This window comes from Scyliorhinus torazame, chromosome 13, assembly GCF_047496885.1.
Source record: "Scyliorhinus torazame isolate Kashiwa2021f chromosome 13, sScyTor2.1, whole genome shotgun sequence".
Lineage (NCBI taxonomy): Eukaryota > Metazoa > Chordata > Chondrichthyes > Carcharhiniformes > Scyliorhinidae > Scyliorhinus > Scyliorhinus torazame.
Window position 1 is genome coordinate 26,535,083 of NC_092719.1, and position 144,179 is coordinate 26,679,261.

The 144,179-nt window shown below is 49.8% G+C and overlaps 2 protein-coding genes, 1 long non-coding RNA gene and 1 pseudogene across 4 annotated transcripts in view; 2 read left to right on the forward strand and 2 right to left on the reverse strand.

The window, feature by feature from the left end:
- The window catches only part of LOC140387670 (uncharacterized), a 5,941-nt gene extending 3,980 nt beyond the window's left edge, over positions 1-1,961 (forward strand). The window contains exon 2 of the long non-coding RNA XR_011933936.1: positions 1,323-1,961. This is a non-coding gene — a long non-coding RNA (uncharacterized lncRNA). The remainder of the gene's footprint in view (positions 1-1,322) is intronic.
- LOC140387767 (peroxiredoxin-1 pseudogene) lies at positions 186-771 on the reverse strand (annotated as a pseudogene).
- Positions 1,962-14,228: 12,267 nt separating the features above from the next.
- LOC140387671 (acrosin-like) lies at positions 14,229-87,833 on the forward strand. 2 transcript variants are annotated; one of them, XM_072470864.1, is made up of 5 exons: positions 14,229-14,386; positions 67,301-67,514; positions 85,188-85,453; positions 87,202-87,344; positions 87,445-87,589. In XM_072470864.1, exons 1-5 carry the CDS (start codon positions 14,302-14,304, stop codon positions 87,520-87,522), a joined length of 786 nt encoding a protein of 261 aa, XP_072326965.1. In that variant the 5' UTR covers positions 14,229-14,301; the 3' UTR covers positions 87,523-87,589. The 2 variants fall into 2 exon arrangements, with proteins under 2 accessions (XP_072326965.1, XP_072326964.1); XM_072470863.1 differs by having other exon boundaries at positions 14,230-14,386; positions 87,441-87,833.
- A 6,814-nt stretch (positions 87,834-94,647) lies between these two features.
- Positions 94,648-105,768, reverse strand: arsa (arylsulfatase A). Its single transcript, XM_072471214.1, has 7 exons — positions 105,409-105,768; positions 103,937-104,396; positions 102,334-102,503; positions 101,277-101,401; positions 99,910-100,037; positions 98,794-98,896; positions 94,648-96,599 (listed from the first exon to the last, which is right to left on the reverse strand). The coding sequence occupies exons 1-7, from the start codon at positions 105,618-105,620 to the stop codon at positions 96,298-96,300; spliced, it is 1,500 nt and encodes a 499-aa protein (XP_072327315.1). The 5' UTR covers positions 105,621-105,768; the 3' UTR covers positions 94,648-96,297.
- Positions 105,769-144,179: the final 38,411 nt, after the last annotated feature.

Below are 144,179 nucleotides of genomic sequence, written 5' to 3' on the forward strand. Positions count from 1 at the left end.
AATTAATCACTGAATAACCAGGAGAACACAAATTGGGCACATTCATCTCCATGCCAATTCTCTGATCCATGGATCAGCAAGTAAGACTCTGTGCAGAGAGCTTCAATGCATGAAACAGGACCCTCATACCTATCAGTTTGGGTCTCAGCAAACAGCAGCAAAATGTCTGCTCACTAAAAACAACTCTATTTCAGCCACACAATTAACAGGTCAGTGTTCCACTTGGTTACAATGAACCATAAACAAACTGGAAGCTGTTTCTGTTTGGCAAAGTAATTCTTGCTCTTTTCCACATCGGGCGTGATGGTGTCAGCACCAGGTTTCCAATTAGCAGGGCAAACGTCACCATGTTCATCTGTAAATTGGAATGCTTGAACCAGCCTCATGGCCACATCCACTGAACGTAGGACATCCATGATCTGACGTAGGATACCACTATTATCAATGGTGTACGAACCTTGGAGAGCGACACCTTCATCATCTTTTAAGGTATCACAATCTACACAGATCGTGCGACGGAGATCTGACACTAAAGGGAATTTTGTTGGACTACGTCCTCCTTGCTTTCTTGAGGAGTTGACCCAAGCCAAATGAGCAAAATGGGAATCTGTAGAAGCAGCAATTACTTCACAATTAATCTTGTTGAAATCATCTACACGACCACTAAAAGCGATAATCTCAGTTGGACACACGTCGGAAAAATCAAGTGGGTAGAAAAAGACTACAGCTAAGAGACGAGATAAGAACCTTCCAGTCGTTATCACCAACCATCCTCACTGGAAACCGTTAAACCCGCGCAAACCCTCTCACAGTGTTTAATCAGTGTCCCAAGAGCAAGGAATGGGGGCTGGTTTAGCACAGTGGGCTAAAGAGCTGGCTTATAATGCAGAACACAGCCAGCAGCGTGGGTTCAATTCCCGTACCAGCCTCCCCGAACAGGCGCCGGAATGTGGCGACGAGGGGCTTTTCACAGTAACTTCATTGAAGCCTACTTGTGACAATAAGCGATTATTATTATTGAATTGGGGAATGAGCCCTGTGACACATAACTAACAAACGAGTAACTGTGGGAGTGGAAAGAAAACTGGGGGGAGGGATATTTTAGGGATGATTAAGGAGCTGGGAGTGGTAGAAATTCTCAGAACCCTCTGAGGTTCCAAGACCCCGAAGAGCTAACTTGTTGTTCACCAATTCCTGAATGAAACTGAGGTGTTTCTGATGTGTTCTCTCTATTTACTAACAGCGTTACTGTTGAAATGTTGATATAATCATGAACAGCATTGGTGTTGAAAGCTTAAACCTTTTATCTTCTGTTGTCTCAGGTGGTGAGTGAGGCCCGCAAAGCTTGAAGACAAAGAGTTGAAGAAGATCATTCAATTTGGAGTCAGTACTTGAAGAAGCTTCAAATGCCAGGTCTCGGGGCACACACTGGCCACTGCTATAATTAGGGACTAGAATGACAGAGACCGCAGAAGCAAATAAAGAGGTAAATATCTACATAGAAGTGGAAGTGAGCAATCGGGACAGTGAAGAACAGAATGTCAACAGCACTGAGTTTATGAAAGTGAGTGAGCAGAATAAGAAAGACAGCATTGAAGGTCCGAGGCTGAGTGAGGAATATATGAAAGACAGCACAGGAAATGAGAGACCGAGTGAACCAATGTGCAGCATCAACGCTGGGAGCATCAGACTGACCGAAGAGCACGTGGAGAATCATACTGAGGACCCTGCCACAGAAACAGAGCATGTGCTGATTGAGAGTTCGATTAAAAAGATAATGATGGAGATCTTCCCTTTGGTGGAGAATGTATGGTCCATCAATCTGATCAGCACAATGCTTTGTGCTGGATTATCCTGTCTTTGGCCAGTCAGCAGGTTTTTGAGTGAGAGGTCACCGATTAATGAAGAACATCATGCTCTCTGATTTAATACAATAAACAGCAGAAAGCCGCCTTACATCATTTGAGCTGTTGTTTTAGAATGAATACCATTAAGTTTTCAATATGTTCACAATCTGTTAACAGAGGGTTTCGGGTAGTTTAGTTATAGAATAACAGATATGTAGAAGTGAGTTTCCGCTTGCAATCTAATCAAGGGGTTTGGGTGGTTTATATGTGGGATTGCCGAGACCTGAAGCATGGTCAATTTTGTAATATTGGAAATACAGAAGCCAGCTTACACACAGAGCAAAATTACATCAATGAGATAATATCATAGATATCATAGAATTTACAGTGCAGAAGGAGACCATTCGGCCCATCGAGTCTGCACCGGCCCTTACAAAGAGCATCCTACTGAAGCCCACATATGTACCCTATCCCCGTAACCCAGTAACCCCCACTTAACATTTTTTGGACACTAAGGGCAATTTAGCATGGCCAATCCACCTGTTGTGTTCTGCTGCTTCGTGGAGCATAAGCTGCTTCCTTGATGTATGCTTTGACAAAGGAAGCTCCAGACTATGAAATGAGTTCAACTTGTTTATTAAACTATTAACACAGTTCTTAAATGAGTTTGACTCTGCTAATCTAGCTGTAGTAACTCAGTCTATCTTTACCAACCTGCTCTAAGCCACGTGCTGGGTGTGATGCTGTTGATCAACCCTGATGTACTCTCTAGATGTCTGTCTGTGGAAAGAGGCAGAGCATGTGTGCCCTGTCCTTTTATATGGGTTGTGAAGTGCCCCCTTGTGGTAATGCCACCTCTGCGTGTCCTGATTACCCATTGGTTGTGTCCTGCTGTAATGACCCATTGGCTGTATGTCTGCATGTCATGACATCTCTGGTACTTTCTCTAGTGGTTACTTAGTTGTAGTATATTTACATTAACTCCTTGTGTATATACAGTGATGCATATCACCACATCCCCCCTTTTTCGTGTTACATATTTTCTGTACTTTGTTAAAGAAAATTGTACAAAACAGGTAGATAAATGATGACATGTACAAGTTGTGATGATATTGATGATTATACAATACCAATTAACATTTATGAGTCCAAACTTTAGGAATCGGTTCGGGCGAGTGGCTTGCTTGTTTTGTTGTTGTAGTGGTGATGTTGATGCTGTCATTTTCTTGTGAACGTCATCAGTGTTCCTATGATCATGAGTTGTTCGAATGGTCAATTCATTTCATTATATGATTTGGACTCCTTTTTTTTCTATGCTTGAGTTAGCGATTCTGTATGTCATCTTTCCTGAAAGCTGGTTTGCTTGTTTGTAGTGGAGCAAACGTGAATCGGTGAGATTCGGTATCATGCCATGGTATGTTTGTACTCTTGCCATTGTCTTGAGCTGTGCTGTCACATTGTCCTTCATGTGCAGAGTTGGACCATGTTGTACAAGTCATTGTTCTATTGTTGTTGTTTTTATTGTGCTTGTTGTTGACGTTGGTGCCTTTGGTACGCTTCTTGTTGTTGTCTGTGTTGTTTTGTAGGTTTTGTTGTTGTGTTTGTTGCGCTCAATGACCATTCCGAGTGGAGAATTTGAGTCCTTCACAAAGTTACTTGTGTCGGCGTCCTTTGTGGCATCTGCTGTTTCATTGAGCGTTTCCCCGTCTGGAGTCATGTCCAGTTCACTTGAATCATCTTTGGCTTGTTGATGCTCCCCGTCTGGAGACCGTTCTGGTTGACCTGAATCATCTTTGGTTTCTTGATGGTCCTCTGTCGGAGTCATTTCAGGTTCACTTGAACCATCCTTGGTTTCTTGATGCTCCTCGCCTGGAGTCAAAATGTTCAAGATTTCATTTTCTTGTGGAGAGGCTCGAGTGGATGAGGTTTCAATTGACGTGGTCGCACTGGACTCACGAGTAGTTTCACTTGGATTGTCAAGTGCCCCTGTGCATACGAGCTGAGATCTGTCAGTTTCACTGTGATGTTGCACATCTTGCATGGGAATTGTGATGCCTTCGTCACTTGTCTCACATACAGTGGGTAGACCTGCAGGGTTTTCTTGTTGGTGAGATGAGCTGGGTAGACTGTCAGAGTCTTCTTCTGGTGGCTCAAGTAATTTGGGTAGACTGTCATAGTCTTTCTGTTGTTCATGTGAGCGTGGCAGACTTGCATCGTCTGCTGCTGGTTGCTCAGATAAGGTGGATAGACCTTCATGGTCTTGTTCATGCATAGACTGCGCTCTGGAGTCTTGAGTTGCTCCCATTGTGGAGTCTGTCAACGAGCTCGCTGTGGAGGCTTGTATTGCACTCTCTGTGGTGTCTGGCATCATTCCCTGTGTGGAGTCGTGCAGTGGTCTCGCTGTGGAGTCGATCTGTGCGCTCTCAACGGAGTCGTGCAGTGGTCTCGCTGTGGAGTCTTTCATTGCTCTCTGTGTGGAGTCGGGGACTCTTTGTGGTGCGTGGACCACTTTTCGTGTGGCATCAGGCCATTCTCTGTGGGCTTCGTCGTCTTCGTGGGTATTTGACATGTTGCTGTCATCCAATGTATCGACGATCTGCCATGGCATCATGGTATTGGATTCATCTACCATGAGTAGAGTCGTTTTGAGCTTTTCAACTGTGGCGCTGATGCTTGCATGATCATCATATCCGAATAACTCAGCCATGTCTGAGTAGTATTCTTCGATAAACCAATTATCTTCGTGTTTCGGTATTGTCATTGCGCTCTCTGTGTCCAAGGAAGAAATCATCGTCTGAGTAGTAGTCTTCAAGGACCAAATCATCTCTTTGGGCAGTGCTAACTGCTTGTTGCAGGGTTCTGCATAGGTTGATTTCAACTACTGGTAGAAGTTCAGGCATTGTTCTGTCTTTCGAGGTGAAAGAATGGTGTTTTGCAGCTTTAAAACTCTTCTTTGTAATTTTCGGACATTTCCCCTTTCAGTGGCCGTGGTCCGGGGCCTCTGACATCATGACGCTCGTGACGTAAAGCATAGGAATGGATTGCGCATGCGCAAATCGCTTTTCCTTTACTGTGCGTTCTTTTCGCAACTGCGTGTGCGCGGCTTCTCGCGCATACGCAAAACACCGTTTTGCCGGTTCACGTCTTCCCAGGAACTGCGCATGTGCGGACTGGGCCGGCTGGGTACGCGCAAGGTGGCTGCCAATCAAAATTGCCGTCTGCTTCTGTTGCAACCCTGCCTCGTGGTGAGTATTGGCGCCATTTTACCGACTTATTTTGTGTTTACCTCGCAGTAGCTTTCAAATTTGTCCAGGGCTGTCTGGAATTGTGTTCAGGCCTGCCCTTTGGAGTATTTAAAGGAGCGGAAGATCTCTGTTGCATGTTCACCCGCAGTGGTGAGTAGAAGAGCAATCTTCTCACAATCGGCCACGCCATGTAGGTCGGATGCTTCCATGTAAAGCTAAAATTTTTGCTTGAATGAACGCCAGTTGGCACTGAGATTGCCGTGGTACCTGAGTGGATTAGGAAACGGAATCTTGATCATCGTGCCTGGGTTCGGTTGCTGGTTGTCACGGATCTTGCTGAGTTGAACTAAATAGATGTAACAGGCACTCCTGGTATCATGTTGTGTTATGCTGCTTCGTGGAGCATAAGCTGCTTCCTTGATATATACTTTGACAAAGGAAGCTCCAGACTATGAAATGAGTTCAACTTGTTTATTGAACTATTAACACAGTTCTTAAATGAGTTTGACTCTGCTAATCTAGCTGTAGTAACTCAGTCTATCTTTACCAGCCTGCTCTAAGCCACAAGCTGGGTGTGATGCTGTTGATCAACCCTGATGTACTCTCTAGATGTCTGTCTGTGGAAAGAGGCAGAGCATGTGTGCCCTGTCCTTTTATATGGGTTGTGAAGTGCCCCCTTGTGGTAATGCCACCTCTGGGTGTCCTGATTACCCATTGGTTGTGTCCTGTTCTAATGACCCATTGGCTGTATGTCTGCATGTCATGACATCTCTGGTGCTCCCTCTAGTGGTTACTTAGTTGTAGTGTATTTACATTAAGCCCTTGTGTATATGAAATTAAATGACATGAAAATCGCTTATTGTCACAAGTAGGCGTCAAATGAAGTTACTGTGAAAAGCCCCAAGTCGCCACATTCCGGTGCCTGTTCGGGGAGGCTGGTACGTGAATTGAACTGTGCTGCTGGCCTGCCTTGGTCTGCTTTAAAAGCCAGCTATTTAGCCCAGTGTGCTAAACCAGCCCCATACAGTGATGCATATCACTACACCACCTAACCCGCACATCTTTGGACTGTGGGAGGAAGCCAGAGCACCCGGAGGAAACCGGAGCACCCGGAGGAAACCCACGCAGACACGGGGAGAACGTGCAGACTCCACACAGACAGTGACTCAGCCGGGAATCGAACCTGGGACCCTGGAGCTATGAAGCAACTGTGCTAACCACTATGCTACTGTGCTGCCCTTGACCAGATGTTGTATTGATTGTGACAAACATAAACAAACTGCCCCCCCTCTCCCACCGACCTTCTTGACCTACTTGTAGCCTTTGGCACAGTTGACCACACATTCCTCCTCCAACTGTTTGGCTTCACAGTCGCATGGTTCTGTTCTTATCCATAACATCAATCATAGCCAGATAATCAAATGCAGTGGCTTTTATTCCTGCCCCCATACCGTCATCTCAGATGGCCCCCAAAGGATTTATCCCCTCCTTCGATTGATGATTTACATGTGTCCCTCATATCATCTGAAAACACAGCGTGTCTCCCGATGACAACCAGCTGTAGCCGACTCCTTCACTCTCTCTCAGTGATCAGATTGCTTGTCTAATATCCAGTGCAGGATGAACAGTCACTTCACCCACCGGAAAACAGGGAAGGACATTGACTTCAGCCACAAACTCCGTCCCTCCCCCGAGCTGCCAACTCACTAAGGTTCAACCAGACTTCTTTGATGCAGCTTTTGACCCCGAGATGAACTTCATACCACATACCCGTGGCAGCACCACGACCGCCTATTTCCATCTCCGTAACACCACCTGGCGAGCGCCTCCTCAGTTGCCGTGACCCAACGGGCTGAAATTCGCTCCCTCAACCTCTCCACCTCTTACCTCCACGAAGGCCCTCCTTAAAATCGACCCCTCCTTGACCAAGCTTTTGATCGTCTGTCCTAACATCCCATGTGAAATTTTGCTTTATAATGTTTCTATGGGATGTCATATCACATTAAAGGTGCTATATAAATACAGGGTTGTTCTTGTTGAAGAGATGGTGGGCCAGGACACCATGGAGAACCCTCCTGCTTTTCTTCAAAATAGAGCCTTGAACTCTTTTACATCCACCTGAGAGGTGAAATTGGGTCTCAATTTATTGTCTCTTATAAAAATGGGCACAACTGGCCATGCAGCACTCCCTCAGCATTGCACTCGGAGGCGACAGCCCCACTTGTCTGCTTCTGACTCAGATGCAAGAGTGCCACCCATTGAACCATGGCTGATACCTCTGAAGACAACCTAAATGATTGCTTTGTAAGTTGGTGAGTGAAGTAGATGAATAAGGTGATGATGAGAAGGAATGGTGTCAGTGGAAACGTTACATTTCCAGTCGGAAACATGGGTTATGCCAAGCAGGTGGCAGCCATGGAGTTCATAGGTGAACTGTGACGAGAAATCTATCTAAAATGGAAGGTAGGGGAGGGAACAACTATGCTAAGGTGACTTGTGTGACCTATATGATGATACTACCTAACATATTTATTTCTAGAGGGAGAAAGTAATGCTAAACTTGTATCGAATCTTGGTTGGATCACACTTAGAGAACCATGGACAGTTTTGGTCTTCGTATTAGGGACATTGAGGCACAAAGTTAATGCCAGAAATTAAAATTAAAACAATTCAACAAGCTGGGCCTGCCCTCTCTAGAACAGAGAACGCTGAGGGATGCAAGGTAAAGAAGGTCTTAAAATTATCAAGAAATTGGACAGCGCAGACGGAGAGATTTTTCCACTTCTCCAACAGTTCAAAATGATGGACCACAAGTACAAAATAGTCACGAATAAATTCAATGGGGAATTCAGATGAAACGTCTTTACCTGAGAATGGGAAGAATGTGAAAGGTATTATCACAATGGGTAATTGAGAGGAAGGGGATTAGGAGGAGGTTTGTGTGAAACAGAACGGCCAGCATTGACCATTTGGGCCAAGTGGCCTGTTTTGGTGAAGTCGGTTCGATGCAATTCTCTACACTTTTGTGCTCAATGCACATCCTGTGCCAAACTTTCTTGGGGGGGATCAGGACCTCGACATCGTGTGAACTTGCATCAACGCCAGATGCCTAATGCCATTCTTTTTTAGGGATGGTCAGTTAATATCCAGGGAATAGGCTTGCATTTCAATTGAAGATGGTGGGTGGGCTTCCGTCTTTGAGAGACAAAAGAAGGCCCTCTGGCCTTGACACATTGTTAGCCCCACAGTTTGAGATGGAAGCTGTGTCTGTGAGAGAGAGAAAAGGAAAGAGAGAGAGAGGGGGAGTGCCTCACTGAAAAGGAGGCACAAATATTTCTATTTAAAAAGACCACAGCTGGGAAGGTGTTATCGAGGAGGGACAACGCCTCGACTGGTTGGCCACTGGCCACAGCTGTGGTCAAGGGGCAATGGCAGGTAAAGGGTACCCAGTGGGATGGGGATTGGCTCCCCCAATCCATCACCGGGAGCTCACCTTCACCCACTGGCCATTCTTTGGCTGTTGTGGAAATGGAAAAATTCCAGTCAGAGTCCTCCCAATGCCCTCGATAGGCATTTAAGGACCTTAATTGGCCACCTTCTGCTTGCAGACAGGTAGTCATCACACTCCCACACATTCTCTTTTAAAACAGTCCGGATATAGGAACATGCGGGCAATCAGGCACACCACACTCCAAAGCCAATTTTCCAGCTGGTCTCAGAAATCAAAACTCCTGCCTCCCAAGCGCACATCCCCTTGGGTGACTCCGACCCAATGTTACTGACAACACACACTGTAGATATAAACTGTTGCAATGTCTTTGCCCGAGCGAGACGCTCCCAATGTTTCACAGGACTGCAATACTGAGCTTTTATTATTCTTTCGCGGGGTGTGGGCCCCACTGGCACGGCTGGAGATTGTTCCCCATCCCTAATTACCCTGGAATGGAATGGCTTGCTCGACCATTCCAGAGGGCATTTAAGAGTCAACCAGACTTGTTGCGATCTGGAGCCAAATGTGGGCCAGGCCAGGTCAAGATAGCAGATTTCTTTCCTGAAAGGACTATAGTGATCAGATGGGTTTCGGTGATAGTTTCATGGTTACCATTACTTAGGCGAGCTTTTATATTCCAGATCTTTGAAATTAATCAATTGGAAATCCGCCAGCTTCCAGGGTGGATTTAATGCCAATGTCCCAGGGCATTACCCTGGATCTCTGGATTACCACCAGTGACATTACTACTTTGCCACCATCTGCCCCCCAGCTATGTGTCACTGGGTCTAACCGTTCCCCTGTTGGATCCCTGCTCTGTTCTGAATTACCTTTCCTCAGTTGGAGCAACAGTGCAAATCCTCCCAGCTGTCCTCAGTATCCTCAGGGTTGTACCAGGCACGGTGCCATTGCTGAAGGTGACCATAAGATTACCGTTCGACAATCAGTTTGTGATCAGCTATTGCTACCTTGGTCGGAAAGGATGAAGACATCCATTTATGAGCCAAGAAAGACAAATCAAAGTATTTATGGTATGGCCAGGAATCACAAAAAGTAAGTGGACAGGTACAATAGCAAAAGTCTGACGAAATGTTGGCCTTTATCTCAAAGGAAGAGACAGTGCAAAATAGTGGGAGTGATTCTTAAGTTGTTTAGACCATGGTCCTATCCTAACTGGAATACGGCATTCAGTTTTGGACACCGGGCTTCAGGAAGGATATATTCTGATGTTCGGGGGATCCAGATGTTCTGGTGCATGAGTCACAAGAAGCTAATCTGCAGGTACATCACGTAATCAAGAAAGCTAACGGAGAATTATCATTTCTGATGAGGGGAATAGAAGAAAAGAAAGAATGATTTCTTCAGTTATACAGGGCATTGCTGAGCCCACTCCAATACTGTGCAGCTTTGGTCTCCTCATTAGAGTAAATATGTTGGAAGCAGTTCAGAGGAGGTTCACTTGATTGATATCTGGAATAAACCAGTTGTCTTATGAAGAAAAGCTGGACAAGCTGGACTTGTTTCCACTGGAGTTTAGAAGAGTGAGGGTTGACTTGATTGAAGTGCATCAGATCCTGAACAGGTATTGACAAGCTAGACGTGGAAAGGATGTTTCCTCTTGTGGGTACATCAGACAGTACAGCAGGAGTGGAGGCGGCCTGCTACAATTCCCATCGTGACCTGGGTCCTCGTCTTCTGGGGCGGCCGTCCTGGATGGGCCCGGCTGCTGCTTGGGTGTCCCAGGTGGCGTGGTGCTACCCTGATTTGCACGCTGCCCACCTGATCCGCTAGGGACAGGAGGGGGGAATCCGAAGTGCTGCGGTATTCCGGCACCTCCCTGTGGGAGTCACCGACACGGGCCCCAACACCTCGTTCTCCCTCGGGGCGCCCAGTGGCCCCTGGGCAACTCTACGGGGCGATGGTGTGAGCGGAGTTATCCCCTGAGGCTCCTACGCCACCTGGCGCTGCCTGTCCTGGAGTCCTGGTCTCGACCAGAGCCTGCATGCTCGCTGCCATGGAGGACAGAGGGTGGACCATCTCTGCCTGGGACTGTGCCACATCACACTGTGACCTTCTGGGTCTGTGACACATCAGCCAGTGGCTGCGCCATTTCCCGCTATGTCTGCGCCATGTCGGCCAACACCTGGACAATGTCACTGACGCTCTCAGCCATGGCCTGCTGTGACTGGGCCACGCTCAGAAGCGCCACTGCACTTTCCAGGTGGATCTGACACATGGCTTCCAAACAAACATGTCAGACTTGAACCTGGTGTTGTAAGACTTCATACTTGGGGGGAGGTGGGGGAGTTGACACACGTGTGTCATGGGGAACGACAACCCAGCAGGGTCTCACTTCCTCGCCCTCGGCCGATCTCCACCCCGGTGACGTCCCTTTCCTCTGGGTCACTGACCATGTCCAGGGCCCTCTGCTCAGCCATGGTGAGGGGCCGCAGCCCCCCTCCAGTTTTCTCCTGTTCCCGGCGGTTATGCGCGGCCTTCTCCTGGGAGGTGGTGGGAGGGAGGGTGCGGGGGTGGGGGGGGGGGGGTGCAGAAACAGGAAACAACAGTGTTAGACAGTCCGACGTATACAGCCCAGCAGGTGGGCAGCTGGTGACCTCAGTGGTCAGGGCACCCGGCCATGGCGGCCGGAATGGGTGCCGGCATGTGGTGCAGGTGGGGTTTCGGCCGCCCTCCGGGTGGGAGGGGGGGTTATGGGTGTGTGGGATGGGAGTTGGTGCCAGGGGCACAGCGCTGCCCACTCACCCTGGCCGCCCTGAGGAGGTCATGCAGTTTCTTCCTGCATGGTTGGCCAGACCGGATGGTGTTGCTAGTGGTGCCCACGTCCTCTGCCACCTAAACCCAGGCACGGCGAATGCCAGCGGCTGGCAGTCTCCTTCACAGGCCGGTGTACAGGGTGGCCTGCCTCTCGTCCACTGCGTCCAGGGGGGGTCTCGTGTTCGGCGTCTGTCAATCTTGGCACTGCATGACTTGCTGACATCTTGTTGGCTGGGATTGTGTGGGTGGGGAGTGAAGTGTGTCTATGCGGCTACAGCTAGTCAGCCTCCTGAGTGTCAATTGCGAAACCGGTGAATCTCGCATCATTTCTCATTGGAATCGATTGTGTTTCACGTGGCACCGGTGCTAGCTCCTTAACAGTCACTGAATCGGTCCACGTGCGACATCAGTTTGCTGTCGTGGATCTCCATGAATCCTGCCCCGGCCCACAACAGGACTTAGAGTAGTTCCCAAGTAACTTTGTCTGTATATATTTATTTCTATTAGGTATCCTTCCACGTGTTTGCAAATAAAACATTGTGCTAACTAAACGCATTCTGAGTGCATCCTTATGAACGGTGACAAAACAGCAGCAACTGAGAGGCTGGTCAATCTCTTGAGCATTTTAGAGCTGATTAGATGCTGAGTGCGGGTGGAGGGGGGTAAGGAGGTGGGAGGGTGAGGTGTGGAGGCTGGGGGTGAGGGGACAGGGTGTGTTTGTAGGAGGTGGGTTGGGTGAGGTGGGTTAAAGAGGGCTAGGGCAGTCATCAACATCAGTGTTACCAGCTGCACAGTGGAATATTTTCCTGTCAAAGTAATAATATTGCATGATGCTGTGGAAGTAAAATTTGTATTCTCTGGTTTGTTCAATAATCGCAGTGAGATCACCAGTAAGGTGCTGCAAACTGACACTGCATTATATTCTTCATTTATTTTCTTTGTTGAGATGTGGGCATTGCTGGCTGGGCCAGCATTTGCTGCCCTTGAGCCGAGTGGCTTGCTGGGCCATTTCCGAGGGCAGTTAATGGTGAACCAGATTGCTGTGGGTTTGAAGTCACACGTAGGCCATGCTGGGTAAGGACAGCAGATTCCCATCCCATCGGTGAACCGGGTGGGGTTTTACAACAACCGATGGTAGTTTTCATGGTCACCATTGCAGAGACTGCCTTTACAGATGTATTAATTGAATTCAAATTCCACCAGCCACCATGAAGGGATTTTAACCCATGTCCCAGAGTATTTGACTGGGCCTCTGGATTATTAGTTCGGTGATGCTACCACTGACCCACCAACTCCCACAGAATGACCCACGCTGCATATATATCAGACAATAGTTGTAAACAGCTGCCAACATTATCACTTTACAAGGGCTTTTCTGAGATTGGTGAACTGATAAGGGGAGGGTTGAAGGAGTTGAGGGGAATGGGGGGTGGGGGGTGGGGGGGGGGGGGGGTGGTGGCAGGGGCAGGTGGAGGAGATAGTGACCAACCAAGTGTCATAAAAAAACCAAATTTTATATTTCCAAGATCACTGCTACCCAGGTGAGGGAGGAAATCCCTGGGGGTTCGTAAGATTTGGCATTTTCATGAAAGAGGTTCATACTAAAGTTTGCGATTGCCATTGGGCACATGCCTGCTAGGGATTTGGCAACCTATTCATTCCCTGGTATCTGCAATGATGGATATGATCTTTCCATTTTACAGATCACTCTCACACTGGCTCTCTAATTCTGTCAGAATTTAAACTTGTTTTTTGAATTTACTGCTCATTAAGACAAGGGGTATTTATTGTGTGAAACGGGACACTCTCCATTACAGACGTCCATTTTCAGAAAAAAACTATTGGGCGGGTTTCTCTGTGCGGATTCCTGGCGCGGCACACCGTCGGGCTTCTCCGTTTCGCCGGTCAATGGGGTTTCCCATTGTGGGGCAGCCCCACGCCGTCACGAAACCCCCAGGCTGCCGGCAAAACGGAGCATCCGACGGTGGAGAATTCAGCCCATTGTATCTTTGTGGCAATGTTATATGAACCGCATGAACCATCCCATGGCTTTTCAACAACAAATTCAGGCTAGAATTTCCTGGCAGTCCTTGCTGACAAGATCTTCCAGTCCTGCCGATGGTGAACCTCAGCCACTGGTTTCCCAACAGTGCGCAGTGGGTGGGGTGCTTAAAACGGGAAACCCCGTTACCCGGTTGACAACAGCAGGATCAGAAGATCCCACTGCCGGCCAGTGGTGGGACGGTTCCCTCTCCCGCGAAACACGGGAGGAGGGAGGGGGGCATGGAACATCCCGGCCAGTCTGGGGATGCACACATTACCTAAGAAGGTCAAAATTCATTGCTTATTCCTAGATGTCCTTGAGAAGATGATAGGGAGCCTTCTTTTTGGACCACTGCAGCTCATGTGATGATGTTACTCCCACAGTTTTGTTAGTTAGGGAAATCCAGGATTTTGATCCAGCGAATATGGAGAACAGCAATGTATTTCCAAGTTGGTTAAGTATGTGTGACTTGGAGGTGATGATTTTCCCATGGCCTTGCCGTTCCAGATAATTGAGGTGATGGGGTTGGGAATTGCCGCTAAATGTGCTTTGCATCTGGGCCTCTACTCACTGGGAACTGAATTGGAACTTTACCACCTGCGAATTGAAGGTGATTTTTCCATCCGTCAGTCCAGCATGGAGTTCTAGCCACCACTTTCCACCCAATGCATGTGATCTCCGTGCACGACATAATTGGTCAGTCTGGGACTGTGACATCACTTCTGCAGCGATGTCGGCCTGTGACATCATTTGCTGTAACAATGGCAGCTGTGACATCAACCTGTGTAACAATGAGCCCAGACGGGAGTCCATTTCCCCAGGTTAACACGCCATGTCTGTGAGTCACAACGATAAGCCCAGCTGGGTGGGCCTTTCAAGTTTCAGTGAAAGATCGAAAGCATGCAATTATTGAAACCTGTCGTCTTTCACCTGGCCTTTTTGGTTTTGTATCGTGGTGTGACTGCCTCTGGGCAAGGGGACTCCGGTAAGTGGGTGAAAAGAAGAGTGGGGTAGGGAGGAAGGGGGAGCTGGAATCACCAATTTGTGACTTTGCAATGGACTTCCTGTTTTTGATTTATTTTCCAGTTGAGGTTAAGGGGTGTCTAAGGGAATAGGACACAGTGCACAGTCGTCAGTATCAAACACTGCAAGTGGTGTTTGCTTTAGACCAAGATGGGCACATTTGCTGTTTATTTCGACCATGCTAAGGTAAAGGTGCACTGGGCTCTGATCAATGGTTCTCCTGTGATGGCAGCTTTTATTTAGAGTTTATCGTCTAGGTCTCACTGTATCTCTCTGGGGCTGAGAATATTGAGAATAGGCTAGGAATGGAAAATTATTTATGGTTTAACAATTAGCGTTAACTGAAGGATTTTGAAAGTTTTAATGAATGGTTGTTGGAGCTCAGAGTTGCCGTCGGATGTGTTTTACTGGGATCTTGACTCATTCTGAATTTTATAGTAATTGAGGTTTTCTTGCTTTGTATTGGACCTTGTTGGCAGCCTGGGTTTATACTTTGCTTCACTGCCTCCACATGGGAACCACACACACAAATTCTCCATTGACCAAAAAGCCTCCGAAAATTCCCAAATTGACAACTCAACCGGATTGACTTAGCATGAAGGCAAGTTTGCAGAACCATAAATTATGGATGCAATGTCAAGAGCTATGTGGCTATTAAATAATTTAGCTACCAGAGCAGGTCAAAGTCTAGGAATCATGCGGCGAGTAACTCACCTCCAGACTCCCAAAGCCTGTCCACCATCTCCAAGGCACAAGTCAGGAGTGTGATGGAATACTCTCCACTTGCCTGGACGAGTGCAGCTCCAAACAGCACTCTAAAACCTTGACACCATTCAGGACAAAGCAGCCCACTTGATTGCACCCCCTTCCACAAACATTCAAACCCTCCACCACCGACGAACAGTAGCAGCCGTGTGTACCATCTACAAGATGCACTGCAGAAACTCACCAAGGCTTCTTAGGCAGCACCTTCCAAACCCATGACCATTACCATCTACCTGGGATACCTGGGAACCCCACCACCTGGGCTCCCCTCCAAATCACTCACCATCCTGACTTGGATGCACATCGCCGTTTCTTCACTGTCACTGAGTCTAAATCCTGGAATTCTCTCCCTAACAGCACTTTGGGTGTACCTACACCTCAGGGACTGTAATGATTCGAGAAGGTAGCTTACCACTTGCTGTAGGTCAATTAGGGATGGATAATAAATGTTGGCTGAGTAAGTGACGCCCACATCCCGTAAATGAATAACAAATATTTACATGCATCCCAAACTTTGTACCACATGGGTGAGATAAAGAGTGAAGATCACAAGATATAGGAGCAGAATTAGGCCATTCATCCCATCGAGTCTGCTTCGCCATTTGATCATCAAACGCCCTCTTCACTGGCCCATCCAACACTCCGACAGGAACATTATAAAACACAAAATGGCACCGAGTCATGTGCGGAGATAATAGTCTCATGACCAAAAGCCTGGTCAAAGAGGTATGTTTGAGGAGTGTCTTAAAGGAGGAGAGGGAGAGGTGCAGGGAGGGAATTCCGGAACTTGGGGCCGAGGCAACTGAAGGCACGGCCACCAATGGTGGGGCAAAAAAGGCCAGAATTAGAGGAGTACAGATATCTCAGAGGGCTGTGGGGCAGGAAGAGATTACAGAGATAGGGAAGAGGCAAGGACATGGAGGGATTTGAATACAGGGATGAGAATTTTAAAGTTAACATATTGCTTGACCAGGAGCCAATGTAGGTCAGCCAGCACAGGATGCGATCTGGGAACGGATCTTGTTGCAGGTGGCACAGGCAGCTGTGTTTTCAGACAATGTTGCCTAGGGGTTGCATGTAGATGATAATAGGAATTGGGAGTCAGTCAGAGGTAATGGTGTGGGACCTGGAAGAGAAGCCTTTGCAAGTGATGCTCTGGCGACTATTAGATTAGTATTAACTCAGGCGCAAACAATGCCATCCAGCTGAACGACAGCGAAGAGGCATTGGAGGAGATTGTTGTGGTCAAATATCTCAAAGGCCTCGGACAGGCCAGCAAAGCTGAGGGGGATAAGTTTAGCTTTGTCACAGTCACATAGAATGTAATCTGTGACTTTCATAAAAACGCGATCAGTATTGTGCCAGGGAAAGAAACTTGATTGAAGGGATTCAAACAGGGAGTTCTGGGAAAGATGGGAAAAGATTTGCGAGGTGGCAACATTTTCAAAGACTTTGGACAGGAAAGGGAGGTTGGAGACCATAAGACCATAAGACATAGGAGCAGAATTAGACCACTTGGCCCAACAAGTCTGCTCCGCCACTCAATCATGGCTGATATTTTTCTCATCCCCCATTCTCCTGCCTTCTCCCCATAACCCCTGATCCCCATATTAATCAAGAACCTATCCATCTCTGTCTGAAAGACACTTGGTGATTTGACCTCCACAGCCTTCTGCGGCAAAGAGTTCCACAAATTCACCACCCTCTGGCTGAAGAAATTCCTCCTCATCTCTGTCTTAGAGGACCGTCCCTTTAGTCTGAAGCTTTGCCCTCAGTTTCTAGTTTTTCCTACTAGTGGCAACATCCTCCTCACAGTCACTCCATCCAGGCCTCGCAGTATCCTGTATGTTTCAATAAGATCTCCCCTCATCCACCTAAACTCCAACAGTTCAAACCCAAAGTCCTCACCAATTCCTCGTACAACAAGCTCTTCATTCCAGGGATCAGTCTTGTGAACCTCCTCTGGACCCTTTCCAAGGCCAGCACATCCTTCCTTAGATATGGGGCCCAAAACTACTCACAGTACTCCAAATGGGGTCTGACCAGAGCCTTATACAGCCTCAGAAGTACACCCCTGCTCTTGTATTCTCGCCTCGTCGACATGGAATGTTAACACTGAATTTGCCTTCCTCACTGCCGACTGAACCTGCAAGTTAACCTTAAGAGAATCCTGAACTAGGGCTCCTAAGTCCGTTTGTGCTTCTGATTTCCTAAGCCTTTTCCCATTTAGAAAGTAGTCTATGCCTCCATTCTTCCAACTAAAGTGCATAACCTCACACTTTTCCACATTACAGTCATTTGCAAGGATAGTGCGGACAAGGTTTTTTTTTGAAGAGAAGGCTAATGATGGCCAACTAAAGGAGAGAGGGGTAACAACTGATGAGAGAGAACTTGTATCAACTAGCATGGGGGCCAGGAATGGAAGCTGGGTGATCAGCAGTTTAGTGGGAAGAGGATCAAGGGAGCAGGAGATGGGTCTCATGGACAAGATGTGGCCAGAGAGGGTATGTGGGAAGATAGGTAAGAAACTAGAGAAAGATGTGTTATATCAGAGTAAACCTTCTCCACACTGTCCCATCAAACACTCCCAGAGTAGATATTTCAATGTTAGATTACGACTACAGCTCGGGCAGAGTAAAGCAACTAAACTGAGACCGCCCTTTCTCAGGGATTGTTCTGCTGTCAGTCTGTATGGACTGTCAGAATTAACAGGCCTGTGCCTGTCCCATTGTACTAACCCATTCCCTCATCAGAGAGTCGGCTTAAACCTTCTTACTGGGTCAGACATGAAGCCACATTTCAGTAGTAAAATTATAGTCTCTTAGCTCCAGATAGATCACTTAGTCTGTCTTTGAAAAATAATCTAGGGGAGCAGGGTCATTCTGAGACTTTCGGAGGTTGTCGTCTCTGCCCATTTGTGGTCCCACTCACGGGTAAGAGTCCCGTGCTCAGGGTTACAAACCTTGGTCTATGGTGGAACCAATAGATTTTCTGTGTTGATGGTGGAAGAGCGAGAATTACAAGACACAATGGCTGCTTCCAGATAGATGATCCTTTGGAAAGAGGATTTGTATCTCCTTTCATGAGAAGGGCAATGGGGGAAATGTATTCTGTTCCCGAGACATATTGTTTGTTGAAATTGGAAATGGGAGGCTCCTTCGAGTAACTGAAGAGCAAAGCTCAGGACCGTGAGGCATTGGGGTTTAAATCAAATAAAAATTCTGATTCTTTACCAGGAGCAGATGCTTCTTAAGGGAGCAACTATCTTTAACGTGAGGATTTGTACCAGTTTAACTCAATCCTAGAGCTACATATGGATAAGTAACTGTGAGTTATTGTTTGTTCAGACCTTGATGGCTTGCTGTTAGGGTTATGGTTCTAGAGGGATGCCTTCGATAGGAGAGTTAAAGTATCATAAAATTAAAGAATCATGCAGCACGAAGGAGGATACTTGACCCATTGTGTTTGAAAGAGCTGTCCATTTGGTCCCACTCCTCATCTCTTCGACAATAGCATTTCAAATTTCTCCTTGCCAAATATATATATACTTTTGAAGGTCACGACTCAATCTGCTTTCACCGCCTTTTCAGAACCGCTTACTCTGAAAGAAAAATTCTCCTCGTCTACCCCACTGGACTTTTCACCAATTATCTTTAATCTTTGTCCTCTGGTTGTGACCCTTCTGATAGTGCAAGCAATGCTTTCCTATTAACACGATTAAAACGCCTCAAAAATTTGAACATCTCTATTCAATCTCCCCTTCACCTTCTCTGACCTTAAGAGAACTGTCCCAGTCTCTTTTGTCTCTCCATATAACTGAAGGCCCTCATCCCTGGGAGCATTCGAGTAGGCCTCCTCTACACCTTCTCGAAAGACTTGACAACCTTCCTGAAACAACCCAACAAAGCAAAACAACAAAAAAGCCCTGACCCCTCCTCCACCCCCCAACATCCCAATAACACCCGATAAAAGGACCACCACTCCAACAACACCCTATCCTCCTCCAACATCCTCCCATACATTGCTGAGATGACCCCCCCCCCCCCCCGCCCCCTCCACTCCCCTCCAGCCCCAACATGCCCTGCAACAACGAGGAAGATGGCGCCACCGGAAAAGTTGGAAAAACCATCTTTGCAAAGTTCCGTACCTGCGTATACCTAAAGGCCTCCCCTGCGGAATCCCAACTTTCTCCATTAACTCCTCCAAACCTGCGAAACGCCCTTCTTGAAATAAGTCCTTCATCTCCCTCACCACCCCCCATTCCTCCCATCCCTGAAACCTAGCATCCAACCTCACCGGCTCAAACCCATGATTCCCTCAGATCGGCATCAACATCGACCCTGCCCCTAACCTAAACTGCTGCTGAGATTGCCTCCATATCTTTAACGTGACCACCACGACCGGACTCACTGAATATTTCCCTGGGGCGAATGGGAGCGGCCCCAAATCCCGACCCTTTACAACAGCCTGCCTCCACCTTCACCCACAAAGCCTCCGGCTCCTTTACCCAACCCCTCACCTTCTCAGCGTTCACCGCCCAATAATAATACAACAGGTTTGTAAGGGCCAGACCCCCTGACTGCCGCCCTCTCTGGAGCACCGTCTTCCTAATCATTACCACCTGACCTGCCCAAACAAACGACAAAATCAACCGTTCCATCCCTATGAAAATGTTTTCGGCAAAAAGACCGGGAGGCACTGAAATAAGAATAAAACCCGTGGCAAAATATTCATCTTTACCGCCTGCACCTGGGATGCCAAAAAGGAAAGGCTGTGTCACCTCAGTCAATCCTCCTTGACCCGGCCCACCAAGCTCGTGAAATTCAATGTACAAAGCCGGGCCCAGTCGCGAGCCACCAGTACTCCCAGGTACCTAAAGTGGGTAGTCACCACCCGAAATAGTAACCCCCCCAAACCGGCTCCTGCTGAAACAAAAGATACCAGAAAACATTCACTCTTTTCCAGATTCAGCTTGTAACCTGAAAAAGCCCCGAATCTCCTGAGCAGCCCCATTATATCCCCCACCGTGGAACCCGAGTTAAAGATGTACAACAACAAATCAGCATCATACAAAGGCACCGTATGCTGCACACACCCCCCTCCCACTCGCCCCCTCACTATCCCCTTCCACTTATCCGAGCACCTCCGCATAATGGCCAAGGGCTCTATCATTAGTGCAAACAAGATCTATTTAACAGTTTGACCCACGGCACAAACTTGGGCCCAATCCCAAACCTCTCCAACACCGCAAACAAATAGCTCCACTCTACATGGTCAAGTGCCTTCTCTGTGTCCAGCGCCGCCACCACCTCCAGCTCCCTCCCCTGTGACCGGGAGAGCACCACATTTAACAAATGCTTCACTTTCGAAGACAACTGCCTGCACCCTTTACGAATATCGTCTGATCTTCCCCAATCACTTGTGGAAGACACTCTTCCATCCTAAGCACCAACACCTTGGCTAGGATCTCGGCATCCATATTTAGCAAAGATATTGGGTAATACGACCCACACCCTACCGGGTCCTTACCTTCTTTAAGAACAACAAGATGGATTCCTATCCCAGCATCTCCGGGAATACCCCCTTAGCTACAGCATTTCCGAACATTTCCACCAACAGTGGCACCAGCCTATCCAGAAACCGCTTATAAAACTGCACCGGGAACCCATCCAGCCCCGGGGCCGTGCGAGTTTGTATCTTCCCTATCGTTGCCCGAACCTCCTCTATCCCAACCGGCTCTTCCAACGCTGCCCCCTCCTCCTCTCCTACTCAAGGACACTCCAACACCCACAGAAAATCCCTCAAAACCGACTCGTCCCTGGGGTTCTGACCGGTGCGAACTTTAATAAAACTCCTGAAATGTCTTGTTCGCCTGCTCCGGTGCCACCACCAATCTCGCTGCCGCATCCTCACTTGAGCAATTTCTCGTGCAGCCGCCTGCCATGGATCTGGCCCAGCAGCAAGCAATGGCCTTCTTCCCATCGTCATACACTATCCCCTGGCAGTGCAGCATCTCTGACCATGCAGGAACTCTGACAGTGCAGTATCTCTGACAGTGCAGCAGCTCTGACAGTGCAACATCTCTGACAGTGCAGCATCTCTGACCGTGCAGGAACTCTGACAGTGCAGCATCTCTGACAGTGCAGGAACTCTGACAGTGCAGCATCTCTAACAGTGCAGCAGCTCTGACAGTGCAGCATCTCTGATAGTGCAGCATCTCTGACCGTGCAGGAACTCTGACAGTGCAGCATCTCTGACAGTGCAGGAACTCTGACAGTGCAGCATCTCTGACAGTGCAGCAGCTCTGACAGTGCAGCATCTCTGACCGTGCAGGAACTCTGACAGTGCAGCATCTCTGACAGTGCAGGAACTCTGACAGTGCAGCATCTCTGATAGTGCAGCATCTCTGATAGTGCAGCATCTCTGACAGTGCAGCAGCACTGACAGTGCAACATCTCTGATAGTGCAGCATCTCTGACAGTGCAGTATCTCTGACAGTGCAGCATCTCTGACCGTGCAGCATCTCCGACAGTGCAGCAGCTCTGACAGTGCAGCATCTCTGACAGTGCAGCATCTCTGACAGTGCAACATCTCTGACAGTGCAGCATCTCTGACAGTGCAGTATCTCTGACAGTGCAGCATCTCTGACAGTGCAACATCTCTGACAGTGCAGCATCTCTGACAGTGCAGTATCTCTGACAGTGCAACATCTCTGACAGTGCAGTAACTCTGACAGTGCAGTATCTCTGACAGTGCAGCATCTCTGACAGTGCAGTAACTCTGACAGTGCAGTATCTCTGACAGTGCAGCATCTCTGACAGTGCAGTAACTCTGACAGTGCAGTATCGCTGACAGTGCAGTATCTCTGACAGTGCAGCAGCTCTGACAGTGCAGCACCTCTGACAGTGCAGTATCTCTGACAGTGCAGCATCTCAGACAGTGCAGCATCTCCGACACTGCAGCAGCTCTGACAGTGCAGCAGCTCTGACAGTGCAGCACCTCTGACAGTGCAGTATCTCTGACAGTGCAGCAGCTCTGACAGTGCAGCACCTCTGACAGTGCAGTATCTCTGACAGTGCAGCATCTCAGACAGTGCAGCATTTCCGACAGTGCAGCAGCTGTGACAGTGCAGCATCTCTGACAGTGCAGTATCTCTGACAGTGCAGCAGCTCTGACAGTGCAGCAGCTCTGACAGTGCAGCACCTCTGACAGTGCAGTATCTCTGACAGTGCAGCATCTCAGACAGTGCAGCATCTCCGACACTGCAGCATCTCTGACAGTGCAGCATCTCTGACAGTGCAGTATCTCTGACAGTGCAGTATCTCTGACAATGCAGTATCTCTGAAAGTGCAGCATCTCTGACAGTGCAGTATCTCTGACAGTGCAGTATCTCTGACAGTGCAGTATCTCTGACAGTGCAGCATCTCCGACAGTGCAGTATCTCTGACACTGCAGCATCTCTGACAGTGCAGTATCTCTGACAGTGCAGCCTCTCTGACAGTGCAGTATCTCTGACAGTGCAGCATCTCTGACAGTGCAGTATCTCTGAAAGTGCAGCATCTCTGACAGTGCAGTATCTCTGACAGTGCAGTATCTCTGACAGTGCAGTATCTCTGACAGTGCAGCATCTCCGACAGTGCAGTATCTCTGACACTGCAGCATCTCTGACAGTGCAGCATCTCTGACAGTGCAGTATCTCTGAAAGTGCAGCATCTCTGACAGTGCAGTATCTCTGACAGTGCAGCATCTCTGACAGTGCAGTATCTCTGAAAGTGCAGCACCTCTGACAGTGCAGCATCTCCGACAGTGCAGTATCTCTGACACTGCAGCATCTCTGACAGTGCAGCATCTCTGACAGTGCAGTATCTCTGACAGTGCAGTATCTCTGACAGTGCAGTATCTCTGACACTGCAGCATCTCCGACAGTGCAGTATCTCTGACAGTGCAGTATCTCTGACACTGCAGCATCTCTGACAGTGCAGCATCTCTGACAGTGTAGTATCTCTGACACTGCAGTATCTCTGAAAGTGCAGTATCTCTGACAGTGCAGTATCTCTGACAGTGCAGCATCTCCGACAGTGCAGTAACTCTGACAGTGCAGCATCTCTGACAGTGCAGCACCTCTGACAGTGCAGCATCTCTGACAGTGCAGCAGCTCTGACAGTGCAGCACCTCTGACAGTGCAGTGTCTCTGACAGTGCAGCAGCTCTGACAGTGCAGCATCTCTGACAGTGCAGCATAACTGACAGAGTAGCATCTTGACAGTACAGCATCTCTGACAGTGCAGCACCTCTGACAGTGCAGCATCTCTGACAGTGCAGCATCTCTGACAGTGCAGCATCTCTGACAGTGCAGCATCTCTGAAAGTGTAGCATCTCTGACAGTGCAGCATCTCTGAAAGTGTAGCATCTCTGACAGTGCAGTGTCTCTGACAGTGCAGTATCTCTGAAAGTGTAGCATCACTGACAGTGCAGCATCTCTGACAGTGCAGCACCTCTGACAGTGCAGCATCTCTGAAAGTGTAGCATCTCTGACAGTGCAGTATCTCTGATAGTGCAGTATCTCTGACAGTGCAGCATCTCCGACAGTGCAGCATCTCCGACAGTGCAGTATCTCTGACAGTGCAGCATCTCTGACAGTGCAGCATCTCTGACAGTGCAGCATCTCTGACAGTGCAACATCTCTGATAGTGCAGTATCTCTGACAGTGCAGCATCTCTGACAGTGCAGCATCTCTGACAATGCAGCAGCTCTCGCAGTGCAGCATCTCTGACAGTGCAGCACCTATGTCAGTGCAGTACGTCTGACTGCAGTATCTCTGACAGTGCAGCATCTCTGACAGTGCAGCAGCTCTTACAGTGTAGCATCTTGACAGTGCAGAATCTCTGACAGTGCAGTACCTCTGACAGTGCAGTATCTCTGACAGTGCAGCATCTCTGACAGAGCAGTACCTCTGACAGTGCAGCATCTCTGACAGTGCAGCATCTCTGACAGTGCAGTACCTCTGACAGTGCAGTATCTCTGACAGTGCAACATCTCTGACAGTGCAGCATCTCTGACAGTGCACTATCTCTGACAGTGCAGCATCTCTGACAGTGCAGTAACTCTGACAGTGCAGTATCTCTGACAGTGCAGCATCTCTGACAGTGGAGTAACTCTGACAGTGCAGTATCTCTGACAGTGCAGTATCTCTGACAGTGCAGCATCTCTGACAGTGCAACATCTCTGACAGTGCAGTAACTCTGAAAATGCAGCATCTCTGACAGTGCAGTATCTCTGACAGTGCAGCATCTCTGACAGTGCAGTAACTCTGACAGTGCAGTATCTCTGACAGTGCAGTATCTCTGACAGTGCAGCAGCTCTGACAGTGCAGCAGCTCTGACAGTGCAGCACCTCTGACGGTGCAGTATCTCTGACAGTGCAGCATCTCAGACAGTGCAGCATCTCCGACACTGCAGCAGCTCTGACAGTGCAGCAGCTCTGACAGTGCAGCACCTCTGACCGTGCAGTATCTCTGACAGTGCAGCAGCTCTGACAGTGCAGCACCTCTGACAGTGCAGTATCTCTGACAGTGCAGCATCTCAGACAGTGCAGCATTTCCGACAGTGCAGCAGCTCTGACAGTGCAGCATCTCTGACAGTGCAGTATCTCTGACAGTGCAGCAGCTCTGACAGTGCAGCAGCTCTGACAGTGCAGCACCTCTGACAGTGCAGTATCTCTGACAGTGCAGCATCTCAGACAGTGCAGCAGCTCTGACAGTGCAGCACCTCTGACAGTGCAGTATCTCTGACAGTGCAGCATCTCAGACAGTGCAGCAGCTCTGACAGTGCAGCATCTCTGACAGTGCAGTATCTCTGACCGTGCAGCCTCTCCGACAGTGCAGTATCTCTGAAAGTGCAGCATCTCTGACAGTGCAGTATCTCTGACAGTGCAGTATCTCTGACAGTGCAGTATCTCTGACAGTGCAGCATCTCCGACAGTGCAGTATCTCTGACACTGCAGCATCTCTGACAGTGCAGCACCTCTGACAGTGCAGTATCTCTGAAAGTGCAGCATCTCTGACAGTGCAGTATCTCTGACAGTGCAGCATCTCTGACAGTGCAGCAGCTCTGACAGTGCAGTATCTCTGACAGTGCAGCATCTCTGACAGTGCAGTATCTCTGAAAGTGCAGTATCTCTGAAAGTGCAGCATCTCTGACAGTGCAGCATCTCCGACAGTGCAGTATCTCTGACACTGCAGCATCTCTGACAGTGCAGCATCTCTGACAGTGCAGTATCTCTGACAGTGCAGTATCTCTGACACTGCAGCATCTCCGACAGTGCAGTATCTCTGACAGTGCAGTATCTCTGACACTGCAGCATCTCTGACAGTGCAGCATCTCTGACAGTGTAGTATCTCTGACACTGCAGTATCTCTGAAAGTGCAGTATCTCTGACAGTGCAGTATCTCTGACAGTGCAGCACCTCTGACAGTGCCGCATCTCTGACAGTGCAGCAGCTCTGACAGTGCAACATCTCTGACAGTGCAGTATCTCTGACAGTGCAGCATCTCTGACAGTGCAGCATCTCTGACAGTGCAGCATCTCTGACAGTGAAACATCTCTGACAGTGCAGTATCTCTGACAGTGCATCATCTCTGACAGTGCAGCATCTCTGACAGTGCAGCATTTCTGACAATGCAGCATCCCTGACAGTGCAACATCTCTGACAGTGCAGCATCTCTGACAGTGCAGCATCTCCGACAGTGCAGGACCTCTGACAGTGCAGCACCTCTGACAGTGCAGTATCTCTGACAGTGCAGCATCTCTGACAGTGCAGCATCTCTGACAGTGCAGAATCTCTGACAGTGCAGTACCTCTGACAGTGCAGTATCTCTGACAGTGTAGCAGCTCTGACAGTGCAGTATCTCTGACAGTGCAGCATCTCTGACAGTGCAGCATCTCTGACAATGCAGCAGCTCTCACAGTGCAGCATCTCTGACAGTGCAGCACCTATGTCAGTGCAGTACGTCTGACTGCAGTATCTCAGACAGTGCAGCATCTCCGACAGTGCAGCAGCTCTGACAGTGTAGCATCTTGACAGTGCAGAATCTCTGACAGTGCAGTACCTCTGACAGTGCAGTATCTCTGACAGTGCAGCATCTCTGACAGAGCAGTACATCTGACAGTGCAGCATCTCTGACAGTGCAGCATCTCTGACAGTGCAGTACCTCTGACAGTGCAGTATCTCTGACAGTGCAGCATCTCTGACAGTGCAGTACCTCTGACAGTGCAGCAGCTCTGACAGTGCAGTATCTCCGACAGTGCAGTATCTCTGACAGTGCAGTATCTCGAACAGTGCAGCATCTCTGACAATGCAGCAGCTCTGACAGTGCAGCATCTCTGACAGTGCAGCACCTTTGTCAGTGCAGTACGTCTGACAGTGCAGAATCTCTGACAGTGCAGCATCTCAGACAGTGCAGTATCTCCGACAGTGCAGCAGCTCTGACAGTGCAGGACCTCTGTCAGTGCAGTACCTCTTACAGTGTAGCATCTCTGACAGTGCAGCATCTCCGACAGTGCAGGACCTCTGACAGTGCAGCATCTCTGACCGTGCGGCATCTCCGACAGTGCAGGACCTCTGACAGTGCAGCATCTCTGACAGAGCAGCATCTCCGACAGTGCAGTATCTCTGACAGTGCAGCATCTCTGACAATGCAGCATCTCTGACAGTGCAGTATCTCTGACAGAGCAGCATCTCCGACAGTGCAGCTTCTCTGACAGTGCAGCATCTCCGACAGTGCAGGACCTCTGACAGTGCAGTATCTCTGACAGTGCAGCATCTCTGACAATGCAGCATCTCTGACAGTGCAGTATCTCTGACAGTGCAGTATCTCTGACACTGCAGCATCTCTGACAGTGCAGCATTTCTGACAATGCTATACTTTAACAGTGCAGCATTTCTTACAGTTAAGCATCCCTGACAGTGCTGCATCTCTGACAGTGCAGCACCTCTGACAGTGAAGCATCTCTGAAAGTGCAGTATCTCTGACAGTGCAGCAGTTCTGACAGTGCAGCATCTCTGACAGTGCAGCATCTCTTACAGTGCAGTAACTCTGACAGTGAAGCATCTCTGACAGTGCAGTATCTCCGACAGTGCAGCAGTTCTGACAGTGCAGCATCTCTGACAGTGAAGCATCTCTGACAGTGCAGTAACTCTGACAGTGCAGTATCTCTGACAGTGCAGCATCTTGACAGTGCAGTATCTCTGACAGTGCAACATCTCTGACAGTGCAGCATCTCTGACAGTGCAGCATCTCTGACAATGCAGCAGCTCTCACAGTGCAGCATCTCTGACAGTGCAGCACCTATGTCAGTGCAGTACGTCTGACAGTGCAGTATCTCTGACAGTGCAGCATCTCAGACAGTGCAGCATCTCCGACAGTGCAGCAGCTCTGACAGTGTAGCATCTTGACAGTGCAGCATCTCTGACAGTGCAGTATCTCTGACAGTGCAGCCTCTCTGACAGTGCAGTATCTCTGACAGTGCAGCATCTCTGACAGTGCAGTATCTCTGACACTGCAGCATCTCTGACAGTGCAGAATCTCTGACAGTGCAGTATCTCTGACAGTGCAGTATCTCTGACACTGCAGCATCTCCGACAGTGCAGTATCCCTGACAGTGCAGTATCTCTGACACTGCAGCATCTCTGACAGTGCAGCATCTCTGACACTGCAGTATCTCTGACAGTGCAGCATCTCTGACAGTGCAGCATCTCTGACAGTGCAGCATCTCTGACAGTGCAGCATCTCTGACAGTGCAGTATCTCTGACAGTGCAGTATCTCTGACAGTGCAGGACCTCTGACAGTGCAGTACCTCTGACAGTGTAGCATCTCTGACAGTGCAGCATCTCTGACAGTGCAGGACCTCTGACAGTGCAGCATCTCTGACCGTGCAGCATCTCCGACAGTGTAGCATCTCTGACAGTGCAGCATCTCTGACAGTGCAGGACCTCTGACAGTGCAGCATCTCTGACCGTGCAGCATCTCTGACAGTGCAGTATCTCTGACAGTGCAGTATCTCTGACAGTGCAGGACCTCTGACAGTGCAGCATCTCTGACCGTGTAGCATCTCTGACAGTGCAGCATCTCTGACAGTGCAGCACCTCTGACAGTGTAGCATCTCTGACAGTGCAGCATCTCTGACAGTGCAGGACCTCTGACAGTGCAGCATCTCTGACAGTGCAGCATCTCCGACAGTGCAGCATCTCTGACAGTGCAGCATCTCCGACAGTGCAGTATCTCTGTTCACTGCAGCATCTCTGACAGTGCAGTATCTCTGACAGTGCAGTATCTCTGACAGTGCAGTATCTCTGACAGTGCAGTATCTCTGACACTGCAGCACCTCCGACAGTGCAGTATCTCTGACAGTGCAGTATCTCTGACACTGCCGCATCTCTGACAGTGCAGCATCTCTGACAGTGCAGCATCTCTGACAGTGCAGTATCTCTGACAGTGCATTATCTCTGACAGTGCAGCATCTCTGACAGTGCAGCATCTCCGATAGTGCAGGACCTCTGACAGTGCAGTATCTCTGACACTGCAGCATCTCCGACAGTGCAGTATCTCTGACAGTGCAGTATCTCTGACAGTGCAGTATCTCTGACACTGCAGCATCTCCACAGTGCAGTATCTCTGACAGTGCAGTTTCTCTCACACTGCAGCATCTCTGACAATGCAGTATCTCTGACAGTGCAGTATCTCTGACAGTGCAGGACCTCTGACAGTGCAGCATCTCCGACAGTGCAGGACCTCTGACAGTGCAGCATCTCTGACAGTGCAGCATCTCTGACAATGCAGTGCCTTAACACTGCAGCATTTCTGATAGTGCGGTATCCCTTACAGTGAAGCATCTCTGACAGTGCAGCATCTCTGACAATGCTGTACTTTAACAGTGCAGCATTTCTTACAGTTAAGCATCCCTGACAGTGCTGCATCTCTGACAGTGCAACATCTCTGACAGTGCAGCATCTCTGACAGTGCAGTATCTCTGACAGTGCAGCAGTTCTGACAGTGCAGCATCTCTGACAATGCAGCATCTCTGACAGTGCAGCATCTCTGACATGCAGTAACTCTGACAGTGCAGTATCTCTGACAGTGCAGAAGTTCTGACAGTGTAACATCTCCGACAGTGCAGTAACTCTGACAGTGCAGTATCTCTGACAGTGTAGCAGTTCTGACAGTGCAGCATCTCTGACAGTTCAGCAGTTCTGACAGTGCAGCATCTCTGACAGTGCAGTAACTCTGACAATGCAGCATCTCTGACAGTGCAGCAGTTCTGAAAGTGCAGCATCTCTGACAGTGCAGTAACTCTGACAGTGCAGTATCTCTGACAGTGCAGCAGTTGTGACAGTGCAGCATCTCTGACAATGCAGCATCTCTGACAGTGCAGCATCTCTGACAGTGCAGTAACTCTGACAGTGCAGCAGTTCTGACAGTCCAGCATCTCTGACAGTGCGGCAGTTCTGACAGTGCAACATCTCCGACATTGCAGTAACTCTGACAGTGCAGTATCTCTGACAGTGCAGCAGTTCTGACAGTGCAGCTTCTCTGACAGTGCAGCAGTTCTGACAGTGCAGCATCTCTGACTGCAGCATCTCTGACAGTGCAGCATCTCTGACAGTGCAGTACCTCTGACAGTGCAGGACCTCTGACAGTGCAGTATCTCTGACAGTGCAGGACCTCTGACAGTGCAGCATCTCTGACAGTGCAGCATCTCTGACAGTGCAGTACCTTAACAGTGCAGCATTTCTAACAGTGCAGTATCTCTGACAGTGCAGGACCTCTGACCGTGCAGCACCTCCGACAGTGCAGTACCTCTGACAGTGCAGTATCTCTGACAGTGCAGCAGCTCTGACAGTGCAGTATCTCTGACAGTGCAGTATCTCTGACAGTGCAGCCCCTCTGACAGTGCAGCATCTCTGACAGTGCAGTATCTCTGACAGTGCAGGACCTCTGACAGTGCAGCATCTCTGACAGTGCAGTACCTTAACAGTGCAGCATTTCTAACAGTGCAGTATCTCTGACAGTGCAGAAACCCTGACCGTGCAGCACCTCCGACAGTGCAGTACCTCTGACAGTGCAGTATCTCTGACAGTGCAGCAGCTCTGACAGTGCAGCATCTCTGACAGTGCAGCAGTTCTGACAGTGCAGCTTCTCTGACAGAGCAGCAGTTCTGACAGTGCAGCATCTCTGACAGTGCAGCATCTCTGACAGTGCAGTATCTCTGACAGTGCAGGACCTCTGACAGTGCAGCATCTCTGACAGTGCAGTACCTCTGACAGTGTAGTATCTCTGACAGTGCAGCAGCTCTGACAGTGCAGTATCTCTGACAGTGCAGCAGTTCTTACAGTGCAGCTTCTCTGACAGTGCAGCAGTTCTCACAGTGCAGCATCTCTGACAGTGCAGTAACTCTGACAGTGCAGTATCTCTGACAGTGCAGCAGTTCTGACAGTGCAGCATCTCTGACAATGCAGCATCTCTGACAGTGCAGCATCTCTGACATGCAGTAACTCTGACAGTGCAGTATCTCGGACAATGCAGCAGTTCTGACAGTGCAGCATCTCTGACAGTGCAGAAGTTCTGACAGTGCAACATCTCCGACAGTGCAGTAACTCTGACAGTGCAGTATCTCTGACAGTGTAGCAGTTCTGACAGTGCAGCATCTCTGACAGTGTAGTAACTCTGACAATGCAGCATCTCTGATAGTGCAGCAGTTCTGACAGTGCAGCATCTCTGACAGTGCAGTAACTCTGACAGTGCAGTATCTCTGACAGTGCAGCAGTTGTGACAGTGCAGCATCTCTGACAATGCAGCATCTCTGACAGTGCAGCATCTCTGACAGTGCAGTAACTCTGACAGTGCAGCAGTTCTGACAGTGCAGCATCTCTGACAGTGCGGCAGTTCTGACAGTGCAGCATCTCTGACAGTGCAGCATCTCTGACAGTGCAGTATCTCTGACAGTGCAGGACCCCTGACAGTGCAGCATCTCTGACAGTGCAGCATCTCTGACAGTGCAGTACCTTAACAGTGCAGCATTTCTAACAGTGCAGTATCTCTGACAGTGCAGGACCTCTGACCGTGCAGCACGTCCGACAGTGCAGTACCTCTGACAGTGCAGTATCTCTGACAGTGTAGCAGCTCTGACAGTGCAGTATCTCTGACATTGCAGCATCTCTGACAGTGCAGCACCTCTGACAGTGCAGCATCTCTGACAGTGCAGTATCTCTGACAGTGCAGGACCTCTGACAGTGCAGCATCTCTGACAGTGCAGCATCTCTGACAGTGCAGTACCTTAACAGTGCAGCATTTCTAACAGTGCAGTATCTCTGCAGTGCAGGACCTCTGACCGTGCAGCACCTCCGACAGAGCAGTACCTCTGACAGTGCAGTATCTCTGACAGTGCATCAGCTCTGACAGTGCAGTATCTCTGACAGTGCAGCATCTCTGACAGTGCCGCAGCTCTGACAGTGCAGCAGCTCTGACAGTGCAGTATCTCTGACAGTGCAGCAGCTCTGACAGTGCAGTATCTCTGACATTGCAGCATCTCTGACAGTGCAGCACCTCTGACAGTGCAGCATCTCTGACAGTGCAGTATCTCTGACAGTGCAGGACCTCTGACAGTGCAGCATCTCTGACAGTGCAGTACCTTAACAGTGCAGCATTTCTAACAGTGCAGTATCTCTGACAGTGCAGGACCTCTGACCGTGCAGCACCTCCGACAGTGCAGTACCTCTGACAGTGCAGTATCTCTGACAGTGCAGCAGCTCTGACAGTGCAGCATCTCTGACAGTGCAGCAGTTCTGACAGTGCAGCATCTCTGACAGTGCAGCATCTCTGACAGTGCAGTATCTCTGACAGTGCAGGACCTCTGACAGTGCAGCATCTCTGACAGTGCAGTACCTCTGACAGTGTAGTATCTCTGACAGTGCAGCAGCTCTGACAGTGCAGTATCTCTGACAGTGCAGCAGTTCTTACAGTGCAGCTTCTCTGACAGTGCAGCAGTTCTCACAGTGCAGCATCTCTGACAGTGCAGTATCTCTGACAGTGCAGCAGTTCTGACAGTGCAGTAACTCTGACAGTGCAGTATCTCTGACAGTGCAGCAGTTCTGACAGTGCAGCATCTCTGACAATGCAGCATCTCTGACAGTGCAGCATCTCTGACATGCAGTAACTCTGACAGTGCAGTATCTCGGACAATGCAGCAGTTCTGACAGTGCAGCATCTCTGACAGTGCAGAAGTTCTGACAGTGCAACATCTCTGACAGTGCAGTATCTCTGACAGTGCAGCATCTCTGACAGTGCAGCAACTCTGACAGTGCAGTATCTCTGACAGTGCAGCAGTTGTGACAGTGCAGCATCTCTGACAATGCATCATCTCTGACAGTGCAGCATCTCTGGCAGTGCAGTAACTCTGACAGTGCAGCAGTTCTGACAGTGCAGCATCTCTGACAGTGCGGCAGTTCTGACAGTGCAGCATCTCTGACAGTGCAGCATCTCTGACAGTGCAGTATCTCTGACAGTGCAGGACCTCTGACAGTGCAGCATCTCTGACAGTGCAGCATCTCTGACAGTGCAGTACCTTAACAGTGCAGCATTTCTAACAGTGCAGTATCTCTGACAGTGCAGGACCTCTGACCGTGCAGCACCTCCGACAGTGCAGTACCTCTGACAGTGCAGTATCTCTGACAGTGCAGCAGCTCTGACAGTGCAGTATCTCTGACAGTGCAGCATCTCTGACAGTGCAGCACCTCTGACAGTGCAGCATCTCTGACAGTGCAGTATCTCTGACAGTGCAGGACCTCTGACAGTGCAGCATCTCTGACAGTGCAGCATCTCTGACAGTGCAGTACCTTAACAGTGCAGCATTTCTAACAGTGCAGTATCTCTGCAGTGCAGGACCTCTGACCGTGCAGCACCTCCGACAGAGCAGTACCTCTGACAGTGCAGTATCTCTGACAGTGCATCAGCTCTGACAGTGCAGTATGTCTGACAGTGCAGCATCTCTGACAGTGCCGCAGCTCTGACAGTGCAGCAGCTCTGACAGTGCAGTATCTCTGACAGTGCAGCATCTCTGACAGTGCAGCATCTCTGACAGTGCAGCAGCTCTGACAGTGCAACATCTCTGACAGTGCAGCATCTCTGAAAGTGCAGGACCTCTGACACTGCAGCATCTCTGACAGTGCAGCATCTCTGACAGTGCAGTATCTCTGACAGTGCAGGACCTCTGACAGTGCAGCATCTCTGACAGTGCAGCATCTCTGACAGTGCAGTACCTTAACAGTGCAGCAGCTCTGACAGTGCAGTATCTCTGACAGTGCAGGACCTCTGACCGTGCAGCACCTCCGACAGTGCAGCAGTTCTGACAGTGTAGTATCTCTGACAGTGCAGCAGCTCTGACAGTGCAGTATCTCTGACAGTGCAGCAGTTCTGACTGTGCAGCTTCTCTGACAGTGCAGTATCTCTGACAGTGCAGCAGTTCTGACAGTGCAGTAACTCTGACAGTGCAGTATCTCTGACAGTGCAGCAGTTCTGACAGTACAGCATCTCTGAAAATGCAGCATCTCTGACAGTGCAGCATCTCTGACATGCAGTAACTCTGACAGTGCAGTATCTCGGACAATGCAGCAGTTCTGACAGTGCAGCATCTCTGACAGTGCAGAAGTTCTGACAGTGCAACATCTCCGACAGTGCAGTAACTCTGACAGTGCAGTATCTCTGACAGTGTAGCAGTTCTGACAGTGCAGCATCTCTGACAGTGTAGTAAATCTGACAATGCAGCATCTCTGACAGTGCGGCAGTTCTGACAGTGCAACATCTCCGACATTGCAGTAACTCTGACAGTGCAGTATCTCTGACAGTGCAGCAGTTCTGACAGTGCAGCTTCTCTGACAGTGCAGCAGTTCTGACAGTGCAGCATCTCTGACAGTGCAGCATCTCTGACAGTGCAGTATCTCTGACAGTGCAGGACCTCTGACAGTGCAGCATCTCTGACAGTGCAGCATCTCTGACAGTGCAGTACCTTAACAGTGCAGCATTTCTAACAGTGCAGTATCTCTGACAGTGCAGGACCTCTGACCGTGCAGCACCTCCGACATTGCAGTACCTCTGACAGTGCAGTATCTCTGACAGTGCAGCAGCTCTGACAGTGCAGCATCTCTGACAGTGCAGCATGCTGACAGTGCAGTACCTTAACAGTGCAGCATTTCTAACAGTGCAGTATCTCTGACAGTGCAGGACCTCTGACCGTACAGCACCTCCGACATTGCAGTACCTCTGACAGTGCAGTATCTCTGACAGTGCAGTATCTCTGACACTGCAGCACCTCTGACAGTGCAGCATATCTGACAGTGCAGTATCTCTGACAGTGCAGGACCTCTGACAGTGCAGCATCTCTGACAGTGCAGTATCTCTGACAGTGCAGGATCTCTGACAGTGCAGCATCTCTGACAGTGCAGCATCTCTGACAGTGCAGGACCTCTGACCGTGCAGCACCTCCGACTGTGCAGTACCTCTGACAGTGCAGTATCTCTGACAGTGCAGCAGCTCTGACAGTGCAGTATCTCTGACAGTGCAGCAGTTCTGACAGTGCAGCTTCTCTGACAGTGCAGCAGTTCTGACAGAGCATCATCTCTGACAGTGCAGCATCTCTGACAGTGCAGCATCTCTGACAGTGCAGCACCTCTGACAGTGCAGCATCTCTGACAGTGCAGCATCTCTGACAGTGCAGTATCTCTGACAGTGCAGCATCTCTGACAGTGCAGTATCTCTGACAGTGCAGGACCTCTGACAGTGCAGCATCTCTGACAGTGCAGCATCTCTGACAGTGCAGTACCTTAACAGTGCAGCATTTCTAACAGTGCAGTATCTCTGCAGTGCAGGACCTCTGACCGTGCAGCACCTCCGACAGAGCAGTACCTCTGACAGTGCAGTATCTCTGACAGTGCAGCAGCTCTGACAGTGCAGTATCTCTGACAGTGCAGCATCTCTGACAGTGCCGCAGCTCTGACAGTGCAACAGCTCTGACAGTGCAGTATCTCTGACAGTGCAGCATCTCTGACAGTGCAGCATCTCTGACAGTGCAGTGTCTCTGACAGTGCAGCATCTCTGACAGTCCAGCACCTCTGACAGTGCAGCAGCTCTGACAGTGCGGTATCTCTGACAGTGCATCATCTCTGACAGTGCAGCACCTCTGACAGTGCAGCATCTCTGACAGTGCAGTATCTCTGACAGTGCAGGACCTCTGACAGTGCAGCATCTCTGACAGTGCAGCATCTCTGACAGTGCAGTACCTTAACAGTGCAGCATTTCTAACAGTGCAGTATCTCTGACAGTGCAGCAGCTCTGACAGTGCAGTGTCTCTGACAGTGCAGCAGTTCTGACAGTGCAGCTTCTCTGACAGTGCAGCAGTTCTGACAGTGCAGCATCTCTTACAGTGCAGCATCTCTGACAGTGCAGTATCTCTGACAGTGCAGGACCTCTGACAGTGCAGCATCTCTGACAGTGCAGCATCTCTGACAGTGCAGAACCTTAACAGTGCAGCATTTCTAACAGTGCAGTATCTCTGACAGTGCAGTATCTCTGACAATGCAGCATCTCTGACAGTGCCGCAGCTCTGACAGTGCAGCAGCTCTGACAGTGCAGTATCTCTGACAGTGCAGCATCTCTGACAGTGCAGCATCTCTGACAGTGCAGCAGCTCTGACAGTGCACTATCTCTGACAGTGCAGCATCTCTGACAGTGCAGCACCTCTGACAGTGCAGTATCTCTGACAGTGCAGTATCTCTGACAGTGCAGCATCTCCGAAAGTGCAGCATCTCTGACAGTGCAGTATCTCTGACAGTGCAGCATCTCTGACAGTGCAACATCTCTGACAGTGCAGCATCTCTGACAGTGCAGCATCTCTGACAGTGCAGCACCTCCGACAGTGCAGCATCTCTGACAGTGCAGTATCTCTGACAGTGCAGCAGTTCTGACAGTGCAGTACCTCTGACAGTGCAGCATCTCTGACAGTGCAGTACCTCTGACAGTGCAGTATCTCTGACAGTGCAGCAGCTCTGACAGTGCGGTATCTCTGACAACGCAGCACCTCTGTCAGTGCAGTACGTCTGACAGTGCAGTATCTCTGACAGTGCAGCATCTCAGACAGTGCAGCATCTCCGACAGTGCAGCAGCTCTGACAGTGTAGCATCTTGACAGTGCAGCATCTCTGACAGTGCAGTATCTCTGACAGTGCAGCATCTATGACAGTGCAGTATCTCTGACAGTGCAGTATCTCTGACAGTGCAGGACCTCTGACAGTGTAGCATCTCTGACAGTGCAGCATCTCCGAAAGTGCTGGACCTCTGACAGTGCAGCATCTCTGACCGTGCAGCATCTCCGACAGTGCTGCATCTCTGTCAGTGCAGCATCTCCGACAGTGCAGCATCTCCGACAGTGCTGCATCTCTGTCAGTGCAGCATCTCCGACAGTGCAGTATCTCTGACACTGCAGCATCTCTGACAGTGCAGCATCTCTGACAGTGCAGTATCTCTGACAGTGCAGTATCTCTGACACTGCAGCATCTCTGACAGTGCAGTATCTCCGACAGTGCAGTATCTCTGACACTGCAGTATCTCTGACAGTGCAGTATCTCTGACACTGCAGCATCTCTGACAGTGCAGTATCTCTGACAGTGCAGTATCTCTGACAGTGCAGCATCTCTGACAGTGCAGTATCTCTGACAGTGCAGCATCTCTGACAGTGCAGCATCTCTGACAGTGCAGCTCCTCTGACAGTGCAGTATCTCTGACAGTGCAGCATCTCCGACAGTGCAGCACCTCTGACAGTGCAGTATCTCTGACAGTGCAGCATCTCCGACAGTGCAGGACCTCTGACAGTGCAGCATCTCTGACAGTGCAGCATCTCTGACAGTGCAGTATCTCTGACACTGCAGCATCTCCGACAGTGCAGTATCTCTGACAGTGCAGTATCTCTGACAGTGCAGTATCTCTGACACTGCAGCATCTCCGACAGTGCAGTATCTCTGACAGTGCAGTATCTCTCAATCTGCAGCATCTCTGACAGTGCAGTATCTCTGACAGTGCAGTATCTCTGACAGTGCAGGACCTCTGACAGTGCAGCATCTCCGACAGTGCAGGACCTCTGACAGTGCAGGACCTCTGACAGTGCAGCATCTCTGACAGTGCAGTATCTCTGACATTGCAGTATCTCTGACAGTGCAGTATCTCTGACAGTGCAGTATCTCTGATAGTGCAGGGGTGTCATGGTGCCAGCAGTGATTAGCACTGGGGCTAAGTCGTTGAGGACCCGGGTTCGGATCCCGGTCCTGGGTCACTCTCCCTGTGGATCTTGCACATTCTCCCTGTGTTTACGTGGGTTTCACTCCCACAACCCAAAGACGTGCACATTAGGTTCAGTGGTCATGCTAAATTGCCCCATAAATGGAAAAAATATATAATTGGGTCGAGTAAATTTAAACTGAAACAAAAAACACTGACAGTGCAGCATCTCTGACAGTGCAGTATCTCTGACAGTGCAGCATCTCTGACAGTGCAGCACCCCTGACAGTGCAGCATCTCTGACAGTGCAGTATCTCTGACAGTGCAGCACCTCTGACAGTGCAGCATCTCTGACAGTGCAGCACCTCTGACAGTGCAGCATCTCTGACAGTGCAGCATCTCTGACAGTGCAGCACCTCTGACAGTGCAGCATCTCTGACAGTGCAGCATCTCTGACAGTGCAGCACCTCTGACAGTGCAGCATCTCTGACAGTGCAGTATCTCTGACAGTGCAGCACCTCTGACAGTGCAGCATCTCTGACAGTGCAGCATCTCTGACAGTGCAGCACCTCTGACAGTGCAGCATCTCTGACAGTGCAGCATCTCTGACAGTGCAGCACCTCTGACAGTGCAGCATCTCTGACAGTGCAGTATCTCTGACAGTGCAGCACGTCTGACAGTGCAGTATCTCTGACAGTGCAGCACCTCTGACAGTGCAGCATCTCTGACAGTGCAGTATCTCTGACAGTGCAGCACGTCTGACAGTGCAGCATCTCTGACAGTGCAGCATCTCTGACAGTGCAGCACCTCTGACAGTGCAGCATCTCTGACAGTGCAGTATCTCTGTCAGTGCAGCACATCTGACAGTGCAGCAGCTCTGACAGTGCAGCATCTCTGACAGTGCAGTATCTCTGACAGTGCAGCACCTCTGACAGTGCAGCATCTCTGACAGTGCAGCATCTCTGACAGTGCAGCACCTCTGACAGTGCAGCAGCTCTGACAGTGCAGCATCTCTGACAGTGCAGTATCTCTGACAGTGCAGTATCTCTGTCAGTGCAGCACGTCTGACAGTGCAGCAGCTCTGACAGTGCAGCATCTCTGACAGTGCAGTATCTCTGACAGTGCAGCATCATTGACAGTGCCGCATCTCTGACAGTGCAGCATCATTGACAGTGCAGTATCTCTGACACTGCAGCATCTCCGACAGTGCAGTATCTCTGACAGTGCAGTATCTCTGACAGTGCAGCATCATTGACAGTGCAGTATCTCTGACACTGCAGCATCTCCGACAGTGCAGTATCTCTGACAGTGCAGTATCTCTGACAGTGCAGCAGCTCTGACAGTGCAGCATCTCTGACAGTGCAGTATCTCTGACAGTGCAGCATCATTGACAGTGCAGCAGCTCTGACAGTGCAGTATCTCTGACAGTGCAGTATCTCTGACACTGCAGCATCTCCGACAGTGCAGTATCTCTGACAGTGCAGTATCTCTGACAATGCAGCATCATTGACAATGCAGCATCTCTGACAGTGCAGCATCATTGACAGTGCAGTATCTCTGACACTGCAGCATCTCCGACAGTGCAGTATCTCTGACAGTGCAGTATCTCTGACAATGCAGCATCATTGACAATGCAGCATCTCTGACAGTGCAGCATCATTGACAGTGCAGTATCTCTGACACTGCAGCATCTCCGACAGTGCAGTATCTCTGACAGTGCAGCATCTCTGACAGTGCAGCAGCTCTGACAGTGCACTATCTCTGACAGTGCAGCATCTCTGACAGTGCAGCACCTCTGACAGTGCAGTATCTCTGACAGTGCAGCATCTCCGAAAGTGCAGCATCTCTGACAGTGCATTATCTCTGACAGTGCAGCATCTCTGACAGTGCAACATCTCTGACAGTGCTGCATCTCTGACAGTGCAGCATCTCTGACAGTGCAACATCTCTGACAGTGCAGTATCTCTGACAGTGCAGCATCTCTGACAGTGCAACATCTCTGACAGTGCAACATCTCTGACAGTGCAGCATTTCTGACAGTGCAGCACCTCCGACAGTGCAGCATCTCTGACAGTGCAACATCTCTGACAGTGCAGCATCTCTGACAGTGCAGCAGTTCTGACAGTGCAGTTCCTCTGACAGTGCAGCATCTCTGACAGTGCAGTACCTCTGACAGTGCAGTATCTCTGACAGTGCAGCAGCTCTGACAGTGCAGCATCTCTGACCGTGCGGTATCTCTGATAACGCAGCACCTCTGTCAGTGCAGTACGTCTGACAGTGCAGTATCTCTGACAGTGCAGCATCTCAGACAGTGCAGCATCTCCGACAGTGCAGCAGGTCTGACAGTGTAGCATCTTGACAGTGCAGCATCTCTGACAGTGCAGTATCTCTGACAGTGCAGCATCTATGACAGTGCAGTATCTCTGACAGTGCAGTATCTCTGACAGTGCAGGACCTCTGACAGTGTAGCATCTCTGACAGTGCAGTATCTCTGACACTGCAGCATCTCCGACAGTGCAGTATCTCTGACAGTGCAGTATCTCTCACACTGCAGGATCTCTGACAGTGCAGTATCTCTGACAGTGCAGTATCTCTGACAGTGCAGGACCTCTGACAGTGCAGCATCTCCGACAGTGCAGGACCTCTGACAGTGCAGCATCTCTGACAGTGCAGTATCTCTGACAGTGCAGCATCTATGACAGTGCAGTATCTCTGACACTGCAGTATCTCTGACAGTGCAGGACCTCTGACAGTGTAGCATCTCTGACAGTGCAGCATCTCCGAAAGTGCTGGACCTCTGACAGTGCAGCATCTCTGACCGTGCAGCATCTCCGACAGTGCTGCATCTCTGTCAGTGCAGCATCTCTGACAGTGCAGCATCTCTGACAGTGCAGTATCTCTGACAGTGCAGTATCTCTGACACTGCAGCATCTCTGACAGTGCAGTATCTCCGACAGTGCAGTATCTCTGACACTGCAGTATCTCTGACAGTGCAGTATCTCTGACACTGCAGCATCTCTGACAGTGCAGTATCTCTGACAGTGCAGTATCTCTGACAGTGCAGCATCTCTGACAGTGCAGTATCTCTGACAGTGCAGCATCTCTGACAGTGCAGCATCTCTGACAGTGCAGCTCCTCTGACAGTGCAGTATCTCTGACAGTGCAGCATCTCCGACAGTGCAGCACCTCTGACAGTGCAGTATCTCTGACAGTGCAGCATCTCCGACAGTGCAGGACCTCTGACAGTGCAGCATCTCTGACAGTGCAGCATCTCTGACAGTGCAGTATCTCTGACACTGCAGCATCTCCGACAGTGCAGTATCTCTGACAGTGCAGTATCTCTGACAGTGCAGTATCTCTGACACTGCAGCATCTCCGACAGTGCAGTATCTCTGACAGTGCAGTATCTCTCAATCTGCAGCATCTCTGACAGTGCAGTATCTCTGACAGTGCAGTATCTCTGACAGTGCAGGACCTCTGACAGTGCAGCATCTCCGACAGTGCAGGACCTCTGACAGTGCAGGACCTCTGACAGTGCAGCATCTCTGACAGTGCAGTATCTCTGACAGTGCAGTATCTCTGACAGTGCAGTATCTCTGACAGTGCAGTATCTCTGATAGTGCAGGGGTGTCATGGTGCCAGCAGTGATTAGCACTGGGGCTAAGTCGTTGAGGACCCGGGTTCGGATCCCGGTCCTGGGTCACTCTCCCTGTGGATCTTGCACATTCTCCCTGTGTTTACGTGGGTTTCACTCCCACAACCCAAAGACGTGCACATTAGGTTCAGTGGTCATGCTAAATTGCCCCATAAATGGAAAAAATATATAATTGGGTCGAGTAAATTTAAACTGAAACAAAAAACTCTGACAGTGCAGCATCTCTGACAGTGCAGTATCTCTGACAGTGCAGCATCTCTGACAGTGCAGCACCCCTGACAGTGCAGCATCTCTGACAGTGCAGTATCTCTGACAGTGCAGCACCTCTGACAGTGCAGCATCTCTGACAGTGCAGCACCTCTGACAGTGCAGCATCTCTGACAGTGCAGCATCTCTGACAGTGCAGCACCTCTGACAGTGCAGCATCTCTGACAGTGCAGTATCTCTGACAGTGCAGCACCTCTGACAGTGCAGCATCTCTGACAGTGCAGCATATCTGACAGTGCAGCACCTCTGACAGTGCAGCATCTCTGACAGTGCAGCATCTCTGACAGTGCAGCACCTCTGACAGTGCAGCATCTCTGACAGTGCAGTATCTCTGACAGTGCAGCACGTCTGACAGTGCAGTATCTCTGACAGTGCAGCACCTCTGACAGTGCAGCATCTCTGACAGTGCAGTATCTCTGACAGTGCAGCACGTCTGACAGTGCAGCATCTCTGACAGTGCAGCATCTCTGACAGTGCAGCACCTCTGACAGTGCAGCATCTCTGACAGTGCAGTATCTCTGTCAGTGCAGCACGTCTGACAGTGCAGCAGCTCTGACAGTGCAGCATCTCTGACAGTGCAGTATCTCAGACAGTGCAGCATCATTGACAGTGCCGCATCTCTGACAGTGCAGCATCTCTGACAGTGCAGCACCTCTGACAGTGCAGCATCTCTGACACTGCAGTATCTCTGTCAGTGCAGCACGTCTGACAGTGCAGCAGCTCTGACAGTGCAGCATCTCTGACAGTGCAGTATCTCTGACAGTGCAGCATCATTTACAGTGCCGCATCTCTGACAGTGCAGCATCATTGACAGTGCAGTATCTCTGACACTGCAGCATCTCCGACAGTGCAGTATCTCTGACAGTGCAGTATCTCTGACAATGCAGCATCATTGACAATGCAGCATCTCTGACAGTGCAGCATCATTGACAGTGCAGTATCTCTGACACTGCAGCATCTCCGACAGTGCAGTATCTCTGACAGTGCAGTATCTCTGACAATGCAGCATCATTGACAATGCAGCATCTCTGACAGTGCAGCATCTCTGACAGTGCAGTATCTCTGACACTGCAGCATCTCCGACAGTGCAGTATCTCTGACAGTGCAGCATCTCTGACAGTGCAGCAGCTCTGACAGTGCACTATCTCTGACAGTGCAGCATCTCTGACAGTGCAGCACCTCTGACAGTGCAGTATCTCTGACAGTGCAGCATCTCCGAAAGTGCAGCATCTCTGACAGTGCATTATCTCTGACAGTGCAGCATCTCTGACAGTGCAACATCTCTGACAGTGCAGCATCTCTGACAGTGCAGCATCTCTGACAGTGCAACATCTCTGACAGTGCAGTATCTCTGACAGTGCAGCATCTCTGACAGTGCAACATCTCTGACAGTGCAACATCTCTGACAGTGCAGCATTTCTGACAGTGCAGCACCTCCGACAGTGCAGCATCTCAGACAGTGCAACATCTCTGACAGTGCAGCATCTCCGACAGTGCTGCATCTCTGTCAGTGCAGCATCTCCGACAGTGCAGTATCTCTGACACTGCAGCATCTCTGACAGTGCAGCATCTCTGACAGTGCAGTATCTCTGACAGTGCAGTATCTCTGACACTGCAGCATCTCTGACAGTGCAGTATCTCCGACAGTGCAGTATCTCTGACACTGCAGTATCTCTGACAGTGCAGTATCTCTGACACTGCAGCATCTCTGACAGTGCAGTATCTCTGACTGTGCAGTATCTCTGACAGTGCAGCATCTCTGACAGTGCAGTATCTCTGACAGTGCAGCATCTCTGACAGTGCAGCATCTCTGACAGTGCAGCTCCTCTGACAGTGCAGTATCTCTGACAGTGCAGCATCTCCGACAGTGCAGCACCTCTGACAGTGCAGTATCTCTGACAGTGCAGCATCTCCGACAGTGCAGGACCTCTGACAGTGCAGCATCTCTGACAGTGCAGCATCTCTGACAGTGCAGTATCTCTGACACTGCAGCATCTCCGACAGTGCAGTATCTCTGACAGTGCAGTATCTCTGACAGTGCAGTATCTCTGACACTGCAGCATCTCTGACAGTGCAGTATCTCTCAATCTGCAGCATCTCTGACAGTGCAGGACCTCTGACAGTGTAGCATCTCTGACAGTGCAGCATCTCCGAAAGTGCTGGACCTCTGACAGTGCAGCATCTCTGACCGTGCAGCATCTCCGACAGTGCTGCATCTCTGTCAGTGCAGCATCTCTGACAGTGCAGCATCTCTGACAGTGCAGTATCTCTGACAGTGCAGTATCTCTGACACTGCAGCATCTCTGACAGTGCAGTATCTCCGACAGTGCAGTATCTCTGACACTGCAGTATCTCTGACAGTGCAGTATCTCTGACACTGCAGCATCTCTGACAGTGCAGTATCTCTGACAGTGCAGTATCTCTGACAGTGCAGCATCTCTGACAGTGCAGTATCTCTGACAGTGCAGCATCTCTGACAGTGCAGCATCTCTGACAGTGCAGCTCCTCTGACAGTGCAGTATCTCTGACAGTGCAGCATCTCCGACAGTGCAGCACCTCTGACAGTGCAGTATCTCTGACAGTGCAGCATCTCCGACAGTGCAGGACCTCTGACAGTGCAGCATCTCTGACAGTGCAGCATCTCTGACAGTGCAGTATCTCTGACACTGCAGCATCTCCGACAGTGCAGTATCTCTGACAGTGCAGTATCTCTGACAGTGCAGTATCTCTGACACTGCAGCATCTCCGACAGTGCAGTATCTCTGACAGTGCAGTATCTCTCAATCTGCAGCATCTCTGACAGTGCAGTATCTCTGACAGTGCAGTATCTCTGACAGTGCAGGACCTCTGACAGTGCAGCATCTCCGACAGTGCAGGACCTCTGACAGTGCAGGACCTCTGACAGTGCAGCATCTCTGACAGTGCAGTATCTCTGACAGTGCAGTATCTCTGACAGTGCAGTATCTCTGACAGTGCAGTATCTCTGATAGTGCAGGGGTGTCATGGTGCCAGCAGTGATTAGCACTGGGGCTAAGTCGTTGAGGACCCGGGTTCGGATCCCGGTCCTGGGTCACTCTCCCTGTGGATCTTGCACATTCTCCCTGTGTTTACGTGGGTTTCACTCCCACAACCCAAAGACGTGCACATTAGGTTCAGTGGTCATGCTAAATTGCCCCATAAATGGAAAAAATATATAATTGGGTCGAGTAAATTTAAACTGAAACAAAAAACTCTGACAGTGCAGCATCTCTGACAGTGCAGTATCTCTGACAGTGCAGCATCTCTGACAGTGCAGCACCCCTGACAGTGCAGCATCTCTGACAGTGCAGTATCTCTGACAGTGCAGCACCTCTGACAGTGCAGCATCTCTGACAGTGCAGCACCTCTGACAGTGCAGCATCTCTGACAGTGCAGCATCTCTGACAGTGCAGCACCTCTGACAGTGCAGCATCTCTGACAGTGCAGTATCTCTGACAGTGCAGCACCTCTGACAGTGCAGCATCTCTGACAGTGCAGCATATCTGACAGTGCAGCACCTCTGACAGTGCAGCATCTCTGACAGTGCAGCATCTCTGACAGTGCAGCACCTCTGACAGTGCAGCATCTCTGACAGTGCAGTATCTCTGACAGTGCAGCACGTCTGACAGTGCAGTATCTCTGACAGTGCAGCACCTCTGACAGTGCAGCATCTCTGACAGTGCAGTATCTCTGACAGTGCAGCACGTCTGACAGTGCAGCATCTCTGACAGTGCAGCATCTCTGACAGTGCAGCACCTCTGACAGTGCAGCATCTCTGACAGTGCAGTATCTCTGTCAGTGCAGCACGTCTGACAGTGCAGCAGCTCTGACAGTGCAGCATCTCTGACAGTGCAGTATCTCAGACAGTGCAGCATCATTGACAGTGCCGCATCTCTGACAGTGCAGCATCTCTGACAGTGCAGCACCTCTGACAGTGCAGCATCTCTGACACTGCAGTATCTCTGTCAGTGCAGCACGTCTGACAGTGCAGCAGCTCTGACAGTGCAGCATCTCTGACAGTGCAGTATCTCTGACAGTGCAGCATCATTTACAGTGCCGCATCTCTGACAGTGCAGCATCATTGACAGTGCAGTATCTCTGACACTGCAGCATCTCCGACAGTGCAGTATCTCTGACAGTGCAGTATCTCTGACAATGCAGCATCATTGACAATGCAGCATCTCTGACAGTGCAGCATCATTGACAGTGCAGTATCTCTGACACTGCAGCATCTCCGACAGTGCAGTATCTCTGACAGTGCAGTATCTCTGACAATGCAGCATCATTGACAATGCAGCATCTCTGACAGTGCAGCATCTCTGACAGTGCAGTATCTCTGACACTGCAGCATCTCCGACAGTGCAGTATCTCTGACAGTGCAGCATCTCTGACAGTGCAGCAGCTCTGACAGTGCACTATCTCTGACAGTGCAGCATCTCTGACAGTGCAGCACCTCTGACAGTGCAGTATCTCTGACAGTGCAGCATCTCCGAAAGTGCAGCATCTCTGACAGTGCATTATCTCTGACAGTGCAGCATCTCTGACAGTGCAACATCTCTGACAGTGCAGCATCTCTGACAGTGCAGCATCTCTGACAGTGCAACATCTCTGACAGTGCAGTATCTCTGACAGTGCAGCATCTCTGACAGTGCAACATCTCTGACAGTGCAACATCTCTGACAGTGCAGCATTTCTGACAGTGCAGCACCTCCGACAGTGCAGCATCTCAGACAGTGCAACATCTCTGACAGTGCAGCATCTCCGACAGTGCTGCATCTCTGTCAGTGCAGCATCTCCGACAGTGCAGTATCTCTGACACTGCAGCATCTCTGACAGTGCAGCATCTCTGACAGTGCAGTATCTCTGACAGTGCAGTATCTCTGACACTGCAGCATCTCTGACAGTGCAGTATCTCCGACAGTGCAGTATCTCTGACACTGCAGTATCTCTGACAGTGCAGTATCTCTGACACTGCAGCATCTCTGACAGTGCAGTATCTCTGACTGTGCAGTATCTCTGACAGTGCAGCATCTCTGACAGTGCAGTATCTCTGACAGTGCAGCATCTCTGACAGTGCAGCATCTCTGACAGTGCAGCTCCTCTGACAGTGCAGTATCTCTGACAGTGCAGCATCTCCGACAGTGCAGCACCTCTGACAGTGCAGTATCTCTGACAGTGCAGCATCTCCGACAGTGCAGGACCTCTGACAGTGCAGCATCTCTGACAGTGCAGCATCTCTGACAGTGCAGTATCTCTGACACTGCAGCATCTCCGACAGTGCAGTATCTCTGACAGTGCAGTATCTCTGACAGTGCAGTATCTCTGACACTGCAGCATCTCCGACAGTGCAGTATCTCTGACAGTGCAGTATCTCTCAATCTGCAGCATCTCTGACAGTGCAGTATCTCTGACAGTGCAGGACCTCTGACAGTGCAGCATCTCCGACAGTGCAGGACCTCTGACAGTGCAGGACCTCTGACAGTGCAGCATCTCTGACAGTGCAGTATCTCTGACAGTGCAGTATCTCTGACAGTGCAGTATCTCTGACAGTGCAGTATCTCTGATAGTGCAGGCGTGTCATGGTGCCAGCAGTGATTAGCACTGGGGCTAAGTCGTTGAGGACCCGGGTTCGGATCCCGGTCCTGGGTCACTCTCCCTGTGGATCTTGCACATTCTCCCTGTGTTTACGTGGGTTTCACTCCCACAACCCAAAGACGTGCACATTAGGTTCAGTGGTCATGCTAAATTGCCCCATAAATGGAAAAAATATATAATTGGGTCGAGTAAATTTAAACTGAAACAAAAAACTCTGACAGTGCAGCATCTCTGACAGTGCAGTATCTCTGACAGTGCAGCATCTCTGACAGTGCAGCACCCCTGACAGTGCAGCATCTCTGACAGTGCAGTATCTCTGACAGTGCAGCACCTCTGACAGTGCAGCATCTCTGACAGTGCAGCATCTCTGACAGTGCAGCATCTCTGACAGTGCAGCATCTCTGACAGTGCAGCACCTCTGACAGTGCAGCATCTCTGACAGTGCAGTATCTCTGACAGTGCAGCACCTCTGACAGTGCAGCATCTCTGACAGTGCAGCATCTCTGACAGTGCAGCACCTCTGACAGTGCAGCATCTCTGACAGTGCAGCATCTCTGACAGTGCAGCACCTCTGACAGTGCAGCATCTCTGACAGTGCAGTATCTCTGACAGTGCAGCACGTCTGACAGTGCAGTATCTCTGACAGTGCAGCACCTCTGACAGTGCAGCATCTCTGACAGTGCAGTATCTCTGACAGTGCAGCACGTCTGACAGTGCAGCATCTCTGACAGTGCAGCATCTCTGACAGTGCAGCACCTCTGACAGTGCAGCATCTCTGACAGTGCAGTATCTCTGTCAGTGCAGCACGTCTGACAGTGCAGCAGCTCTGACAGTGCAGCATCTCTGACAGTGCAGTATCTCAGACAGTGCAGCATCATTGACAGTGCCGCATCTCTGACAGTGCAGCATCTCTGACAGTGCAGCACCTCTGACAGTGCAGCATCTCTGACAGTGCAGTATCTCTGTCAGTGCAGCACGTCTGACAGTGCAGCAGCTCTGACAGTGCAGCATCTCTGACAGTGCAGTATCTCTGACAGTGCAGCATCATTGACAGTGCCGCATCTCTGACAGTGCAGCATCATTGACAGTGCAGTATCTCTGACACTGCAGCATCTCCGACAGTGCAGTATCTCTGACAGTGCAGTATCTCTGACAATGCAGCATCATTGACAATGCAGCATCTCTGACAGTGCAGCATCATTGACAGTGCAGTATCTCTGACACTGCAGCATCTCCGACAGTGCAGTATCTCTGACAGTGCAGTATCTCTGACAATGCAGCATCATTGACAATGCAGCATCTCTGACAGTGCAGCATCATTGACAGTGCAGTATCTCTGACACTGCAGCATCTCCGACAGTGCAGTATCTCTGACAGTGCAGCATCTCTGACAGTGCAGCAGCTCTGACAGTGCACTATCTCTGACAGTGCAGCATCTCTGACAGTGCAGCACCTCTGACAGTGCAGTATCTCTGACAGTGCAGCATCTCCGAAAGTGCAGCATCTCTGACAGTGCATTATCTCTGACAGTGCAGCATCTCTGACAGTGCAACATCTCTGACAGTGCAGCATCTCTGACAGTGCAGCATCTCTGACAGTGCAACATCTCTGACAGTGCAGTATCTCTGACAGTGCAGCATCTCTGACAGTGCAACATCTCTGACAGTGCAACATCTCTGACAGTGCAGCATTTCTGACAGTGCAGCACCTCCGACAGTGCAGCATCTCAGACAGTGCAACATCTCTGACAGTGCAGCATCTCTGACAGTGCAGCAGTTCTGACAGTGCAGTTCCTCTGACAGTGCAGCATCTCTGACAGTGCAGTACCTCTGACAGTGCAGTATCTCTGACAGTGCAGCAGCTCTGACAGTGCAGCATCTCTGACCGTGCGGTATCTCTGATAACGCAGCACCTCTGTCAGTGCAGTACGTCTGACAGTGCAGTATCTCTGACAGTGCAGCATCTCAGACAGTGCAGCATCTCCGACAGTGCAGCAGGTCTGACAGTGTAGCATCTTGACAGTGCAGCATCTCTGACAGTGCAGTATCTCTGACAGTGCAGCATCTATGACAGTGCAGTATCTCTGACAGTGCAGTATCTCTGACAGTGCAGGACCTCTGACAGTGTAGCATCTCTGACAGTGCAGCATCTCCGAAAGCGCAGGACCTCTGACAGTGCAGCATCTCTGACCGTGCAGCATCTCCGACAGTGCAGCATCTCTGACAGTGCAGTATCTCTGACAGTGCAGTATCTCTGACAGTGCAGGACCTCTGACAGCGTAGCATCTCTGACAGTGCAGCATCTCCGAAAGCGCAGGACCTCTGACAGTGCAGCATCTCTGACAGTGCAGTATCTCTGACAGTGCAGTATCTCTGACAGTGCAGGACCTCTGACCGTGCAGCATCTCCGACAGTGCAGCATCTATGACAGTGCAGTATCTCTGACAGTGCAGGACCTCTGACAGTGTAGCATCTCTGACAGTGCAGCATCTCCGAAAGCGCAGGACCTCTGACAGTGCAGCATCTCTGACAGTGCTGCATCTCTGTCAGTGCAGCATCTCCGACAGTGCAGTATCTCTGACAGTGCAGTATCTCTGACACTGCAGCATCTCTGACAGTGCAGTATCTCTGACAGTGCAGTATCTCTGACACTGCAGCATCTCTGACAGTGCAGTATCTCTGACAGTGCAGTATCTCTGACAGTGCAGCATCTCTGACAGTGCAGTATCTCTGACAGTGCAGCATCTCTGACAGTGCAGCATCTCCGACAGTGCAGTATCTCTGACAGTGCAGTATCTCTGACAGTGCAGCATCTCTGACAGTGCAGCATCTCCGACAGTGCAGGACCTCTGACAGTGCAGTATCTCTGACAGTGCAGTATCTCTGACACTGCAGTATCTCTGACAGTGCAGTATCTCTGACAGTGCAGTATCTCTGACAGTGCAGTATCTCTGACAGTGCAGTATCTCTCAATCTGCAGCATCTCTGACAGTGCAGTATCTCTGACAGTGCTGTATCTCTGACAGTGCAGTATCTCTGACAGTGCAGGACCTCTGACAGTGCAGCATCTCCGACAGTGCAGGACCTCTGACAGTGCAGCATCTCTGACAGTGCAGTATCTCTGACAGTGCAGTATCTCTGATGGTGCAGGGGTGTCATGGTGCCAGCTGTGATTAGCACTGGGGCTAAGTCGTTGAGGACCCGGGTTCGGATCCCGGTCCTGGGTCACTCTCCCTGTGGATCTTGCACATTCTCCCTGTGTTTACGTGGGTTTCACTCCCACAACCCAAAGACGTGCACATTAGGTTCAGTGGTCATGCTAAATTGCCCCATAAATGGAAAAAATATATAATTGGGTCCACTAAATTTAAACTGAAACAAAAAACTCTGACAGTGCAGCATCTCTGACAGTGCAGCACCTCTGACAGTGCAGCACCTCTGACAGTGCAGCATCTCTGACAGTGCAGTATCTCTGACAGTGCAGAACGTCTGACAGTGCAGCACCTCTGACAGTGCAGCATCTCTGACAGTGCAGCATCTCTGACAGTGCAGTATCTCTGACAGTGCAATATCTTTGACACTGCAGTATCTCCGACAGTGCAACATCTCTGACAGTGCAGTATCTCTCACACTGCAGCATCTCTGACAGTGCAGTATCTCTGACAGTGCAGTATCTCTGACAGTGCAGGACCTCTGACAGTGCAGCATCTCCGACAGTGCAGGACCTCTGACAGTGCAGCATCTCTGACAGTGCAGTATCTCTGACAGTGCAGTATCTCTGACAGTGCAGCATCTCTGACAGTGCAGCATCTCTGACAGTGCAGTATCTCTGACAGTGCAGCATCTCCGAAAGTGCAGCATCTCTGACAGTGCAGTATCTCTGACAGTGCAGCATCTCTGACAGTGCAACATCTCTGACAGTGCAGTATCTCTGACAGTGCAGCATCATTGACAGTGCCGCATCTCTGACAGTGCAGCATCATTGACAGTGCAGTATCTCTGACACTGCAGCATCTCCGACAGTGCAGTATCTCTGACAGTGCAGTATCTCTGACAATGCAGCATCATTGACAATGCAGCATCTCTGACAGTGCAGCATCATTGACAGTGCAGTATCTCTGACACTGCAGCATCTCCGACAGTGCAGTATATCTGACAGTGCAGCATCTCTGACAGTGCAGCAGCTCTGACAGTGCACTATCTCTGACAGTGCAGCATCTCTGACAGTGCAGCACCTCTGACAGTGCAGTATCTCTGACAGTGCAGCATCTCCGAAAGTGCAGCATCTCTGACAGTGCATTATCTCTGACAGTGCAGCATCTCTGACAGTGCAACATCTCTGACAGTGCAGCATCTCTGACAGTGCAGCATCTCTGACAGTGCAACATCTCTGACAGTGCAGTATCTCTGACAGTGCAGCATCTCTGACAGTGCAACATCTCTGACAGTGCAACATCTCTGACAGTGCAGCATTTCTGACAGTGCAGCACCTCCGACAGTGCAGCATCTCAGACAGTGCAACATCTCTGACAGTGCAGCATCTCTGACAGTGCAGCAGTTCTGACAGTGCAGTTCCTCTGACAGTGCAGCATCTCTGACAGTGCAGTACCTCTGACAGTGCAGTATCTCTGACAGTGCAGCAGCTCTGACAGTGCAGCATCTCTGACCGTGCGGTATCTCTGATAACGCAGCACCTCTGTCAGTGCAGTACGTCTGACAGTGCAGTATCTCTGACAGTGCAGCATCTCAGACAGTGCAGCATCTCCGACAGTGCAGCAGGTCTGACAGTGTAGCATCTTGACAGTGCAGCATCTCTGACAGTGCAGTATCTCTGACAGTGCAGCATCTATGACAGTGCAGTATCTCTGACAGTGCAGTATCTCTGACAGTGCAGGACCTCTGACAGTGTAGCATCTCTGACAGTGCAGCATCTCCGAAAGCGCAGGACCTCTGACAGTGCAGCATCTCTGACCGTGCAGCATCTCCGACAGTGCAGGACCTCTGACAGTGCAGCATCTCTGACAGTGCTGCATCTCTGTCAGTGCAGCATCTCCGACAGTGCAGTATCTCTGACAGTGCAGTATCTCTGACACTGCAGCATCTCTGACAGTGCAGTATCTCTGACAGTGCAGTATCTCTGACACTGCAGCATCTCTGACAGTGCAGTATCTCTGACAGTGCAGTATCTCTGACAGTGCAGCATCTCTGACAGTGCAGTATCTCTGACAGTGCAGCATCTCTGACAGTGCAGCATCTCCGACAGTGCAGTATCTCTGACAGTGCAGTATCTCTGACAGTGCAGCATCTCTGACAGTGCAGCATCTCCGACAGTGCAGGACCTCTGACAGTGCAGTATCTCTGACACTGCAGCATCTCCGACAGTGCAGTATCTCTGACAGTGCAGTATCTCTGACAGTGCAGTATCTCTGACACTGCAGCATCTCCGACAGTGCAGTATCTCTGACAGTGCAGTATCTCTGACAGTGCAGTATCTCTGACAGTGCAGTATCTCTGACAGTGCAGTATCTCTCAATCTGCAGCATCTCTGACAGTGCAGTATCTCTGACAGTGCAGTATCTCTGACAGTGCAGTATCTCTGACAGTGCAGGACCTCTGACAGTGCAGCATCTCCGACAGTGCAGGACCTCTGACAGTGCAGCATCTCTGACAGTGCAGTATCTCTGACAGTGCAGTATCTCTGATGGTGCAGGGGTGTCATGGTGCCAGCAGTGATTAGCACTGGGGCTAAGTCGTTGAGGACCCGGGTTCGGATCCCGGTCCTGGGTCACTCTCCCTGTGGATCTTGCACATTCTCCCTGTGTTTACGTGGGTTTCACTCCCACAACCCAAAGACGTGCACATTAGGTTCAGTGGTCATGCTAAATTGCCCCATAAATGGAAAAAATATATAATTGGGTCCACTAAATTTAAACTGAAACAAAAAACTCTGACAGTGCAGCATCTCTGACAGTGCAGCACCTCTGACAGTGCAGCACCTCTGACAGTGCAGCATCTCTGACAGTGCAGTATCTCTGACAGTGCAGCACGTCTGACAGTGCAGCACCTCTGACAGTACAGCATCTCTGACAGTGCAGCATCTCTGACAGTGCAGTATCTCTGACAGTGCAATATCTTTGACACTGCAGTATCTCCGACAGTGCAACATCTCTGACAGTGCAGTATCTCTGACACTGCAGCATCTCCGACAGTGCAGTATCTCTGACAGTGCAGTATCTCTCACACTGCAGGATCTCTGACAGTGCAGTATCTCTGACAGTGCAGTATCTCTGACAGTGCAGGACCTCTGACAGTGCAGCATCTCCGACAGTGCAGGACCTCTGACAGTGCAGCATCTCTGACAGTGCAGTATCTCTGACAGTGCAGTATCTCTGACAGTGCAGCATCTCTGACAGTGCAGCATCTCTGACAGTGCAGTATCTCTGACAGTGCAGCATCTCCGAAAGTGCAGCATCTCTGACAGTGCAGTATCTCTGACAGTGCAGCATCTCTGACAGTGCAACATCTCTGACAGTGCAGCATCTCTGACAGTGCAGCATCTCTGACAGTGCAGCAGTTCTGACAGTGCAGTACCTCTGACAGTGCAGCATCTCTGACAGTGCAGTACCTCTGACAGTGCAGTATCTCTGACAGTGCAGCAGCTCTGACAGTGCGGTATCTCTGACAACGCAGCACCTCTGTCAGTGCAGTACGTCTGACAGTGCAGTATCTCTGACAGTGCAGCATCTCAGATAGTGCAGCATCTCCGACAGTGCAGCAGCTCTGACAGTGTAGCATCTTGACAGTGCAGCATCTCTGACAGTGCAGTATCTCTGACAGTGCAGCATCTATGACAGTGCAGTATCTCTGACAATGCAGTATCTCTGACAGTGCAGGACCTCTGACAGTGTAGCATCTCTGACAGTGCAGCATCTCCGAAAGTGCAGGACCTCTGACAGTGCAGCATCTCTGACCGTGCAGCATCTCCGACAGTGCAGGACCTCTGACAGTGCAGCATCTGTGACACTGCAGCATCTCTGACACTGCAGCATCTCCGACAGTGCTGCATCTCTGTCAGTGCAGCATCTCCGACAGTGCAGTATCTCTGACACTGCAGCATCTCTGACAGTGCAGTATCTCTGACAGTGCAGTATCTCTGACAGTGCAGTATCTCTGACACTGCAGCATCTCTGACAGTGCAGTATCTCTGACAGTGCAGTATCTCTGACACTGCAGCATCTCCGACAGTGCAGTATCTCTGACAGTGCAGTATCTCTGACAGTGCAGTATCTCTGACACTGCAGCATCTCCGACAGTGCAGTATCTCTCAATCTGCAGCATCTCTGACAGTGCAGTATCTCTGACAGTGCAGTATCTCTGACAGTGCAGTATCTCTGATAGTGCAGGGGTGTCATGGTGCCAGCAGTGATTAGCACTGGGCCTAAGTCGTTGAGGACCCGGGTTCGGATCCCGGTCCTGGGTCACTCTCCCTGTGGATCTTGCACATTCTCCCTGTGTTTACGTGGGTTTCACTCCCACAACCCAAAGACGTGCACATTAGGTTCAGTGGTCATGCTAAATTGCCCCATAAATGGAAAAAATATATAATTGGGTCGAGTAAATTTAAACTGAAACAAAAAACTCTGACAGTGCAGCATCTCTGACAGTGCAGTATCTCTGACAGTGCAGCATCTCTGACAGTGCAGCACCCCTGACAGTGCAGCATCTCTGACAGTGCAGTATCTCTGACAGTGCAGCATCTCTGACAGTGCAGCATCTCTGACAGTGCAGCACCTCTGACAGTGCAGCATCTCTGACAGTGCAGTATCTCTGACAGTGCAGCATCTCTGACAGTGCAGCATCTCTGACAGTGCAGTATCTCTGACAGTGCAGTATCTCTGACAGTGCAGCACGTCTGACAGTGCAGCATCTCTGACAGTGCAGCACGTCTGACAGTGCAGCACCTCTGACAGTGCAGCATCTGTGACAGTGCAGCACCTCTGACAGTGCAGCATCTCTGACAGTGCAGTATCTCTGACAGTGCAGCACGTCTGACAGTGCTGCACCTCTGACAGTGCAGCATCTCTGACAGTGCAGTATCTCTGACAGTGCAATATCTTTGACACTGCAGTATCTCCGACAGTGCAACATCTCTGACAGTGCAGAATCTCTGACAATGCAGCATCATTGACAGTGCAGTAACTCTGACAGTGCAGTATCTCTGACAGTGCTGCACCTCTGACAGTGCAGCATCTCTGACAGTGCAGTATCTCTGACAGTGCAATATCTTTGACACTGCAGTATCTCCGACAGTGCAACATCTCTGACAGTGCAGTATCTCTGACAATGCAGCATCATTGACAGTGCAGTATCTCTGACACTGCAGCATCTCCGACAGTGCAGTATCTCTGACAGTGCAGCATCTCTCACACTGCAGGATCTCTGACAGTGCAATATCTCTGACAGTGCAGTATCTCTGACAGTGCAGGACCTCTGACAGTGCAGCATCTCCGACAGTGCAGGACCTCTGACAGTGCAGCATCTCTGACAGTGCAGCATCTCTGACAGTGCAGTATCTCTGATAGTGCAGGGGTATCATGGTGCCAGCAGTGATAGCACTGGGGCTAAGTCGTTGAGGACCCGGGTTCGGATCCCGGTCCTGGGTCACTCTCCCTGTGGATCTTGCACATTCTCCCTGTGTTTACGTGGGTTTCACTCCCACAACCCAAAGACGTGCACATTAGGTTCAGTGGTCATGCTAAATTGCCCCATAAATGGAAAAAATATATAATTGGGTCCACTAAATTTAAACTGAAACAAAAAACTCTGACAGTGCAGCATCTCTGACAGTGCAGTATCTCTGACAGTGCAGCATCTCTGACAGTGCAGCATCTCTGACAGTGCAGCACGTCTGACAGTGCAGTACCTCTGACAGTGCAGCATCTCTGACAGTGCAGTATCTCTGACAGTGCAATATCTTTGACACTGCAGTATCTCCGACAGTGCAGTATCTCCGACAGTTCAGTATCTCTCACACTGCAGCATCTCTGACAGTGCAGTATCTCTGACAGTGCAGTATCTCTGACAGTGCAGGACCTCTGACAGTGCAGCATCTCCGACAGTGCAGGACCTCTGACAGTGCAGCATCTCTGACAGTGCAGTATCTCTGACAGTGCAGGACCTCTGACAGTGCAGCATCTCTGACACTGCAGTATCTCTGACAATGCAGCATCTCCGACAGTGCAGGACCTCTGACAGTGCAGCATCTCTGACACTGCAGTATCTGTGACAGTGCAGCATCTCTGACAGTGCAGCATCTCTGACAGTGCAGTATCTCTGACAGTGCAATATCTTTGACACTGCAGTATTTCCGACAGTGAAACATCTCTGACAGTGCAGTATCTCTGACAATGCAGCATCATTGACAATGCAGCATCTCTGACAGTGCAGCATCATTGACAGTGCAGTATCTCTGACACTGCAGCATCTCTGACAGTGCAGTATCTCTGACAGTGCAGAAGTTCTGACAGTGCAGCATCTCTGACAGTGCAGTATCTCTGACATTGCAGCAGTTCTCACAGTGCAGCATCTCTGACAGTGCAGTATCACTGACAGTGCAGCAGTTCTGACAGTGCAGTAACTCTGACAGTGCAGTATCTCTGACAGTGCAGCAGTTCTGACAGTGCAGCATCTCTGACAATGCAGCATCTCTGACAGTGCAGCATCTCTGACATGCAGTAACTCTGACAGTGCAGTATCTCGGACAATGCAGCAGTTCTGACAGTGCAGCATCTCTGACAGTGCAGAAGTTCCGACAGTGCAACATCTCCGACAGTGCAGTAACTCTGACAGTGCAGTATCTCTGACAGTGCAGCAGTTCTGACAGTGCAGCATCTCTGACAGTGCAGTAACTCTGACAGTGCAGTATCTCTAACAGTGCAGCAGTTGTGACAGTGCATCTCTGACAATGCAGCATCTCTGACAGTGCAGCATCTCTGACAGTGCAGTAACTCTGACAGTGCAGCAGTTCTGACAGTGCAGCATCTCTGACAGTGCGGCAGTTCTGACAGTGCAACATCTCCGACATTGCAGTAACTCTGACAGTGCAGTATCTCTGACAGTGCAGCAGTTCTGACAGTGCAGCTTCTCTGACAGTGCAGCAGTTCTGACAGTGCAGCATCTCTGACAGTGCAGCATCTCTGACAGTGCAGTATCTCTGACAGTGCAGGACCTCTGACAGTGCAGCATCTCTGACAGTGCAGCATCTCTGACAGTGCAATACCTTAACAGTGCAGCATTTCTAACAGTGCAGTATCTCTGACAGTGCAGGACCTCTGACCGTGCAGCACCTCCGACAGTGCAGTACCTCTGACAGTGCAGTATCTCTGACAGTGCAGCAGCTCTGACAGTGCAGTATCTCTGACAGTGCAGCATCTCTGACAGTGCTGCACCTCTGACAGTGCAGCATCTCTGACAGTGCAGCAGCTCTGACAGTGCAACATCTCTGACAGTGCAGTATCTCTGACAGTGCAGGACCTCTGACAGTGCAGCATCTCTGACAGTGCAGCATCTCTGACAGTGCAGTACCTTAACAGTGCAGCATTTCTAACAGTGCAGTATCTCTGCAGTGCAGGACCTCTGACCGTTCAGCACCTCCGAATTAGCAGTACCTCTGACAGTGCAGTATCTCTGACAGTGCATCAGCTCTGACAGTGCAGTATCTCTGACAGTGCAGCATCTCTGACAGTGCCGCAGCTCTGACAGTGCAGTATCTCTGACAGTGCAGCATCTCTGACAGTGCAGCAGCTCTGACAGTGCAACATCTCTGACAGTGCAGCATCTCTGACAGTGCAGCACCTCTGACACTGCAGCATCTCTGACAGTGCAGCATCTCTGACAGTGCAGTATCTCTGACAGTGCAGGACCTCTGACAGTGCAGCATCTCTGACAGTGCAGCATCTCTGACAGTGCAGTACCTTAACAGTGCAGCAGCTCTGACAGTGCAGTATCTCTGACAGTGCAGGACCTCTGACCGTGCAGCACCTCCGACAGTGCAGTACCTCTGACAGTGTAGTATCTCTGACAGTGCAGCAGCTCTGACAGTGCAGTATCTCTGACAGTGCAGCAGTTCTGACAGTGCAGCTTCTCTGACAGTGCAGCAGTTCTGACAGTGCAGCATCTCTGACAGTGCAGTATCTCTGACAGTGCAGCAGTTCTGACAGTGCAGTAACTCTGACAGTGCAGTATCTCTGACAGTGCAGCAGTTCTGACAGGGCAGCATCTCTGACAATGCAGCATCTCTGACAGTGCAGCATCTCTGACATGCAGTAACTCTGACAGTGCAGTATCTCGGACAATGCAGAAGTTCTGACAGTGCAGCATCTCTGACAGTGCAGAAGTTCTGACAGTGCAACATCTCCGACAGTGCAGTAACTCTGACAGTGCAGTATCTCTGACAGTGTAGCAGTTCTGACAGTGCAGCATCTCTGACAGTGTAGTAACTCTGACAATGCAGCATCTCTGACAGTGCAGCAGTTCTGACAGTGCAGCATCTCTGACAGTGCAGTAACTCTGACAGTGCAGTATCTCTGACAGTGCAGCAGTTGTGACAGTGCAGCATCTCTGACAATGCAGCATCTCTGACAGTGCAGCATCTCTGACAGTGCAGTAACTCTGACAGTGCAGCAGTTCTGACAGTGCAGCATCTCTGACAGTGCGGCAGTTCTGACAGTGCAACATCTCCGACATTGCAGTAACTCTGACAGTGCAGTATCTCTGACAGTGCAGCAGTTCTGACAGTGCAGCTTCTCTGACAGTGCAGCAGTTCTGACAGTGCAGCATCTCTGACAGTGCAGCATCTCTGACAGTGCAGTATCTCTGACAGTGCAGGACCTCTGACAGTGCAGCATCTCTGACAGTGCAGCATCTCTGACAGTGCAGTACCTTAACAGTGCAGCATTTCTAACAGTGCAGTATCTCTGACAGTGCAGGACCTCTGACCGTGCAGCACCTCCGACATTGCAGTACCTCTGACAGTGCAGTATCTCTGACAGTGCAGCAGCTCTGACAGTGCAGCATCTCTGACAGTGCAGCATCTCTGACAGTGCAGTACCTTAACAGTGCAGCATTTCTAACAGTGCAGTATCTCTGACAGTGCAGGACCTCTGACCGTGCAGCACCTCCGACATTGCAGTACCTCTGACAGTGCAGTATCTCTGACAGTGCAGTATCTCTGACACTGCAGCACCTCTGACAGTGCAGCATCTCTGACAGTGCAGTACCTTAACAGTGCAGCATTTCTAACAGTGCAGTATCTCTGACAGTGCAGGACCTCTGACCGTGCAGCACCTCCGACAGTGCAGTACCTCTGACAGTGCAGTATCTCTGACAGTGCAGCAGCACTGACAGTGCAGTATCTCTGACAGTGCAGCAGTTCTGACAGTGCAGCTTCTCTGACAGTGCAGCAGTTCTGACAGTGCAGCATCTCTGAAAGTGCAGCATCTCTGACAGTGCAGTATCTCTGACAGTGCAGGACCTCTGACAGTGCAGCATCTCTGACAGTGCAGCATCTCTGACAGTGCAGTACCTTAACAGTGCAGCATTTCTAACAGTGCAGTATCTCTGACAGTGCAGGACCTCTGACCGTGCAGCACCTACGACAGTGCAGTACCTCTGACAGTGCTGTATCTCTGACAGTGCAGCAGCTCTGACAGTGCAGTATCTCTGACAGTGCAGCATCTCTGACAGTGCAGCACCTCTGACAGTGCAGCATCTCTAACAGTGCAGCATCTCTGACAGTGCAGTATCTCTGACAGTGCAGGACCTCTGACAGTGCAGCATCTCTGACAGTGCAGCATCTCTGACAGTGCAGTACCTTAACAGTGCAGCATTTCTAACAGTGCAGTATCTCTGCAGTGCAGGACCTCTGACCGTGCATTACCTCCGACAGAGCAGTACCTCTGACAGTGCAGTATCTCTGACAGTGCAGCAGCTCTGACAGTGCAGTATCTCTGACAGTGCAGCATCTCTGACAGTGCCGCAGCTCTGACAGTGCAGCAGCTCTGACAGTGCAGCATCTCTGACAGTGCAGCATCTCTGACAGTGCAGTGTCTCTGACAGTGCAGCATCTCTGACAGTGCAGCACCTCTGACAGTGCAGCAGCTCTGACAGTGCAGTATCTCTGACAGTGCAGCATCTCTGACAGTGCAGCACCTCTGACAGTGCAGCATCTCTGACAGTGCAGCATCTCTGACAGTGCAGTATCTCTGACAGTGCAGGACCTCTGACAGTGCAGCATCTCTGACAGTGCAGCATCTCTGACAGTGCAGTACCTTAACAGTGCAGCATTTCTAACAGTGCAGTATCTCTGACAGTGCAGGACCTCTGACCGTGCAGCACCTCCGACAGTGCAGTACCTCTGACAGTGTAGTATCTCTGACAGTGCAGCAGCTCTGACAGTGCAGTATCTCTGACAGTGCAGCAGTTCTGACAGAGCAGCTTCTCTGACAGTGCAGCAGTTCTGACAGTGCAGCATCTCTTACAGTGCAGCATCTCTGACAGTGCAGTATCTCTGATAGTGCAGGAACTCTGACAGTGCAGCATCTCTGACAGTGCAGCATCTCTGACAGTGCAGTACCTTAACAGTGCAGCATTTCTAACAGTGCAGTATCTCTGACAGTGCAGGACCTCTGACCGTGCAGCACCTCCGACAGTGCAGTACCTCTGACAGTGCAGTATCTCTGACAGTGCAGCATCTCTGACAGTGCACTATCTCTGACAGTGCAGCATCTCTGACAGTGCAGCTCCTCTGACAGTGCAGCATCTGTGACAGTGCAGCATCTCTGACAGTGCAGTATCTCTGACAGTGCAGGACCTCTGACAGTGCAGCATCTCTGACAGTGCAGCATCTCTGACAGTGCAGTACCTTAACAGTGCAGCATTTCTAACAGTGCAGTATCTCTGACAGTGCAGGACCTCTGACTGTGCAGCACCTCCGACAGAGCAGTACCTCTGACAGTGCAGTATCTCTGACAGTGCAGTATCTCTGACCGTGCAGCATCTCTGACAGTGCCGCAGCTCTGACAGTGCAGCAGCTCTGACAGTGCAGTATCTCTGACAGTGCAGCATCTCTGACAGTGCAGCATCTCTGACAGTGCAGCAGCTCTGACAGTGCACTATCTCTGACAGTGCAGCATCTCTGACAGTGCAGCACCTCTGACAGTGCAGTATCTCTGACAGTGCAGTATCTCTGACAGTGCAGCATCTCCGAAAGTGCAGCATCTCTGACAGTGCAGTATTTCTGACAGTGCAGCATCTCTGACAGTGCAACATCTCTGACAGTGCAGCATCTCTGACAGTGCAGCATCTCTGACAGTGCAGCACCTCCGACAGTGCAGCATCTCTGACAGTGCAGTATCTCTGACAGTGCAGCAGTTCTGACAGTGCAGTACCTCTGACAGTGCAGCATCTCTGACAGTGCAGTACCTCTGACAGTGCAGTATCTCTGACAGTGCAGCAGCTCTGACAGTGCAGTATCTCTGACAATGCAGCACCTCTGTCAGTGCAGTACGTCTGACAGTGCAGTATCTCTGACAGTGCAGCATCTCAGACAGTGCAGCATCTCCGACAGTGCAGCAGCTCTGACAGTGTAGCATCTTGACAGTGCAGCATCTCTGACAGTGCAGTATCTCTGACAGTGCAGTATCTCTGACAGTGCAGTATCTCTGACAGTGCAGGACCTCTGACAGTGTAGCATCTCTGACAGTGCAGCATCTCAGACAGTGCAGCATCTCCGAAAGTGCAGCATCTCCGACAGTGCTGCATCTCTGTCAGTGCAGCATCTCCGACAGTGCAGTATCTCTGACAGTGCAGCATTTCTGACAGTGCAGTATCTCTGACAGTGCAGTATCTCTGACAGTGCAACATCTCCGACAGTGCTGCATCTCTGTCAGTGCAGCATCTCCGACAGTGCAGTATCTCTGACAGTGCAGCATTTCTGACAGTGCAGTATCTCTGACAGTGCAGTATCTCTGACAGTGCAGTATCTCTGACACTGCAGCATCTCTGACAGTGCAGTATCTCTGACAGTGCAGTATCTCTGACAGTGCAGCATCTCTGACAGTGCAGTATCTCTGACAGTGCAGCATCTCTGACAGTGCAGCATCTCCGACAGTGCAGTATCTCTGACAGTGCAGTATCTCTGACAGTGCAGTATCTCTGACACTGCAGCATCTCTGACAGTGCAGTATCTCTGACAGTGCAGTATCTCTGACAGTGCAGCATCTCTGACAGTGCAGTATCTCTGACAGTGCAGCATCTCTGACAGTGCAGCATCTCCGACAGTGCAGTATCTCTGACAGTGCAGTATCTCTGACAGTGCAGTATCTCTCAATCTGCAGCATCTCTGACAGTGCAGTATCTCTGACAGTGCAGTATCTCTGACAGTGCAGTATCTCTGATAGTGCAGGGGTGTCATGGTGCCAGCAGTGATTAGCACTGGGGCTAAGTCATTGAGCACCCGGGTTCGGATCCCGGTCCTGGGTCACTCTCCCTGTGGATCTTGCACATTCTCCCTGTGTTTACGTGGGTTTCACTCCCACAACCCAAAGACGTGCACATTAGGTTCAGTGGTCATGCTAAATTGCCCCATAAATGGAAAAAATATATAATTGGGTCCACTAAATTTAAACTGAAACAAAAAACTCTGACAGTGCAGCATCTCTGACAGTGCAGTATCTCTGACAGTGCAGCATCTCTGACAGTGCAGCATCTCTGACAGTGCAGCACGTCTGACAGTGCAGCACCTCTGACAGTGCAGCATCTCTGACAGTGCAGCATCTCTGACAGTGCAGTATCTCTGACAGTGCAATATCTTTGACACTGCAGTATCTCCGACAGTGCAACATCTCTGACAGTGCAGTATCTCTGACAATGCAGCATCATTGACAATGCAGCATCTCTGACAGTGCAGCATCATTGACAGTGCAGTATCTCTGACACTGCAGCATCTCCGACAGTGCAGTATCTCTGACAGTGCAGTATCTCTGACAGTGCAGTATCTCTGACAGTGCAGCATCTCTGACAGTGCAGCATCTCTGACAGTGCAGTACCTTAAAAGTGCCGCATTTCTAACAGTGCAGTATCTCTGACAGTGCAGGACCTCTGACTGTGCAGCACCTCTGACAGTGCAGTATCTCTGACAGTGCAGTATCTCTGACAGTGCAGCATCTCTGACAGTGCCGCAGCTCTGACAGTGCAGCAGCTCTGACAGTGCAGTATCTCTGACAGTGCAGCATCTCTGACAGTGCAGCATCTCTGACAGTGCAGCAGCTCAGACAGTGCACTATCTCTGACAGTGCAGCATCTCTGACAGTGCAGCACCTCTGACAGTGCAGTATCTCTGACAGTGCAGTATCTCTGACAGTGCAGCATCTCCGAAAGTGCAGCATCTCTGACAGTGCAGTATTTCTGACAGTGCAGCATCTCTGACAGTGCAACATCTCTGACAGTGCAGCATCTCTGACAGTGCAGCATCTCTTACAGTGCAGCACCTCCGACAGTGCAGCATCTCTGACAGTGCAGTATCTCTGACAGTGCAGCAGTTCTGACAGTGCAGTACCTCTGACAGTGCAGCATCTCTAACAGTGCAGTACCTCTGACAGTGCAGTATCTCTGACAGTGCAACAGCTCTGACAGTGCAGTATCTCTGACAATGCAGCACCTCTGTCAGTGCAGTACGTCTGACAGTGCAGTATCTCTGACAGTGCAGCATCTCAGACAGTGCAGCATCTCTGACAGTGCAGCATCTATGACAGTGCAGTATCTCTGACAGTGCAGTATCTCTGACAGTGCAGGACCTCTGACAGTGCAGCATCTCTGACAGTGCAGCATCTCCGAAAGTGCAGGACCTCTGACAGTGCAGCATCTCTGACCGTGCAGCATCTCCGACAGTGCAGGACCTCTGATTGTGCAGCATCTCTGACAGTGCTGCATCTCTGTCAGTGCAGTATCTCTGACAGTGCAGTATCTCTGACAGTGCAGTATCTCTGACACTGCAGCATCTCTGACAGTGCAGTATCTCTGACAGTGCAGTATCTCTGACAGTGCAGCATCTCTGACAGTGCAGTATCTCTGACAGTGCAGCATCTCTGACAGTGCAGCATCTCCGACAGTGCAGGACCTCTGACAGTGCAGCATCTCTGACACTGCAGCATCTCTGACAGTGCAGCATCTCTGACAATGCAGCATCTCTGACAGTGCAGGACCTCTGACAGTGCAGCATCTCTGACACTGCAGCATCTCTGACAGTGCAGCATCTCTGACAATGCAGCATCTCTGACACTGCAGCATCTCCGACAGTGCAGTATCTCTGACAGTGCAGTATCTCTGACAGTGCAGTATCTCTCAATCTGCAGCATCTCTGACAGTGCAGTATCTCTGACAGTGCAGTATCTCTGACAGTGCAGGACCTCTGACAGTGCAGCATCTCCGACAGTGCAGGACCTCTGACAGTGCAGCATCTCTGACTGCAGTATCTCTGACAGTGCAGTATCTCTGACAGTGCAGCATCTCTGACAGTGCAGTATCTCTGACAGTGCAGCATCTCTGACAGTGCAGTATCTCTGACAGTGCAGTATCTCTGACAGTGCAGTATCTCTGACAGTGCAGCATCTCTGACAGTGCAGTATCTCTGACAGTGCAGTATCTCTGACAGTGCAGTATCTCTGACAGTGCAGTATCTCTGATAGTGCAGGGGTATCATGGTGCCAGCAGTGATTAACACTGGGGCTAAGTCGTTGAGGACCCGGGTTCGGATCCCGGTCCTGGGTCACTCTCCCTGTGGATCTTGCACATTCTCCCTGTGTTTACGTGGGTTTCACTCCCACAACCCAAAGACGTGCACATTAGGTTCAGTGGTCATGCTAAATTGCCCCATAAATGGAAAAAATATATAATTGGGTCCACTAAATTTAAACTGAAACAAAAAACTCTGACAGTGCAGCATCTCTGACAGTGCAGTATCTCTGACAGTGCAGCATCTCTGACAGTGCAGCACGTCTGACAGTGCAGCACCTCTGACAGTGCAGCATCTCTGACAGTGCAGTATCTCTGACAGTGCAGCATCTCTGACAGTGCAGCATCTCTGACAGTGCAGCATCTCTGACAGTGCAGTATCTCTCACACTGCAGCATCTCTGACAGTGCAGTATCTCTGACACTGCAGCATCTCTGACAGTGCAGTATCTCTCACACTGCAGCATCTCTGACAGTGCAGTATCTCTGACAGTGCAGTATCTCTGACAGTGCAGGACCTCTGACAGTGCAGCATCTCCGACAGTGCAGGACCTCTGACAGTGCAGCATCTCTGACAGTGCAGCATCTCTGACAGTGCAGCATCTCTGACAGTGCAGTATCTCTGACAGTGCAGTATCTCTGACAGTGCAGGACCTCTGACAGTGCAGCATCTCCGACAGTGCAGGACCTCTGACAGTGCAGCATCTCTGACAGTGCAGCATCTCCGACAGTGCAGGACCTCTGACAGTGCAGCATCTCTGACACTGCAGACAGTGCAGCATCTCTGACAGTGCAGCATCTCTGACAGTGCAGTATCTCTGACAATGCAGCATCATTGACAATGCAGTATCTCTGACAGTGCAGCATCTCTGACAGTGCAGCATCTCCGACAGGGCAGGCCCTCTGACAGTGCAGCATTTCTGACAATGCAGTATCTCTGACAGTGCAGCATCTCTGACAGTGCAGCATCTCTGACAGTGCAGCATCTCTGACAGTGCAGCATCTCCGACAGGGCAGGACCTCTGACAGTGCAGCATTTCTGACAGTGCCGCTTCTCTGACAGTGCAACATCTCTGACAGTGCAACATCTCTGACAGTGCAGCAGCTCTGACAGTGTAGCATCTTGACAGTGCAACATCTCTGACAGTGCAACATCTCTGACAGTGCAGTATCTCTGACAGTGCAGCATCTCTGACAGTGCAACATCTCTGACAGTGCAGTATCTCTGACAGTGCAACATCTCTGACAGTGCAGCATCTCTGACAGTGCAGCATCTCTGACAGTGCAACATCTCTGACAGTGCAGTATCTCTGACAGTGCAACATCTCTGACAGTGCAACATCTCTGACAGTGCAGCAGCTTTGAATGTGCAGCAGCTCTGACAGTGCAGCATCTCTGACAGTGCAACATCTCTGACAGTGCAGTATCTCTGACAGTGCAACATCTCTGACAGTGCAACATCTCTGACAGTGCAGTATCTCTGACAGTGCAGCATCTCTGACAGTGCAACATCTCTGACAGCGCAGTATCTCTGACAGTGCAACATCTCTGACAGTGCAGCATCTCTGACAGTGCAGCATCTCTGACAGTGCAGTATCTCTGACAGTGCAGTATCTCTGACAGTGCAAGATCTCTGACAGTGCAACATCTCTGACAGTGCAGTATCTCTGACAGTGCAGAATCTCTGACAGTGCAGCATCTCTGACGGTGCAGCAGCTCTGACAGTGCAGGACCTCTGACAGTTCAGCATTTCTGACAGTGCAGCATCTCTGACAGTGCAGCAGCTTTGAAAGTGCAGCATCTCTGACAGTGCAGTATCTCTGACAGTGCAACATCTCTGACAGTGCAGCATCTCTGACAGTGCAGAATCTCCGACAGTGCAGTATCTCAGACAGTGCAGTATCTCTGACAGTGCAGCATCTCTGACAGTGCAGCATCTCTGACAGTGCAGTATCTCAGACAGTGCAGTATCTCTGACAGTGCAGCATCTCAGACAGTGCAGAGCCTCTGACAGTGCAGTACCTCTGACAGTGCAGTACCTCTGACAGTGCAGCATCTCTGACAGTGCAGAGTCTCTGACAGTGAAGTACCTCTGACAGTGCAGTACCTCTGACAGTGCAGCATCTCTGACAGTGCAGCATCTCTGACAGTGCAGTATCTCTGACAGTGCTGCATTCCTGACAGTGCAGCATTTCGGACAGTGCCGCATCTCCGACAGTGCAGCACTTTCAACAGTGCAGCATCGTCTCAACACTACACTGGAGATGTCAGCACAGATTCTGTGTCGCTCGGGGCCTGAGCTAACGGCCTAACCCAGAGAGAAGATGGCCATTCACTGAGCAATGTTGAGCAGTCATTTGATGGACAGTTGCGGCCAGCTGTGGAGAAGCGGGGAGAAGCTTGCTGACAATAATGCTCCTCGGTGGCTGCAGCTGATCCCTCTAAGATAAACATATCCTCTCGTTTTGTAGAATGCAGCCAGCGACCAGCGGTGAACGAAGAAGAGGAAGACCTAAATTCGGAGATTCTGGGGAACCATGATGCTGATCTCGGTGCGTGGCCTTGGCTGGTCAGTGTACAGATTGCATCAAAGGATGGCACATATGGTCACACCTGTGGAGGATCCATCATTGATAATTACTGGGTGCTGACAGCAGCTCACTGCTTCAAGGCCAAAATATCAAAGTAAGGAGACAACAGGTGATCCCACCTAAGAATAATTATTCATTGTTTATTAACTCAATGATTTGTGTTACCAGCCAAAGCTGGTCAGCTTGTCATTGTGCAATGATTTCGGGAATGCAATTGGTTAACATTGCCTGTCCGATAGCAAAGATTAGCACCCACAGAACTGGTCGCCATAACCTCCCCATACAGGTCTGGTACGTATATCCTCTCCACGACCCACACCCAGACAGGTCTGGTACGTATACCCTCTCCACGACCCACACCCAGACAGGTCTGGTACGTACAGCCTCCCCGGGACCCACACCCAGACAGGTCTGGTACGTATACCCTCTGCACGACCCACACCCAGACAGGTCTGGTACGTATACCCTCTCCACGACCCACACCCAGACAGGTCTGGTACGTACAGCCTCCCCGGGACCCACACCCAGACAGGTCTGGTACGTAGACCCCCCCCCGGGACCCACACCGATACAGGTGTGGTACGTATACCCTCTCCACAACCCACACCCATACAGGTCAGGTACGTATACCCTCTCCACGACCCACACCCAGACAGGTCAGGTACGTATACCCTTTCCACAACCCACACCCATGCAGGTCAGGTACGTAGACGCGCCCCGGGACCCACACCCAGACAGGTCTTGTACGTATACCCTCTCCACGACCCACACCCTGACAGGTCTGGTACGTATACCCTCCCCGGGACTCACAACCAGACAGGTCTGGTACCAATACCCTCCCCGGGACCCACACCCAGACAGGTCTGGTACCAATACCCTCCCCGGAACCCACACCCAGACAGGTCTGGTACGTACAGCCTCCCCGGGACCCACACCCAGACAGGTCTGGTACCAATACCCTCCCCACGACCCACACCCAGACAGGTCTGGTACCAATACCCTCCCCACGACCCACACCCAGATAGGTCTGGTACGTACAGCCTCCCCGGGACCCACACCCAGACAGGTCTGGTACCAATACCCTCCCCACGACCCACACCCAGACAGGCCTGGTACCAATACCCTCCCCACGACCCACACCCAGGCAGGTCTGGTACCAATACCCTCCACGGGACCCACACCCATACAGGTCTTGTACGTATACCCTCCCCGGGACCCACACCCAGACAGGTCTGGTACCAATACCCTCCCCGGGACTCACACCCAGACAGGTCTGGTACGTATATCCTCCCCGGAACCCACACCCAGACAGGTCTGGTACCAATACCATCCCCGGGACCCACACCCAGACAGGTCTGGTACCAATACCCTCCTCGGGACCCACACCCAGACAGGTCTGGTACCAATACCCTCCCAGGGACCCACACCCAGACAGGTCTGGTACGTACAGCCTCCCCGGGACCCACACCCAGACAGGTCTGGTACCAATACCCTCCTCGGGACCCACACCCAGACAGATCTTGTACGTATACCCTCCCCGGGACCCACACCCAGACAGGTCTGGTGCCAACACCCTCCCCGGGACCCACACCCAGACAGGTCTGTTACCAATACCCTCCCCGGAACACACACAAAGACAGGGCTGGTACCAATACCCTCCCCGGGACCCACACCCAGACAGGTCTGGTACCAATACCCTCCCAGGGACCCACACCCAGACAGGTCTGGTACCAATACCCTCCCCGGGACCCACACCCAGACAGGTCTGGTGCCAACACCCTCCCCGGGACCCACACCAAACAGGTCTGGTACCAATACCCTCCCCAGAACACACACAAAGACAGGGCTGGTACCAATACCCTCCCCGGGACCCACACCCAGACAGGTCTGGTACCAAAACCCTCCCAGGGACCCACACCCAGACAGGTCTGGTACCAATACCCTCCCAGGGACCCACACCCAGACAGGTCTGGTACCAATACCCTCCCCGGGACCCACATCCAGACAGGTCTGGTACCAATACCCTCCCCGGAACCCACATCCAGACAGGTCTGGTACCAATACCCTCCCAGGGACCCACACCCAGACAGGTCTGGTACCAATACCCTCCCCGGGACCCACACCCAGACAGGTCTGGTACCAATACCCTCCCCGGGACCCACACAAAGACAGGGCTGGTGTCAACACCCTCCCCGGGACCCACACCCAGACAGGTCTGGTACCAATACCCTCACCACGACCCACACCCAGACAGGTCTGGTACCAATACCCTCCCCGGGACCCACACCCAGACAGGTCTGGTACCAATACCCTCCCCGGGACCCACACCCAGACAGGTCTGGTACCAATACCCTCCCAGGGACCCACACCCAGACAGGTCTGGTACCAATACCCTCCCCGGGACCCACACCCAGACAGGTCTGGTACCAATACCCTCCCCGGGACCCACACAAAGACAGGGCTGGTGCCAACACCCTCCCCGGGACCCACACCCAGACAGGTCTGGTACCAATACCCTCACGACGACCCACACCCAGACAGGTCTGGTACCAATACCCTCCCCGGGACCCACACCCAGACAGGTCTGGTACCAATACCCTCACCACGACCCACACCCAGACAGGTCTGGTACCAATACCCTCCCCGGGACCCACACCCAGACAGGTCTGGTACCAATACCCTCCCCGGGACCCACACAAAGACAGGGCTGGTGCCAACACCCTCCCCGGGACCCACACCCAGACAGGTCTGGTACCAATACCCTCACCACGATCCACACCCAGACAGGTCTGGTACCAATACCCTCTCCACGATCCACACCCAGACAGGTCTGGTACCAATACCCTCTCCACGACCCACACCCAGACAGGTCTGGTACCAATACCCTCTCCACGACCCACACCCAGACAGGTCTGGTACCAATACCCTCCCCGGGACCCACACCCAGACAGGTGTTGTATGTATACCCTCTCCACGACCCACACCCAGACAGGTCTGATACCAATTCCCTCTCCACGACCCACACCCAGACAGGTCTGGTACCAATACACTCTCCACGACCCACACCCAGACAGGTCTTGTACGTATACCCTCCCCGGGACCCACACCCAGACAGATCTGGTACCAATACCCTCCCTGGGACCCACACCCAGACAGGTCTGGTACCAATACCCTCCCCGGGACCCACACACAGACAGGTCTGGTACGTATATCCTCCCCGGGACCCACACCCAGACAGGTCTGGTACCAATACCCTCCCCGGGACCCACACCAAACAGGTCTGGTACCAATACCCTCTCCACGACCCATACCCTGACAGGTCTGGTACCAATACACTCTCCACGACCCACACCCATACAGGTCTGGTACGTACAGCCTCCCCGGGACCCACACCCAGACAGGTCTGGTACGTATACCCTCCCCGGGACCCACACCCAGACTGGTCTGGTACCAATACCCTCCCGGGACCCACACCCAGACAGGTCTGGTACGTATGTCCTTCCCTGAACCCACACCCAGACAGGTCTGGTACCAATACCCTCCCCGGGACCCACACCCAGACTGGTCTGGTACCAATACCCTCCCAGGGACCCACACCCAGACAGGTCTGGTACCAATACCCTCCCCGGGACCCACACCCAGACAGGTCTGGTGCCAACACCCTCCCCGGGACCCACACCTAGACAGGTCTGGTACCAATACCCTCCCCAGAACACACACAAAGACAGGGCTGGTACCAATACCCTCCCCGGGACCCACACCCAGACAGGTCTGGTACCAAAACCCTCCCAGGGACCCACACCCAGACAGGTCTGGTACCAATACCCTCCCAGGGACCCACACCCAGACAGGTCTGGTACCAATACCCTCCCCGGGACCCACACCCAGACAGGTCTGGTACCAATACCCTCCCAGGGACCCACACCCAGACAGGTCTGGTACCAATACCCTCCCCGGGACCCACACCCAGACAGGTCTGGTACCAATACCCTCCCCGGGACCCACATCCAGACAGGTCTGGTACCAATACCCTCCCAGGGACCCACACCCAGACAGGTCTGGTACCAATACCCTCCCCGGGACCCACACCCAGACAGGTCTGGTACCAATACCCTCCCCGGGACCCACACAAAGACAGGGCTGGTGTCAACACCCTCCCCGGGACCCACACCCAGACAGGTCTGGTACCAATACCCTCACCACGACCCACACCCAGACAGGTCTGGTACCAATACCCTCCCCGGGACCCACACCCAGACAGGTCTGGTACCAATACCCTCCCCGGGACCCACACCCAGACAGGTCTGGTACCAATACCCTCCCAGGGACCCACACCCAGACAGGTCTGGTACCAATACCCTCCCCGGGACCCACACCCAGACAGGTCTGGTACCAATACCCTCCCCGGGACCCACACAAAGACAGGGCTGGTGCCAACACCCTCCCCGGGACCCACACCCAGACAGGTCTGGTACCAATACCCTCACGACGACCCACACCCAGACAGGTCTGGTACCAATACCCTCCCCGGGACCCACACCCAGACAGGTCTGGTACCAATACCCTCACCACGACCCACACCCAGACAGGTCTGGTACCAATACCCTCCCCGGGACCCACACCCAGACAGGTCTGGTACCAATACCCTCCCCGGGACCCACACAAAGACAGGGCTGGTGCCAACACCCTCCCCGGGACCCACACCCAGACAGGTCTGGTACCAATACCCTCACCACGATCCACACCCAGACAGGTCTGGTACCAATACCCTCTCCACGATCCACACCCAGACAGGTCTGGTACCAATACCCTCTCCACGACCCACACCCAGACAGGTCTGGTACCAATACCCTCTCCACGACCCACACCCAGACAGGTCTGGTACCAATACCCTCCCCGGGACCCACACCCAGACAGGTGTTGTATGTATACCCTCTCCACGACCCACACCCAGACTGGTCTGATACCAATTCCCTCTCCACGACCCACACCCAGACAGGTCTGGTAGCAATACACTCTCCACGACCCACACCCAGACAGGTCTTGTACGTATACCCTCCCCGGGACCCACACCCAGACAGATCTGGTACCAATACCCTCCCTGGGACCCACACCCAGACAGGTCTGGTACCAATACCCTCCCCGGGACCCACACACAGACAGGTCTGGTACGTATATCCTCCCCGGGACCCACACCCAGACAGGTCTGGTACCAATACCCTCCCCGGGACCCACACCCAGACAGGTCTGGTACCAATACCCTCTCCACGACCCATACCCTGACAGGTCTGGTACCAATACACTCTCCACGACCCACACCCATACAGGTCTGGTACGTACAGCCTCCCCGGGACCCACACCCAGACAGGTCTGGTACGTATACCCTCCCCGGGACCCACACCCAGACTGGTCTGGTACCAATACCCTCCCGGGACCCACACCCAGACAGGTCTGGTACGTATATCCTTCCCGGAACCCACACCCAGACAGGTCTGGTACCAATACCCTCCCCGGGACCCACACCCAGACAGGTCTGGTACCAATACCCTCCCCGGGACCCACACCTAGGCAGGTCTGGTACCAATACCCTCCCCGGGACCCACACCCAGACAGGCCTGGTACCAATACCCTCCCCGGGACCCACACCCAGACAGGTCTGGTACCAATACCCTCCCCGGGACCCACACCTAGGCAGGTCTGGTACCAATACCCTCCCCTGGACCCACACCCAGACAGGCCTGGTACCAATACCCTCCCCGGGACCCACACCCAGACAGGTCTGGTACCAATACCCTCCCCGGGACCCACACCCAGACAGGTCTGGTACCAATACCCTCCCCGGGTCCCACACCCAGACAGGGCTGGTACGTTTACCCTCTCCACGACCCACACCCAGACAGGTCTGGTACGTTTACCCTCTCCACGACCCACACCCAGACAGCTCTGGTACCAATACCCTCCCCGGGTCCCACACCCAGACAGGTCTGGTACGTTTACCCTCTCCATGACCCACACCCAGACAGGTCTGGTACCAATACCCTCCCCGGGACCCACACCCAGACAGGCCTGGTACCAATACCCTCCCCGGGTCCCACACCCAGACAGGCCTGGTACCAATACCCTCCCCGGGTCCCACACCCAGACAGGTCTGGTATGTTTACCCTCTCCACGACCCACACCCAGACAGGTCTGGTACGTATACTCTCCCCAGGATCCACACCCAGACAGGTCTTGTACCAATACCCTCCCCGGGACCCACACCCAGACAGATCTGATACCAATACCCTCTCCACGACCCACACCCAGACAGGTCTGGTACCAATACTCCCCCCCCCCCCCCATCCTTTGCGTAGTCTGACCTGGTCTATCAGTTTCAGATGCGTCTCCTGCAGCATAACCACATCTGCCTTAAGTTTCTTTAGGTGTGCGAGTACCCGTGCCCTCTTTATCGGCCGGTTCAGCCCTCTCACATTCCACGTGATCAGCCGGGTTGGGGGGCTCTTTAACCCCCCCCCCCTTGTCGACTAGCCATCTCCTTTTTCAATCCAGCTCCTCACCCGGTTCCCACGTAGCCGTATCTCCCCCCAACGGCGCCCTCCCGCCCCGACCACCCCACCCCATACCAGCTCCCCCTTCTCCCCAGCAGCAGCAACCCAGTTAACCCCCCCCCCCCACCCCCCCCACTAGATCCCTCACCAGCGTAATTGCACCCCCCATGTTGCTCCCAGAAGTCAGCAAACTCTGGCCGACCTCGGCTTCCCCCCGTGACCTCGGCTCCCACTGTGTGAGGCCCCCTCCTTCCTGCTTCCCTGTTCCCGCCATGGTTACCATAGCGCGGGAACAAAGCCCGCTCTTCCCATTTGGCCCCGTCCCCAATGGCCGGCGCCCCCAGCTCCTCATCCTCCCTCCCCCCCTCCCCCACAGCATGGGGAAGAGAGAAAAGTTACAGGATCGCAGGATTAACAACTTGGGAAATCATCTCTTCCCCCTTTTCCCCCCCTCTTCACCCCACATATTCGCCCCACCATTTTGTCCCAAACGTTCTTTTTCTAGCCCGCTTATTCCAGTTTCTCCTCGACAATAAATGTCCACGCCTCTTCTGCCGTTTCAAAGTAGCGGTGTTTCCCTTGATGTGTGACCCACAGTCTTGCCGACTGCAGCATTCCAAATTTAACCTTCCTTTTGTGCAGCACCGCCTTGGCCCGATTAAAGCATGCCCTCCTTCTCGCCACCTCCGCACTCCAATCTTGGTATACGCGGATCACCTTGTTCTCCCACCTACTGCTCCGAGTTTTCTTTGCCCATCTGAGGACCATCTCTCTGTCCTTATATCGGAGAAATCTCACCACTATGGCTCGAGGAATTTCTCCAGCCCTCGGTCTTCGCGCCATAACTCGATAGGCTCCCTCCACCTCCAACAGGCCCGTCGGGGCCTCCGATCCCATTAACGAGTGCAGCTTCGTGCTCACATATGCCCCGACGTCCGCCCCTTCTGCACCTTCGGGAAGACCAAGAATCCTTAAATTCTTCCTCCTCGCATTATTCTCCAGCACCTCCAGCCTTTCCGCACACCTTTTGTGTTGTGCCTCGTGCATCTCTGTCTTCACCACCAGGCCCTGTATGTTGTCCTCATTCTCAGCAGCCTTTGCCTTCACGACCCGAAGCTCCTGCTCCTGGGTCTTTTGCTCCTCCTTTAGCCCTTCAATCGCCTGTAATATCGGGGCCAACAGCTCCTTCTTCATCTCCTTTTTCAGCTCTTCCACGCAACGCCGCAGGAACTCTTGTTGGTCAGGGCCCCATATTAAACTGCCTCCTTCTGACGCCATCTTGCTTTGTGCTTGCCTTCCTTGCCGCTGCTCTAGAGGATCCACCGCAATCCGGCCACTTTCCTCTCCTTTTTCCATCCGTGTCCAGGGGGGATTCCCTTCTGGTTTACCGCACAGTGTTTTTAGCCGTTAAAATTGCCGTTGGGGCTCCTATCAAGAGCTGCCGGGAGCTGCCGAAACGTGCGACTTAGCTGGTCATCACCGCACCCGGAACTGAGCTTTAATATTTGACCGTTCCTCTCAAAACCCTGGTCATTTTTTTCCCTTGGCATGTATAGAGCTAGTTGTCTTTCTGCTGGATTGTATGATAATGGTGGTGCTACTGCAAGAAAAGAGGTCTCCCACACAACTCTGGATCGACAGGCCTTGAAGCGGCCTACATACATATCATTGTGCTACTTGACAGTGCCCTGAACCTCCTGAATATGAAGGATGACAATGAAGGGGCAATGGCGGTAACTATCAGTTTGAATGATGCATGACCAGGACTTACCATCACCATAGAAACAGGAGAGGCAGAGGCGTTGTGGTAGTGTCGCTGGACTGGTAATCCAGAGACCCAGCGTAATGATCTGGGGACCCGGGTTCGAATCCCACCACGGCAGATGGTTCCCTAAAAGGAAGGAAATCTGCCATCCTTACCTGGTCTGGCCTACATGTGACTCCAGACCCACAGCAATGTGGTTGACTCTTCAATGCCCTAGAAAGCCACTCAGCTGTATTCAACCGCTACGAAAACACAAAAAAGGAACCACAAGGCCTCTGGGGGTTTGTGCCAAAGTTGGGAGAGCTGTCTCTCAGACTCGTTATCAACAGCCTGACATAGTCATACTCACAGAATCATACCTTACAGACAATGTCCCAGATTTCATTATCACCATTCCTGGGTATGTCCTCTCTCAACGGCAGGACAGATCCAGCTGAGGTGGTGGCACAGTGGTATACATAAGAACATAAGAACTAGGAACAGGAGTAGGCCATCTGGCCCCTCGAGCCTGCTCCGCCATTCAATGAGATCATGGCTGATCTTTGTGGACTCAGCTCCACTCTCCGGACCTACACCATATCCCCGAATCCCTTTATTCTTTAGAAAGATATCTATCTTTTTCTTAAAAACGTTTAAAGAAGGAGCCTCAACTGCTTCACTGGGCAAGGAATTCCAGAGATTCACAACCCTTTGAGTGAAGAAGTTCCTCCTAAACTCGGTCCTAAATCTACTTCCCCTTATTTTGAGGCTATGCCCCCTAGTTCTGCTTTCCCCGACCAGTGGAAACAACCTGCCTGCATCTATCCTATCTATTCCCTTCATAATTTTATATGTTTCAATAAAATACCCCGCATCCTTCTAAACTCCAATGAGTACAGTCCCAGTCTACTCAACCTCTCGTCATAATCTAATCCCCTCAACTCTGGGATCAACCTAGTGAATCTCCTCTGCACTCCCTCCAGTGCCAATATGTCCTTTCTCAGGTAAGGAGACCAAAACTGAACACAATACTCCAGATGCGGCCTCACCAACACCCTATACAATTGCAGCGTAACCTCCCTAGTCTTGAACTCCATCCCTCTAGCAATGAAAGACAAAACTCGATTAGCCTTCTTAATCACCTGTTGCACCTGCACACCAACTTTTTGCGATTCGTTCACCAGCACACCCAGGTCCCTCTGCACAGCAGCATGTTTTAACATCTTACCGTTTAAACAATAATCCATTCTGCTGTTATTCCTCCCAAAATGGATAGCCTCACACTTGGCAACATTGAATTCCATCTGCCAGACCCTAGCCCATTCACATAACCTATCCAAATCCTTCTGCAGACTTCCGGTATCCTCTGCACTTTTTGCTTTACCACTCATCTTAGTGTCGTCTGCAAATTTTGCCACATTGCACTTGGTCCCCAACTCCAAATCATCTATGTAAATTGTGAACAACTGCGGGCCCAACACTGATCCTTGAGGGACCCCACTAGTTACAGGTTGCCAACCAGAGAAACACCCATTTATCCCCACTCTCTACTTTCTGTTAAGTTAACCAATCCTCTACCCATGCTACCACTTTACCCTCAATGCCATGCATCTTTAGTTTATCAGCAACCTTTTGTGTGGCACCTTGTCAAAAGCTTTCTGGAAATCCAGATATACCACATCCATTGGCTCCCCGTTATCTACTGCACTGGTAACGTCCTCAAAAAATTCTACCAAATTAGTCAGATACGACCTACCCTTTATGAACCCATGCTGCGTCTGCCCAATGGGACAATTTCCCTCCAGGTGCCCCGCTATTTCCTCCTTAATGATAGATTCCAGCATTTTCCCTACAACCGAAGTTAAACTTACCGGCCTATAATTACCCACTTTCTGCCGACCTCCTTTTTTAAACAGTGGTGTCACGTTTGCTACTTTCCAATCCTCTGGGACCACCCCAGAGTCTAGTGAATTTTGATAAATTATCACTAGTGCGTTTACAATTTCCCTAGCCATCTCTTTTAACACTCTGGGATGCATCCCATCAGGGCCAGGAGACTTGGCTACCTTTAGCCCCATTAGCTTGCCCAATACTGCCTCCTTAGTGATTACAATCATCTCAAGGTCCTCACCTATCATATCTTTATTTCCATCAGTCACTGGCATGTTATTTGTGTCTTCCACTGTGAAGACTGACCCAGAAAACCTGTTCAGCTCCTCAGCCATTTCCCCGTCTCCTATTATTAAATCTCCCTTCTCATCTTCCAAAGGACCAATATTTACCTTCGCCACTCTTTTTTGTCTTATATATTTGTAGAAGCTTTTACTATCTGCTTTTATGTTCTGAGCAAGTTTACTTTCATAGTCTACCTTACTCTTCTATATAGCTTTTTTAGTAGCTTTCTGTTGTCCCTTAAAGACTTCCCAGTCCTCTAGTCTCCCACTAATTTTTGCCACTTTGTATGTTTTTTCCTTCAATTTGATACTCTCCCTCACCTCCTTAGATATCCACGGTCGATTTTTCCCCTTTCTACCGTCTTTCTTTTTTGTCGGTATGAATCTTTTCTGAACACTGTGAAAGATCGCTCGGAAGGTTCTCCACTGTTCCTCAACTGCTTCACCATGAAGTATTTGCTCCCAGTCTACCTTAGCTGGTTCTTCTCTCATCCCATTGTAATCGCCTTTGTTTAAGCACAAAACACTCGTGTTTGATTTTACCTTGTCATCCTCCAACTGTATTTTAAATTCCACCATATTGTGGTCGCTCCTTCCAAGAGGATCGCGAACTATGAGATCATTAATCAATCCTGCCTCATTACACAGGACCAGATCTAGGAACGCTTGTTCCCTTGTAGGTTCCATTACATACTGTTCCAGGAAATTATCCCGGGCACATTCTATAAACTCCTCCTCAAGGCTGCCTTTACCAACCTGGTTAAGCCAATTGATATGCAGATTAAAATCTCCCATGATAACCGCTGTACCATTTCTACATGCATCCGTTATTTCTTTGCTTATTGCCTGCCCTACCATCCTGTTACTATTTGGTGGCCTATAGACTACTCCTATCAGTGAGCTTTTCGCCTTACTATTCCTGATTTCCACCCAAATTGATTCAACCTTGTCCTCCATAGCACCAATAACATCCCTTACTATTGCCCGGATGCCATCCTTAAACAACAAAGCTACACCACCGCCCTTACCGTCCATTCTATCCTTTCGTATAGTCTGATACCCTTGGATATTTAACTCCCAGTCGTGACCAACTTTTAACCATGTTTCAGTAATGGCCACTAAATCATAGTCATTCACGATGATTTGCGCCATCAACTCATTCACCTTATTTCGTATACTATGAGCATTCAGGTAAAGTACACTTATGCTGTTTTTTACATCTTTGTTATGAATCCTAACACCTTGATCAGTAACTTTTCGCAAATTATTTTTCCTCTTCCCCTTTCTCCTAATTTTCCTTGTCTTTGAACCCATATCTCTACATAATAACCTGTCACATAACCTGCTGCCTTGCTCTCCATTAAGCATTATCCTGTCCACAGCTTTACCCTTCCCTTCCCCCCAACTTGCTAGTTTAAAGTCCTTGTGACCAATCTATTTATCCTATTCGCTAGAACACTGGTCCCAGAATGGTTCAGGTGAAGACCGTCCCAACGGTACAGGTCCCTCCTGCCCCAGTACTGATGCCAATGCCCCATGAAATGGAATCCCTCTTTCCTGCACCACTCCTTTAGCCACGTGTTAACTTCCCTAATTTTCTCAACCCTATGCCAATTGGCACGTGGCTCGGGTAGTAATCCAGAGATTATAACCCTGGAGGGCCTGTTCTTTAATTTAGTCCCTAGTGTTTGATAATCCCCAAACAGGTCCTCTTTCCTAGTCTTACCTATGTTGTTAGTCCCAACGTGGACCACAACAACTGGATCCTCCCCCTCCCTCTCCAAAATCCTTTCAAGCCAATCAGAGATGTCCCTCACCCTGGCACCGGGCAGGCAACATACCATGAGGGACTCACGATCTGGCTTACAAAGGATGCCATCAATCCCCCTAATTATAGAATCCCCTACAACTACCACTTGTCTTTTTGCTCCCCCCTCTTGAATGGCTTCCTGTACCACGGTGCAGTGGTCAGTCAACGCATCCTCCCTACAGCCCTCTTCCTCATCCACACAGGAAGCAAGTACCTCATACCTGTTGGACAAGGTCAAGGGCTGAGGCTCCTCAACTCCTAAAATCAGGATCCCCCGACCTGCCTCCCTTGCAGTCACACCACTCTGTCCCTGACCACTGTCCGAATTAACAGAACTTATTCTACCGGGTGTGACTGCCTCCTGAAACAAAGCGTCCAGGTAATTTTCCCCCTCCCTGATGTGCCGCAGTGTGTGCAGCTCGGTCTCCAGCTCATCAATTCTGAGCCGAAGTTCCTCGAGCAGCCAACACTTGCTGCAGATGTGGTCACTGACGGTCTCAATGGGATCCACCAGTTCCATCATCATACAGCAACAGCACATCACCTGTCCAGCCATATTCAACTAGTTAATTCATTTAAATAATTAAAAAAAAAATTTTTTTTTTTAATAGAACCTCAAGCTTAAACCTGAACACCAACAAAAACACAGCCCTCTCTCGCCACTCACCCGAACTCAGTCACTCACCTAAACTCAGATGCACTCTGTTCCAATCAGCACTCCATGACTAAAGGCACTCCTGCCACACCTTTTGTACCCTGCCTGATTTCCAATGAGCCAATAGGCCCGCTCCAGGAACTGGAGTCTCTAACTGCCACTCGACCTGTAAACTAAGCACTTTTAAATATGCACTCACCTCTCCCAGCAACCCTGCAGCCTGTGGCCTGCTCCAGGAACTGAAGTCTCTTTTAAATATGCACTCACCTCTCCCAGCAACCCTGCAGCCTGACAGTCGGGAGGGAGTTGCCCTGGGAATCCTGAACATCGACTCTGGGCCCCATGAAGTCTCAAGGCTTCAGGTGAAACATGGACAAGGAAACCTCCTGCTGATTACCACGTACCCCCCCACTTCAGCACTCCTCCATGTTGAACGCCATGATGGAGAAAGCACTGAGGGTGGCAAGGGCGCAGAATATGCTCTGGGTGAGAGACTTCAATGTCCATCGCCAAGGGTGGCTCATTGGTACCACTACAGACCGAGCTGGCCAGGTCCTAAAGGGCACAGCTGCTAGAGTTGGTCTGCATCAGGTGGTGAGGGAACCAACAAGAGGGAAACATCATCCTTACCAACCTGCCTGCTGCAGATGCATCTGTCCATGTCAGTATCGGTAGAAATGACCACCGCACAGTCCTTGTGGAGACAAAGTCCTGACTTCACATTGCGGATACCCTCCATTGTGATGTGTAGCACCATCACCGTGCTAAATGGGATAGACTTATCATATCTAGCAACTCAAGACTGGGCACCCATGAGGCGCTGTGGGCCATTAGCAGCAGCAGAAATGTATTCAACCACAATCTGCAACCTCAGGGCCCAGCATATCCCCCACTCTCCCATTACCACCAAGCTACAGGATCAACCCCATTTCAATGAAGAGTGCAGGAGAGCATGTCAGGAGCAACATCAGCATACTCGAAAATGAGGTGTCAACCTGGTGAAGCAACAACCTTCAGCCAGAAGTGCCGAGTGGATGATCCATTTTGGTCTCCTCCGGGGGCCCATAGCATCACAGATGGCCATCTTCAGCCAATACGATTCACTCCAGGTGATATCAAGAAACGGCTGAAGGCACTGCACTGGATATTGCAAAGGCTATGGGCTCTGACAATATTCTGGCAATAGTACTGAAGACTTGTGCTCCAGAATTTGCCGCACTCCTAGCTAAGCTGTTCCAGTACAGGTACAACACTGGCATCCCCCGGCAATGTGGAAAGTTGCCCAGTTGTGTCCTGTACACTAGAAACAGAACAAATCTAACCCAGCCACTTACCGTCCTATCAGTCTACTCTCCATCATCAACAAAGTGATGGAAGGAATCATCAACAGCGCTATTAAGCAGCACCTGCTCAGCAATAACCTGCTCACAGACACTCAGTTTGGGTTCCACCAGGGTTACTAGGCTCCTGACCTCATTACAGCCTTGGTTCAAACATGGACAAAAGATCTGAATGCCAGAAGTGAGGTGAGAGTGACTGCCCTTGACATCAAGGCCGCATTTGACCGAGTATGGCATCAAGAAGTCCGAGCGAAACTGGAGTCAATGGGAATCAGGGGGAAATCTCTCCGCTGGTTGGAGTCATACCTGGCACAAAGGAGGATGATTATGGTGGTTGGAGGTCAATCATCTCAACTCTAGAGCAACACTGCAGGAGTTCCTCAGGGTATTGTCGTAGGCCCATCGATCTTCAGCTGCTTCAAACAATGACCTCCCATCCATCATAAGGTCAGAAGTGGGGATGTTTGCGGATGACTGCACAACGTTCAGCACCATTCGCAACGCCTCAGTTAATGAAGCAGCCCTTGTCCAAATGCAACAAGACCTGGGCAATATCCAAGCTTGGACTGACAAGTGGCAAGTTATATTCGTGCCACACAATTCTCAGACAATGACCCTCTCCTACAAGAGATGATCTAACCATCGCCCCTTGACATTCAATGGCATTATGAAATGAAATGAAATGAAACTGAAATGAAATGAAAATCACTTATTGTCACGAGTAGGCTTCAATGAAAAGCCCCTAGTCGCCACATTCCGGCGCCTGTTCGGGGAGGCTAGTACGGGAATTGAACCGTGCTGCTGGCCTGCCTTGGTCTGCTTTAAAAGCCAGCGATTTATCCCAGTATGCTAAACCAGCCCCTTACCATGGCTGAATCTCCCACAATCAATATCCTGGGGGGTTACCATTGATCAGAAACTGAACTGAATAGCCATATTAATATTGTGGCTACCAGAGCAGGTCAAAGGCTAGGAATCCTGCGGTGAGTCACCCACCTCCTGACCCGCCCAAAGCCTGGACACCATCTACAAGGCACAAGCCAGGAGTGTAATGGAATACTCTCCACTTGCCTCGACGAGCCCAGATCCAACAATACTCAAGAAGTTTGACACCATCCAGGACAAAGCAGCCTGCTTGATTGCTACCCCTTTCACCAAAGTTCAAAGTCTCCACTGCCGACGAACAGTGGCAGCCGTGTGTACCATCGCCAAGATGTACTGCAGTAACTCACCAAGATTCCTTAGACACCATCTTCCAAACTCACGACCACTACCATCTAGAAGGGCAAGAGCAGCAGACACCTGGGAACCCCACCACCTTGAGGTTTCTCTACAACTCACTCACCACCCTGACTTATAATACAATAATCTTGATTGTCACAAGTAGGCTTACATTAACACTGCAATTAAGTTATTGTGAAAAGCCCCTAGTTGCCACATTTCGGCACTTGTTCAGGTACACGGAGGGAGATCAGAATGTCCAAATCACCTAATAGCATGTCTTTCGGGACTTGTAGGAGGAAACTGTCGCTGGGGAAAAATCCTGGAACTCCCTCCCTAACAGCACAGTGGGTGTACCCACACCTCAGGGACTGCAGTGGTTCAAGAAGGCAGCTCACCTCCACCTTCTGAAGGGCAACTAGGGATGGGCAACAAATGCTGGCCTAACCAGTGACGCCCACATCCCAGAAATGAATTTAAAAGTCTGCCTGAACCTTCGGAGGCTGACTACAAGACCACTTGGCTGCATGAAGTCCAGAAGCAAACCTGAGCAGCTATTGACCATACAAATGTGACAGACAATAGCCCAACGTGTCACCCCTCATCTGAACTTGTCCCTTTTAATAAAAAGACTTGCATTTATATGGCATCTTTTGTGACCTCAGCCCCCACAACCCAAAGGGTAGGTGGATTGGCCACACTAAATTGCCCCTTAATTGGATTTGCCCCTTAATTAGAAAATTAAAAAAAATCTTTTGTGATCTCAGGATGCCCCAAAGTGTTTAACAACAAATTAAATACTCTTAAAGTGTAGTCACTGGTGTAATGTAAAAACCTCAGCAGCCAATTTGGACACAAGAAGCATGATTTTCTTTTTGTGCTTTGTCTAAGGTTTGCACATTGCTAGCACACCAGATATGGCATCAAACCGGAGAGTCAAAGGATCTTTTCCATTCAAAGTAATTTGGTGGAGTTGGGATTCTTCCCGCTCAGCGCCAGATAAGTCTTCAAAACCTATCCCAGTGTACACTTTCCAAAGCCTTGTCCTGGAAACCTGCTCATCTGAGACTTCCCCCGACAGGAAGGTCGTGCACACTCAATGTTGAAGGTCTGGCTGTGCAAGATTCTCAGCAGCGGATATTTGAAACTCTGGCCTGGAGATCCATATCAGAACCTGATTAACCAAACAATAAATAAATGCATCAAGTGAATGAGCTAAAGGAATTGTGGGGGATGGCGGCACAGTGGCACAGTGGTTAGCACTGCTGCCTCACAGCGCCAGGGACCCGGGTTCAATTCCGGCCTTGGGTGACTGTGCGGAGCCTGCACGTTCTACCCGTATCTGCGTGGGTTTCCTCCAGATGCTCCGGTTAACTCCCACAGTCCAAAGATGTTAGGTGGGTTGGCTTTGCTAAATTGCCCCTTAAAGTCCAGGAATGTGCAAGTTAGGTTATGGGATTATGGGGATAGGGCAAGATGGACACTTGGGAATGGGCAGAGTGCTCATTCAAAGGATTGGTGCAGACTCAATGGGTTGAATAGCCTCCTTCTGCACTGTAGGGATTCTATGATCACTGGTGTGGGTAAATATGTGGCAAGGTACCACAAAAACAGAGAACATGTACGTATGCTCAAGTGATGCCCTTATTTATTTATTTGGACTTTGCAGACCTGCAGGGCTGTTGCCTTTGGATAAATCCTGAATCAAAGTACTGAGATTGACCAGCATCATCAACGTGAGGCGGGTACAAATTGTGGGTGTTCAGATTCAATCCACTTCTGTGATCCCTGAACCGATAGTTTCTGAGAAAGAAAGGTTTGGATACTCCTATTTTAAAATGTGCTTCAGCACCTTTAGTGGACTAGTTATGGTCTGTCTTGCCAAATGGAAGATAAGCATGGAAGGTTTGATGGACTGTAGTCTTGCAGATCAATCATCCAGGCTCCTTATTTCCCTGTTTTTTTAAGCTGAACTTTCATCTCCAGCCAGTCCTTCCTCCCCTGAGATCACTGATAGAAGGAGTAGGAACCCTGGGTGATTCTCCATCTCCCCACAAGCTCAGAAACACTGAGGCCCCAATGGTAGTGTCCCAGCGATTATTCAACCCAATGAGGATTAGTTGTTTTGAGACTGAAAATCAAATGAAGGAGTTCTGAGGTTTCAGTGCCATTGCGTAATTAAATGAGGGAGCTGTCCACATAATCTTTAGTGTGTCAAAGTAGCTTCTCCAAGTGTCCCTCTAATTTATACAAATTTCCTTATATCCTCCCCAAGCAACGTGGAAAAAATTATGCTGGTGTTTGGATTAGAACAGATCTCGAGGTTCAGTAAAGACACATACGCCAGGCCAGTTGCAGAGGTCATCAAGCATGAAAACTACAATCCGGACACAGAGTCTAACGACATTGCCCTCATCAAGGTCACTGATCCCATTGTGTTCACCGACTTTGTGCAGCCAGTGTGCCTTCAATACCAGAAACTTGATATTGCTGAACTCAAGCCCTGTGTCACTGCCGGATGGGGCATGGTGGAGGGGAAAGGTAAGACATGTGCCAATTTGTGTAGTACTCACCTTCTTGCTAACTGCACTTTTGCTCTTGTCTCGGAGTCCCAGGAGGTGCATCTGGGTGTGGTAGCGTGTGGGCCATGATAATTAATGCCAACTTCCAGCAACCCAAAAATCATGGAAATCCAATTGGAACATGGTGCATTGGAGCAGGCACTGGAATGAATTCATGTGAAAGATGTGTTCAGCTGCTGCACCAGTGTCCGTGAGGGAGGAACCCTGTCCCTCCTTACTGGTCTAGCCTAGCCTATGTGTCACTCAAGTCTCATGCTGTGTGGTTTTAATCTTCATGCCCTCTGAAGTGGTCCAGCCAGCCCTTCAAGAAGGAGGCCTACCACCAGCTTCTTAAAGATTGACAACATGTGCATTGCCCGCGTCTCGTGAACAAGAAAAAAAGGAAACTAGCGCCATTCACAGCAAATTCAGATAGGAAGCAAGATGCTGAGCCCTGAGGTGAGGGAAATCCAACTGTGGACAATAGACTGTTTTAGTGCAGTTCAACTACATGGAGCAAGATGTTCTGTTGAGTTTAACTTCCATTTGATATAGAATAGAAACATCTCTTACGCGTTAGAGTAGCTGCACCAAGGTCTTGGCATACGATTGCTTCTATTTTTAGTTGTAGCCTCAGGCGCCTATTACTTATTATTCTTTATACTATTCCGAGAGTTTGAGCCAATTCCAGTCACAGTACAGCCTGGGTTCCAGGACTGATTACACTCATTTTCAAGTGGTCAACAATCATTGGGCTGTCCTGATGATTCTGCCCTCACTCATTCACTTCAAACGGTTCCAACTGAGTTTTAACATAGGTTAAATGTAGAGTAAACCTTCCTCCACACCGTCTACACTGTCCTATCACACACTCACAGGGCAGGTACAGCAATGTCACATACACTCCCTCTACACTGCACTGTCAAACATTCCCGGGGCGGGAACAGCACAGGTTAGTTAGATGCAGAGTAAAGCTCCCTCAACACTTTATCTGCCAGAATCCTCAACGTTGGCAATCTAATGCACCAGAGTAATCACTTTTTCTACAAGATTCCGAAATAATTAAATGAATGGATTAGGAGGCAGATACTCTCCCATTTCCTTCTCAAATGAATCCTGAGGCTTTGCTCACTGATGGGTAACTTGTCCAAAGTCCAATAAAAGTGTCAGAGATTTCCACTGTATAGTCAGTGAAAGCAGAGACCTGTTGGTAACACATTCATACGTTTGGCTTTAATCAGGGAAGGCATTCTTTTATTTCAAAGTGTAGGCAATGATGACGCCAAGAGAACATTTATTTAACCACTAGAGTTCGAGAGTGAGGTAAGGAACTGTGTCAAACCCATAGAATCCCTACAGTGCAGAAGGTGGCCATTCGGCCCATTGAGTCTGTCACGACCTTCCGAAAGAGCAGTCTACCTAGGCTCAGTTCCCTGCCCTATCCCCGTAACCCCACACATTGACTCTAAGGGGCAATTTAGCACGGCTAATCCACTTAATCTGCACCTTTTTGGACTGTGGGAGGAAACCCGGAGGAAACCCATGTAGAAAAGGGGAGAAAGTGCTAACACCACACAGACAGTCACCCAAGGCCGGAATCGAACCCGGGTCCCTGGCCCTGTGAGGCTGCAGTGGCGCTGTCCCTGCTTTCTAGGTAATATCCTATTTTCACTTCAATTCCAATAAATTAATAAAACATAACCACCCTTATTACTTGGCTTTCTTTAGGTAGACGAGCGGATGTTTTACAAGAACAAGAGATCAGTATCATTCCAACAGCTATCTGTAACCAGGGCGACTGGCACAATGGTTCACTGTCTGACCAAGTCCTGTGCGCTGGATTTAAATGGGCAGGACCGGACAGGTGTCAGGTAGGCACTCCATGCTTTGGGACCTGGATGGAGAGCTGGGTGGGGCAGTGTGGCAGTCACCCGCCTTGCAATCACTCTCTTCCTGTTTGATTGCAGACAGATAGCGGAGGCCCATTGGTCTGTAAAGTGCTCGGAGCAGGAAAGTTCTATCAGCTGGGAATCACCAACTGGGGTTTAGGCTGTGGTCACAAGGTCCACCCAGGCATCTACACATCTGTCCGAAAATACATAGAGTGGATCGAGTGGAAGACGTCGAAGTTGGGTGAAATGCAACTCGGAGCCGAGAGTTCTCACAAGGCACCCCCACCAGAAAAGAAAAACAGTGCCATACGTTCACAAGTTTCTGGCTTTCTCACGGCAATTGGCCTGGTGTCTCTCTTTATTTAAAGATACCAGTCTGATCTGCACTCACAGTTTTACAGAGGTGTTGTTTGCTACCTGGTTTCCTTGATAATAGTCTCTATGTCAATAAAGTTTTATAGCAATGAAGCTGTGCAATTTCTCTGTTCGGGTCTCATGTTGTTTTCTCAGACGGATGGAACAAGAGGAGCCGATTGGCATGTGTGTAACTCAGGTTCATTCATTGCATTTGAGTGCTGCCTATTTCGCTGGCAGTGTGAATGGGATCGCAGAATGGTACCTTCTGTCCACTGCGACTGTGCCAGGAATAGTGCAGATGGGAGCAGAAAGTCGCAAAAGAATAATGGATTAAATAAGTGGGCAAAAATGTGACAAATTGGGCTGAATTTTGTACCATGCACAAGATGCACTGCAGGAACAGATTGCACCTAAACTGAGGGGCACCAATATCCTGGGTGGGAGGTTTGCTAGAGCTCTTTGGGAGGGTTTAAACTAGTTTGGCAGGGGAGTGGGAACCAGAGCTATGGATCAGAGGATAGAGCAGCTGTTGAACAGGTAGAAATAGTATGCAGCGAGTCTGTGAGGAAGGATAGATAGTTGATAGGGCAAAGTTGCACTCAGTGGAATGGGTTAAAGTGTGTCTGTTTCAATGCAAGTAGTGTCAGGAATAAGGGAGATGAACTTAGAGCATGGATCAGTACTAGGAACTACGATGTTGTGGCCATTAAGGAGACATGGATTTCACAGGGGCAGGAATGGTTGTTAGATGTTCCGAGGTTTTGATGTTTTCAGAAGAATAGGGAGGGAGGTAAAAGAGGAGGGGGCATGGCACTGTTAATTAGGGAGTGCATCACAGCTGTAGAAAAGGAGGTAGTTGAGGAGGGTTTGTCTACTGAGTCAGTATGGGTGGAAGTCAGAAACAAGAAAGGAGCAGTCACTTTATTGGGAGTTTTCTATCAGCCCCCCAAAAGCAGCAGAGAGATAGAGGAACAGATTGGGCGGCAGATCTTGGAAAGTTGCAGAACAAAGAACAAACAAAGAACAAAGAAATGTACAGCACAGGAACAGGCCCTTCTGCCCTCCAAGCCCGTGCCGACCATGCTGCCCGACTAAACTACAATCTTCTACACTTCCTGGGTCCGTATCCTTCTATTCCCATCCTATTCATATATTTGTCAAGATGCCCCTTAAATGTCCCTATCGTCCCTGCTTCCACTACCTCCTCCGGTAGCGAGTTCCCGGCACCCACTACCCTCTGTGTAAAAAACTTGCCTCGTACATCTACTCTAAACCTTGCCCCTCTCACCTTAAACCTATGCCCCCTAGTAATTGACCCCTCTACCCTGGGGAAAAGCCTCTGACTATCCACTCTGTCTATGCCCCTCATAATTTTGTATACCTCTATCAGGTCTTCCCTCAACCTCCTTCGTTCCAGTGAGAACAAACCGAGTTTATTCAATCGCTCCTCATAGCTAATGCCCTCCATACCAGGCAACATTCTGGTAAATCTCTTCTGCACCCTCTCTAAAGCCTCCACATCCTTCTGGTAGTGTGGCGACCAAAATTGAACACTATACTCCAAGTGTGGCCTAACTAAGGTTCTATACAGCTGCAACATGACTTGCCAATTCTTATACTCAATGCCCCGGCCAATGAAGGCAAGCATGCCGTATGCCTTCTTGACTACCTTCTCCACCTGTGTTGCCCCTTTCAATGACCTGTGGACCTGTACTCCTAGATCTCTTTGACTTTCAATACTCTTGAGGGTTCTACCATTCACTGTATATTCCCTACCTGCATTAGACCTTCCAAAATGCATTACCTCACATTTGTCCGGATTAAACTCCATCTGCCATCTCTCCGCCCAAGTCTCCAGACAATCTAAATCCTGCTGTATCCTCCGACAGTCCTCATCGCTATCCGCAATTCCACCAACCTTTGTGTCGTCTGCAAACTTACTAATCAGACCAGTTACATTTTCCTCCAAATCATTTATATATACTACAAAGAGCAAAGGTCCCAGCACTGATCCCTGTGGAACACCACTGGTCACAGCCCTCCAATTAGAAAAGCATCCCTCCATTGCTACTCTCTGCCTTCTATGGCCTAGCCAGTTCTGTATCCACCTTGCCAGCTCACCCCTGATCCCGTGTGACTTCACCTTTTGTACTAGTCTACCATGAGGGACCTTGTCAAAGGCCTTACTGAAGTCCATATAGACAACATCTACTGCCCTACCTGCATCAATCATCTTAGTGACCTCCTCGAAAAACTCTATCAAGTTAGTGAGACACGACCTCCCCTTCACAAAACCGTGCTGCCTCTCACTAATACGTCCATTTTCTTCCAAATGGGAGTAGATCCTGTCTCGAAGAATTCTCTCCAGTAATTTCCCTATCACTGAAGTAAGGCTCACCGGCCTGTAGTTCCCGGGATTATCCTTGCTACCCTTCTTAAACAGAGGAACAACATTGGCTATTCTCCAGTCCTCCGGGACATCCCCTGAAGACAGCGAGGATCCAAAGATTTCTGTCAAGGCCTCAGCAATTTCCTCTCCAGCCTCCTTCAGTATTCTGGGGTAGAAGTAACAGAGTTGTTGTCATCGGTGACTTCAACTTCCCTAATATTGACTGGAACCTCGTTACTGCAAATGGTTTGGATGGTGCAGATTTTGTCAGGTGTGTACAAGAAGGATTACCGACTCAATATGTAGATAGGCCAACTAGGGGGGAAACCATATTGGACTTGGTGCTCGGCAACGAACCAGGCCAGGTATCAGATGTCTCGGTTACCATGGAGAGCATTTCGGTGACAGTGACCACACTCCTTGACCTTTACCATCGTCATGGAGAGGGTTAGGACCAGACAGTATGGGAAGGTATTTAATTGGGGGAGGGGAAATTATACTGCTATTGGACAGGAGCTGAGGAGCATAAAGTGGGAACAATTGTTCTTGGGGAAACGCACAACAGTAATATGGGGGTTGGTTAAGGAGCACTTGCTGAGAGTGCTGGATAGTTTTGTCCCACTGAGAAGAGGAAGGAATGGTAAGGTGAAGGAGCCTTGGATGACAAGAGAAGTGGAGCTTCTAGTCAAGAGGAAGAAGGAAGCTTACGTAAGGTTGAGGAAGCAAGGATCTGACTCGGCTCTAGAGGGTTGCAAGGTAGCCAGGAAGGAACTCAAAAATGGACTTAGGAGAGCTAGAAGGGGGCATGAAAATGCCCTGGCAGGAAGGATTAGGGAAAACCCCAAGGCGTTCTACACTGATGTGAGAAATAAGAGGATGATCAGAGTGAGAGTAGGGCCGATCAGGGATAGTGGAAGGAACTTTCCACATCTTAGAGTCTGAGGAGATGGGGGAGGCCCTAAATGAATATTTTGCTTCAGTATTACTGGAGAGGGACCTTGTTGCTCATGAGAACAGTGTGAACCAGGTTAATAGGCTCGAACAGGTTGATATTAAGAAGGAGGATGTGCTGGAAATTTTGAAAAGCATCAGGATAGGTAAGTCCCCTGGGCCTGACGGGATACACCCAAGGTTACTATGGGAAGCGAGGGAGGAGATTGCTGCGCTGTTGGCAATGATCTTTGCATCCTCACTCACCACTGGAGTAGTACCGGATGATTGGAGAGAGGCGGATGTTGTTCCCTGTTCAAGAAAGGGAATAGGGAAATCCCTGGGAATTACAGACCCATCAGTCTTACGTTTGTGGTGAGCAAAATATTGGAAAGGATTCTGAGAGATAGGATTTATGATTATTTAGAAAAACATAGTTTGATTAAAGATAGTCAGCATGGCATTGTGAAGGGCAGGTCATGTCTCACAAGCCTCATTGAATTCTTTAAGGATGTGACGATCACATTGATGAAGGTTCGGCAGTGGATGTGGTGTATATGGATTTCAGTAAGGCATTTGATAAGGTTCCCCATGGTAGGCTCATTCAGAAAGTTAGGGGGCATGGGATACAGGGAAATTTGGCTGTCAGGATACAGAATTGGCTGGCCGAAAGAAGACAGCGAGTGGTAGTGGATGGAAAGTATTCCGCCTGGAGGTCGGTGACCAGTGGTGACCTCTGCTCTTTGTGGTTTTTATAAATGACTTGGATGAGAAAGTGGAAGGGTGGGTTAGTAAGTTTGCCGATGACACGAAGGTTGGGGGAGTTTTAGATAGTGTTGAGGGCTGTTGCAGGTTACAACAGGACATTGACAGGATGCAGAGCTGGGCTGAGAAGTGGCAGATGGAGTTCAAACTAGGTAAATGTCAAGTGATTCATTTTGGAAGGTTCAAATTTAAATGCTGAATACAGAGTTAAAGGCAGGATTCTTGGAAGTGTGGAGGGACAGACGGATCTTGGGGTCCAAGTACATAGATTCCTCAAAGTTGCCACCCAGGTTGATAGGGTTGTTAAGAAGTTGTATGGTGTGTTGACTTTCATTAACAGGGGGGTTGAGTTTAAGAGCCGTGAGGTTTTGCTGCAGCTTTATAAAACCCTGGTTAGAACACACTTGGAATATTGTGTCCAGTTCTGGTCACCTCATTATAGGAAGGATGTGGATGCTTTGGAGAGGGTACAGAGGAGACTTACCAGGATTCTGCCTGGAATGGAGGGAATGTCTTATTAAGAACGATTGAGGGCTTTTCTCACTGGAGCGAAGAAGGCAGAGAGGTGACTTGATAGAGGTGTACAAGGTGCTGAGAGGCATGGATAGAGTGGATAGCCAGAGACTTTTCCCCAGGTTGGAAATGGCTGTCACGAGGGGACATAGTTTTAAGTGACTGGAGGAAGGTATAGGGGAGATGTCAGGGGTAGGTTCTTTACACAGAGAGTGGTGGGTGTGTGGAATGCATTGCCAGCAGAGGTGGTGGAGTCAGAGTCATTAGGGACATTTAAGCGACTCTTGGACAGGCACATGCACAGCAGTAAATTGAAGGGGTGTAGGTTAGGTTGACCTTAGATTAGGATAAATGGTCGGCACAACATCGTGGGCCGAAGGGCCTGCACTGTGCTGTACTGTTCTATATTCTATGTTCTAACTCGTCAAGGTTCCTTCGGCAGCACCTTCCAAACCCAGGACCACTACCATCTAGAAGGACAAGAGCAGCAGATACCTGGGAACCCCACCACCTGGAGGATCCCCTGCAAGTCACTCACCACCATGACTTGGAAATATATCGCCGCTCCTTCCCTGTCGCTGGGTCAAAATCCTGGAACTCCCTCCCTAATACCACTGTGGGTGTAACTACCCCTTGGAGACTGCAGCGGTTCAAGAAGGCAACTCACCACCATATTCTGAAGGGCAACTAGGGATGGGCAATAAATGCTGGCCCAACCAGCGACACCACATCCCGTAAATGAATAAAAAGTGTCCTCAGCCAAAACTATCAGCTCAATGACCATTAAACATTTTACATAGTGAAGCCATAACCTCAGTAAAGCGGCAGTATCTGTGGCATAGCTGAGGCCTGATGGAATATATATATATATTCATCAAACTGCTGAGCTAGCAAATGGTTCAGCCACCCACCTGATGTCTTGTAGAAGTTTCAAGGTAACGATGACCTTGGTGACAGGCAGTCTGGTCCAGCTACTTCCGAATCAAGGAAAGGCCTTAGCCAGATATAATCTCCCATACTGGTGCTACTAGCCAAAACATTAGCAGACCTAACACGACAGGTTCAACAAGGAGAGCGGCAGTTCGTTAACCCCACACCAGTGTCTCCCCCCCAAAAAAAGGAATCCCGACTCCAATTGAGCACCTAGGTTCCAGCCTGTGACCAACACTGGGGAGGTATGTCATATTACCTCCTCCCCCAAGGTGCATTGTGATAATATCTGTTGGGACTGAATTCCAGTAGTTTCTGCCTGACGTCCGAAGTGAACAGAACTCCAGCCTGTGTTGTCTACCCTCAGGGCGATGGCAGCAGAGAGAGCTCGGACCCTCATCAAAGCTGCCGACTGCTGGAACTTGTGCCTCCCAACTGACTCACTCTGGATGTCTTTTCCTGGCAGTCTCACGCTGAAAGACGAAGCATTCTACAGTCTGCCAACCTTCCCTCAGGAGGAACACTCCAGTTGACTCCTGATTCTGGACTCCGGACGCATGTACAACCAATTTGTATTTATTCCGTAAGCCCTCTCATGCGTGTGTAAAAATAAACCAACCCTATTCTTTTCACCTTACCTCGAGTGTGCTATGCCAGTGATTAATAGAGGACTGGAACATTCCCAAATTTAAGGATTGGGGAAAATACATTTATAAAGGGGGAATTCAGGAGAATAAGAAAAAACACCTTTTGCGGACGGAGAGTGCGGAAATCAAGTCAGTTTAAATTCAACCCCCTCCTGTCCACGACAATCGGTGATCCACATTGGCCCACCACCAATTTCCCATGGCAATTAGCTGTGGGAAAGTGATGCATTCCGGAAATAAATGAAAAATCAATCTGAACAGAAGAGGAGTTCCTTGGAAGGAGCCCAATGTCTTCACAAGGCTCCTGAGGTGAAGTGGAAGTTTTCCGATTGTGCTAAATCTCCCAGATCATTCCTGACACAGTCAAGATGATTGACTGTTGGGGTCCCGTCTCCTGAAGATGCTGAATCATGTTGAGGTGCTGTTCCAGACCAGGAGTGCTTTGTTACCTCAACGGCGTGGCCATTTTTCAAGCGTCAGCAGGACGGTCAGAGGGAGTGCATCACTGCAAAGTCAACTGTGTCTTCATCTAATGCATGTACATGTGTGCTCCGGACAGTGAGTAGGAGCAGGAACCCTCTTCAGTCCAAGCATCAACGATGGGCGAGATGGGAATGTGGAGTTAGAATGGAACTTCAACCTTGCTAATCTGAAGGCCCAGGCCATTGAGTTAATTAGGGGACTTCTCATTCATTCATGTATGTGCAACATAATAGTTTGCAAGAAGAATTTCTCCAAGGGGTACTATGTGTCTCTATATATGGATACATTTATTTCATCTTGCATGTACAAAATAATCAACCAGCGATTAATTAGTGCAATTAGTTCTATCAATCAATTTAAGCTTTGCTCACAGTGATATAATCAGGAGCAATTTTCAGTTTTTGGGGGAGGTCATCAAACTTATTAACAAACACAACGCACACTGCAGCACCTTAAACCCAATACCAACATCCCATAGCACCTCCGTCCAGCAAAACTGAACCAAGAACTGTTTAGATGTGCAAGATTTAATATGTCCACATTAAAATTCTGTTAAACTATCACACCCTCTGTTTTGGATTTCTTTCTGTTCAGAAGGCTGAAGGGATGATCTATTAAATTATTTCAAATCATTAAATGATTTGTTAGGGTAGATAAAGAAACAATTTCTTGGTGTGGGGAAATTCAGATAAAATGTTACAATTACAGAGCCTGGACATTTGACGATGAAATGAGACAGGTAGTGGAAATTTGGAACTCTATTCCCTCAAAAGAATTTGGGTATAGGTCGTCAAGTGGAGCTTCCAAGATAGAAATTTGTGGATTTTTGTTGCTGAAGAGTGTGGATAATTGGAGTTGAGGTGCAGATCATCAATGATCAAACACAATGGCAAACGGGCTCAAAGTGTCTCTTCCTGTTCCTATGTTCTTGTCTCGCCAGAGAAAAAGCAAAAATGCCCTTATCCAAGGACAGATGTCATAGGTAGGTTCTTTACTCAGAGAGTAGTAAGGGCGTGGAATGCCCTGCCTGCAACAGTAGTGGACTCGCCAACACTAAGGGTATTCAAATGGTCATTGGATAGACATATGGACGATAAGGGAATAGTGTAAATGGGCTTTAGAGTGGTTTCACAGGTCGGCGCAACATCGAGGGCCGAAGGGCCTGTACTGCGCTGTAATGTTCTATGTTCTAAGTCACTTCCCCTCTGTCCGTCTCCCCACCTCCCTGCAATTTGCAGGCCTTCAAAACCCAACCTCAATGTCAGCTAAACAAAACGTTAACCAATGACCTTGTTGCAGGAGAACTTCAAGGTTGGAGGAAGCAGGGAGATGAGGTACAGTATTGTTTAGATGTCATTAAGATTGGGTTTTAAAAGCCTGTACTTTGTAGGGGGGGAGGAGGGGGAGGGGGGGAGGGGGAGGGGGGGGGGGGGGGGGAGATGGACTGGTGGGATGAGTTCTACAGTTCTTAGGCCCTGGGAAAGAATGAATTTGTGTTATTCTGTGCCTCCATTTCAACATTGTGTGGATGACAGGTTGAGTGGGTGGGATAGGCGGCTTGGAAGTTAGGATTGCAACATTATCAATAGTGACTGGTCAAACAATTAGGGAGAAACATAAAACATTGCTGCGATTAATCAAAATTCAACACAATGATTTGATTTTTTCCCGCAGAGTACAGTGTGCCAGACCCCTCCTAACCGGGAATTGCTTTTCCTCTCAAAGGGGGGTAAACCTCTTTAATTCATCAGCAATTGCCCGAATTCACCTTGGATTGCAGATGCCAAGACTCTGCTAGAGACTTGGCCCATCTCCTGACTCCACTTCAGCACTGCCCCCACAAGAGGTTCAACTTGAGATCAGCAAGTGTTACTAAAGCGGTTGTTAGGTTGTATTTTGCATTCTTTCATTCTTCCAGTCAATAGGCCTGCCTGCAGCAGCCTGGCCGCGGGCTGCAACCGGGGTTAATGCAGGGTTCAAGAGCCGGGTCACTTCCTCTGTCGATTTGGCTTTCGCCAAACTCCATTTCCGACTCAAATTTGAGCTTTTCCTTGTGGATCGCATCAATTATCTGGCTGTAATTGGGAATGTCAAAACTGTTGAGTGGGTAGTTCTCAGAAGGGTCTGCTTCCAGGTCAAAGAGCAGAGGAGGATCGTGGGAGGTGAGTAGGGCGTTCCAGTGGCAATCATGGTCTGGGGTGCTGTCACTGTGGGTGGAACCTGGTGGGAGGAGGAATGGAAATTCTGTTAAAACCTTTCTTCAGAAACGGTAATAAATGATCTGGACGGTGTCCCGGCTGAGATGGGCCGGAAAATAAATACATATCTAAATCATCTGACCACTCCGTTAAAAAAAATAATTTTCTTTCAATGGACAATGCTCTCCATGACTAGCCATGACTCATTGCAGAGGATTTTCAATCTATCAGAGACTCAGGGCGGAAATCTCCAGCCACGTTCGCCGGGCGACCGGAGAATCCCGCCTGAGGTCAATGGATTTTTCTATTGTCAGTGTCTCCCCCATGGCGTTCTTGAGGCGGAAGAATCAAGCCGTCAATATCTGTAAGGAGGTGCTAATGCCTTCTGAGACTCCGGACAATAGGATTCCAGATAAATACATCAACCCCTTTTGCATTTCTACAGTTGGGTGGGGTTACTGAGTTACGGTGGAGGTGTGGGTTTGGGTAGGATGCTCTTTCCAAGGGCCGGTATAGACTTGATGGGCTTAATGGCCTGCTTCTGCACTGTAAATTCTGTGATTCTATGAACTCTGAATTATGCAGAAATGGTATGTCTGCCCCATCCAACTGTGGACAAAGAGGGCTATTTATGATGCTATATATCTCAAAGTGATGACCCAACCATTACCTGCTCCTAAACACAATGGGTTTCAATCAGGGGGCCTTGTTGGTTATGCAAAATCATGCTGTCACATGACCGAAACTGGAGTTGTCCGAATTTCTTTCATTACGAAGCTGTTGGAGGTTATCTTTGGGTTTTGTCTGACCACCAAAAAGAACAGTAACTCCAGTCAAACAGTGTGTTGTTGTCTATCATCTGACCATCAAACGGGTAGCAGCAGAAAGAGATCTGTCCAGGTGCAATTGCCTGGCCTCAACTACACTGTAGATCTCTGGAGCACTGGAACTAGTGTCTTCAAGATTAATACAGATCCTCGTACCATCTCCACTTGTAACTATCACCCTGTGATAATCAACCAACCCACTCTCTGAAGAAACCTCCATTAGACTTTAGATTCTGGATACATGTAAAACTATTACTTATATTTTTATTGTGGTGTGGCCCTGTAACTTTCTTTCCCTATTCCTCTTTTACTGTAGAAGTGCAAAAAGGGACAGATGTTACAAAACCCTTTTCCCACGTGTTGTGTGTGCGAAATAAACCAACCCCTTTTATTTTTATCTTATCTCGAGCTTGCTGTGTGAATTATTTATACTGGATTGGAACACTCCAAATTTAAAGGTTGGGGAAAATATACCACCATCGAAAAGTGAGAAATCAAGAAGGCAGCTTACCCCCACCTTCTCAAGGGTAATTAGGGATGGGCAACAAATGCTGGCCTCTATCTTACTCTCCCTCTCGCTCACTCAGTTATGCTCACTCTCTGTCTCACTCGGTCTCTCGCTCCTTCACTCGGTCCCTCCCTCTCTCGCTCTTGCTCTCGATGCCTCCCTCTCCATATCACATTCACTTTGGTCTAACTCTCCCTCACCCGGCCCTTCTCCCGCTCCCCCGGTCCCCTTCCCCCTCACCCATTCCCCTCCCCCTCACCCAGTCCCCCACCCCCTCCCCCAGTTCCGCTCCCCTTCCTCCAGTTCTGCTCCCCTTCCCCCAGTCCCCCTCCCCCCCCCATTCCCCTCACCCTTACCCAGTCCCCTCCCCCTCCCCCTCCCCCAGTTCCGCTCCCCTTCCCCCAGTTCCGCTCCCCTGCCCCCAGTCCCCTCCCCCTCACCTAGTCCCCCACCCCCTCCCCCAGTTCCGCTCCCCTTCCCCCAGTCCCCCTCCCCCCTTCCCCTCCCCCATTCCCCTCACCCAGTCCCCTACCCCCTCCCCCAGTTCCGCTCCCCTTCCCCCAGTTCCGCTCCCCTGCCCCCAGTCCCCTCCCCCTCACCCAGTCCCCTCCCCCAGTTCCGCTCCCCTTCCCCCAGTCCCCCTCCCCCATTCCCCTCCCCCTCACCCAGTCCCCTACCCCCTCCCCCAGTTCCGCTCCCCTTCCCCCAGTTCCACTCCCCTGCCCCCAGTCCCACTCCCCTGCCCCCAGTCCCCCTCCCCCATTCCCCTCCCCCTCACCCAGTCCCCTACCCCCCCCCCCCCCCCCCATTCCATCCCCCGTCCCCCCGGGTGAGAAGCACACACAGCGATGTGACTGGGAGGTGAATCTGTGCTGCCTTACCTTGTGTGAAGTAATGAGCTTTGTACTGGCCATAGCGCACTGCAAAAACCCCCAGCTTTCTGCTGGGGGAGACTGGATAATAAAACATGGTCTCTCGCTTACTCTGTAAAACATGAATGTGTACAAAGTGATATTGGTGAGAGAGTAGCTGCCAGAAATGGGAAAGAATCCCTTTCACCCAGACTCCACGTTGAAGCACACAGCTCGTCAGACTGCTATCCCTATCTCCGTGCTGCACATCTTTAGCGGCCTAATGACCTGCTGCCTGCAGAGAGAGAGCCACTGGGCACAGGCACCGAAAGATGTGTGGACCTTCTAAGATCGTCAGTGTGTTAATGGTGTCAACTGGCCACAGTGACCTGCTCGTCTCATTAGTGAGAAAGAATGATTTGCATTTTTGTAATACCTTTCACCACTTCCTTGCTTATTCACAGCCAATTAAATCATTTTGAAGTGTAGTTACCATTGTGCTGGAGGAGTTGCAGCACCCAATCTGCGCACAGCCAGAATCCACAACTAATCCAATGGGATTGGCAGCCCATCCACCGCCTTAAACATTCACTCCACCATCACAAAGTAGCAGCGTGTGTACCGTCTACAAGATGCTTTGTACAACTCCTTCAACACCTTCCAAACCCAGGATCTCTACCACCTAGGAGGACAAGGGTAGAGAATGCATGGGAACAGCTGCAAGTTCCCCTCCAGTCACTCACCATCCTGACTTGGAACCACATCACCGTACCTTCCCTGTTGTTGGGTCAATATCCTGGAAACTCCCTAACAGCGCAGTGGGTGTACTTACACCACATGGACTGCAGCAGTTCAAGGTGGCAGCTCACCACCACTGGTCCAGCCCGCATCCCAAGAATGAATAAATAACAATACACCTTCATGTGATCTGTAAATGCTAATATTGTGCCTCTTAATTCCAAGTCCAGAGCACACATTCAAGACAGACAGACACAGTCAGATGGAGAGACGAGCAGATTGACAGAGCAAAAGGCAGAGTAAGACAGACTGACATAAAAACTGACATAGACCAATAGATAGAGATGAGCTCCAGTCGCAGCACCTAGCTCCGGGATAATGTACCGTCTAGGACATGACTAACTTCACCTTCCCGTTATTGAAGAGGACGTCCCTTATGTCGTATCCATCAAGTTTGACCTGTGGAAGTTTCACCCCCAAGAGGCTGGCAATCGTTGGAAGGACGTCCAGCGTGCTGGCCAGTTCATGTGTCATACCTGTAAACAAGGCAAACATACCCATCGTTACCTGAAATGTGACGTATGGTTTGTGGTTCATATGAATCCTGACAGGCACTGTTACGGATTAGATTTTTTGATTTGATTTATTGTCACATGTACCGAAGTACAGTGAAAAGTATTTTTCTGTGGCCGAGGGAACGTTCACAGTACGTACATAGTAGACAAAAGAATAATCAACAGAGAACGTTGACAAATGGTACATCGACAAATAGTGATTGGTTACAGTGTGGAACAAGGGGCCAAACAAAGCAAATACATGAGCAAGAGCAGCATAGGGCATCGTGAATAGTGTTCTTACAGGGAACAGATCAGTCCGAGGGGGAGTCGTTGAGGAGTCTGGCAGCTGTGGGGAAGAAGCTGTTCCTATGTCTGGATGTGCGGGTCTTCAGACTTCTGTACCTTCTGCCTGATGGAAGGGTCTGGAAGAAGGCAAAGCCTGGGTGGGAGGGGTCTCTGACAATGTTGTCTGCCTTCCTGAGGCAGCGGGAGATGTATACAGAATCCATGGGAGGATAGCAAGCTTGTGTGATGCGTTGGGCTGAGTTCGCCACAGTCTGCAGTTTCTTGCGATCTTGGACCGAGCAGTTGCCATACCGAGCTGTGATGCAGCCGGATAGGATGCTCTCTATCGCACAGTTGTAGAAGTTTGAGAGAGTCGATGCAGACATGCCGAATTTCTTCAGCTTCCCTACTGCAGCAGTGCTTAACACAATCCTACCCTCCCTGTTTAAAACAATCCCAATAACATCTTTATGTAGAAAGGAAATCAGTGCAAGTGAGTTCATAGACGAAAAACAAAACTGATGTTTTCAAAAAAGGAACCAAGAGGGGGAATTTAATCAAGGTCAAACTGAGAAAAGGAAGTGATTTGGATGATGGAAATAAATGATTTCCTCTGGAAGGAGAGGACATAATCTTAAACTTAGAGCGAGGACATTCAGGAACGAATACTTCTTCGCACAAAGAATAATGGAATTCTGAAACTCTCCGCACAAAAGCTCTGGATGTTGAGTGGAAGGTCAAAATGGATATTTGTGAGGTATTGAGGGGTACAGAATGAAAGCAGCAAATTGAATTGGAGTACAGATCACCCACTGAATGAGTAACGGGGTTTCAGCTGATGGAGTTGAATGGAATTCCAATTGGTTTTAACAGGTTCTGGGTTACCTGCACAATTACAGTAACCAACGGTTAGGCATCTGGAGGGTAACGCACCTGGAGTGATCTGGCCAGGCCAGTGGGCAATTGCCGGTTCCCTCATTCCCCCTTCATATGTCGTGCCTTTGCCACACTTCAACAGACCAGCATTTCCTCCACGTGATCTTCGCATTAACTCCGGGCTGAAGACAAAATAGAGAGCCAGTTCACACATTCGTATTCTCGCAATAACTCATTAAGTAGAACAGCTCCATCGAGGGAAACTAGGCTTTTTCACACTTCCTGCATTCAATGTCAGGGAAACACTCTCAGGCCAAGCACACGGGTCACATACATGGTTTAGATACAGAGTAAAGTTCCATCGGCAATTTCCTATCAAATACACCGAGGGCAAGTACAGCATGAGTTAGATACAGAGTAAAGCTCCCTCTACAATGTCCTGTCAAACACTTCCACACAAAGCAGTTACAGCTTTATTAGATATAGAGTAAACCACTCTCTACAATGTCCTGTCAAACACTTCTACGCAAAGCAGTTACAGCTTTGTTAGATACAGAGTAAAGCTCCCTCTTCAATGTCTTGTCAAACACTTGCATGCAAAGCATTTACAGCTTTATTAGATACAGAGTAAAGCTCCCTTTACACTGGACTGATATTTCTGCTGCGTTACATACCTGCGGTCACACATCAGGACTTGCATTGAGATTGACCAAAGTCATTTCAAATTGGCAACAGCATTGGCCCCAGTGATAAACAATCCAACTGACTGTCAAATCAGGAGTGACTATCAGGTCAGGAAATAAAAATCTGATATCAGTAATAAAACACTATGAAGATGTCAGACTGTTATAAAATCCCAACTGGTGTGTCTCAATGTTAAGATACTTTGTAGAAAAATCCACTGTTCCGATCTGGTCTGGACTAGATGTCACTCCAGTGCCACAACAGTGCGACTGGCTCTTCACTGCACTCTTAAATCACCCAGAAAGATAATCCGTTGCATCAAACTGCTGGACAGCGACACCCAAGGGTGAATAATTACTACAACCTTCATGTTCTGATGGGTCTCGGTCACGGATGATGTCATGTGCGGTGTATCGCTAATTGATCGTACCCATTGTCACTGGTGAAGAAGATGAGTGTGTTATTCTCCACTCCAGCATCCTGCAAAGCCTGCATTATCACCCCCACCGAACCGTCAAATTCCATCAGAGCGTCCCCCACTGGACCTCTCTTGGACTTCCCTGTGAAGTCAGCACTAGCAAATTGTGGATAGTGCGTATGCTATAGACACAGAAACAGAACATTAGGATTGCAGGTCACAAGCGGTGTCTACACATTGGTAAGTTTTATCAGTGTGTACTCCCTGTGCAGAGCCTCAACCAACGGACTGGTCTATCAGCAAGTCACTGGGTATTCGACACAATTCTCTGCCTGCTAATTTTATAGCGATAGGACTGGCAGAGGGAGCTGTCCAGTTCACAAAGAGTAGGGTAAGGGGTACAGAGCATTACAGGGCAAGGTGCCAGATTACTATTGTGATCAATGTCTGCAAACGGCATAAATTACCACGCAATGTCGATTTTTAAATTTGTTCTCATGAACAGGGTCTTAGTGCATCCAGAACGATGTGAAACGGAGGTTACCTAGAAAGTCAATATTCCTCTGCACTGGCTCACCATTAATCTCAGCCCTGTCTTAGAGGTGTAGGCTTCAACACATCAATGTGACATTTCTACATCGGCTATGTCAACAGAGAATGATATATTTGCGGCAAATTAGAGACAGCCTTGTGTCCAGGCTCCACATATCAGTGTGGAAGCCACTGTACTGCCCAATCCCCATTCCAAACTTCTTATACCAACAGTGACGGGAATGTTATCACCACTGAGCTCGATGAAATATTAGGACACAAACCTTGATCTCCCTCCCGAACTGCTATGTGGGTGCACGCAGGCTACAGGGACTGTAGAGGTTCCCAAAGACAATTGGGGATGGGCAGTAAATGCTGGCCTTGGCAGTGATACCCACATCCCACGACTGAATTTAAAACAATAAACTTAGTAAAAGAGGTAGGTTTTCAGGAGCTTCATAGAGGAGGGGAATGTGTAAGAGAGGTGGAGATGTTTAGGAAAGGGTTTCCAGATCCGAGGGGCTAGAGCTGAAGGCAAGCTCGCCAATGATAGATCGCTAAAAATATGGTTTGTGCAACAGATCAGATTGGAGGATCACAGTGATCTTGATTTATAGTAGGGCTGAGAGGGAGGGCGGCAGGATAGCACAGTGGTTAGCACTGTTGTTTCACCATGCCAGGTACCCGGGTTTGATTCCCGGCTTGGGTCTGTGCGGAGTCTGCACGTTCTCTCCATGTCTGCGTAGATTTCAACCGGGCGCTCCGGTTTCCTCCCAGAAGTCCTGGAAAACGTGTTTGCTAGGTGAAATGGGCATTCTGAATTCTTCCTCAGTGTACCTGAAGAGGCGACTAGGGGACCTGTGGCAACTAGGGGATTTTCACAGTAACTTCATTGCACTGTTAATGTAAGCCTACTTGTGACACTAATAAAGATTATTATTATTATTGATTGGAGAGGTAGGAAAGGGTAAAAGCACAAAGGAATTTGAATACAAGGATGGGAAATTTAAATTCCAGATGCTGGTGGATTAGGTCAGCCCTTGATGATATTTTGCCAACAGTATAATGGAGAGGTTGTACTCACGTGTGACGCGTAGTAAAGGAAGAATGGTTTGTGCTGCTTTGTTGCTCTTAGAATGAAGTCTCTCGCAAAGTGATCGTACAGTGGAGTGAGCTTGGGAAAGTTGACCGGCTGCTGGATAATCTTGTTATTCTTCAGCAGGGGCAAGAGGACCACACCTTGGTCGCACTCTCCGTAGCACTTGGTGTCTGGTGGGAAACAAGTCAAGTTCTGGCAGGGCCCCTGGTCGTGAGAGTAGGGGACGCCCAAGAATTGATCAAAGCCCTGGTGGGTGGGTAAGAAGCTCCCATTGGCGCCGTAGCCCAAGTGCCACTTCCCCAGCATTGCTGTAACGTACCCTTGCTGTTTTAGCAACTCAGCGATGGTGGTTTCATTTAGTGGGAGCCCACCCCTTGACCCAGGGTAGAACACACCTGGATAAACCCCAGACCGAGTGGGGTAACGGCCTGTGAGCAAGGCTGCCCTGAGAGGAGGAAGAAGAAAAACAAAGATTACTGACCAATGTAAAAATAATTGCCTACATTAGACCTGCATTGTAAAATACTGAAAATCCCAGGTGTTGGCCCAAAATCCAGTGGACGGTGTGAGCAGCAAAGGGAGGTCTTTAAGCAGCAGACACTGAATTATGCTCAGCTTCAAGTTTTGATTGAGGAGGAGAGTCAGGTCTTGCCTGATTGGAGTCTGGAATCCCTGCTCTGAATTCTAGGTTGACATGAGCAAGATAGTCATGCTCAGTGTGGGTGGAATCTGCTTCAGATGGGCAGTGAGAGCTCACAAAGTCTTCCTGTTTATAGAACATTAAAAAAAAATTCCAATTAAGGGGCAATTTAGCATGACCAATCCACCTACCCTGCACATCTTTGGGCTGTTGGGGTGAGACCCACCATCATAAAAACCCACGATTTACCTCTCCTTTCTCCCTCCAGCAATCTCAAAGATCTGGCATTATTTATTGCACATTATTCATTGCAATTACTGGACATTATTTATTTCAGCTCATTACATTCTGGTGCATTCGACTCCACTGAGAGTGGGCTGGGCTGTATTTCAGATGAAGACCCATGTGTACCCTCAACTTGATGTAAAACACCCCATGGTGTTATCTGAAGGACAGCAGGAGAGTTTTCTCCCTGGAGAGCTGGCTAATGCTCACTTATCCCTCAACTCAAGGCATAAACAGATTATGGGTCATTATCACACTGCTGGTGGTGAGAGCTTGCTGTGCACAAATTGGTCGCTGTTTCCTGCATTGCAAGAGTACACTTAACAAAATTGGCTATTAAGCGCTTTGGGATGAAATCCTGGAAGGTGCTACAGTTTCACTTTCGTGTTAATTAATACACATTGTTGCTTCCTTGAACAAGTGTTCATTGTAGGTTACTGTATTTTAACAGGAATGATTGCAGATTCATTCTGCCTGGCCTTCGCCTCTCCTGAAGCCCGGCCTCTCCGCTCTTTACCCCGCCCCCCCTCACCGGGACGGGCTGCACACACTGGCCGCGCTGTAGAAGTCGCTGAATCTCCTGCCCTCCGCCGCCAGCCGGTCCAGGTTGGGAGTCCGGGAGCTCGGGTGGCCGAAGCAGCCCGGGTCCCCGTAGCCCAGGTCATCGGCCAGGAGCAGCACCAGCCCGGGGCTGGAGGAGGCCGCAACACCGAGGCTGAGAGTCAGCAGCAGCGGAGAAAGCATCGAGCCGCTCCCCGCAAACAACACAGAGGGAGCGAGGGCTGGGATAACACAGGGGACGCAGAGAGGAACAACACACTCTGATAAATAGAGAATAATGGGGAGGGAGAGAGAGGAGATAAAGAAGTAGAATAACACAGGGAGTGGGAAGTCTTCGGCACAGTGGGAGTGTCCACTATAATAATCTTTATTATTGGTTTACATTAACACTGCAATGAAGTTACAGTGAAAAGCCCCGAGTAGCCACATTCCGGCGCCTGTTCAGGTTCACGGTGGGAGAATTCAGAATATACAAATTGCCTAACAGCATGTCTTTCGGGACTTGTGGGAGGAAACCGGAGCACCCGGAGGAAACCCACGCAGACACGGGGAGAACGTGCAGACTCCGCACAGACAGTGACCCAAGCCGGGAATAGAACCTGGGACCCTGGAGCTGTGAAGCCATGGTGCTAACCACTGTGCTACCGTGCTGACTACTTCTGAGCTAGAAGCTATGGCCAAGTTCCATTCCAGCTCTGGCTGGTCAAGGAGGGCAAAGGTGTGTCCATTAGGGAGACACAGGTTAATTATCAGCCTGTATAAAGCGATTTGGCAGTTGAGGCGGGTGAAGGGGGTTGTATATAAACACGGGCCGAAGGCCGGTCGCTTGTTGGCGGGCCAGATCCGTCGGTAGGCGGTCGTAAGAGAAATGGGGCGAATCCTGCCCCCGCTGGTTGCCAAAGTCTCCGGCACCCGAGATTCGTCGGGGGCGGGAATCGCGCCGCGCCGGTTGGCGGGCCCCCCCCGCGCGATTCTCCGGCCCGGATGGGCCGAAGTCCCGCCGCTAAAATGTCTGTCCCGCCGGCGTAAATTAAACCACCTACCTTACCGGGACAAGGCGACGCGGGCGGGCTCCGGGGTCCTGGGGGGGCCGCAGGGCGATCTGGCCCCGGGGGGTGCCCCCACGGTGGCCTGGCCCGCAACCGGGGCCCACCGATCCGCGGGCAGGCCTGTGCCGTGGGGGCACTCTTTCCCTTCCGCCTCCGCCACGGTCTCCACCCTGGCGGAGGCAGAAGAGACTCCCTCCACTGCGCATGCGCGCAGGAATGCTGTCAGCGGCCGCTGACACTCCCGCGCTTGCGCCGCCCGGAGATGTCATTTCTGCGCCAGCTGGCGGGGCACCAAAGGCCTTTTCCGCCAGCTGGTGGGGCGGAAATTCGTCCGGCGCCGACCTAGCCCCTTAAGGTTGGGGCTCGGCCCCCAAAGATGCGGAGCATTCCGCACCTTTGGGGCAGTGCGATGCCCGTCTGATTTGCGCCGTTTTGGGCGCCAGTCGGCGGACATCGCGCCGTTTCCGGAGAATTTCGCCCATGGTTCGGGATACGACAGGGTTGCACCAAAACAGTTGAATAGGGTTTTGAGGTGTTTTGAGGGTTTTGAGGCGTTTTACAGGGAGTTGTATAAGCTGGAGTCTCCGGGGATGTGTCAGACATGAGGGAGTTTCTGGGACAGTTGGAGTGTCCCGTACTGCTAGAGAAGGAGAGGGCAGGGCTAGTGGAGCAAATGGGGGAAGATACAAACAGGGAAGGCACAGGGTCTGGATGGTTTCCCGGTGGAGTTTTAAAAGAAGTTCTTGGATAAGTTGGCACCGCTGTTGGTGGAGATGTTTGAGGACGCGGCGGTGAAGGGGATACTGCCAGAGACGATCGGACAGGCATCCATTTCATTGCTGCTATAAAAGGACAAGGATCCCATAGAATGTGGGTCATTTAGGCCGATTTTGTTATTAATGTGGATGCCAAGATTTTAGCAAAGATGTTGGCGGTTAGGTTAGAGGGGTGCCTCCCAAAGGTGATTGGGGAGGAGCAGATGGGGTTTGTGAAGGGAAGACAGTTGTCTAATGTGCGGTGTCTGTTGAATGTGATGCTCTCTCTGAAGGAAGGCATGGAGGTGGAAGTGGTGGTGGCATTGGATGCAGAGAAGGTGTTTGACCGTGTGGATGGAGCTATTTGTTTGCGCTATTGGAGAGGCTTGGGATAGGCCCTTCATTTGTGGCTTGGGTGAGGTAGTTGTACAAGGACCCGAGGGTGAGTATGCATACGAACAAGATGAACTTGGGATACTTTCCATAGTGAATGAGGCTCATGTCCCCCTTCAGTTTGCACTGGCTCTAGGACCCTTGGCCAATACGCTGAGGTGCTCAGAAAAATGGAAGTGGTTAAGGAGGGGGGGGGGGGGGGGGGGCATGTGGAACATAGGGTGTCCCTGTATGCGGATGATTTGCTGCTGTATATTTCCAATACAGGTGCTTCGCTGGGGATAGAATGGGATTGCTTAAGTGATGGCTAAAGGAGTAGTGTGGGAAAGAGGGATTCCGTTTCATGGGGCATTGGCATCAGTACTGGGGCAGGAGGGACCTGTACCGTTGGGATGGTCTTCACCTGAACCATTCTGGGACCAGTGTTCTAGCGAATAGGATAAATAGGTTGGTCACAAGGACTTTAAACTAGCAAGTTGGGGGGAAGGGAAGGGTAAAGCTATGGACAGTATAATGGTTAATGAAGATCAAGGCAGCAGGTTACGTGACAGGTTATTATGTAGAGATATGGGTTCAAAGACAAGGAAAATTAGGAGAAAGGGTAAGAGGAAAAATAAATTGCGAAAAGTTACTGATCAAGGTGTTAGGATTCATAACAAAGACATAAAAAACAGCATAAGTGTACTTTACCTGAATGCTCGTAGTATACGAAATAAGGTAAATGAGTTGATGGCGCAAATCATCGTGAATGACTATGATTTAGTGGCCATTACTGAAACAGGTTAAAAGATGGTCACGACTGGGAGTTAAATATCCAAGGGTATCAGACTATACGAAAGGATAGAATGGACGGTAAGGGCGGTGGTGTAGCTTTGTTGTTTAAGGATGGCATCCGGGCAATAGTAAGGGATGATATTGGTGCTATGGAGGACAAGGTTGAATCAATTTGGGTGGAAATCAGGAATAGTAAGGCGAAAAGGTCACTGATAGGAGTAGTCTATAGGCCACCAAATAGTAACAGGATGGTAGGGCAGGCAATAAGCAAAGAAATAACGGATGTATGTAGAAATGGTACAGCGGTTATCATGGGAGATTTTAATCTGCATATCGATTGGTTTAACCAGGTTGGTAAAGGCAGCCTTGAGGAGGAGTTTAAAGAATGTGCCCGGGATAATTTCCTGGAACAGTATGTAATGGAACCTACAAGGGAACAAGCGTTCCTAGATCTGGTCCTGTGTAATGAGGGAGGATTGATTAATGATCTCATAGTTCGGGATCCTCTTGTAAGGAGCGACCACAATATGGTGGAATTTAAAATACAGTTGGAGGATGACAAGGTAAAATCAAACACTATTGTTTTGTGCTTAAACAAAGGCAATTACAATGGGATGAGAGAAGAACTAGCTAAGGTAGACTGGGAGCAAATACTTCATGGTGAAGCAGTTGAGGAACAGTGGAGAACCTTCCGAGCGATCTTTCACAGTGTTCAGAAAAGGATCATACCGACAGAAAAGAAAGACGGTAGAAAGGGGAAAAATCGACCGTGGATATCTAAGGAGGTGAGGGAGAGTATCAAATAGAAGGAAAAAACAAACAAAGTGGCAAAAATTAGTGGGAGACTAGAGGACTGGGAAGTCTTTAAGGACAACAGAAAGTTACTAAAAAAGCCATAAAGAAGAGTAAGGTCGGCTATGAAAGAAAACTGGCTCAGAACATAAAAGCAGATAGTAAAAGCTTCTGCAAATATATAAGACAAAAAAGAGTGGCTAAGGTAAATATTGGTCCTTTGGAAGATGAGAAGGGAGATTTAATAATAGGAGACGGGGAAATGGCTGTGGAGCTGAAAGGTTTTTTGGGTCAGTCTTCACAGTGGAGGACACAAATAACATGCCAGTGACTGATGGAAATGAAGATATGATAGGTGAGGACCTTGAGATGATTGTAATCACTAAGGAGGCAGTATCGGGCAAGCTAATGGGGCTAAAGGTAGACAGGTCTCCTGGCCCTGATGGGATGCATCCCAGAGTGTTAAAAGAGATGGCTAGGGAAATTGTAAACGCACTAGTGATAATTTATCAAAATTCACTAGACTCTGGGGTGGTCCCAGAGGATTGGAAAGTAGCAAACGTGACACCACTGTTTAAAAAAGGAGGTCGGCAGAAAGCGGGTAATTATAGGCCGGTAAGCTTAACTTCGGTTGTAGGGAAAATGCTGGAATCTATCATTAAGGAGAAAATAGCGGGTCACCTGGAGGGAAATTGTCCCATTGGGCAGATGTAGCATGGGTTCATAAAGGGTAGGTCGTGTCTGACTAATTTGGTAGAATTTTTTGAGGACGTTACCAATGCAGTAGATAACGGGGAGCCAATGGATGTGGTATATCTGGATTTCCAGAAAGCTTTTGACAAGGTGCCACACAAAAGGTTGCTGCATAAACTAAAGATGCATGGCATTGAGGGTAAAGTGGTAGCATGGGTAGAGGATTGGTTAACTAACAGAAAGCAGAGAGTGGGGATAAATGGGTGTTTCTCTGGTTGGCAACCTGTAACTAGTGGGGTCCCTCAAGGATCAGTGTTGGGCCCGCAGTTGTTCACAATTTACATAGATGATTTGGAGTTGGGGACCAAGTGCAATGTGGCAAAGTTTGCAGACGACACTAAGATGAGTGGTAAAGCAAAAAGTGCAGAGGATACCGGAAGTCTGCAGAAGGATTTGGATAGGTTATGTGAATGGGCTAGGGTCTGGCAGATGGAATTCAATGTTGCCAATTGTGAGGCTATCCATTTTGGGAGGAATAACCGCAGAATGGATTATTATTTAAACGGTAAGATGTTAAAACGTGCTGCTGTGCAGAGGGACCTGGGTGTGCTGGTGCACGAGTCGCAAAAAGTTGGTGTGCAGGTGCAACAGGTGATTAAGAAGGCTAATCGAGTTTTGTCTTTCATTGCTAGAGGGATGGAGTTCAAGACTAGGGAGGTTATGCTGCAATTGTATAGGGTGTTGGTGAGGCCGCATCTGGAGTATTGTGTTCAGTTTTGGTCTCCTTACCTGAGAAAGGACATATTGGCACTGGAGGGAGTGCAGAGGAGATTCACTACGTTGATCCCAGAGTTGAGGGGATTAGATTATGATGAGAGGTTGAGTAGACTGGGACTGTACTCATTGGAGTTTAGAAGGATGCGGGGGGATCTTATTGAAACATATAAAATTATGAAGGGGATAGATAGGATAGATGCGGGCAGGTTGTTTCCACTGGTCGGGGAAAGCAGAACTAGGGGGCATAGCCTCAAAATAAGGGGAAGTAGATTTAGGACGGAGTGTAGGAGGAACTTCTTCACCCAAAGGGTTGTGAATCTCTGGAATTCCTTGCCCAGTGAAGCAGTTGAGGCTCCTTCTTTAAACGTTTTTAAGAAAAGGATAGATACATTTCTAAAGAATAAAGGGATTCGGGGATATGGTGTACGGGCCGGAGAGTGGAGCTGAGTCCACAAAGATCAGCCATGATCTCATTAAATGGCGGAGCAGGCTCGAGGGGTCAGATGGCCTACTCCTGCTCCTAGTTCTTATGTTCTTATGATTTGGGTCTTTTTAAGGATATTAACTAACTTTGGGGAAAAGTGATTTTTTTGTAGTGTCTCCTCTGGGGGGGGGGGGGTTGCCATTTCGGCTGGCAGCAACCCACTTTAGGTATTTGGGAGTGCAGGTGGCACGGGACTGGACTCTGCTCTGCAAGCTGAACTTTACATGTTTAGTGAGCAGGGTTAAGGAGGATTTGCTGAGGTCGGATAGACTTCACCTCTCGTTGGCTGGCTGGGTACAGGCGGTCAAGATGAACATTCTGCCATGGTTCTTATTCTTGTTCCAGTGCCTGCCGGTCTTTTTACCAAAGTCATTTTTTTTGGGGGTGGAGAGGTTGATTTTGGCATTTATATGGGCGGGTAAAGTGGCAAGGATTAGGAGGACAGTGCTCCAGAGAGGGCGACAGTCGCGAGGTTTAGCCATTCAGAACTTGCAATATTATTATTGGACGGTGAACGCTGAGAGGGTGCAGCATTGGAGTAGAGAGTCGGAGACGTCGTGGGCGAAGTTGGAGGCTGGTTTCTGTAAGGGATCGGGGTTGCGGGCGCTGGCAACGACGCCACCCTCGTTTACCCCAGGGAGGTACACGGGAAGCCCGGTGGTGGTGGCCATGGTGAAAGTTTGGAGGCAGTTTCAGGAGCACTTTAAATTGGGGGTGGGTCGAGGATGATCCGAAAGAACCATAGGTTTGAGTCTAGGAGGATGGACACGAGGTTTCGGGGTTGGGAAGAACGAGGGCTGGTGGGAGTAAGGGATTTGTTTTGAATGTCAATTTGTGACCCAGGAGGAGCTGGAGATGAAGTATGGGGTCCCCCTGGGGGAGAGGTTCAGGTATATGCAGGTGTGGGGTTTTGTAAAAAAGGTCTGCCCTATCATCCCCTTGTTGGAGGGGCTGTTGTCAGTGGGGGGGGATTGGAGGGGGAGGCTGTCTCGGTGATCTATGGGAGGATATTGGAGGGGGACAGGGCATCTCTGGAGGGGGTCAAAGCCAAGTGGGAGGAGTTCGGGATGGAGGGACTGTGGTATGAGGTGCTGCGTAGGGTGAATGCCTCAACCTCGTTAGCGAGGCTGGGGATGGTTCAGTTAAAAGTGGTACCATGGGCGCACCTGACCAAGTCAAGGATGCGCCGGTTGTTTGAAGGGGTGCAGGATGTGTCTGAGCCGTGCGGGAGGAGCCCAGCCAATCATGTGCATATGTTCTAGTCCTGCCCGAAGTTGGAGAAGTTTTGGGTGTCGTTCTTTAGCACCATGTTGGTGATCTTACAAATTCCATAACTTTGGCAGTTGTAGTTCTCAAGTCGGGCATGTCACTGTCCATATTCTCTGCAGTGAAAACATCTGGTCCAGATTTAGTACTCTCACTATGTGCAGACAATAATTGGTCAGTGTGCTGATGCCAAATTCATTAATTGTCAGATTGGACGGTATATGAAATCAGACCCAGTTTGGCTAATACAATTGTTGGAGTCCATTCTTCACTTGTCTCACATGAACACATTCCCTAGGGCCAAATACTCGGGGCTGGATTCTCCGTCGGCGGGATCTTCCGTTTCGCCAGCAGCGCACTCACGCCTGTGGATTTCCCGTTGACATGGGGGTTCCCACAATGGAAAACCCCATTGGCTGTCTGGTGGGATGGAGAATCCCACCCTCTGCTTGTAGAATGTGTCCCCTTCTAGCCACTTCTGTCTGATATTGTTGCCTGACTATTTCTGAAGTTGAAGGGGAGTCAATGGGTCAAACTGCGTGCGTAGTTTCCTTTTGAACATCAGTATAGCTGGTGAGCTTTGTGTTGTTCAATACACAGTCAGGTTTCTGTATGTCATTAGAAAGCTATTGGCACATTTAGGTCTCTTCAGCTAGTCCTCAAATTCGGCTGATGTGAACTGTGTACCATTATCGCCCGTGACCTGTTCAAGTCCCCGAATCTTGCAAATACCTCGTCAAGCCTTTCTATGGTCTGTTCCATAGTTGTCGATTTCATGATGTCAACCTCCGGTCACTGTGAATGCCCGTCAACCAAGTACCTCATACCTGTCGTTTGCAGTGGAGTGTTGACTTTGGGATGTATTAGAGTGCTAAAGTGGGAGTTTGTGACTGACACAGTTCGGTGAGGAGGGAGCGAGGTGCTCTTTTCATTTCCTACCTGTCCTCAAAGAGCGTGAGGGGAGACGGGAGTTTACAAAGAACGCAGCTGACTGCATTGGCGCGGTGAGTAAATCCAGTAACTTACCTTGGACATTCGCGACCTTGCCTCCAGGGAGCAGCCCCGGGGGCGGATCATCGAAGCGGTGAGTATCGGGGATTCAACTGAAGCTGAATAAAAACCAAAAAAGTGACATCACAGGACACCTGTGCTAGATTTGAAAGTAAGACTACAAAACTAATTAATAACTTAAATAAATAAATAACCTGCTGGGCAGGTGATGTGCTGTATGTGCTTCGTGTGGGAGCTGGCAGATCCCATTGCGAGCTGCAGTAACCACATCTGCAGCAAGTATTTGTTGCTTGAGGAATTTTGGCTCAGAATTGATGAGCTGGAGTCTGAGCTTCGGACACTACGGCACATCAAGGAGGGGAGAGTTTCCTGGAAGCTTTATTTCAGGAAGCGGTCACACCCTATAGATTAAGTAACTCAAATTCGGCCAGTGGTCAGAGACAGCAGGGTGTGACAAAATTTGGCAGCTGGAGTTTAATGTAGATAAGTCGAAAAAATAGGCAAATTATTATCGAAATGGAAAGCAGACTGAAAATGCGTCTGGGCAGAGGGTGTCTTTGTTCATGAATCACAGCACATCAGTGTGCAGGTATAGCATGTAATTAAAAAGGCAAATGGAATGTTAGTGTTTATTGCAAAAGGACTGGAGTATAAAAGTAGAGAAATATAGTTGCAATTGTGTAGGGTGTTGGTGAGACCACATCTGGAGAATTGTGTCCAGTTTTGGTCTCCTTATTTGAGGAAGGATGTGGTGGCATTGGAGGCAGTTCAGAGAAGGTTCATCAGATTGATTCCGGGGATGAAAGGGTTGATGTATGAGGACAGATTCAGCAGTTTGGGCTTATACTCGCTGGAGTTTAGAAGGATGAGAGGGGATCTGATTGAGGTGTATGAAATACTAATTGGGATTGATAATGTAAACGTAGACCAAATGTTCCTCATTGTGGGACAATCTAGAATGCAAAGTCGCAGATGTAGGTTGAGAGGCGGTAGATTTAGAAGTGAGATGAGGAGGAACTACGTCTCACAGAGCGTGGTGAATTTGTGGAACTTGCTGCCCCATAGTGCGGTGGATTCTGAGTCATTAAATAGTTTCAAGAGGGAGACAGATGTTTTTCTGATAAAAGCGGGTTAAAGGGATATGGGCAACAGGTAGGGAGGTGGATTTGAGACCAGGAAGAGATCAGCTATGATCTGATTGAATGGCGGAGCAGGTGCAAAGGGCTGAATTGCCCACTTCTGCTCCGAATCCCTATCTTCTTATGCTCCCTGGAGATTGTGCAGATAAGAGACTCAGGTGGTTTCCGACCCAACTAAGGTCAATGTAGCTTTGTGGACAGGGAGAGGCGGGAGGAGTTGGAATCCCCGTTGGGCCCCGAGGAAATTATGAAATGTATTGGGTTAATGCAGACGGGTAATGCTCCCACTTTGATGGCTTTCCTATTGAGTTTTATAAGAAGTTTGCAGTGTTATGATGTGCAGACACACACATAATTATATACAGACAAGCAGCTAATGGACACAGAGAACAGGACATGACCAATAAACAGGCAGGACACTCAGGGATGGGATCTGACTATAAAAGACACGAGGCATGCGACTTCCGGGTGCGGCGATGACCAGCTGAGTCGCACGTTTCGGCAGCTCCCGGCGAAACGGACTTTTGGGCTCTTGATAGGAGCCCCAACGGCAATTTTGACGGCTAAAAACACTGTGCGGTAAACCAGAAGGGAATCCCCCCTGGATACGGATGAAAAAAGGAGGAGAAAGTGGCCGGGTTGCAGTGGATCCTTTAGAACAGCGGCAAGGAAGGCAAGCAAAAACCAAGATGGCGTCGGAAGGTGGCAGTTTAACATGGGGCCCTGAACAACAAGAGTTCTTGAAATGCTGTGTGGAAGAGCTCAAAAAGGAAATGAAGAAAGAGCTGTTGGCCCCGATACTACAGGCGATCGAAGGGCTAAAGGAGGAACAAAAGACCCAGGAGCGGGAGCTTCGGGTCGTGAAGGCAAAGGCAGCCGAGAATGAGGACGACATACAGGGCCTGGTGGTGAAGACGGAGACGCATGAGGCACATCAGAAACGATGTGTGGAAAGGTTGGAGGCACTGGAGAACAACGCAAGGAGGAACAACCTGAGGATTCTTGGTCTTCCTGAAGGTGCGGAGGGAGCGGACGTCGGGGCATATGTGAGCACAATGCTGCACTCGTTAATGGGAGCGGAGGCCCCGGCGGGTCCGTTGGAGGTGGAGGGAGCATACCGAGTGATGGCGCGAGGACCGAGAGCAGGAGAAATTCCCAGAGCCATAGTGGTGAGATTCCTCCGTTTTAAGGATAGAGAAATGGTCCTTAGATGGGCAAAGAAAACTCGGAGCAGTAAATGGGAGAACGCGGTGATCCGCGTTTATCAAGACTGGAGTGTGGAGGTGGCGAGAAGGAGGGCGAGCTTTAATTGGGCCAAGGCGGTGCTTCATAAAAAGAAGATAAAATTTGGAATGCTGCAACCGGCAAGACTGTGGGTCACATATCGAGGGAGGCACCACTACTTTGAGACGGCGGATGAAGCGTGGACTTTTATTGTGGAAGAAAAACTGGAATGAGTGGGTTATTAAAAAGAACGTTTGAACAAAGTGGTGGGGCGAATGTGGGGGGCGAAGAGGGGGGCTAAAAAGGGGGGAAAGAGGAGTTTTATGTACTAATCCTGCGATGTGGTAACTTTTCTCTCTTCCACAGGTGGTGATGGGGGAGGAGGGGAGGTGGAGGAGATGGGGCGTTGGCCATTGGGGGCGGGGCCAAGGGAGAAGCTTGGTTCCCGCGCTATGATAATCATGGCGGGAATAGAGAAGCAGGAAGGAGGGGGCGTCGCACGGTGCGAGCCGAGGTCACGGGGGAAGCCGAGGTCGGCCAGAGTTTGCTGACTTCTGGGAGCAACATGGGGGGAGTAATTACGCTAGCGGGGGATCTAGCGGGGGGGGGGGGGTGGGAGGGGGGAATTACTGGGTTGCTGCTGCTGGGGAGAGGGGGAGCTGGTATGGGAGGGGATGGGCGGGGGGGCACCGCCTGGGGGAGATACAGCTGCGTGGGAACCGGGTGAGCAGCTGGAAAAAGGGGATGGCTAATCGACAAGGGGGGGGGTAGGAAGCCCCCCAACCCGGCTGATCACGTGGAACGTGAGAGGGCTGAACGGGCCGATAAAGAGGGCACGGGTACTTGCACACCTTAAGAAACTTAAGGCAGATGTGGTTATGTTACAGGAAACGCACCTGAAACTGATAGACCAGGTTAGGCTACGCAAAGGATGGGTGGGGCAGGTGTTCCATTCGGGGCTAGATGCGAAAAACAGGGGGGTGGCTATATTAGTGGGGAAGCGGGTAATGTTCGAGGCAAAGACTATAGTGGCGGATAACGGGGGCAGATACGTGATGGTGAGTGGCAAACTACAGGGGGAGACGGTGGTTTTGGTAAACGTATATGCCCCGAACTGGGATGATGCCAATTTTATGAGGCGGATGCTAGGACGCATTCCGGACCTAGAGATGGGAAAGCTGATAATGGGGGGAGATTTTAATACGGTGTTGGAACCAGGGCTGGATAGGTCGAAGTCCAGGACTGGAAGGAGGCCGGCAGCAGCCAAGGTACTTAAAGATTTTATGGAGCAGATGGGAGGTGTAGACCCGTGGAGATTTAGCAGACCTAGGAGTAAGGAGTTCTCGTTTTTCTCCTATGTCCATAAAGTCTACTCGCGAATAGACTTTTTTGTGCTGGGAAGGGCGTTGATCCCGAAGGTGGGGGGAACGGAGTATACGGCTATAGCCATTTCGGATCACGCTCCACACTGGGTAGACTTGGAGATAGGGGAGGAAACAGGAGGGCGCCCACCCTGGAGAATGGACATGGGACTAATGGCAGATGAGGGGGTGTGTCTAAGGGTGAGGGGGTGCATTGAAAAGTACTTGGAACTCAATGATAATGGGGAGGTCCAGGTGGGAGTGGTCTGGGAGGCGCTGAAGGCGGTGGTTAGAGGGGAGCTGATATCAATAAGGGCACATAAAGGGAAGCAGGAGAGTAAGGAACGGGAGCGGTTGCTGCAAGAACTTTTGAGGGTGGACAGACAATATGCGGAAGCACCGGAGGAGGGACTGTACAGGGAAAGGCAAAGGCTACATGTAGAATTTGACTTGCTGACTACGGGCACTGCAGAGGCACAATGGAGGAAGGCACAGGGTGTACAGTACGAATATGGGGAGAAGGCGAGCAGGTTGCTGGCACACCAATTGAGGAAAAGGGGAGCAGCGAGGGAAATAGGGGGAGTGAGGGATGAGGAAGGAGAGATGGAGCGGGGAGCGGAGAGAGTGAATGGAGTGTTCAAGACATTTTATAAAAAATTATATGAATCTCAACCCCCGGATGGGAGGGAGAGAATGATGGGCTTCTTGGATCGGCTGGAATTTCCCAAGGTGGAAGAGCAGGAAAGGGTGGGACTGGGAGCACAGATCGAGGTAGAAGAAGTGGTGAAAGGAATTAGGAGCATGCAGGCGGGAAAGGCCCCGGGACCGGATGGATTCCCAGTCGAATTCTATAGAAAATATGTGGACTTGCTCGCCCCGGTATTGACAAGGACCTTTAATGAGGCAAAGGAAAGGGGACAACTGCCCCCGACTATGTCTGAAGCAACGATATCGCTTCTCTTAAAGAAGGAAAAGGACCCGCTACAATACGGGTCCTATAGACCTATTTCCCTCCTAAATGTAGATGCCAAGATCCTGGCCAAGGTAATGGCAATGAGAATAGAGGAATGTGTCCCGGGGGTGGTCCACGAGGACCAAACTGGGTTTGTGAAGGGGAGACAGCTGAACACGAATATACGGAGGCTGTTAGGGGTAATGATGATGGCCCCACCAGAGGGGGAAACGGAGATAGTAGTGGCGATGGATGCCGAGAAAGCATTTGATAGAGTGGAGTGGGATTATTTGTGGGAGGTGTTGAGGAGATTTGGTTTTGGAGAGGGGTATGTTAGATAGGTGCAGCTGTTGTATAGGGCCCCGATGGCGAGCGTGGTCACGAATGGACGGGGATCTGCATATTTTCGGCTCCATAGAGGGACAAGGCAGGGATGCCCTCTGTCCCCATTATTGTTTGCACTGGCGATTGAGCCCCTGGCGATAGCGTTGAGGGGTTCCAAGAAGTGGAGGGGAGTACTTAGAGGAGGAGAAGAACACCGGGTATCTTTGTATGCGGACGATTTGCTACTATACGTGGCAGACCCGGCGGAGGGGATGCCAGAAATAATGCGGATACTTGGGGAGTTTGGGGATTTTTCAGGGTATAAATTGAACATGGGGAAAAGTGAGTTGTTTGTGGTGCATCCAGGGGAGCAGAGTAGAGAAATAGAGGACCTACCGTTGAGGAAGGTAACAAGGGACTTTCGTTACCTGGGGATCCAGATAGCCAAGAATTGGGGCACATTGCATAGGTTAAATTTAACGCGGTTGGTGGAACAAATGGAGGAGGATTTCAAGAGATGGGATATGCTATCCCTGTCACTGGCAGGGAGGGTGCAGGCGGTTAAGATGGTGGTCCTCCCGAGATTCCTCTTTGTGTTTCAGTGCCTCCCGGTGGTGATCACGAAGGCTTTTTTAAAAAGGATTGAAAAGAGCATCATGGGTTTTGTGTGGGCCGGGAAGACCCCGAGAGTGAGGAAGGGATTCTTACAGCGTAGCAGGGAGAGGGGGGGGCTGGCACTACCGAGCCTAAGTGAGTATTATTGGGCCGCTAATATTTCAATGGTGAGTACGTGGATGGGAGAGGAGGAGGGAGCGGCGTGGAAGAGATTAGAGAGGGCGTCCTGTAGGGGGACTAGCCTACAGGCTATGGTGACAGCCCCATTGCCGTTCTCACCGAGGAACTACACCACAAGCCCGGTGGTGGTGGCTACACTGAAGATTTGGGGACAGTGGAGACGGCATAGGGGAAAGACTGGAGCCTTGGGGGGGTCCCCGATAAGAAACAACCATAGGTTTGCCCCGGGGGGAATGGATGAGGGATATGGAATGTGGCAAAGAGCAGGAATAACGCAACTGAAAGTTCTGTTTGTGGATGGGAAGTTCGCGAGTCTGGGAGCGCTGACCGAGAAATATGGGTTGCCCCAAGGGAATGCATTCAGGTAAATGCAACTGAGGGCTTTTGCGAGGCAACAGGTGAGGGAATTCCCGCAGCTCCCGACACAAGAGGTGCAGGACAGAGTGATCTCAAAGACATGGGTGGGGGATGGTAAGGTGTCAGATATATATAGGGAAATGAAGGACGAAGGGGAGACTATGGTAGATGAACTAAAAGGGAAATGGGAAGAAGAGCTGGGGGAGGAGATCGAGGAGGGGCTGTGGGCAGATGCCCTAAGCAGGGTAAACTCGTCGTCCTCGTGTGCCAGGCTAAGCCTGATTCAGTTTAAGGTATTACACAGGGCGCATATGACTGGAGCACGGCTCAGTAAATTTTTTGGGGTGGAGGATAGGTGTGCGAGGTGCTCGAGAAGCCCAGCGAATCATACCCATATGTTTTGGTCATGCCCGGCACTACAGGGGTTTTGGATGGGGGTGACAAAGGTGCTTTCAAAAGTAGTGGGGGTCCGGGTCGAACCAAGCTGGGGGTTGGCTATATTTGGGGTTGCACAAGAGCCGGGAGTGCAGGAGGCGAGAGAGGCCGATGTTTTGGCATTTGCGTCCCTGGTAGCCCGGCGCAGGATATTGTTAATGTGGAAAGAAGCCAAGCCCCCGGGGGTGGAGACCTGGATAAATGACATGGCAGGGTTTATAAAGCTAGAGCGGATTAAGTTCGTTCTAAGGGGGTCGGCTCAAGGGTTCACCAGGCGGTGGCAACCGTTCGTCGAATACCTCGCAGAAAGATAGATGGAATGGAAAAAGAAAAGGCAGCAGCAGCAGCCCAGGATCGGGGGGGGGGGGGGGGGGGGGGTGGGGAAGGGGGGGGGGGGGTGGAGGGGGGGGAGGAGGAACCAGAAGGACTCTCAGGGTTGTTAATATATACTGTATAATATGTATAGGTCGTTGCGACAGATAATTATATATTGGACTGTTAAATTATATTTTTGGAGAGTGTTACTTGTATAAGGTAGTTGCCAATTAGGGTTAGTTTTCATTTTTGTTATTTATTATTTATTCATTTTTTGTTTACAAAATAGGTCATTGTTATTTGTGTTGTTATAATATTGTGTAAAGGATGCACAATGTACTGTGTTGGTTGACCAAAAATTTTCAATAAAATATTTATAAAAAAAAAGACACGAGGCACTCACACTCCGCCTCTTTCCACTGATGAACATCTAGAGAGTCAGTCACGGGTGTTGTTAAAATCTCACACCTCCACCACGTGGCTAAGAGCTAGTCTGGTTCAGTCAGACAGAGTAACCACAGTTAAGTTAGCAGAGAGTCGAACTCACAGAGAACTGTGCTAACTGTGCCATTAGTTCAATAAACCTGATTGAACTAACTTCAAGGTCTGGAGTTTCCCTCTCTACCTCCTCCTCGAACCAAAAATAAAACAATTGCTGTAAGGATCCCAGCCGAGTAAAGATCAAGAGGGAGACTCGAGGGCAGGTAGAAGTAGAAAGAAGCTGAACCGTGACGTCACAGCCTGCAGGTAAGTGATTGGCTGGTGACTGGTAAGTAGTTTTTCTTTTCCCTGAGGTGTTATCATGCGGGGCGCAGTGTTTGCTGAGTGAGTGCTTGCTGAGAAGGAGTAATTTTTTAAAAAACTTACTGATGGGAGTTTCCAGCTGAATCCGGTCGGAGTGAGGACAGAGTGACTGCTGGGTAAGTAGTAAAGATTTAAATTGTTTGCGCAGGCCCATAACAGCTGATTGCTGTTCTTGTGCGGGGCACAGTGGTTGCTGGTTAAGTGTTTTATTTTTACCTGTATTTAAGTTGGGCAGTTTCTAAACCCGAGACACTACACGTAGTGTCCCCCACCCTTCCACCTTCTTTAACCCAAGGGGTAGAGTGAATAACAAGTAAGCTCTTTCTTTCTTTTTCTTTTATTATCTAGAGGGGATGGCAGGGAAGGCAGTGCAATGTTCCTCCTGCAGAATGTTTGAGGTGAGGGACGCTGTCAGTGTCCCTGCTGATTTCACCTTTGGGAAGTGCACGCATCTCCAGCTCCTCAGAAACCGCGTTAAGGAACTGGAGCTGGATGAACTTCGGGTCATTCGGGAGGCAGAGGTGGTCATAGATAGTAGCTTCAGGGATGTAGTTACTCCGAAGAATCAAGATAGATGGGTGACAGCGAGAGGGGCTGGGAGGAAGCAGTCAGTGCAGGGATCCTCTGTGGTCATTCCCCTCAGTAACATGTATACCGTTTTGGATACTGTTGAGGGGGACGACCGACCAGGGGTAAGCCACGGTGAACGGATCTCCAGCCCTGAGTCCGTCCCTGTGGCTCAGAAGGGAAGGAGGGAGAGCAGGAAAGCAATAGTTATTGGGGACTCGATAGTTAGAGGGACAGATAGATGGTTCTGTGGCAGCGAAAGAGACTCACGGATGGTATGTTGCCTCCCGGGTGCCAGGGTCCGTGATGTCTCGGACCGTGTTTTCAGAATCCTTAAGGCCGAGCGGGAGCAGTCACAAGTCGTGGTACACATCGGTACCAACGACTAGGTAAGAGAAGGGATGGGGATTTAATACAGGAATTTAGGGAGCTAGGGTGGAAGCTGAGAGCCAGGACAAACCATGTTGTCATCTCTGGTTTGTTGCCGGTGGCACTTGCGAGTGAGGTGAGGAACAGGGAGAGAGTGCAGATAAACACGTGGCTGCAGGGATGGTGTAGGAGGGAGGGTTTCAGGTGCGTGGATAATTGGAACACATTCTGGGGAAGGTGGGACCTGTACAGACAGGACGGTTTGCACCTGAACCAGAGGGGTACCAATATCCTGGGAGGGAAATTTGCTACGGCTCTTCAGGGGGTTTAAACTAATTTGTCAGGGGGCTGGGTAAACGAGCTGTAGTCCAGAAGCCAGTGTTGAGAGCAGTGAGGTACTGAGGAGGGTATCAAGGTCGCAGGAGTGTACCGGCAGACAGGAAGGTGGGTTGAAGTGTGTCTACTTCAATGCAAGGAGTATCCGGAATAAGATAGGTGAACTTGGAGTGTGGATTCGTACTTGGGACTACGATGCCATTGCGGAGACATGGTTAGAACAGGGACAGGAATGGTTGTTGAAAGTTCCGGGGTATAGATGTTTCAGTAAGAGTAGGGAAGGTGGAGGAGTAGCATTGTTAATCAAGGATAGTTTAACGGCTGCAGAAAGGCAGTTTGAAGGGGATCTGCCTACTGAGGTAATATGGGCCAAAGTTAGAAATAGGAAAGGAGCAGTCACATTGTTAGGAGTTTTCTATAGGCCCCCAAATAGTAATAGAGATGTGGAGGAAGAAATTGCAAAACAGATTATGGATAGGTGTGGAGGTCTCAGGGTAGTTGTCATGGGTGACTTTAACTTTCCAAATATTGATTGGAACCTCTGTAGGTCGAATAGTTCGGATGGGGTAGTTTTTGTACAGTGTGTGCAGGAGGGTTTCCTGACACAATATGTGGATAGGCCGACAAGAGGGGAGGCCACATTGGATTTGGTACTGAGTAATGAACTGGGCCAAGTGTTAGATTTATTTGTGGGAGAGCACTTTGGAGATAGTGACCACAATTCGGTGTATTTCACTATTGCAATGGAGAGGGATAGGGCAAGGTTTAGAATTGGGGGAGGGGTCATTATGATGCGATTAGGCAGGAATTAGGGAGCATCAGATGGGTACAGAAACTGTCAGGGAAAGGCACAAATGAAAAGTGGAGCTTGTTCAAGGAACAAATACTGCGTGTCCTTTTATAGGCATGACCCTGTCAGGCAGGGAGGAAATGGCCGTGTGAGGGAACCATGGTTCACAAAAGAGGTTGAATGTCTTGTCAAGAGGAAAAAGGGAGAGTATGTAAGGATGAGAAAACAAGGTTAAGTAGGGTCGCTTGAGGGTTACAAGGTAGCAAGGAATGAGCTGAAAAAAGGGCTTAGAAGAGCTAGGAGAGGGCATGAGAAGTCGTTGGCGGGTCGGATCAAGGAAAACCCCAAGGCTTTTTACTCTTATGTGAGAAATAAAAGAATGACCAGGGTGAGGATAGGGCCGGTCAAGGACAGTAGTTGGAACTTGTGCATGGAGTCAGAAGAAATAGGAGAGGCGTTGAATGAATTATTTTCTTCAGTGTTCACAAAGGAGAGGCGCCATGTTTTTGAGGATGAGATTGTGATACAGGCAGGTAGGCTGGAGGAAGTAGATTTTCTGAGGAAGGATGTATTGGCCATTTTGAAAAACCTGAGGGTTGACAAGTCCCCTGGGCCAGATGGGATATACCCAAGGATTCTTTTGGAGGCAAGGGATGAGATTGCAGAGCCTTTGGCTTTGATCTTTGGGTCCTCACTGTCCACGGGGATAGTGCCAGAGGACTGGAGAGTGGCGAATGTTGTTCCTCTGTTCAAGAAACGGAATAGGAATGTCCCTGGTAATTATAGGCCAGTTAGTCTTACTTCGGTGGTCGGTAAGATAATGGAAAAGGTCCTGAAGGATAGGATTTATGACCATTTGGAAAGATGCAGCTTAGTCAATGCTAAGGATAGTCAACACAGATTTGTGAAGGGTAGGTCTTGCCTCACAAATTTGATTGAATTTTTTGAGGAGGTAACTAAGTGTGTAGATGAAGGTAGAGCAGTTGATGTCGTATACATGGATTTTAGTAAGGTGTTTGATATGGTTCCCTATGGTCGGCTCATGAAGAAAGTAAGGAGGTGTGGAATAGAGGGAAATTTGGCCAATTGGATAAGTAACTGGCTATCACATAGAAGACAGAGGGTGGTGGTGGATGGAAAATTTTCAGACTGGAGACCAGTTACCAGCGGTGTATCACAGGGATCAGTGCTGGGTCCTCTGCTATTTGTGATTTTTATCAATGACTTGGAGGAGGGGGCTGAAGGATGGGTCAGTAAATTTGTGATGCCACCAAGATTGGTGGAGTAGTGGATGAGGTGGAGGGCTGCAAAGAGACATAGATAGGATGCAGAGCTGGGCCGAAAAATGGCAGATGGAGTTTAACCCTGATAAGTCCGAGGTGATTCATTTTGATAAAAAACATTTGAATGCGGATTACAGGGTCAACGGCAGGGTTCTGAGGAATGTGGAGGAACAGAGAGATCTTGGGGTTCACGTCCACAGATCTCTGAAGGTTGCCACACAAGTGGATAGAGCCGTGAAGAAGTATGTTAGCGTTTATTAACAGGGGGCTTGAGTTTAAGAGCAGCGGGGTTATGCTGCAACTATACATGACCCTGGTGAGACCACATTTGGAGTATTGTCTGCAGGTCTGGTCACCTCATTATAGGAAAGATGTGGAAGCATTGGAAAGGGTGCAAAGGAGATTTACCAGGATGCTGCCTGGTTTGCAGGATAGTTCTTATGAGGAAAGGTTGAGGGAGCTAGGGCGTTTCTCTTTGGAGCGGAGGAAGATGAGAGGCGACTTAATAGAGGTTCATAAGATAATGAGGGGATAGATAGAGTGGACGTTCAGAGACTATTCCCTCGGATGGATGTAGCTGTTACAAGGGGGCATAACTATAAGATTCAGGGTGGGAGATATAGGAGGGATATCCGAGGTAGGTTCTTTACTCAGAGAGTGGTTAGGGTGTGGAATGGACTGCCTGCTGATAGTGGAGTCGGACACTTTAGGAACTTTCAAGCTGTTATTGGATAGGCACATGGAGCACACCAGAATGACAGGGAGTGGGATAGCTTGATCTTGATTTTGGACAATGCTCGGCACAACATCGAGGGCTGAAGGGCCTGTTCTGCGCTGTATTGTTCTATGTTCTAACCCAAAGATGTTCAGTCTAGGTGGATTGGCCACGCTAAATTGTCCCTTAATTGGAAAAAAAATGAATTGGGTACACTAAATTTATTTTTAAAAATGTCTGACAAAATGACCCTTCCCTCTCACTGACCACATGTCCAATGTCTTACAGGATCACCATCTGATGAGGCTGGGCCATCTGGAGTCATACCTCCTCTGCCACCCAAAAGAACACCTCGGAGGAGAGCTCCGAGGTGACCACTGGCGATGCACCACAGCTATCACCACACCTTCCATCAGTGCAGAGACACACACCTCGGTGGGTGACATTATTGGACAGGCTTCAGGGGCACAATTTGGTGGGCACGACACAGTTGCTGATGCACATCAAGTGGGATGGCTGGACTGTCATATGAGGAGAGATTGACTAGGTTAGGATTGTTCTCGCTGGAGTTCAGAAGAATGAGGGGGATCTCATAGAGACTTATAACATTCTAACAGGACTAGACAGGGTAGATGCAGGGAAGATGTTCCTGATGGTGGGTGTGTCCAGAACCAGGGGTCACAGTCTGAGGATTCAGGGTAAAACATTTTGGACAAAGCTGAGGAGACATTTCTTCACACAAAGAGTGGTGAGCCTGTGGAATTCATTACCACAGGAAGTAATTGATGCTAAAATATTTAATATATTCAAGAGGTGGCTAGATATAGCACTTGGGGAGAGTGGGATCAAAGGCTATGGGGAGAAAGCAGGATTAGGCTATTGAGTTGGATGAGCAGCCATGATCGTAATGAATGGTGGAGCAGGCTCGATGGGCCAAAAGGCCTCCGCCTGCTCCTATCTTCTGCGTATCTATGAGGCGGGAACATCCAAGGAACACAGCTGTCGGAGGTCTGCTGGATCCCAGGACGCAGCTGGGTCCCAGCCAGATGCCGAACCCCTGGACAAGGTTCTCTCTGGGCTGATGCAGATGATATGATTGTGGTGATACACCACTGTACTTCCCTACCATTGTACATAGTATATAATAGTTGTGTGTAACGTGGCCCTGTAATACTGTGTATTGTACTGTAGCTCTGCAGAGGTTCGGTCACTGGTAGGTAACCCGACCTGGCCACGGAGAGCTCCGCCTTAGCCACTCCTCCGGGAGTTACGTATAAGAACCCTCTTCGGGGACCGGCCCCATTCTGTCTGGGGTCGTCTGTGTCGGGTAAGCCTCCCATGTAGTATATTAAAGCCTGAGTTAAAGTCTCACATGTCTTTGTGGTTCTTGACGCTTAGTGCATCAAGGATGGAGCCATGAGATTCAGGATGTGATGTCAGCGGCATTCCAGTGACTGCAAGGCTGATTGGAGGAGTCCCAAAGGCTTCAGGGGCAGGAGATGGATGACAACAATGTGTGGCACTGAGGCCAACACTGCTAAGGTGGTGACTGCAATGGCAGCTGTCCCTTCTGAGGAGGCACTTGAGAGTTCAGGAGTGTGAAGTGCTATCACAACAAGGCTAATCCTTCATTTAAATAGCAGCAAAACTGGAGGCTGCTGAGCCACAGGGGGTGAAATTAACTTCAGGGAGAGAAGTTGCAGCAGGGCTCCGTCCTGGGAGAGTTTGGTACGATAGACAGGCTGCAGCTGTCGTTGCCCCTGTTAATGGTCTCCACAATATTAAAACATGGCTTGAAGGCCTCACAGAAACAAAGCACCTCACCCCCCCCCCCCCCGGCCCAGGGACGATCCCTGCTTTAGCCCCCTGACCAAGCCCAACCCCCTGAAGTGCTGCCCCCCCCCCCCGCAGGCCCGAGCAGCTCTGGTGCCCTTGAGCTGCATGCCACAAAATAGAAATGGCTACTGATCCCCTTACTTTCCCTCTGAAGCCATTGTGTCAGCTTCACGAGTTTGAAAAGGAGTTGTAAACGTAACCCACGTTGACTTCCTGTGGGCAGTCGGGTAATTCCCGGGAGGCCGCTGCATTCGACTTCAACCTCGTTAATGGGATTGAAATGAATGTGAATTAGGATTAATTATATTATCGCCATTTTTGGGTGCGTTCCGGAACCCGCCATCGGGAGCAGACAGGGTGAATCCTAAAATCATTTGCGCCTTGCACAAAACTCGATTTTGCCGTCTCCTGCTATTCACCAGCCGTGCTCGTATCTGCGCCGGGCTCTTTGACCGCCAAAGAGACCAGGACTCCAGGTCGAAGCCTGCGATGTCTATCATCTTACCATTGAACAAGTAACAGCAGAAAGAGTTCTGCCCAGGAGCAATAGCCTGGCCTTCATCTACACTGTGAACCACTGGGACATTGGAACTGGTGCCTTCAAGACTAATTCTGCTCCTCGTGCCTTCTCCCCTTGCGCAGAGACAGTCAACCGATCCACCCTCTGAAGAAACCTCCATTTGACTTTAGATTCTGGATTCATGTAAAACTATAACTTATGTTTTTATTGTGGTCTGGCCCCTGTAACTTTCTTTCCCTAACCATCTTTTAATATGAGTGCAAAAAGGGGCAGATGTTGCAAAACCCCTTTCCCGCGTATTGTGAGTGCGAAATAAACCAACACATTTTATTTTTATCTTATCTCGAGCTTGCTGCGTGAGTTATTCACAGTGGATTGGAGCACTTCAAATTTAAAGGTTGGGGAAAATATGCCGCCATTTTTAAAGTGGGATATCAAGAAGGCAGCTCAACATCACCTTCTCAAGGGCAATTAGCGGGATGGGCAACAAATGCTGGCCTAGCCAGCGAAGCCCACATTATGTAAAAATTATTTTTTTTTAAAAACTGTTTACGAGCCAGGTCATGAGAGGAGAAATCAGGACTGTTTAAATAAACCACCCTCTTGTCTGTAACACAAGCCACTAAGGGACAGGAAAATGTGCTTGGATGCCCTTCCCTGCACTTTACTCCTCTTGGAACTTTGTGGCTATGAATGTGTCACAAGCACGTTTTCCACATCTTGTGGCTTAGATCGCATCCTCATGTGGAAGCTCCCCCTTGTCGCTCTCTTCAGATTCCTGCACTTCCAGTTCTTCAATTGACTGAGGAGTTCTTAGCCTCCTCCATATCCCCCTCTGGCAAGTGATCTCCCCATTGAAGCGTCAGCTTGTGCAGACCACAACAGACCATAATGCTGCGGAACATCCTCTTTGGGGAATACTGCAGTGCCCCACCTCAGCAGTCCAAGCTTTGAAGGTGCATCTTCAGGACGCCAAAGGTTTGCTCTCTGATGGATCCTGATGAACTATGCACCACGTTGTATCTTTCCTCCAAAGCACTGTGAGGACGACGCACTGGCGTCATGAGCCATCGTTTCAGCAGGTAGCCCTCATCACCAAGCAGCCTGCGCTGTAAGTGACACAGCTCTTTGAATATCTGAGGCACCTGTGACTGCCTCAGGATGTATGAGTCATGGGAACTCGCAGGGTATCTGGCACAAATGTGCACGGTTTACTTCTAATAGTCGCACATCAGCTGAACATTTAGTGAGTGGAACCCTTTCCTGTTAATGAACATCAGGGACTGCTGCCACGGAGCGCTCAAAGCCATATGTGTGCCATTGATTGCATCCTGTACTCCAAAGAAGCCAGAGAGTGCTGTAAAACTGGGAAATGATCAGCCAAGCTGGTTTTATACAGCGTGAACTTTACAGAATGATGATGTCATGTGAGAGTACCTTTAGGAAATGGGTGTTTAAGAAATGTACCTTTAAGAAATGGGTGCTTATCAGTGATGTCAGAGTGTGGGTGGAGCTGGCCTGCGTGTCAGCTTTTTACTTTCGTTTTAGGCTGTTTGCTGCAGGGTGCATTTTAGTTTTGTTTTCAGTGTTGGAGCTGAAGCCAGACAGAGCAGGTGTACTGTTGATCTCTCTGCCATGAAAAGACTATCTCTTGATCATTTAGTGAATTCAGAATTATAAATGTTCTCAGTAGTGAATGTAAACCTAATGTGCTTCTGTTGAAAGGTGTTTAAGTCTTATGAATGTTAAAAGGAAAGCTTCAAGGATTACTTAGTGTTGTATTCTTTGGGGGTTGTATTTGAATTAATGGTTGCTAAGATGTTCACTGTATGTTTTAAAAAGGTTAACTTGAGTTCATAGAATAAACATTGTTTTGCTTTAAAAATTACTTTTCCATTTCTGCTGTACCACACCTGTAGAGTGGGCCGTGTGCTCCCCATACCACAATCTATTAAAAGTTGTGGGTCAGGTGAACTCCATGATCCACTTTGGGGTTCTCTAAACCCTGGCACATAAAAATGAGCAGTACTGTAGATGGCATCCATCACCTCCTTGATACATTTATGTGTTGAGGACTGTATGATGCTGCATAGACCCTCTGTTGACCCCTGGAATGACCCACTGGCAAAGAAATTGAGTGCGGGAGCGCCCTTCAGGGCCACTGACAGGGGACAGCCCCCAGGCCATGAGGCGTTCTCCTCCCATAGAGTGTGGCAAATATGAGCCAGCACATCTCTTGACAATGGGTGGCATTGCCTCTTCGCATCTCCAGATAGGGACGGCGTCTTTGGTAGATCCTTAGCCATGCAGATGGGTCTGACATCCTCATCCTCTGGGCCGTGGCTGTCATGCTGGGCCTCTTCTCGAAGCTGTGCTAGGTGGCTGAGGTGTGCTGAGCCCTCCTTCTCCTCCTCAATTGCATTATTGCTATTCAGAATGCAGCATTGAGCAGAGGCTCCATTATTCATTCCACCTTCTCCACGTGGACAGGTAAAGCCAGCAGATTAAAGAGTAATGGGCAACTACAGTGGAGCTCCCAACTGCAACTACCAAGCCACGGTCACGTCCTCGAGTTGCGTCTGAGTTACTCAGCTTTCCCGGACCCAGTGTACCGGCTGAGGCACAACCTCACAGATCTCTGTGTTCAAGCTACTTGACATTTTAATCCCAGAGAGGCTAAAAGAGGCTTGAATGCATCCAGGATTTGTCCAACCTTACCTTTTGCACTCCTGTTATATCTGATCTGGTACGCTGATTCTGTCTATCCTGCATTTTTGGAATGACTGGTTGCCCTTTGGCCAGTTCACCATGCCATTGCTGAAAGCACCTTAAAGACTTTTACTTTGAGACCCGCTTCGATCCTCCCCATGCTCCTATCTATCTTCCTGCAGCCTCATGATGTACAGGGATAACTCCACCCGGTGATTCTCCAGCCTCCCCCAGTGACTCCGGATCCCACTGATAAAGCTGTGGACGGACGTCTGGTTGTGGCTATGTGGAGCTAAGCCGCACGTTTGTCAGCTCCTGCTTGGAACGGACTTTTGGGCTCTTTCCAGGGCCCCCAACAGCATTTTTTCAACATTTCCCGGTGTGGGAAGAAGACTGCAACATTCCCCCGACAGTGTATGGCTTGGACCAGGAGCGGGGCGACTAAAAAAGTGGTGGTGAAGCCAAAGAAAGTGCGAGGGAAGAATAGCAAGATGGCGGCGGGCGGGGACCAGGCAGCGTGGATGCAGTGGGCGCAGGAGGTTATCCAGCGCTGATTCAGGGAGCACAAGGCGGACCTGCTGGAGTCGATGAAGGCTTCTATTGATAAGCTGCTGGAGACACAGACGGCCCAGGGGGTGGCGATCCGCGAGGCCCGACAAAAGATCTCAGATAATTCGCACTTTCTTTGGCTTCACCACCACTTTTTGAGTCGCCCCGCTCCTGGTCCAAGCCATACACTGTCGGGGGAATGTTGCAGCCCCCTGATCCAGCTGATAACCTGGAACGTAAGGGGACTGAATGGGCCGGTTAAGCGGGTTCAGGTGTTCGCGCACCTGAAGGGGCTGAAGGAGGATGTGGTCATGCTCCAGGAGACATACCTGAAGGTGGCAGACCAGGTAAGATTGAGGAAGGGGTGGGTAGGCCAGGTGTTTCATTCGGGGCTGGATGCCAACAATCAGGGGGGTGGCGATCTTGGTGGGGAAGAGGGTGTCGTTTGAGGTGTCGAGCATTGTGACAATGGCAGGAGGTACGTAATGGTTCGTGGTAAGCTGCAAGGGGAGAGGGTGGTGCTGGTCAATGTGTACGCCCCAAACTGGGACGATGCGGGTTTTATGCGGCGCATGTTGGGTCGGATCCCGGACTTGGAAGTGGGGGGCCTGATAATGGGGGGGACTTTAACACGGTGTTGGATCCGGCACTGGATCACTCCAGGTCTAGGACGTGTAGGAGGCCGGCGGCGGCTAAAGTGCTGAGGAGGTTTATGGACCAGATGGGAGGGGTGGACCCTTGGAGATTTGCAAGCAGGGGGCTAGGGAATTTTCATTATTCTCGCACGTTCATAAGGCCTATTGCTGGATCGACTTTTTTATTTTGAGCAGTGTGCTGATTGTGAGAGTAGAGGATACCGAATATTCGGCGATAGCCATTTCGGATCATGTCCCGCATTGGGTAGACCTAGAGCTGGGGGAGGAGAGGGACTAGCGCCCGTTGTGGCGCTTGGAGGTGGGGCTGTTGGCGGACGAGGAGGTGAGCGAGCGGGTCCGAGGAAGCATTGAGAGATACCTGGAGGCCAACGATAACGGGGAGGTCTGAGTGGGGTTGGTCTGGGAGGCGCTGAAGGCGGTGGTTAGGGGAGAGCTGATCTCCATTAGGGCTCACAAGGAGAGGAGAGAGCAGAGGGAGAGGCTGGTGGGGGAGATGGTGAGGGTAGACAGGACAGGAGGTATGCGGAGGTGCCCGAGGAGGCACTGTTGAGGGAGAGGCGTTATCTCCAGGCCGAATTCGACCTGTTGACCACCAGGAAAGCGGAGGCGCAGTGGAGGAAGGCCCAGGGGGCGATTTATGAGTATGGGGAAAAGGCTAGCCGGATGCTGGCGCATCAGCTCCGGAAGCGGGACGCAGCTAGGGAGATCGGGGGAGTTAAGGACAGGGGAGGGAGTGTGGTACGGAGTGGGGTTGGCATCAATGGGGTCTTCAGGGACTTTTATGAGGAACTGTATCAGTCCGAGCCCCCACTGGAGGAGGGAGGGATGAGCCGCTTTCTGGTCCAACTGAGGTTCCCGAAAGTGGAGGAGGGACTGGTGGTGGGATTAGGGGCCCCGATTGGGCGGGAGGAGCTGGCCAAAGGAATAGGTAGCATGCAGGCGTGGAAGGCACCGGGGCTGGACGGTTTCCAGGTCGAATTTTACAAGAGATATGTGGACCTGTTGGGCCCGTTGCTGGTTAGGACCTTCAATGAGGCAAGGGAGGCCCCCGACGATGTCCCGGGAACTGATCTCCTTGATCCTGAAGCGGGACAAGGATCCCCTGCAGTGTGGGTCGTACAGGCCGATTTTTTTGTGAAATGTAGATGCCAAGGTGTTGGCGAAGGTCTCAGCCACGAGAATGGAGGATTGGGTGCCGCAGATCATCCACGATGACCAGACGGGGTTCGTGAAGGGGAGGCAGTTGGACGCGAATGTGCGGAGGCTCCTGAACATTATTATGATGTCGGCGAGGGAGGGGGAGACGGAGATAGTGGCGGCGATGGATGCTGAGAAGGCCTTCGATATGGTAGAGTGGGGGTGCTGAAGAGGTTCGGGTTTGGGGAGGGGTTCGTCAGGTGGGTTAGGCTGTTGTACGAGGTCCCGATGGCGAGTGTGGCCACGAACAAGAGGAGGTCTGAGTACTTTCGGTTGCATCGAGGGACGAGGCAGGGGTGTCCCCTATCCCCCCTGCTCTTCGCACTGGTGATTGAACCCCTGGCTATGGCACTGAGGGAGTCGAGGAACTGGAGGGGGCTGGTGCGGGGTGGGGAGGAGCATAGGGTGTCGCTCTGTGCGGACGACTTGCTGCTATATGTGGCGGATCCGGTGGGGGGAATGCCGGAGGTGATGAGGATCCTCAGGGAGTTTGGGGATTTCGCAGGGTACAAGCTCAACATGGGGAAGAGCGAGTTGTTCGTGGTTCACCCAGGGGACCAGGAGAGGGGGATTGGCGAGCTCCCACTAAAAAGGGCGGAGAGGAGCTTCAGGTATTTGAGGGTCCAGGTGGCCAGGAGCTGGGGGGCCTGCATAGACTTAATTTCACGAGGCTGGTGGAGCAAATGGAGGAGGAGTTTAAGAGGTGGGACGCGTTGCCGCTGTCCCTGGCGGGTAGTCAAGATGATGGTGCTCCCAAGGTTTTTGTTCCTGTTCCAGTGCCTCCCCATTCTTATCCCGAAGGCCGCCTTTAGGCGGGTCAACAGGAGCGTAACGGGGTTTGTGTGGGCGCGAGGGACTCCGAGGGTGAGAAGGGTGTTCCTGGAGCGGGGTAGGGATGGGGGGGGGCTGGTGCTGCCCAACCTCTGTGGATACTACTGGGCCACCAATGCGGCGATGGTGCGCAAGTGGGTGATGGAGGGGGAGGGGGCGGCATGGAAGTGGCTGGAGACGGCGTCTTGTGAGGGTACGAGTCTGGGGGCGCTGGCAACGGCACCGCTGCCGCTCCCTCCATGGAGGTATACCACGAGCCCGGTAGTGGCGCCTATCCTCAAAATCTGGGGGCAATGGAGGCGCCATAGGGGGGAAGTGGGGGCCCGGTGTGGACCCCGATACGGGTTAAACACCGGTTTGTCCCAGGGTGAATAGATGGAGGGTTTTCGGGGTGGCACAGGTCAGGGATAGAAGGCTGGGGGACCTGTTTGTGGACGGGAAGTTCGCGAGCCTGGGTGAGCTAGAGGAGAAGTACGGGCTCCCCCCCGGGAAACACCTTTAGGTATCTACAGGTAAGGGCGTTTGCCAGGTGGCAAGTGGTGGAATTCCCGCTGCTGCTGCCACGCACGGTACAGGACAGGGTGCTCTCGGGGTGTGGGTTGGAGAGGAGAAGATCTCGGCAACGTACCAGGTGATGCAAGAGGAGGAGGCGGCCACGGTGGAGGAGCTGAAAGGTAAGTGGGAGGAGGAGTTGGGGGAGATCGAGGAGGGGACATGGGCAGATGCCCTGGGGAGGGTCAACTCTTCCTCTTTGTGCGCGAGGCTCAGCCTCATACAGTTTAAGGTGCTGCACAGGGCACACATGACCGGGACAAGGATGAGCCAGTTTTTTGGGGGTGAGGGCAGTTGTGGTAGGTGCTCAGGGTGTCCAGCAAATCACACCCATATGTTCTGGGCATACCCAGCACTGGAGTAATTTTAGAAGGGCGTAGCGAGGACGGTGTCGAGGGTGGTAGGATCCAGGGTCAGACCGGGCTTGGGGCTCGCAATATTTGGGGTGGCAGAGGAGCCGGGAGTGCAGGAGGCGAAAGAGGCCGGAATTCTGGCCTTTGCGTCCTTGGTAGCCCGGCGAAGGATTCTCCTTCAGTGGAAAGATGCGAGGCCCCCAAGTGTGGAATCCTGGATCAACGATATGGCGGGGTTTATGAAATTGGAGAGGGTGAAATTTGCCTTAAGGGGATCGGTGCAAGGGTTTTTCAGGCGGTGGCAACCGTTCTTAGACTTCCTGGCAGAACGGTAGACAATGGCCAGCAGCAGCAGCAGCAGCCCGGGGGGGTTGGGGGGGGGGGGGTTTGGGGGGGGAGGGGGGGTGGGTTCTATTTTATTTTTGTTTGTCTATACTGGGAGATCTGAGGGGGTGTATATATTTGCTATGTGTTAATTCGAGGTGTTAATTTATTATTTATGTATAGGGGGGAGGGGAGCTCTGGGTTGTTTTGTTTTGTATTTAATTCTATTGGGTTCCTTTTACATTTTGTTGTTGATATTTTGTGAAAACTTTAATAAAAATTATTTAAAAAAAAATATATATCATAATGGACACAGAGCGAAGGTTTGTAATGGTGAGTGGGAAATTGGAGGGGATGCCAGTGGTCGCGGTGAACGTTTATCCCCCAAATTGGGACGATGCTGAGTTCATGAGACGGGTGATGGGGAAGATCCCAGACCTGGACTCGCACTGGCTAATAGGGGGTGGATTTCAATACAGTTATTGAGCCAAAATTGGATGGGTCGAGTCCACGGTTGGAGAGGGTATCGCTGGTGGCGAGGGAATTTAAAGGGTTTGTGGAATGCATGGTCCCGAAAGACATTCTGTTAGGTAATCTGGACATTCTGAATTCTCCCTCTGTGTACCCGAACAGGCGCCAGAATGTGGCGACTAGGGGCTTTTCACAGTAACTTCATTGCAGTGTTAATGTAAGCCTATTTGTGACAATAAAGATTGTAAAAAAAAAGATAGAGCTGTGGACATTCCTGCCATCTCTCACTGAATCCACCATTGTTGATGACACCATGCCCCATGTGGACCTCACTCCATCCCCAGCTTGAAGACGTGTGCACGGTCTCACACGTTGCTGTCCTCCCAGGAAAGCTTTGAGTGATCTCCTTTCTTACGTCTTCCCCGGGCGGAAGGCTCCGATAATGGGGCTATGTCCCCACGTCCGCGGGAAAACGGGTGAAATCACTCTGGACTTTCCTGGAGAAAGTCCGGAGTGATTCTCCATTTTGCAGGAGGCTGGCAAGGCCCCGGAGAGCTCCTCGCAGCTCCGGCTGCCAATACGGGGCCCTGCACTTCCGACCGCAACATGGCGGACCCATAATGCGGGCCGGCCGCGACAATATAGGCCCCCCCCCCCAAGATCGCGCAGCAACCCCCCCCCCGAGATGGCCCTCGATCGGTAGCTTGGCCGCCCTGGAGGTCCACCCCCGGTGACGGATCCCCTCGCCCCCCCCACCAGGGCGGCCGCGGATTGAGTCCGCAGCCGCCACTCCGAGCTCCTGCCGGGTGGAACCATGAGTGAACCACGCTGGCAGAAACTCGGCCAGTTGCCGGCGGAGAATCGCTGCCGGGGCCTCTTTCAATGGCCCCCGACTAGCGCCGCATTGACCATGTGCGCGCGATTCCTGGTGATTCTCCGGTCCCTGGAGAATCGCAGGAACAGTGTCGGACCCGATCGCGCGTCTGACACCCATTCTCCACCCCCGCGCTGAGCGCGATTACGGCACGGAGGCTCGGCAAATCCCAGCCCCCGTTTCCAGGCTGCAGATGTCTCCCTTGACCAGGGTGCTCCCACTTGCCCAATGCCAAGCCAGGCACCCTCATCACTCTGGTGTTCTTTGTTTTGCCTATTTCAGGATGGTTGGCATAGTGTTCACAAAGACCACAAAATAGCGCAAACTTAAAAAAAGCTATAAATTTATTAACTCTATGAACGTGGATTCAACACATACTCCTAAAGAATACACAGTTGATGAATAACATCTGAATTACACTCATCGACAGCTAATCTCACTATTGGTTTAAACTATGATCATGGCAAGCTGTGCCTGATCCCTATTGAGCACACAGGCCTTGCCCCTCCCTGGAATAGGACCGCAATGTGTGCACCATTCATAGTCCTTTAACCGACAGGGCCCCATGGCTGCCTTTAATCTCTCATCCCAACCTCTTGACATCAGTCCAGGCACAATGACTGTCTCTCACCTTACACTCAGCTCTTCAGCTCCTCAATGAATAACCATAAAACAATTTCCCTTCCACCACCTCCCCCCCCCCCCCCCCCCCACTTCCCCTATTCCATGAGTTTCTGTGCAACCCTTTCTGTGCCACACTAAGTCCCCCCACATTTGTACTCTGGAGTCTGTGTGCATCCCCTCCCCTTCATGCAAAGCAAATCCTTTCTCTGTCTGCATTCTACTGTTCCATGCAAACTTCTCCAGCCCTAATCTTCCCTCTGATAGCCATCATTTTTCCACCTCCAATCCTATCAAGCCGCCTTTACCTATATGTCTCTGTCATCTCCCCCCTGCCCCACTCCCCCCAAAACCCTCAGTCCCTGTTGTAGAGTGCAGCCCTTCCTGAGACATGTAGCACACAATGCTGTCCCGCTGGGGTAGCATGGTAACCATGGTGAGCAGCCCAGCCCAACACTCGAGGCAACACTGTGAGCAGCCCCACCATACGGCCTCCAGTGGTGTGCGCTGACACTGGCATCGCTGAGAGCAGCGCTGTTGCAGGTAGGCTTTGAATGTTGCACTTACCTCAAAGTCACAAGTGCAGTAAGGGTGGACAGCAGCACGCTAATTATATCTGGTGGTGATTTAGATCGGCCTGATTTTCCGCTTGTGTGGCTCGGAATTGGAAAGGAGGGGTGTCATGTGAGGGTCCCTTTAAGAAAAGTGTGTTTTATCAAATGGCTGCAGTGATGTCACTGTGTGGGTAGTGCTGGGCTGTGATTCTGTTTTTTACTTTTGTTTTGAGCTGGAAGCTGCTTTGTGGCTCTAAGTTTTTTGGTTTCATTTTCAGTTGGGAGCTGCATTTGAACAAAGAAATGTATTTTTGGTCTCTCTCTCTGCATGTCTCCAGACCACTTGGTAACTTCAAAGTAATACCTGTTTTCTGTAAGGAATTCAAACCTACTGTTTTGGTAGAAAAAGGGTGTTTGGCTTATGGATGTTGTTAGGAAAGTTATTAAGGGTTACCTATAGAGTACTGTATCTTTGGGTGGGGGGGGGGGGGGGGGCGGTATTTGTGTTGGTGGTTGATAATATGTTTACTGTGTGTTTATAAAATGTTAACTGGATTCATAGAATAAACATTGTTTTGCTTAAAAATACTTAAGATCTCTGTTGCATCACACCTGGAAAGTAGGCCCTAGTGCTCAACATAACCAAAATCTATTAAAAGTTGTAGGTCAGGTGAACTCCATGATATACTTTGGTGATCTCTAAACCCTGGCCCATAAAAGGGGGGATTGCGTTTTTGATGCGTATTCATGGAATGCTAATGCATACAAATAGTGTCCCAGACGCGGATCAGCAGAAAAGCTAACCTGCCATCATCATCCATGAGAGTGGCAAGGGAAAAATTCCAACTCTTTTTGCTGCTGGGTGGAATCCAGCTTTTGGCCTCACTCTGAATTTTCCATTCCCGCCCATCACAAAACCCAGTGCTGGTGAAAGCGGGAAGTTCCTCCCAGAGGCTAATGTCTTCCCTTTCAACAAAAGGCTTACCATTGCTGAATCCCCCCCTCCCCCCCATCAAAACCCTGCCAGTTACCATTGACCAGAAGCTTAACTGGGAAAGCCATTCAACGACTGTGTCTACAAGAGAAGGTCGAAGGTTGTGTTCTGCAGTGAGTCACTTGCCACCTGACTCCCCAAAGTCTGCCCACCATTTATAAAGCACAAGGACTCTCCACTGTCTGGATACGTACAATTCCAGCAATGCTCAAAAAACTCAACACCATCCAGGACAACCTAGTCCTTTGATTAGTACCCCATCCACCATCTTAAACATTCACTCTCTCCACCAGGCACACACTGTAGCGGCAGTGTGTACAATTTACAAGACACACTGCAACAACTCGCCAGGCCTCCTTCAGCAGCACCTTCCAAGCCTGTGACCTCAGCTACCTAGAAGAACAAGGGCAGCAGGCACATGGGAGCATCACCCCCTGCGAGTTTCCCTTCAAGTGGCACATCATCCAGTCTTGGAATTATATCGCTATTCCTTCACTGTCATTGGGTGAAAATCCTGGAACTCCCTCCCGAACAGCACACGCATTATATTTGTTTATGGAATGTGAGTGTCACTGGGAAGATCAACCCATCCTTAATTACCACTCAGATGGTGGTGAGATAATTGAATTTTCTCTTGTTTGCGATAGTCATTGCCTGGCACTTGTGTGGTGCAAAGTTTTCTTGCCACTCATCAGCCTCAGCCAATTGTGGTCCAGGTCTTGCTGCATAAGGGCATAGACTGCTTCAGTATCTTTTGTCATGTGAGAGTGCCTTTAAGAAATGGATGTTTACGCAATGTACCTTTAAGAAATGCAGTGATATCAGAGTGTGGGTGAAGCTGGGTTTTTAGCTCAGCCATTTTGCAGTTTTAGTTTCAGTTTTGAGGAAAAGAGCTTGGGTGTGTCTGTGTTTGCAGTGAGCTGGATCTGCTGTGATCTCTGCCATGAAAGACTATCTCTGGATCATTTGGGTGATTTAAACTCATAACTGTAATGCTTTTAACCTGATGTGTTTCTGTTTGAAGATGTTAAGTCTCTTGAATGTTGAAAGGAATAACTGAAGGATTATTTAGTGTTGTATTATTTTCGGGGTTATCTTTGAAGTAAGGGGTGTAAGTGATCCAATGTTTATTTAAAAGGTTAAGTTGAGTTCATGGAATAAACATTGTTTTGTGTTTAAAAATCCATGTGTCCATAATTGTAATACCACACCTGGAGAACAAGCCGTGTGCTTCAAAAGCAATAATACATTAAAGGGGGAGGTTGGTTGAACTCCATGATACATTTTGGAGTTCTGAAAACCCCTCTCCCCTAACAGTTGGGGGCTCGAGGGGGATAAAAGTCTATCTATTGGATTGGCTTTTGTGAACTTAAAGACAGTGAAGGATAGTTGCTTTTCCGGTGTGGTATTTTAGTTTAAGTGTGTTATGGACAATGGCTCTTTCAGAGGCTCAGAAGTTTTTGGGGGTGGAGACTGTCACACACAGTATCTTACGGACAGAGACTAAAAACAGACTGGTGGGTCTGGCAAACACATTGCAGTTAACATTACCTGACAAAATGCGAAAAGATGAGGTAATTATGGCAGTGGTTAAGCATTTAAAGTTGCCTGAGATAGAGTTTGACTCATTGGAATTGGCAAAAATTCAGTTGCAAATTAAACAAATGGAACATGAAAAAGAATTAAAGCGACTTGAATACGAGAAAGAGAGAGAGAGAGAGAGGAGAAAGAGAGAGAGAGAGAGGAAAAAGAGAGAGAGAGGAAAAAGAGAGAGAGAGGAAAAAGAAAAGGAGAGAGAAAAAAGGAGAAAAGAAAGAATAGCCCTAGCAGAACAAAAAGAAAAAGAAAGGGAGATACAGATCAGGGAAAAAGATAAAGAGAGGGAGTTTGAACTTCAGAAAATGACCATGAAACATGACAGTCAATTAAAATTGGCAGACGTAAAGGGAAACGTACAGTTGGATGATAGTGATGGGGATAGTGAGAAAGAGCATCAGAGTCGAAGTCTTGGTGGGAATCTATTTAAATATGTCCAAGCATTGCCAAGGTTTGACGAGAAGGAAGTAGAAGCCTTTTTCATTTCATTTGAGAAGGTAGCTAAACAAATGAAATGGCCACAGGACATGTGGGTATTACTGATTCAAACAAAGCTGGTAGGTAGAGCGAGTGAAGTGTTTGCATCACTACCGGAGGAGGTATCTGGAACATATGAGGAGGTGAAGAAATCTATCTTAAGTGCATGTGAGCTAGTGCCTGAAGCCTACAGACAAAGGTTTAGAAATTTAAGGAAAGAATTTAGTCAAACATACATGGAGTAATTTTGATAGGTGGATAAGGGCTTTGAAAATAGACCAAACATATGAAGCTCTCAGAGAAATTATACTTTTGGAGGAGTTTAAAAATTCAATTCCTGATGTAATGAGAGCTCATGTGGAAGAACAGAGGGTTAAATCTGCGAGATTAGCAGCAGAAATGGCAAATGATTATGAATTAGTTCAGAAATCAAAGATTGGTTTCCGACATCAGTTTCAGCCGGTGAGGGACAGAAACTGGGGACTTGAGAAATACTCAAGTGGCAAAGGTAAAGGTGATCTGATGGGAGATAATAAAGAGAGTTTATCTCAGATTAAAAAAGAAATCCAGGAGGGTGGAAAAGAGATGAAATGTTTTCACTGTAATAAACTAGGCCATGTAAAGTCACAGTGTTGGTGGTTGAAGAAAAGCACTGGGAAGGCTGATGTGGTAAAACAGGATAAGACAGTGGCATTTGTTAGTGGTAAAGGAAAGCCCAAGGGAAGCGAAGGAGGTGCAAACGATTGTACAGCCTGTTCAAGAAGTAATAAAACATTGATGAGCAGGTTATTGATGAGTAAGTGCTGCTTGATAGTTCTGCCAATGATATCTTCCATCGCTTTGCTAATGATTGCACGTAGACTCTTAAGGCTAAATTGCATTAGTCTTGCTTTGGTGGATAGGGTGTAACTTGGCAATTTGCCATGTTGTTGGGTAGTGTAGCCATCTGGAATGGCCACGTCCCGATTACAAAATGGACACTTGCAAAGTCTGCAGGGAAAATTGGACAATGCTAAGAAACAAGCAGGTGCAAGCTCTGTCTGTTGATTAGAACCGTAAACGCTCAGACAGGACAGAAACTACCAAACGATTTGCATACTAATGAGCCATCTCCGGGCCAAAGGGGAAACATTTAGATACACAATGTTAGGACAGACTCCCCGGCGCCAGAAGAAGCTAAGACAAAGCAGACTGACAGTCACCAGGACACGCCTAGCGATCAGGGAACCACCCCTCTATTGGAGGAAAATTGATACCGATGATTGGGAAAGACACAATTAGTTGAGGCCAAGTTCAAGGCCCGCCCAAAAGAGCGCGAAGCCCTTTTGAGTATAAAAGGTATCTCCCAAGGGAGATCGCTCTCCTTTGGCTTTGGCTCTCAGCGAAGAGAGAGACCAGCCTAGCAGCTACAGCAGACCACGTAAGTTCCAAGTCAACGCACGCTACGAGATAGACGCTCCTAGTTGCTACCCTGTAAACAGCTCAACCCAGCAGCCTCAGAACCGAGCAACGGCCATTGTTCCTCTGACTGAGTGGGCGCCAGAAGCTAAGTATAGGCCTTAGTAATAGTGGTAGTTTAGTTTTGTAGAGTTTATGCATGAGTAGATTTGACTGTGCGTAAATAAACGAGCATTGCTTTTGCACTTACTAACTGGTGTATCGAGTCATTGATCAGTATTCGGTTCTGAACCTTGTGGCGGTGTCGAAAGATACCTGGCGACTCTTCAGCAAATGTGATTAAATAGAGCCAAATTAAGAACCAATCAAAAGTTAGCAACAGTAGATTCCATTGTTGCAGTTGTACTGGAAATGCAGGGTTAGGGCTGGGAGAGTTCAGGAGCATAAGTCTGTAGTACTACAGCTGAGATGTTGTCAGGATCCATTCCTTTTGCTATGAACCATCTTCAACTATTTCCTGATATGACATTGAGTAAATTGAATGACTAAAACGAGTCTCTGTGATGCTGGGAACCTCAGGAGGTGGCTGAGATGGTTCATCCACTTCTGGTTGATGCTGGTTGCAGATTTATCAGCCTTGCATTTTGCATTCACATGCTGGGCTGCCCCATTATTGAGGACGGGTATGTTCATGGAGCTTCCTCCTCCACTTATTTGTTTAACTGTCCACTACCATAATGAGGGATCTGGACAAGTTAGGGAAAATCTGTTCCTGTTGGTGGAAGTACAGAACACAGAGAACACCGATTTAAGGCGATTGGCAAAAGAAGCAATGATAACATGAAGAAAAACATTTTTATACAGTGAGTGGTTAGGCTCCAGAAAGCACTGTCTGAGAGTGCGTTGAAGGCAGATTCAATTGAGGCATTCAATAGACAATTGGATAATTATCTGAAGAGAAAACATTAGCATGGCTCCTGGTGGGCTGCAGGACTGATGAGTTGCTCTTGTGGAGAACTGGCACACGTGTGACATGTAGAATGGCCTTCGTCTGTGTTATAATCATTGTATGATTCTATGATTCAGAGCTCTGCACACGAGCAGCGGAAGGAGCCACATCTGGAGTGAGGCACAGCCAGAGTGAGTTTTAAACTTGGGAATTTGAAACAGAGTGGGAATTTGGTGCAGAACGGGAAGAGGTGCTCTCTGTTTCTCCTTGCTTTGTAACTTTTGAATCGTCAGAGAGTGTTCTTGCGCTGCTGCAGCTGAGGCGACAAGGGTGACAGCTGATTGGTAAGTAGTGGGTAAGGTCGGTAGGTCTTTACAACTTTTATCATTTATAGTTGAAAATACGTTTTGTGGTTTATAAACTGTAAGGGCTATAATTGATAGTAACAGTGGCAAGGAAAGAAGGACCATAGAGAATTGGATTTAATCTAATATCAAGCATCTTCCAAAGGTTTAATTTAAAGGCGTCTGACATGGCAGGAAAGCTCAAACCCTTGGTTTGCTCCTCTTGCTCCATGTGGAAGCTGGGAACATTTCCAGTGCCCGGGACCAGCATGTGTGCAGGATGTGCCTCCAGCTACAGCTCCTGGAAGCCCGGGTTTCGGACTGGGGAATACTGCAGTGGCTGGGGACACTGTGGAGCGTCTGTGAGGTGGAGAGATCGTGGATAGCACGTACAGAGAGGTGGTCACACCACAGGCACAGACTCCGCAGGCAGGAAGGGTATGGGTGACCACCAGGCAGAAGAGAGTTAGGCAGGCGGTGCAGGAATCTCCTGTGTCCATTCTCCTGCAAAACATATATACTGCTTTGGATACTGTTACGGGGAATGACATCCCAGGGGAAAGCAGCAACAGCCAAATTTGTTGCACCACAGTTGGTTCTGCTGCAGAGGGAAGGAGTACAAAGTGTGGGAATGCAATAGTCATAGGGGATTCAATTGTAAAGGGAATAGATAGGCATTTCTGTGGCTGAAAACAAGACTCCAGGATAGTATGTTACCTCCCTGGTGCTAGGGTCAAGAATGTCTCGGATCAGTTGCAGGACATTCTTGAGGGGGAGGGTGAACAGCCAATGGCCGTGGTGCACATCAGTATCAACGACAAAGGTTAAAAAAAAGGGACGGGGTCCTAAAAGCCGAATATAGGAAGTTAGGAAGAAAGTTGAGAATTTGGCCTCAAAAGTAGTGATCTCAGGATTACTACCAGTGCCACATGCTAGTCAGAGTAGAAATAGCGTAAAATCATAGAAATATAGAATTATAGAATCCCTACAGTGCAGAAGGAGGCAACTCGGCCCATTGGGTCTGCACCAACCATCCAAAAGGATACTCTATCCGGACCAACTCCTCTGCCCTATCGCCGTACCCCCAGCTACCTTTTGGACACTAAGGGGCAATTTAGCATGGCCAGTCCACTTAACCTGTACATCTTTGGAGAGTGAGAGGAAACCGGAGCACCAG

What these genes read in the sequence shown, in the direction of transcription:
- LOC140387671 (XM_072470863.1), top strand. Translation starts at nt 14,302, where the DNA reads ATGCAATTATTGAAACCTGTCGTCTTTCACCTGGCCTTTTTGGTTTTG. An exon ending in TTCAAGGCCAAAATATCAAA is followed by an intron (nt 67,515 to 85,187) that starts GTAAGGAGACAA and finishes ATCCTCCCCAAG; the next exon opens with CAACGTGGAAAAAATTATGC. An exon ending in GGGCATGGTGGAGGGGAAAG is followed by an intron (nt 85,454 to 87,201) that starts GTAAGACATGTG and finishes GGCTTTCTTTAG; the next exon opens with GTAGACGAGCGGATGTTTTA.
- arsa (XM_072471214.1), bottom strand. Translation starts at nt 105,620, where the DNA reads ATGCTTTCTCCGCTGCTGCTGACTCTCAGCCTCGGTGTTGCGGCCTCC. An exon ending in TCCTTTACTACGCGTCACAC is followed by an intron (nt 102,504 to 103,936) that starts GTGAGTACAACC and finishes CTGTGTCTATAG; the next exon opens with CATACGCACTATCCACAATT. An exon ending in TTCTTCACCAGTGACAATGG is followed by an intron (nt 101,402 to 102,333) that starts GTACGATCAATT and finishes TTTTGTCTTCAG; the next exon opens with CCCGGAGTTAATGCGAAGAT.